Here is a 130,057-nt window from a genome sequence, read left to right as displayed (position 1 = left end):
AAGGACTGCAAATCACGAATATCAGTTTTGGTGGTATTTTCTACTGATCAATTTGGGTATAAATTTCAAGTATTCTTCCACACTTTTACTGTCTTCAACACTGAAACAGTGGGCCATTAAGCTGTAAAAAACTGTAAAAAGTGAGGAATGCTAATGCTTACCTTGTCATCACTGGTTTGTATTTCTAAACTTTCTATCTCTAAAAGAGCCCTCCAATTGCAAGACATTATTAGCTGTAAGAGTCAGGCCAAAGCACAAGTTAATTTCAATAAACATACAAATAATTTATTTAAATTTCAAAACTCAGAGGTACAAACAAAATATTTAAGAAACAAATCCAGAAATGTAAACACTTACAGAAAATATACCAACTATACCAATTTAACTATCCACCATTCTTCACAGAAAATAGTGAGAAGTAGAAAGAGAAATCAACACCTAATCATTTTTCAGATTCTAGTTTAGAGGTAGAACACTACTGTGAAAGACTCGACAAAATCTAGTTCAGTAGAATTATGCTACAAGTGAATTTGTCCCACATACTTGTACATGTAATGAAGCCAGAAAGGTAGTTTCTTATTGCGAGTGTGGCACTTACTAGGAGATAAAGCACCCTTCCTGATAAACGCTATTTTACGCTTTTGCAAGTAAAGGATTCTGTGCTTTTTCCATTACTGACATAAAGAAAGCACTTAAAAATAGACAGAAAGCCCCAACTTTCTGGCAGGCGTATAGAAAGCAAGTGTTTTCTCTTGTCCTAGAAAGCCAAACTGGGAAAAAAACCCCAACCTGTAACTATGAAAAAAAGACTTCATGAATACTTCATTCTTATTTATTTGGTTGACACAGTCCTCAAGAAAAAAAAATAAAAAAAAATTAATAGAACAGGAAAGAGCCTCTCTCCCACTACCTAAAAGCAGGTGAACTGAGCAGGTTTTTTTACATCATATTGTCATTCAAACACGCTCCTGAACTATCCTCTCAGGAAAAAGTGTATCTGTGAGAGATGCGTTGTAACTTCAAGTCCAGTTAAAAAGTAGCCACGTAGTCTCAAAGGAATGTAGCAATATGTTTGATGAACAAAAATTGAAGATACAAATAGAAATTTAAGATTGGAGTTCTTGAGACAATATATACGACTTCATAAAAGCCAGGACCAACTTGCAAGCAGGTACAATGAGATACAAACATTATTCAGGAAAAAACCCCAAACTTGTTTTTTTATATACGTGCAGACTGGCTGCTAAGCATATTATTTAAATTGCTGCATACAATCAGTAGAATCTACGGTTGTTTAAGGAACTTGACTATAAACAGTTAGGCTTCTGCAGTTTATTCTAACAAGGAATTCCTCAAGTATTTGCTGAAAGATATTTGTGTTTTAGAAGCAACAATATGAATTTTTCAGTCTTAATGTCTTCTTGCTTTCTAGCAAGAAATTTCTTCTGGAGATGTAAATATGATAAAACCCCAGTTTAGACAGCCAGTTCACAAAGACTCAAGCAGGACCCTACTTCTTTTAAGGGAATGAAAGCAGAGCTAGGGCAATATTCAGTCCCTTTCAAAAATTCCATCCTTGCCACACACTCCTTGCTTATAAAATAGCACCACACAGGAATAGTCACAAAACGAAACCCAAAACACCCACCACCAAAACAAAATCCAACAAAAAAAAAAACCAAACCAACCCCACCAAAACACAAACACCGCATCACAGTTGCTGCTTTCATTCAGAATTTAAATTTCCCATTCATTTAAATGACATATTTTGGTACTATAACCAGTTGTGACCATTAAGCTCAGCTCATGGAAGAGGCAGAAAGAGAAGTTTACTTGCTGTTGTTAATAAGGCATTGCTCTGTGGTATTCTTTTGTAATGAAGTTACCTAACACAGAGGAGATAATATAAACAAAGTACCTTAAAGTAAACGTGAAATACAAAATGTGAACAGGCCTGCTTTCATGATATTCTTCTACCTTTCCGAATATCATCTAGAAAAGCATCTATCAAATATTTATATTGCATGCAGTAGAAAAAAATGCATTCTTCATTACACGAAAGACTAAAATGTATAAACTATAAAAATAATTGGGAGAAAACTGGAATAGCAATCATAAAGCAGCTGGTATTACCATCACAGACTAAACCTGAAAACACATAAATGCATTTCCACCTTCCTCCAGGTCCTTACCTTTAGGAAATAAAGCAAAAGTAATTTCTGCCATAGACTAGCTGAAAAAGGTTTGCATGTGCCAACCACCTCATCTGGGGCAAAACTATTTGAGCGGCACAGTTTAAATAGTTAATCTGAGCTATATTTAGCCAATTTTTCTGAAGAGAATTAAAGAAGTGCTTGAACTGTACTCACAGCAGAGCTGACAACGCTGCTTGAGAAATAACCGTTAGAAATCTCTTGCATCAACCCTGGACAAAAATACAACAGACAAGCTTTCCTTCTGCAAAGTACAGTCTTCTGATGAATATGAAGCCTTGCAAAAGGAAAATGCTGAAAGACATACGATTATTAAAAGAGGAAAAATTCAGACATGGATTTTCATATGATAGGTCTTCTAATTCCTTTATGAAATTTCCATCATCTCCAAAGGGAGCTGGGCATCCCTATCCAGGTAAAAGAATATTATATACATAGATTAAGAAAACTTGAACGGACAATGAAGAATAAGTGTTAAGCCATATATTAAACTATGACATTTCCATATCATGATTTGAGAGCTCAAAACAGACTGGGGGGGGGGGGGGAGGGGAAGCCATTTTTAAATACCCATCCAGTTTGATTCCTTATTCTTCCACGCTATCCCCCATTATATCTTTCCCTGAATGTATTTTAATGGTCAGGATGAAAATGTTTTGCGTATATACAAACTAATTACATGTAAACCTGTAAAAACTACTACCAAACTTCATAATTCTTTGTGATTTCTGTATATTTTGGCAACTCATCTTCTATATATTCAAGGTTTCAGAACATCAGAAAATCATATTGCACAGCTTCCCCAAAGGTGTATGATAAAGCTGATTATATGTTTGTACACATTTTGCTGTACCTTCATAAAAATCGCTTTTGGATATGCCGGCTACAAGTTAAAAAAAGCCAACAGTTGACTTTGTCATCAGTTAAAATAAGTCACCTTGTGTTTGTGTATGCACACCCTTAACAAAAGAGGAAATATCAAGAAACATCTAGGGCTTCCATAAAAAATTGAGTTTTACCAAGTTTTCCCCCTTAGACATCTCCAAAATTAAAGTTGTGTCTCCTCTGGAGAATTCTCCAGCAGAAGTGACAATAATACAAAATAGCAAAATATACATGGTCCCTCAGTAAGTGAAACATTTTTATCCAGCCAGTGGTCTAGTTTCTGCCAAGTCCTGCATGTGCTAATACAGCACTATGCCACAAAAAAACTTACTGGTTTATTACACCTGACCACTGCCACAAAGAGGCCTGTTTCACAGACAGAAACAATTTCTCTTTCAAAACCCAAAAGAAAGTCTCCTTAAAGTTTACATGAGATTTTTTTTGAGGCAATTCCTAAGAACTGCAGGCATCTCCAAGCATGGCAGATTAAAATACAAGCTGAGAACCTTCAGAGGACAAGGGTATGATCATGTAGACTACATGCTTCTTTGAACAGTTATTTAGATGTTGCAATACATTAATGCACCTGTATAACTTTAAATACACATGCACACTGATGTTCTAAGATCTAATTATGTATATGGTTATGTTACAAACATGCTGTAGCTAGACTGAGTTAGCACATTAAGAACCTAACAGCTCAGCTGTTTGTTTTTCTTAAACACTTACGCAAGGTACAGTTGAATGTTAGCTTGACTGCAGCAACAGCTCTTCAGGGAAGTCAGTGCTCTAGACCTTACTTTTTTGGGGGTGGGGAAAAAGAGACGATGGCTACTCTATATACAAAGGCAAGCTTTATTCTTCCAAGGTGAACTTCACCACTTGTCAGACAGTTGGTACAAGTCCAATACATTATTTATATTCTAAATAAAGGCTATTTTGAGGCCTTAAGCCAAACTCCTGAGTAGTGGTAAATTTCAGCTCAGAACCTAAAATAGACAAGCAACCAAAGCTTTTACAAAAATTAAGTTACTTTACATAGTATCATGGCCATAAAAGTCACTTGAAAACAGCACTATTTATTTTAATTACACCATAGCACCAGAAGTTAACCTGTGGATTCAGAGAATTAGAATATGTACGTGCCTTTATATCAAAGAAGCAAGCATTAGCAAACTACTGAAACACTGGCCTTCCAGTACACATTGCAAAGTGCAGTATTAGCAAACTGAACTGACCCCTAGAAGTCACAACATCACCTCTTATTTTACTAGTGTCTATCACAAATTACATGGCAAAACAGATTTCCCTTGACACTTTTGCAGTACACCGAGATACCTGATCTTTTTCCATTAAAAAAAAACCCTGAAACCAAGATAGCAATGGCTAGGCAAGGTACAAACCCTATTGCTTTGCCCACTGTTTAAATGAAAAGCATAATCTAGGTAATTTAGCACATTTGCCAACAGGGAAGAAACGCAACTTTTTAATCACATCTAATTACAATATCAAATAACAGAAACACAGAGAAAAATAACAAACAGAAAACTCGACATAGATGTCAAGAAATAGATTTAAGCCATGGTATTTGCCATATTTATACTTGCAGGTAGAAGTAGTTGTGATCCATCAAACACAATAGTGTCCTGAAAGCCATGCAGATCCAAATCCCACAATGACATTAACATCCTTGTGGAAGCAAAACATATGTCACCAATTCTGCTACTGTAACCCAGCAGTGCATATGGATGTTCTCATATCCCAGCAGGATATGATGTTCTCAAATCATATGCCCTTTTGAAATAATAAATACTTTTACTAAATAGTAAAAGCTGCTACTAGTTCCACTTTGAGTCTTACCTGAGAAAGCAGGGAAATTCAACCTCAGGGCAAACATCCCCAAGGTCTTACCTCCTGTAGTCCTTGTTTTAGTATGTATGTAGATGACCTAATTCCTAGCTAGCAGTTTCAACTAAGTGACAAAAAGAAGTCACTGACATGGACACTGGTTTCATGGAATGAATCTTTGAAACACTGACCAAACTACTCTTGCTAAAGTCAAAAAAAGTCTGAAAGGCAACTACTTTCATCTTTATCATCAGGTTGTATCCATACACACACACAGTGCCTATATTGACTCCACTGACTCTGTTTCTTCCCATTTTGTTTCCTTCTCTTAGCACAGTAAGCACTCAGTCCTGTACTTCAGAAAAAATTCAACACATTCACTGAGGTGAATTTACAGGAAACACTACCCCCACCTCCAACCTTCAGAATTAATTTAATGGAAGCCAGTTATTAGGATATTAGTTTTATGTTTGAAAATAAAGTGCAAAACTTTATTTTCTCACTGAGAACTTTGCTGATTTCAGGTTAGCATAGTAAGTGTCAGTCCTCAGCAACATTAATAAAATACTAACTAAAACATAAATTAACAACATGAAGCAAAATCTGAAACAGCACACAAAAAGTAAGTTTTGTACAAATGGGAAAAAAAAAGGAAAGTGAAATGGAATCCCTAGTCCTTTGTGAAACTGAGCCCATTATACAGCTATTCCAACATGCAGCATCTGAAATGAAGAATCGCAGTCCGTTTGCTTCCCTTCTACTATTCCTGAATTCAGTTTGCAGCTGTCTGGTGTCTGACTGATTTCAGCTTGGACAGGAGAAGATGTATCTTGAGGGAGATCTGTAAAGACAGTGTCAGATGAAGAATCTTGGCTTTCTGCTGGAACAGTGATTTGTAGCCATCTACCCTCTGTTTCATCATTGCAATTTGTCTCTTCCTCAGCCTCTTCCAGCTGCTGAACAGATTTCAAATACTCTTGTATTAGTCTGTTGTCCTGTTCACCAGTAGAGCTCTCTTTACTTTGCCTACATTCCCCATGGCCATCCTCTGTATCTGAAGAATATGCTGAAACAGAATTGCCACACTGTTTAACTGTGTCCACTGAAAGAGAGCTCTCAGTCCCTTCTGTTAAACTCTTTTCAGAGCTACACAAGTCACCAGTATGAGCCTGATCAGCTGCAGAAGAATGAAAACCAGAATCTGGGAACTGCAAAAAAGACTTTTCTTGAAGAACGTCATCAGCTGGAACTAACCAAGCAGAACTAACATTTGCTGGGGTTTCTTGCTGAAGCGTGGATGATTGAATAGATGGTTCAGAGGGACAGAAAGTACGGGCTGATGGGATCCCAGGTTGCCAAGTGGCACCTAAATTTTGTGTCACTGAAAGCTGCCATTGTTGAAGGGATTTAACCTGTAAAGTAGAGAAAGAATTTCATTATGAAATACAACTAAGTACTTTGATTTTTAAAGTATTTCTTGCAATCAGCAACAAAGTAGTATAAGATTTAAGACCAAGTGAACTATATTTTCACTTCAGTGAAAAATATAGAATCAGTGGTTTGGGTTGGAAAGGACCTTAAGATCACCTAGTTCCAACCCCCCCTGCCAGAGGCAGGGACGCCTCACCCTAGACCGTGTCACCCAAGGCTCTGTCCAACCTGGCCTTGAACACTCCAGGGATGGAGCTTGCACCATGTCTTTGCGCAACCTGTTCCAGTACCTCACCACTGTCACAGTAAAGAGCTTCTTCCTTATATCTAACCTAAATGTCCCCTGTTTAAGTTTAAACCCATTGCCCCATGTCCTATCACTACAGCTCCTAATGAAGAATCCCTCTCCAGCATCCTTGTAGGCCCCTTCAAATACTGGAAGGTTGCTACAAGGTCTTCCCACTGTTAAAAAAAAAATGACTTTTAACCCTAGATGCCCAACATTGACAAAGCACAAAAGCCCCCCATTTCAAGAACCTGAAGAAAAAGTAGATTGCTCTTAAAAACAGAAAGGATGGGGAACCTTAATGATAAAAACCATGCTTAAGAAAATAGTCTTATATTTGAAATAATAGCATATTAGAAGATGCATAAATAACCTTTCTACTTTAGAAATGAGTTGCTCATAAGCAACATAGCTTGACACCATTTCATTTGCCTTAGGCATCTAGCAGTCACAGCATTCTTCACACTTCTGCTACATTTGTTTAGCTTCCCTTGCATTTTGTCCTCCTCCTCGCACAAGGCTATAATTTAGCCTTCTGTAACAAAACCAGTGTTCCAACACTAATACTGCCGAATGTTATTTTCCTCAAGAACACCAATATAGCAAACAACACAGCAAGTACATTCCAATAAGCCACCAAAGTTATCACTGGAAAAAATGAACCACATTGCCTATCTCTTCATCATCTACAGTATAAAATAATGCTTTCCAAATTCTTATGTAAGCAGAAAAATTAGAGGACTAAAACTCTCTACCTGGTTCCAAAGAAATCTGACAGCTTCCTCCTGCACAAGCCTCTGTATCTTGTCTTCCTCTTTCTCTTTTCTCAGTCTGCAAGAATACACATTCAAATTTATGCAGCTTAAATAAGCAACATTTCAGCAACAAGATAAACAAGAATACATAAAAATGCCTACTTACATAGCTGCACTTTTGAAAGATACAACAGAGCCTAACATTTAGGCATTACTGCAGTCTGTCTTGTCATCAATATCCAGCTGCTGACTTCAAGTTTCTTTTTCAGAGTTATGCTGAGATTCTGCTTCCTTTTGCTGCAGCACATTTATCAACATGCCAATACTTCAGGTGTATTTTTATAAACTGAACCAGAGCTCTTCATTTTTTCCTGCACAACTCCCCCACTCCCAGCAAAAAAAAAAAAAAAAAAGTAGTGCTCCTTCAGTTCAAATTATGTTCCCTAAATGATACCACTTGGATATAGGTATGATGTGTAAGCATTGAGAGTTTCTAGAAGTTCACAGGCTCAATCTGATTCACAGAACTTTTGTGGCTTGTGATAGTAAAGAAAATGAGCCTGTCAGACTGTCAGTTTCTGGGCTAATCCAGAAATATATTAACCAAATCTGCAATCTAGGTCTTACAAATCGAGGAACTTTGATAATGACCTCTTCCAAATGTGGTTTCACAGGAAAAAAAAAACAACATAACAAAACAAAAAAATAAAACCCCCACACAAAACAAACAAACAAACCCCAACAAAACAAACCACAAAACCAGAACCAAGCATAGAATCACATTTTAAAATTGTATCATGCAAGGCAAAGAAAATTCTTTTCAGCAGTAACAGAGCAATGACTCTCAATACGGACGCTTCATTTATAGACTGTAATTGCTAGGAGACAAGTTGGGAGAAAAAAAAGTCACACTTAGCAATTTCTATTTTGGTTATGCAGTGAAACATGCAAGGCCTACTAATAGAGGAATAGAAAAAAATGCATTCTAACCCAACCCACTCATAGAAGGCATTTTGAGAATATGAACAGCTATGTGCATAACTGCGCTTTTCTTACAGGAAGCAATCCTCTACTGTAATCACAGTTTTATATTACTAATGCTAGGTTCTACTGTGAGTAGTTATATCAAGACACGTTTATACCTGTTCCGAAATACCCTAGAACACTGGTTATATCCATTCAGATTTGAAAATACACATCATGACCTCAACTTACTTTTCTATTTCATCAGTTAAGCAAATGATGTGCTCCTGCATTCTGTTTAGTCGAATTTCAGAGCGCACTTCCTTGGCTTGGAGATGATAGTTCCTTGTGTAAAATCCTCTCCAGCAGGCCTGAAGCTTGGTAGCTGCTTTAGTCATTCTTTGCAGTTCAGCTGCACTTTGATCAACACCAGCTAATGCATCAGAACTTTTTCCTGTCATCTGGTCAGGACAGAGAGCTGTAACTCTTGGTTCAGCACCTACTGAGGTGCTGGGGTGACTGTGTAGAACCTGGTCTCCAGAGGATGCTGAACAGTTGCTAGTATTAGCAGTCAGGCTACCTGTTACTGGATTAGAAGGCAACAGAATACTCTCTTTGATATTCTCTTGAGTTTCCACTCTTCCCATCGCTCTGTTAGAGTGCTCTCTTGTAACACATGAAGCTTCTTGCTTGTTAGTTGTTTCTCTGCTATTAACATCCTTCACACATGCAATCACTGTATTACCATCATCTTCTAAGCCCAGATTGATTCCATCTAGCTTCAGGTCTGAAGCAGGAGTCACTGGTGACAATCCTGAAGCAACTGGCATGAAAGTAGACTCTGATGATAAAAGGCTGCTGTTTAATTTGTCTTCATCAGTCTGTATATCTTCAAGGTATAGTTCCTTGCAAAAGCTTCTTTCAAGAAGAGAAGTGTTCTTTACTGCATAGGAATGATCATCGTTTGCACTTGGTCCAACCCAAGAATTCTTCTGAATCACAGGTTCTAGATAAGCAGAAAGCCATATTCAAAAGTGTCATAGTATTTCAATAACATACCTTCATTTAATTCACAGGGATTCATAATTTGGTTTAGATAGTTTGAACCTGGGTGTGTAAGATAGAAGCATTATTTCTGTAGAATAAAACCAATAACTGCTTATCACAGTTAACATCCACAAACTTTGCAAATACTGGGTATAGTAAATTGCACAAACTGGCTCCCCTCCCTGAGAATTTATACTTTTATCAGATGTAACAGTCAAAATAATAACTCTTTAGTTCACTGGCTTGTGTTTTTCACTTAAAAATCTTATTAACAGCCTAGTAAGATCATTATGTGAAAGACACTCAAGACATGAATAAACATGTATTTTTAGAACACAAAGCATAACTTCAGTTGAAAGTCTCCAAAACTCAATAGACTAGTAACAGGCCTTTGATGAGAAATTCTCTTCAGTTATCTATGTTACAAAAAAAAACACAAACAACAAACAAACGAAAAAAAAACCAAAACAATTTTTCCACAGGTTAGCTCACAGCTGCAGATTAGCTTCTTACCCCTTTCAAGAACTATCTGTGGTGGCTCAGCTGGACTGCTGTGCTCATGAGTGACTGGTGGTGTTTTGTCGGGAGTAGATGTAGGTAGTTCTTCATTTTGGTTTTGATGCATCAACTGCCTCTGGTGGAACCTAAGCACAGAGTTTCAACAGGTTTTTATATTTCTTTTAAAGTTTTGGGATACAGAAAAATCTAAAAGAAACTTTCAGCTACTTTGAAGGAAATAAGGGATCAAACCATTCTAACCAAGAGGCTAGTTATACAGATCCCTACAAGACACTAACAGGACTAGTCACAAACTAAGGATTGCACAGACTGCTCCTGTTCTTCTTCCTGCCCCTTTTTCTTCATTACATGTACATGTATTACAAAACAAAACCAAAAAAATATCAAACATGCAATTCTGACTATAAACTGAAAACGAGGAAGTATTTCTATACACCAGAAAGATATGCAGATATTTTAACTGTGTGCTGCAGGAAACCTTATACTTGTATGTACACCTGGGTTGGAGCAATCCCAGGCACAGCTACAGGTTGGGCAGAGAAGAGATTCAAAGCAGCCCTGCAGAGAAGGACTTGGGGGTGTTGGTTGATGAGAAAATGAACATGAGCTGACAGTGTGCGCTTGCAGCCCAGAAAGCCAACCATATCCTGGGCTGCATCAAAAGGAGTGTGACCAGCAGGTCTAAGGAGGTGATCCTGCCACTCTACTCTGCTCTTGTGAGACCTCACTGGGAGTATTGTGTGCAGTTCTGGTGTCCTCAACATAAAAAAAGACATGGAACTGTTGGAACAAGTCCAGGGGAGGGCCACGAGGATGATCAGGGGACTGGAGCACCTCCCGTATGAAGACAAGCTGAGAAAGTTGGGGCTGTTCAGCCTGGAGACCTCATAGCAGCCTTCCAGTATCTGAAGGGGGCCTACAGGGATGCTGGAGAGGGACTCTTCATTAGAGACTGTAGTGACAGGACAAGGGGTAACAGGTTAAAACTTAAACAGGGGAAGTTTAGGTTGGATATAAGGAGGAAATTCTTTCCTGTTAGGGTGGTGAGGCACTGGAATAGGTTGCCCAGGGAGTTTGCGAATGCTCCATTCCTGGCAGTGTTCAAGACCAGGTTGGACGAGGCCTTGGGTGATATGATTTAGCGTAAGGTGTCCCTGCCCACGGTAGGGGGGGTGGAACTAGATGATCTTAAGGTCCTTTCCAACCCTAACGATACTATGATTCTATAGAGTTTGAGGAATGGAGGGAGTGTCTTTTACATATGAAAATGACTGAACAAGGAAAGCGTGTCCCTGTTACCAAAGGGACAAAACACTAATACAAATCAGCATTGACACACACATAACATCATCTTTTACAAACTGAAAAAAAACACAGGTTGTTTCAGCCCAGGTAAATTCAAAGATCGTGAGGTAGAGGACAGAAAGTCAAAATGCCTTGTAAATCACATGTGTGCGCAATTATATATATATATATATGTATATGTACTGGGAATTTTAAGGGGTTGATTTTTGGTGAGGGGATTTTTGTTTGTTGGGGTTGTTTTAATTTTTAAAGAATTCTATTTTGCAAGTCAGCTCCCTGCATTTTCCCCAGAAACATCATAGCAACGTCAGAGCACTTGACTGGAAATTTTAATGTCAATATGCTTTTATTGTACCTTCTCCTCTGAAATACCCCGATAGGTCTACAATTTCCTCTTGGAAATCAATCTACACTAAAAAAGCATGCAGTAGCTCCTTCCAGATCCTCCCAAGTTTCCAGCCCATTTGATGAGATACCGCCCTTCTGCTTACCACAACACTTATGTTGCCCAGCTTTCTAACCCCACTGTGCAACTTACATGGCCTACTCCTTTGAGCTGAGACTTCTGCTCTGATCTTTCTGCAAAAGGGCTTTGACAATAGGTCCTGGGGAACTGGGATATGTGTATTGTTATGTTTTCTGGCTTTTAATTCCAATTAGTTCACCCAATTAGTTTTCATAGGAGGAAAGTGCACCACAGTAACTCTCCTTATCTACTTGCAGAGACTTTAGCAGAACAGCTGCTGCTGGCAGAACCGACAGGCTCTACAATGGCCTCTGCTGACAGACCGGAGATGCCAGATACAAATATTGTGATATGCACCACTGGGAACAGTGCCCCTCCAAGAACAACCTTAACTTTAAGAAAAAACACACTAACAACAAAAGAAGTGGCTAATACATGAGTTTACCACAATAATCTTCATTTAAAACTAAAATGAAAGTTAATCTAAGCTCTTTTTGAGGTTTTCCTTACTTTCTCTGTGGGGAAAAAAAACAACTCTCAGTAGATAGGGCTGTGGTAAAAATAACACAAATAACCTTCAATGTCCTACAGAGAACTGAGTGAAAAAATATAGAGAATTTGCCCCTAGATGGCCCAGCATGCAAGAAACACTCCTGCCGCTGCTGTCTTGCCTCTCATTCCCCTCTAGGACACCTCCTGTATTGCCACTACTCCTCTTATCTCCAGCCCTCACTGTTGCTTTGAAATACTTACATGGAAATCTTATTATATCTAAAACATGAGACATATCACTATATTCTCACTTACGTTCTCTAACTAGAGGGAAACAAGAAGTTCTCACCTTTGCTTACTCAGTACTTTTTCCAGCTTGGCATCCTCTTCAGTCTGGAGACCATATGTAGATATAAGAGGACAAACAATAGCCAAATACTGGACTAGCTGAACATGCTGCCCAGGTCGGTATGATCTTCCTTTACCTTGACTATAGAGCCATTCTGCTTTCAAACTGTTAGGAAGTGGGAAAACAGTCACCATTAACATATGGCATAAAATCCCTAACTCTCCTTTGATTACTGTTCTTCTAGTGGGTGCTTACATGCTAATCTACAAAACTAATCAAAACTTAGAATATAAGCCCAGAGGAACTGAGAATTTCATTACAGGATAATGAACAAGTATTCCTTTACATGAGCATTGATGAAACAAACAACTGACCAAAACTGTGCAGTCTCTGCTTTATCTGTGTGTGGTCTTCAAGCACTGAAAATACACTTGTATCAATGAATTAATCAGCAAAGTTCTCACAGAAAAGTTCACACAAACATGCAGAATAGGCACAGAGAGCATATCTTACCAAAAGTATTCAACAATTGAAACCTGCTTTTAAATAAATGCTCTTCAGTCCTAGAACATTTAATAGATCTATGTATAATAGAGTTAATAAGAAAATCTCATTAGTCATGAAAAAAAAAAAAATATCTGGCATTCTTACAGGCACCTTTTTGAGAAAGTCATGTTATGGGGAAACAGAACTCATCTAACTTTGACCAAAAAGGCAGCTTTTTATTTTAGTAACAGGCAAAAAAAGAAGACATTAAATGTCCTGCAATATGTTAACGTATTGGATTTGAATTGACTGTGTTTATAGTGGATGATATTTATGCTTGGACTGTTCTGATGTCAAGAACTTCAAGAAGATATCCCTACTGTCCCACAGATATAGTGATACAATGACCACAATGATTACCGTAACAAGTGATTCAAGCTAAGTAATACTTTACTAATTGATACAAAAAATGTCAAGTCTAGAAATGCACATGCAAATAAGGCCCTTTATAAAAGGGCGTGTTTGAGCTTCCTCCAAGGTAATACTTTCACATCTAACTACTGTCTCATTCTGCAAAGTCAAAGAGGCTGGAAGGCAGTAACAGACCATAGGTAAATTGCTGCCATAGTTTTGCTCTGCAAAAGTACTACTGTGAGTTGAGTAACAAAACAAAAGCTTAACTTCATATATCTACTTAAATAAACATGAGATCTTGCATAATAATTCCAGTGCAACATTTGAAACATTGTAGCTTTTGCTAAACTTTCTTTAGCCTGTATCTCATATGGCCCTTAACAAGACAAACAATTTCAAATCACTAGCACTTTTCCATTTTTTTATTACATAAAAACAGTATTTCATCTTAGCCAAACTTTAGTTAATAATTTTGGAGATTTAATACTATTGTATCACCTTTCCTTCTGAGAAATCACATATCCATCTAGAACTTTAAGGTTCAGACACCAGCTGACAATGTATGGCCTGTAGTCAAAGCCAGGGATAGAAGGTGTGGCCATCACACAAGGATTGTTCATAATTGACAACTGTTCCAACTGACGGAGAGAGGTCAGGAAGGAAACCTTAAGAGAACAAGACATTTTTTAACCGAATAGAATCATTAAATGCTTACAGAATATACCACATTTCTCCTAGTAACAGCTAGACATCTCACACAAAACAACATAATTACAAATACTCTGACAAACACATTCCCTTTTGAACATCTTTTTACAAGGGCACGCAGTGACAGGACAAGGAACAGAGGCTTTAAACTGGAAGAGGGATTTAGATGAGATATACTGAAGAAATTCTTCACTGTGAAGGTGGTGTGACACTGGAACAGGTTATTCAGAGAAGCTGCGGATGCCCCAACCCTGGAAGTGTTCAAGGCCAGGCTGAATGGGGCTTTGAGCAACCTGGTCTAGTGGAAGGTGTCCCTGCCCATGGCAGGGGTTGAAACTGGATGATCTTTAAGGCCCCTTCCAACCCAAACTGCTCTAGGATTCTACAGTCTTCAAAGGACCTTCTATCCATTACTGCCATTTTCCCATTAATTCTCCTTTAAGTACTATAGCCCTTGGAAACCACTACCTTACCTTCTCTTAAAATCTGGGAATGGGTCTTTATGTACAGAAAAGTATATTATTTCTATGATTCCAGTCTACTGCAACAGGCATTGAGATTTTAACAAAAAAAAATGGCAAGGCTAAAAGCTGGAGAAACACTGTCATGTTTTGAAGAGGAGACATATCACCAAAATAAGACTTTTCTTCCAGCACTGAATTCCAACTGACAGTTTTGGCTGCTACTTATATTAAAAAACAAGCAAACAAACAAAAATACAAAAGGGGAGTGGGGGGGAGAGGGGGGAGAGGGGGGAGAGGGGGGAGAGGGGGGAGAGGGGGGAGAGGGGGGAGAGGGGGGAGAGGGGGGAGAGGGGGGAGAGGGGGGAGAGGGGGGAGAGGGGGGAGAGGGGGGAGAGGGGGGAGAAAAGAAGCCACCCCAAAACAATAAAGACAAAAATCACAGGCAGATTTTGTTTCTTTCATACAGTGTTTGAGAAATAGATAAAATAAGACATGGATACAAAATCATTCAGTTGCAATAAGGACATCTCAAACACCTGTTCTAAACACAGCAGCTGCAGAAGCCCTCTGCAGCAGTTAATCAGCTCAGCTTTCAACCTTCATCATGAAAAGCTCTCTCTAAATTTATTCTTTAAAGTATACTTCTGACATCCTTGAGTAATATAAAAACATGAAAGAAAAAATGCAAATCTTCTTTACAGGATAAATTTTAAAACTTATCTTTATAGGATAATTTTTTAAATTCAAAGGCAGCTAATGTTAGTATAGTTATCACATATAAACTATTAAAAGTAACTTCTATCAACATGGATTGTTTCTTTCAAAAGAGAGAGCTCATTTTCAGTTACATCTTCAACAGAATTATCACAATACCTCCTTTCAGTCTACTGAAAGGCAAAGTGATATCTTCTATATCTTACCTCATTTAAGTCTCTGATTTCATTTTCTGCCAAAGAAAAAACAGTCAGATTCTGAGGCAGACAAACAGGGGCAGTACGAAGTGAAGTTATAATATTTCCATGTAGCAACAGAGTCTGTAAAATAAAAATATGGTTGATGAAATGTATGTTTGATCACAGTTTTTGTTCAGACAATATCTGCACAATAAACACAGAAGAACTATAATTACGGCTTTCTGGTATCATCAAAGTTATTTTTGTTTATTCCAGCATGGGAAAACTGACTTTTATGTTTTACATAATGAAAGAAAAAACTTTTTATTTCAAAAAGCAGAAGTACCATCACAGGAAAAAAAAAATTGAAACATTTTTTCTCTACAGTGTTTGTGCTGAAGGAGTTAACACTATGTTTTGTCTTGATTCATGACATGAGACAAGAGAGTCAAGAGCTATGAACAAGATCTCACCCTGTTATCTTTACCAAAATCATTAAGAGTAATTATATAAAAAAAAAAAAAACAAACCAAAACAAAACAAAAAACCCATCAGCTCCTGCAACTTGAAAACAAGGAAAAGAATTTTTATATGCTTCCCTCTGGAAATTATAGTGATTAATTAAAATGTTTTGAGAACTAGTGTTTGAATAATGAATGCTTTAAAAGGCAGCAATCTTCATGGCAAATTTCTTCATGCAAAGAATGTAACAAACCCAGAGATAAAATAGCACCTACCTTCAGCAACTTCAGCTTGGAGAGATCACCTAATTGAGCTATATTGTTGTCTGACAAATCAAGATGCTGAAGAGACAGACAGGAATTGATCTGTTCAATGGCCTACAAAAGGCAAAAAAAAAAAAAAAAGTCAATTACAGTAACTCTATTTTAAGTAACAGTTAAATTAAACAACAGTTATAAATTTTTTGAAAGCTAAAAACCACCAGATAAGTAACCCAAAATGGAAACTGAATTTTTACACAGTCTCGTTTTAAAGACAATATAATTCTTTTTCTATTTGGGGCACTATTTCCCAATTCTCATTAATTTTTACATCAAACCTTTTATTTTGTTCCTAAACAATTCTTGTCCAAAAGCTGCCTCTTCTATTTCATAAACCAGTAGATGCAAAACATCAACATTTGTTCCAGTTCTTCGTAGCATTTTCCAGATTTCTACAACACTAGATTCTGAAAAATGCAAAAGATTAAATATTTTACCTTAAGGTTATTTCCTGCCAAGTTCAGCCATTCTAGGTGCACCAAATCCTTCAGTCCTTCCACATACCCAATACTATTATGAGGCAAGTTTAGCACCCGGAGATTAGTCAGTTTTGCTACACCCATCATTCTCACCAACCGGTTGTTGGCTACAGAGAGCTGCAGATTGACACACAAACAAAAGAAACAGTTTAAACTATTAAACTGCACAGAGAGAAAAGGCTTTTATTTTTAGTGGTAAAAAATTTAATCCACCGGGAACTTCTTCAACCTGGAGGCACTTTGTAATAATTAACATGGACTTTTACAACTTTGCCACAGAGGTTAATACTCTGATTTTCACAAACACCATGCAGAGGCTTAACACTCTTATCACTAATATGCTCATGAAATTAAAAGGACTGATGCTAGCCTTAAAATAAAGAACTAGCAACATCAGGGTCTACATGGATTGATATGTTAGCAAGACTACACAGATCCCTTCCACTTCACTTTTATTTATTTGCTATTTCTATTTTAGCCTAATCTGCATGGCTTTTTTTCCTTCTTGTAAATTAAGGCTATTGATACAATTCCTTTGCTAAATTCTGAAACCCAAATGGAGGAAAGTCTTGTATGAATGTCTGCATGTTTACACAGAGAAAATATAAAGTTATTTTTAAGGTTACAAACTCAGGCATTCAAAAGCTAAGTAGTATAAAAATTTGGGTTATCGGTGACTTTCTAAGTGACATCAACACCACCAATTCAGATTTATTTAGTTCATTTTTTAGTTACCTAGGTGACAGCCTCTCCCACTATCAACTGTAGAGCAACGCTGAAAACAAAGCTTTGTATTTTACTAAGCCACCACTTATTCTCCTATGAAGACAGTAACTGCTAATTTTTAATTGCAAAATATGACCTTGAAGCAGAAGTATTTTAATTAGCATCACAGAACCATTATTTCATAGCAAATTCAAATCAAATAACACTGACCTGCATCAAATTCTTGCATTTCTCCAAGTGTTCTAATTTAATTATCTGGTTTTTGTCCAGAATCAGAGTGTGAGTATCAGCATCACAGGGTAATGTTGGACCCAGTTTTTGCAATCCTTGACCTGACCAGTTGACTACCAAACCTTAGAAGAAAAATAAAGACCCAAAGTCAACCTTTTATATCTGAGAACATGTACAGAAAACGCAATGCAAGATAATCAGTTTTATAATGCATGCAGCTAATTTGCAAATACAAATTAACTTTATTTTCCATGTAAAACCAAACTAAATTATGTCATGCAAAACACAGCAGACTAAGTGATACAGTTACTGAAAGATATGCATTCTAGATTCCCAATAAAGAACTCTGTGAAAGGCAATGACAGATCTTCCAAAGTGGGAAGCAGAGCAACGTTTCAGTAACTAAATTTACAGGTGTGATCCTTGGTCCTTAAAATCTTCAAAGCTTTCAAGTTCTAAGTAGTTTTACAACTACCTAGCTATGTATAGGCACTCTATCTGAATTCCTGCTTTTAGGCAAACCCAAAACATGTCTAGCCCACATCCTGCACGAAGAACAGAAACATCCAGTCACTAAATAAAAAAGGGAAGGGTCTGAGAAGAGGGTAAGCAGCATCCATCCTTTCATCAAGCAGAATGTGGGGAAACCTGATGAGGATGCAAACCTACAAACCCCCTTTCTGTAGAGTTCCATCAAACACCCTGCTAAAGTATTTGAAGATTAGGGGACCTGTAAATGTGAAATACCTACATGATGGTCACACAGCCAGAGGAAAAAACCTTATCACAAACAAGTCCTCAAACAGCTAGATCACTGAATAAAAACCTGCAGATCTTTTTTTTTTTCCCTCTATATTTCAAAGGAAAATAATTATTAGCCCAAATTATTTTTTTTTTAATAAAGTGCACTCTAGGTGCCAACTCAAAGCAGAAGTTTCAGCCTGTGAAACCAAAACTAACACCTCTATGTTGTCTGAAGTTGGATGTTTAAACTTCAGGAAAGAAACAAACTTAAGACTCAACCCTCCCTTTAAAACTTCCTAACAGGTATTTTAAGACATGCTCCTTTTTAGCAGTTTGGCTGCTACAAATACCTAATCTTAAGTATTTAACTACCTTAACTTATTGGGTAGAAAATATATCTATTTCAGAGCCAAAGATTCCACTCCACGACTTCACTGGCTAAATCCTTGAGTGCACGTCACTTTGGGATTTTAATGCTTGCATTCCAAAATTGCATCAATAGGCTAAATGTCGCATATTTCAGCAAAGTACCTAGCAAAAAGCCAGAACAAAGACCCATGCATATGTCATACTACACTGCTGGTGACATTTGGGCAGGAGCAAATTGTAAATAGGCTACTGTTACTATAGACATTGAAAAAAAAAAAAAAAGCCATCCACAGGGAACTTGAATCACTGGGTACCTACAGTGACACCTGCTAGTAATAATTTTTCTATATTAAGCTTCTGCTGAGTTTTACACACACCATTCTAGTGCTTGCTCTTCTCTTACAATTCCGTAAATAATGCTGCCTTTTTCAGCAGCATGTTCCAGAATAGTGTCCTTACCCTAACAGACACTATATATTAATAGTTACAGTTTGCAGCCTTTTAGGGTTTAGTTATGCTATGGATGCAGACAAACATTTTTTGAATACCACTTTGTCAACTGGAGAGTATACTTTTCTAAGAAGAATCTCTGACATTTATTAAGCTTTCATTGCTTCCTAAAACTACAGCCACCAAAGAGCTCTGAAGAGCAGCAATGCAGAGCCCACAGTATCAGAAACAAGTTACACTCCTGTGCCTGCACCTTCGGGGAAGAAGGTATTGCGTGTTTTTCAATGAAGTAGCCACCTCTGCCACCACCTGGTCACTTCAACTAAAGAGGGAAATTTTGCACCTGCCCATTCATCCAAGGGCTTGTTAATGAAAATTCACAACTGGCCCATGACAACTGCAGAGAGAAGATAGGACCCACGGTATAGAATTGCATGAGTAATCCTTTTATTTGTTCAAACTGGATCACCTTGAATATGGCTTTACATATATATGGTTCTTATACCTTTCAAGCATTCAGGTACAAGATTTGACTGAATGCTACTTAACACGTGCACACAACCATCTCCAAAGAAACTATATTTCTACCGCATCATTATCCACCTGCTTCTCTACTGACCTAGACATCCTAGTAGTCGGTCGTCCTATAGTTATTTATCTACAATGCCAGACAACAGGAGGGTTTCACATTTCCCTATTTCAGGGGCATCTGTCCTTACAATGAGCAGGGTGCTTTGCTTTGCTTGCTTAAGCATGACTATTCAGTATACAGTGTCAACTATATACATATGTATATATCTTAATAAAGATAATACAATTTCATACTATAAAGCCTCACTAGTATAATACTTTGGGAATGAGATTTTCTTAACAGGCTCTCAGTACACAAGAAAATATTTCAGAATTGCTTGTTACTCGTTTGTCTGCTAGATACATTAACAGATCTCAGAAGCTCACAATTTTTACTCAGGCCTCTGCTCACTTACTAAACTTCCAAAGCCAGATTTGTGTTACTATAACCCACTGTCCTTTCAGGCAGAGGCAGAAAGCAAGACACTGCACAACCTCCCTGCCCTCCGCTGTAGGAAAACGGGACCTTATTTCAACTCTTGGTCTACCTTCTACTAGGCTGAGGGCAAACCCCTTCTCATCGGCTCGGGCCTCAGCGGTTCGGACAGCCCCTCTCCGCGCCACTCCCGGCCATGCTCAGAGCCAAACGCACTGCCAGGCTACTATACCCGTTTCTCAGGACGGGCTGCCTAAGCGCCGCTCTCCTCGCACGTAGCTGTCCTGGTCGCTTCCAGCTCCCCTTGGAGAGCTCTGGTGCCAGAAACAAGCGGGGAGGAACGCGGAGAGCGACTAAGGGGCTAGCAAGCCACCCACTACCTCCATCCCCACAGCTCACTACTCAGGCTGCAGGGTCTCTGGGGGCTTTGAGCCTGAGCCCCGCGCACGGCTCTGCCCGCACTACATCTCCCAGGGTGCGCTGCGCGCCACCGCCCCTCGACAGCACACAACGGAAACCCAAACCCCCGTCGCCGCAACACCCGAACGGCCACCAGCGTCTGGTATCGCGCGGCGCAGCTCTCACCAGGCTCACTGCCTCCGGGGCTTCCCTTACCCACTCCAACCGGCGAGACGGCCTCAGTCCTCACCACAACCCCTGTCGACGCCATACTTTCCACTTGCCAACACCGCCAGGGAAACGAGCGCCAGGCGCTGATTGGCTGTCTTGTTCCGCAGTGGGAATGATGAGTCTTTTATTCAAAGTAGGGCAGAAAGTCCCGTCTATGGAGCTGCCCAGCAGGATTTTAACCAGCTAGTAGAAATCCGGGCAGCGCGAGAGCCCAGAATAGCCCCCTAGCAGCTTCTCCAGCTGGGGATTGTTGTCTGCCTTACTCCCGTCAGGCCCTGCGCGAGGATGGCCCTTCCGGCATGCAGCGCGCTACGCACGAAATAGTTTCCCATCATTCTCTTTCCTCTTTCCTCCGGCTGTCGCTAGCGTGGGAGCTGCCGCCATCATGAAGTAAGAGTTGTGGCGGCTTCCTGTCGCCCCATCCGGGGCCATCTGCGGCTGTCCGCCGCGGGGAGGCCGCCGGACAGCCGCTCCTTCCACCTGGGCTAACCCGCGATCTCCCCTAACTTTACTTTCCCGCGCAGGGTCGAGCTGTGCAGTTTCAGCGGATACAAGATCTATCCTGGCCATGGGCGCCGCTATGCCCGCACCGATGGCAAGGTGAGGCCGGGAGCAGGTGGGGAGGCCGAAGCGCGCGCGCCGCGAGGAGGAGGCAGTTGTGGTACCGGGCGGGAGAGAGCCGGGCAGGAGCGGGCTATGGGGAGAGGGTGCTAGGCCTTGAGAGAGAGACCGGTGCGTTGCTAAGGGGGGCGGAGTCCTCGCATTTAACGCGCAGCAGGGAACTCTCTTCCCGGGGTGTCCGGTGGCGTTGCTGTAGCATCCGTCAGTGTCTAGGTGTCACGATTGCCGTCAAACTTGGTCCGCGGGAGAACCGTATGGGGTTCTTGAGTCTGGTTTTAGGTTGTGGTTTGGGAAGGGTGTCTTGAAGCATCTGGTCTAAAGTACCGAAGTGCTGTAGGAAATGCTATTTGGACATACTGCGTTTAGCAGTGAGATTAGCTGAAGCAAACAACTGCATTTGCAGATAAATTGGTTACAGACCATTGGGATTAAAGAGGGAGGAGAGCCCTTTCAGGCTCTCATAACTCATACATACGAGGGCTGTCAGAAACACAAATACACTGTTTATACCTACAAAGGGAGGATTGGGATTTTGGATATCCTAGTAGAGTTGTCTTGCTGTGCAGCATCTCCTGGGAAATGACAGCTAAGTAAATAGACTGAATTTTCAGGTGCTTTTCTGGGAATTTGGTATTTTGGCTTGTGTAGTTAATAACAAATCAGCCTGCTATTCTAGGCCAGAAGGAATTGAGTAGAGTATTGATCACCGTGTGTTCTTTAGGCCAAGTTTTGACTCGCATGTACTGGAAATGCATAGTTATTTGAGGACAAACATTTGAAAAGTATGTTGTGAGGCACTGGAACGGATTGCCCAAAGTGGTAAATCCCTGGCAAGTGTTCAGGGCCAGGTTGGAGAGAGAGCCTTGGGTGACAGTCTAGGGTGAGGCATCCCTGCCTCACAACCCCCCTGGAGGGGGGTTGGACCTCAATGATCTTAAGGTCCTGTCCAGCTCTAACCATTCTATGATTCTGTGTGGGATTTGGCTAGCAGCAGACGCCAATTGTAATTTAAGCTTTCCTCAGAAAAATTAAGCTGCTTCAGAATGCCTCGTAAGAGACCAGTTTGCTGAACAGAACAAAATTCCGAGATTTTAATTATTATTTGAAAAACATTTAATTGTATATAGAAACACAAAAGCATTGCTGTTGAAAACACCGAATCAATGAATTACTTCATCTGTTAATGTAAACTGTGATGCTATCTTGCTCAGAAACAAAGCTCATACAGTACTTTGCTTTCCTAGGTTTTTCAGTTCTTGAATGCAAAATGTGAGTCTGCATTCCTTTCCAAGAGAAACCCCCGCCAAATCAACTGGACTGTTCTGTACAGGCGGAAACACAAGAAGGGACAGTCAGTAAGTATACACAGGCTAATGGCGCTCCATTAGAAGTTTTCCACCAAAAGCTTTGGTTACTGGTCTGTTAAAATAGAGGTAACATGGTATGCTGCTCTTTAGCAGAGGCATGACCCTTACAACCAGGATGAATACTGGCCAGAAGTTACGAAAATATGAGTGCATTTACATGACTTTATAATGTGCTTTATGTTTGAAAGGTAACCAGTTTGGCAAGTGTTATATATGTATTGTGTCACTTCAGGGGGCCGCTCGGAACCACAGTAGGCTCCATACATCTTAAAAATTGTATGAATGGTATATGTTTTTAAAAAATAGTTTTAGATAGGCGGGTAATGCTATTCAGTATGTAGACTTTCTGAAAGCTGAGAGTTGTGAGCTTCTTGAATGGTAATAGGGCATAGAGACCTGATCAGGGGGTTAAAGGGTGGGGAAACTTTTCACATATCTTTCTTGAAAACTTCAGGCTGTAACTTAGTGGGAGGTCTGACCTATGTAGTTGTCGTTGCATGACAAGATAAATTAATAAGGCATGTAGCATGAGGTGTGTTCAGTGCTCTTGTTCTCTTGTTTAAACTTGCATCACAAAAGAGCATTTAGAAAGGCTGACATATGCGTTACAATTCAGTGTTTTTTACCAGCTTGTTTGGAGAAGGAAGCTTGATGCTTGATGGCTTTCACTGCTGCCCAGCACTGTGATCCCACTTGAAACAGGTGGGAAGTGTCTTCCTTTCAGAAGATTCCATCAAAGTGAACTTTACCCACCCACTCCTCTCCCTCCTTCCTCCCCACCCTCCATTTTTTTTTTCTGGAAGTGACAGAAGGCTGAACCTCTCACATTTGTCCAAAATACTTTTTAAAATATACTTTGCAAAGGAGAATACATTATTCTTCTTCAGCTCTTCATCGGCGAATCAAGAAATCTGTTATCTCCAAAGTAAGAAGTAAAATTCTCCTATAGTTCTGTAATGGCTTCTGTCTTAATAGTAGCTTGTTTCTGTCTTTAGCCTTTTATTTAATGTCATTATACTAATTGTCTTCATCTTCTGCCATTTTAGGAAGAGATACAAAAGAAACGCACGCGTCGCGCTGTGAAGTTTCAGAGAGCCATCACTGGTGCATCTTTAGCTGAGATTATGGCTAAGCGAAATCAGAAGCCTGAAGTACGAAAGGCACAGAGGGAACAAGCTATTAGGTGAGAAATCACAGATAAGTGGAGCTATCCCAGCCTTTTCAAAGATTATTAATGTTTTTCATACAAGAGCTATACCGTAGGTGAACTCCATGTTTTAGAACTTTTCTTGTGGCTTGTTTGAGGTTTTGTTTGTTTGTTTTTCAATAAATATATGTGGAGGTAATGCTGAGTAGTCTCAGCAGGAAATAGTAGCAGCAGAGAAGGGTCTCTTCTTGCCCTCTCACTTTGCGAAAATACCACTTTATTTAAACCACGACAGTCACATTTTTGCTGTCTCTGCACCCTAGAGGGTAGTGAATGCAGAGGATAAACCTGATTTAATGCATTTCTTGATCCTGGGGAGTTCACACAGTGCTGAGACAATGAAACAGTGACTGCCATACATGGACAGTTGTCATCATTTTCTGTCCATTGACAGGGCTGCAAAAGAAGCCAAGAAGGCCAAGCAAGCAACCAAGAAAACTGCTGTTTCTGCTGCAAAGGTAAGATGCAATAGGTGGACTGAAATCATGAAACCAAACGGGCTGTGTTGTTACACAACAGTCTGGTGCAGCACTTAACTGGAAATGTCCGTTTGTGTTTGGAAGAAGCATTTGTTCATCTGTTTTGACCTGGAAGCGTTTCGACCAAACTTTTGTACTGTAGTTAAACGTAGCTAAAACAGCTTAATAGAGCGAACCTTTTCTACAGAATAAGTAAATATTATAGCAAAAATAAAATTTACCATATGCGAGAGATTTTTGATAGCTACAATCTTGTCTGGAAGTGATGTCTTCACTGTATAGGAGCTTGATAACAATAATATTGATAAAAGCTAGCATCTATTTCAGTCTTACTTATTAATTAATACCTTATGTTGGCATTATACATGCTGTAAGCTTAGTGGTATGTGTGTAACCATCTGTTAACAGGATTATAATCCGGTAAATGGTAATTCTGACCTGATTTGATTTAAATTATTAAATCTGTCAAGAATCTTGAAATACACAGGGACACTTATGGGACTGCCGGTAAATTGCTTCTCTTTCTCTTTTTTTACAACAGGCTCCTACAAAGGCAGCACCTAAGCAGAAGATTGTGAAACCAGTGAAGGTTTCTGCTCCCCGTGTTGGTGGAAAGCGCTAATTTGCTGAACTGTTAGTCATGCTGAATAAATATCTGATTAACATTCGTTAACTTGTGCCATGTCGTCTTCAACTGTGTGAGATACACTGAAGAGAATTCATGTGTGATACACCCATGTCTGGTTTTGCAGACTGGAAAACATGTTACAATAAAACACCTGGGGTTTAGACAATGTGCTGTATCAGCGCATGTTTCTTAAGTCTTCCATGAATAACTCAGATGGCAGGGAAGGTAGAGCTGATGTGTGAGAAGCTGTTCTTGCCTGCAGGACAAAATGGCACATAAGTACAAGTTAATCTTCATCTATGACAAATGGCATAAAAAGTGGTTTCTGAGCGCAGAGATGCCAACTAAATGGGACATGAAGCAGTACCATCTATGACTGGAGAAGGTTAACACATTTGTGAAACACATGTAGCAAGATAGGGAGGGTGTTGGAGAAGGACTAGGCTGAAAAAGGGAAATTGGTGGCTTCACAGACTGCATGGCTGTTACGTGCAAAGGTTCAGATGCAGCTCCTGGGGCAGGAAGTAACAAAATGATTGCTTGCTGGAGGCTGTTGTCAGGAAGGTGACATCTGTGAAGGCTGAATGAGCTTTGAATGCAGTGGATGGTATACAATTCAAGCCCATTTAGGTTCATATTTAACTTTGTGAATGCAGACAGGGCTTGCCTTAGTAATTCCCCACCCTTAGGGGGAGTGGGCATTTCTTCCATTTTTCACATAAAGCATGTATCTCTGCTTTAGTATTTACACTAGTTAGTGTGCCCAGGCTTTGCTGTAGTTCTGATGCACAGTAATTACTGTGGTACAGCAGCATCCTCTGACTTAACTGGAAGCAAAGGGAAAACAAACCTCTATTTTTCGGATCAGCTACTTCTGAATTTATTGATGCATATCTTAGTGCCTCTTGGCTTTAAAGAGCTTTAGGGCTTGCTTTGTTCTCTTCCTACAATAGTCAAGAAAGCAGCTGACTGATTCATATTTTTGCTTCCTGTACCTTTAGGCTTTAGAAACAATGGGTTTGGATTATGGGTTCTATTGAGTTATATCATACTTTGTTTTGGGTTTATTAATAAAATGGATCTGGCTCTGGATGAAGGTTGCAACCCATTTAAAATGGGCTGAGTTTGATTACATTAGTGGCATTTGCACCATTATCTTCCAAACAATTACGCTTTTTGCTGTTTGAAAAAAAAAAAAGCTATTCATGCTATTCATGTTCAGAATTAAATTGAAAGCTTTTAAACTTTAAACTTGAGGTGGAAAGAAGGGAAGGAAAATTGCTCATTGTAGGGAAATTAATGTTTAATCATTTAAATAATTTTTAATAATTTAAAACTGAAGACTAAAAACTGAAAGTTACCTATCCTGGTGACAATTATATAAAATCCTGTTTGCATCAACACCTTGTATAAAACACATGATAAGTGGCATGCATGCTGAAAGGGAAGATGAGTTTTTACTAATGATCTTGAAGTACCATGAATGATATATAAGAATTCCCAGCTATGACAAATTAATAAATCAGTATATGCTAATACTTTGAGATTTGCAAGCTTTGGCTGCCTGGTGTTACTGCACATAAGTATTCTTAAGATTACTCTTCCTTGCTGTTCATGCTGACTCATATGGTGAGACAGAGTAAAGAGTAACAGCCCATAACGTTACTCCTCTCACAAGCTATGCTTCAAGAGAGTGAGACAGGCTGTTGAGAGCAGGGCATTAACCTCGTGTAACTGCACACTGTTCAGCTCAAACACAGATGTAATGCCATGAATTAACACTGAAATTAATACAGTTGTGTTTATCTAATGCAATGCAATTGATCCCCTATTAATCACAAAAAATGGAACACAAATTTTTCATAGGTGCACATAATAATTAAGCTTGCAAAGGATCTCCAGAGGTCATCTGGTCCAATGCTTTTCTCAAAGCATGTCAATTTAGATCAGGTTGCTCAGCTGAGTATCCAGCTGAGCCATGAATAACTCCAAAGACAGAGGTTCCACAACCTCTTAGGGCATCCTGTTCTAGTATTTGACAATCACCAGTTTAAAACTAGAGATAAAAACCCCTTAATTTCACGTGTTCTAACCTGTGCCTGTTGACAACAGCTATGTAACTGTGACAAGAATTTGCTTCCACCATCTCTGTAACCTCTGGTGATGTAGCTGTGGACAGCAGCAAGGTCGTCACAAAACCTTCCCTTTTTAAGGCTGAAAAGGCCTGTCTCTCAGCCTCTCTTCATCCCTCGTGCTCTCATCCCTGATAGCCTTTGTACCTTCTGATGGAGTCGCTCCATCCAGTCAGTATCTGTGTACTTGCGGGGGGATTGCAGTACTCCAGAAACCGTCTTGCAAGTACTAAGCACAGAGTCACTGCTGGCTATGCTTCTGGGTGGGTGCAGGCATCCTGTAATTCATGTCTCTCATTGCGGGTGTAAACAAAATCAGGTTGGAATTTGGACAAGGAAAAACAGCAGGTACTCAAAAAGGAGCATACTCGATGCACCGAGATGTACTGCTGTGGCACTCTGCCCATGCTCATGCAGCTGTCACCCGTTGTGCTGCTCCTGAGAAGAGTGCTCATACTACAACGTAAAATCACTCTGATTTTCCCGTCTCTCGTACTCCCAACGCGATTTTGAATCTGCTTGTTTCGGAGCTAGCGCTATAGAAGTATTCACTTAATTGCCCTAGCTCCTGATACCATAGCCATGCCCGCTCTCACAGGTTTTGCCCAGCTCTAAGATGGCCGCCCCTAAGCCTTCCGCCCGGCCTTCTCCTTTTCCCGGTCCCAAGATGGCGGCTTCGTTCCCCCTACCAGCTGCTCCTTCCCTGAGCTCCCGCCCCTTCCCATACACGCGGGATTCTGACCTCACTTCCTGTTGTGCAGCAGCCATTTTGTCTTTCCGTTGCTGCTGCTGCCCGGGCTTCTCACTCCTACCCGCCGCCGCGGGCTGCGAAACTCCAGTTCCTCCCCCCCCGGGCCCGGCTCCTGCCGGACCGGCCTCCCGGCGCCTGGGCGAGGGTCCCGCGGAGGCGCAGGAGGCCCCGATCCTCCGTTCCCTCGGCAGCGCATGATCTTCCCTGCCTCGGGAGACGACCCCGCAGCCCCGCGGAACCCCCGGCGAGTGCCGGCGCTTCTTCCCCTCCACAGGCCCCCCCGCTTGTGAGTGACAGGGGCGCGCCCTGTCCCGTGTGGAGACGCTGCCCCGCAGCCACCTCCGCCCTGGGGGCGAGTGCCTGACCCACCCGCCCAGAGCGCCTTGCCCGTGCCTGGCGGTCAGCGGGAAAACCGGCGCTGAGGTTGCCCCTTTCACTCCCCTGTCCCTGTCTCCCCCTGCCCAGCCATGTCCAGCGAGGAGAGCTACCTGGCCATACTCCGGTACCTGACCAACGAACGGGAACCCTACGCGCCGGGCACGGAGGGCAACGCCAAGCGCAAGATCCGTAAGGCGGCCGCCTGCTACGTGGTGCGCAGCGGGACCTTGTACTACCAGCGGCGGCAGCGGGACCAGCAGCGCTTCACCGAGCTCGAGGTGGTGCTGCAGGCCGAGCGTCGCGCTCGCCTCATCCGCGCCGCGCACCTGGCGCCCGACGGCTCCCACCGCACCCGCCTGCAGACCTGGCAGGGGCTCTCGCAGAAGTACTGGTGGCGAGGTGAGCGGTGGGGGGAGTCCAGCAGAGGCCGGGAGAGGCGGCTGGTGGAACCAGGGTTACTAGGCGCCGGGCTTGTGGAGAGGGATGTCTGAGTGCGCTCCCTATAGGGGACTGTCGCTGTTTGGTGTCTTGAAACGCCTCGTGGTCTGTTGGCTGCGACTGCGAGTCACTCCTAAACAGGAAGGCCTCGCCTCTCTGTATAAATTACACCTTGGTCAGCACATTGTCCTGTGGCTTCTTACTTAGCAGTTTAACTAGGGTGACCTAGTTAATTGAGCTTTTAACCTCGTAATACCTTCTTCCGCTACCGTGTGGATGCTGTGCACGTTTAAATAGCAGGGCATCCAGTGGTGGTTTGTAGCCCTGGCTCTTGTTATATTTGTCGCTTTAGTCCAATGAGAAGCTGAAAAGACAAGACTAATTCTCAGTTGGTACCTGAGCTGTTAGAAATAGTAGTATATGAACAGCAACAATTCCCAATCGGGGCCGTCTTTTGGCTGAGCCAGTGACTTGGTATCTGTATTCCCTGTGGATGTGATGTTCTGCTTTTAGTCTTGTGTATCCATTAAACAAATATCCTGCGTTTCAGTTGCTCGGGGCCCAGTTTCTGTTTGTACTGCTTCTCTTGTTCTGCTTTTTTTTTTTTTTCATCCATCAGTCAGCAAGTCTGTCATTTCAGCTTTAGTTTTAACTATCTTAATTTGAAAGCTTTTTGGTTTAGCTGCAGCCCATCTTTCCTATGCAGATCTCATTGACTTGAAAATCTTCAATTTGAAAAAAGAATTTGGTGTCTGAAAGATATCCATTCTGAATGGTGGCCTCCTTACCTTTATCTGGGTTCTTACTGTCTGCCTAGTATTGGGCTGTTCTAGCATCTACTGTTATCCTGTGCTGGAAAATTCCTAAATGGACCTTGGTATATCTTTTAATCAGAAGAGGGCATTCCATATTCTATATTCTTCATCTTGTGATCTTATTGGCTACCTTTGTTTGCACAACCTGTAGTCTCTTATTTCTCTTGCACTGAAAATACTAAAATTCATTGCCTGCTTTCCGTTCAAATGTTACATTTCTTATCTGTCTCTCATATTAAACACTGATTTGTCTTGCCGTTATAATACTCTTCTGCTACTACTGGACAGTAGCTTGGACCCAGTTATCATCCTGAGATGAATGCCAGTCTGTTGTGTCTGTCTGCCCTGTAATTGGGAAGCAGTGGGCTGGAGTGTGACTCTGTGGCCAGGAAGGGTGTTGAATATGTAAAGACTAGAGATCTTCTGTCCCGAGAACTAGTCCCGGTTTCAGATAAAATCAAAGAAACATAAAAGTGTTTGAAATGGCCATGAATGTCTCTTGGGTTGGAATATCTTATGTTGCCTGAAGTCTGCATTTTCCTGATCCTTATAGAGACATGTATGTAACGATAGTGCATTTCATGCTCTGAAAAGATGTGAGCAGGGCAGCTTTAACTCTGTATGTCAGCCAGGTTTTAGGGCTATGCCACATTTTGAACTACAGAGGCACAGCTGTTGTTATGTATGCTTTTATATTATCCTAGCGAAAAAAAAAAAAGAAAGAATTTGGATTGAAAGCCATACACTAAAAATGCTTTGGTACCTAGAAGAGGACCCTGATCTTAAGAACTATTGAGTATCTAAAATTATTTAGTTTCTCCAGCTAAAGTACTCGTGGGAAATTAATATATTTAAATCCTAAAATCATAAGCAAGCGATTTAAATTGGTGTTAATAATACGTATAATTGCATACAACACAGTTTATTCTAATTTTACAAAAGCCTTTAGGTGAGCCTTCCAGTTCTTGTCCCCTTCAGTAAGGACAAGCTGAGGTACACTTGTGTTGACTAAATGCAGGACTAGGTTACAGCTTTCATTGCCTTGGGATTCTTAGGGTGAATGTGTAAATACAAGTATTTTTTTGAGCCTTAAAATTCTAAGAGTCTGCTTGATACACTGATGTTTTAAATGTCCTATCTGAAACTAACGATGGATTACAGTAGTGACATGCAATAACATACAATGGTGTGAGAGAAGCAAAACTGGTAAAAAGTCAGAGAAGGAGAAGGGTAGGTGACTGATCTGGTTTTTCTCAGTAAGTGTGTAGTACTGTTTTGCTAATCACATATTTAATTTTATGTTTAAGGTAAACGAATGAAAACCAAAACTTAATTAAGCTCCATTAATTTTTCATAGGTATTCTTAAGCAGGTTAAAGATTACATTAAAGAATGCAGCAAGTGCCAGGAAAGGCTAGATCGGTCTAGATCTCTGTCAGATCCTTCTGAAATGCTGGAGGAACTAGGACTGGATGCAAAATCTCAGGAAGACAGTAACGAAACAGATGATGAATTGAGTAATGTGGCGTCAATTCCAGCTGCATCCCCAAAGCCTGTGAAGAAGAAGCCAATAGCAAAGCATGAACTTGTATTTGTAAGTACCATTGTTTACATCTGAATGTATGTAAGATGGTTGTTAATGCGTTCCTAGTCACATACTTATTTTCAATTGTTGTGATAATTTTGTAATAATAAGATGACATAAATTTTGCCAGAGATACTCAGTATGTAGGAAGGGATTACTGGTATATATGAAATTAATTACAGTATGTCACCTTTGGAAAATAAAATCACCCTGACTTCTATTGCGTATAGGACCCAAGGGAAAATGAATGGCAAAAGTAAAAGTAGTAAAGCATCACATACAAGATTCTCATGGAATCTGTATCTGTTCCTTAATAAATGATGCTATATGTATATGTACAATTCCTGTTGATAACTGGGGGTTCATATACATGTAAAGACCTTTGAATCTAGAAACAATTTCAGATTGCAGCATTGAAAATTATGGTCAAAGAACTGTTTGAGTATCCATGTTTTCCCATTTTTCCAGTTGTTTTTTAACTGTGTTTGGAGGGAGGGTAAACCTTGATGCATTTAAAGAAAGAAAATAATGGTAAAGTTAAGCTGTATATTATACAGGCTTGAAATGATTGTACGATTGCAGAAAATAAACCTTTTATGTGTTTCAGTGTGAATGCTTAAAAAGGCACAGTCGAAATGTAATTAAGTTCTCATAATGTTGTTTATGACAGGTTGACAGTAAGGGCCTTGTGAAGCAGTCATCTTCCAGACATTGTCTGTCAGTCTTAAACCAACTGAATCAGCAGAGGCTTTCCAATCAGTTCTGTGATGTGACTCTGCTGATTGAAGGAGAGGAGTACAAAGCTCACAAATCTGTCTTGGCAGCCAGCAGCGAGTACTTCCGAGAGCTCTTCATTGAAAAGGGAGCTGTCACTAGTCATGAAGCTGTAGTGGATCTGTCAGGTGAATTGTTGTGGGTTTTGAAGCTAGAAATCATAATATCCTAAGTAAGGTGTATGGTATTTGATTCAGTCTTTTTTTGAGTGTTCAAGACAGCCACATATTTTATCTTGCCTTTTTCTCTCTTTTAATCTCAAAAGTATTTTGTGTGTGTTTTAATGCTAAAGCGATTACTCTGGTTTTGCAAAATCTGATCTTCCATGTTGGATGGACATTGGGATTTCATCTTAAAATTTCTGAGAAGCTTTGAATTGATTTTTACCTTGCTTAGGTGTGTTTCCTCCTTGTATAGTCACAAACATTAAATAAGGGAACATAGTCAAATGCATGAATACATCAAGAGGGCATCTTGACTAGCTTCTTGGAGAGCTGTTTAGTTGTACAAATACTAAATTGTTTTCTGTGTCTGTGAAACACTATTATACATGTTTCTGCTTATTTCTCAGACCTTCTGGTACCTTCAAGATAGGAGACCATCCTAAAATAAATGTTCTAAAAAGAGCTTTATAGTGATGAAGAATACTGTACAGAACATATGCCTACTGCATTGCTTTTCCATTAGCTTCTTAACTGTGTCTGCATGAACAATAGACATGCATGAACAATAGATATCTAGCATGATTGTCCAAAAGGTACTCCGAATTAAATACCTGATTTACAGTTTACAGAACTGTGGAAAATTATGCCAAGTGCTTGTTTTTAAGCATGTCTATCTATAAATCCGTATCTTTATTTTTCTCATTAGTCTCTTTCTTGTCTTATTTTTCTGCCGCCCAATTGTTACTTGAGTCTTGAGTACTTTCTGAACGTAGCATGTCCAGAAAGACTTAGGTTAAATTAGGGTTATATTGTGGCTCTCCCAGCATCTTGAAACACTCTTCTAGAGAATTTATAGAACCTCCGTTCTACTTATTGGAAAAGTTGTTTAAGCTTACTTCCACATAGAAAATACACAACGAGGATGCTTTTGTGTAAATTACTATTAATTGAGTCCCAGTGGAGAGGCTTCAGTGTTACTTGCAAGGCTGTTTCGCTCTAAATTTCATCTTAACCATATCGAAGATGAATTGTTGTATCGTTCGTGGGATATTTTGATGTAATTCAGGGTCATCAGTGTTTGTTCTAATCTCTTGTTTTATTCCTTGTAGGGTTCTGCAAGTCCAGTTTCCTGCCTCTTTTGGAATTTGCTTATACTTCAGAACTAACCTTTGACTTCTGTAGTATGGCAGAAGTCGCCATGCTTGCCCGGCACCTATTCATGTCAGAAGTCCTCGAAATTTGTGAAAACGTGCACAAACAGATGGAAGAGAAGCAAATTACAGTGTACCAAAAGGGAGATATTCAAACAGTAGAGTCAATGCAAAATTTAGCAGAGCACACTGAAGTTGAAATGCAGCCCGTGGACAGTGCTGAGCAACCTGAGCTCACAGCCAGTGGGGTGCCAGTAGCTGTGAACAGAGCTTATTCCCCTGCTGGGACAGAGAAGGCAGCAGCACCCCAGCCTGACCTCCTGCCCCCAGACCCTGCAAAGGCCACTCCAGATGATCTTCCAAAGCCTGTGGAGCAGTGTGAAACACCTGAAAATTATGTCAAGATACAGCTGCTGGAGAGCATTGCAAACAGCGCCGTGTCTGTTGTAGAGGTGGAGCCATTGGCTGCGGAAGTCATGGACACACAAAGTCAAATGGAAATCGAGACAGATCAAAATGAAAGTGGTAAAGCAAATGTGGCTTCTGAAGACTCCTCAGAAACACTCAAGCAGACATGTGGCAGTCAAAGCAAAGAGCAGAGCATCTCAGATTTGCAACCAGAAAGCCAAGATGATACTTACAAAAGCAAGCTACGTCAGCGTTCTGTTAGTGAAGGGGGCTATATCAGATTGCATAAAGGAATTGAAAAGAAACTCCAGAATAGAAAGGCAAATCCTAAATCTGCAATACAGCAGGTATTCTGTCTGTTTTCAGGCCTTTGTTTCAAAACCAGTCTGAAAGGACTTTGCTGTTTCCAGGCACTGTCTGGGAAATGTTTTTCTTTATTGAGCAATTATCATTACTAAAAAACTAAAGTAACTTCCAAGATGTGACAGTTTTGCAAAACAAGAAGAACCCTAAACCAGACCAAACATTGGCGCCAAAATTCTTTCCATATTAAAAATCTTTAGAATGCTTAGTGACCTTAGCCCAGCTTCAGTATTTTCCCACAGTTTGGTTGGACAGAAGGTGTATCTTCTCCCTAAAATTCTTCAATGATTTGGAAATTTAATTCTTAATTAGCATGTGCGTATGTCAGTTGTAGACAAATGTATTTACCTATTAGAAAAATGAGGCCTATTAGAAAAATAGACCTGTGAGTTCTATTAAGACTTGAAAACAGAGCATTGGGAATGAAAAATGGGACATCCTAATTAGATCTTAAAACATAGCTATGAGTCACATTAATGTAGTCCTTTGGATTGTGGTCAGTTAAAAAACGTTCAGTGAGCACTGATATTAGAAACTCTAGCACTTGGACATATTAAGTGTTTAGTAATTGAACTAGTTTTTTTCTGGGGGGAAGAAGGGTGGGTTTGTTGTTAATTTGGGGGTTTTTAAATTAAGTGGTGGTCTTAGTCTTTTCCTTTCAGGAGTTTTTCCTTTTCTAGTGCCAATGAGCAGCTGACATCTCACTGAGCGTTAACACATCCACTTTTGTGACAGTGCCTTTTGTCTTACTGCATGTCAGCTGAATTTCTAAATCTGAAGTGTTAATTTCCAGGGGTGTTCTGTGAGACACTTACATACTAGAGCCACTAGTCCCCACCAGGGGGATAGTTCTTTATCATTACAACAGCCTTGTGAATATAAATTGTAGCATTAGTCTACTTTCACAGATGGACAAGTTAAAACCCAGATGTTAAAATGAGCACAAGCAAAATAGTTGAGCGACCTATATCCAATGGTTGGAGAAGGATGAAGTTTTTTCCTGTTTTGGGAGAGGGAATGTCTACCTTAACCTCCTGTTAACTTTGCGGTTTTTAAATCTGACCGCTCGACAGATGAGGTCTGCAGACAGTGGCTGCCTATGAAAAAAAAAAGAAATTGATTTACCTAATTGCTCAAAATTAGGAACTTGGGACTAGGTTTCTGCTTTCCTAACTTATTTTATAGCTCTTAACATTTTTGTCTCATGTAGCCCTCAACTTCCCCTCCATGGCGCTGGATGTCATATAAGTACTGGGAGATGCTCCCAGTTTTGGTGCTGGGAGAATAACAGGAAAGAGGCTGTAGGAAAAATGCTGCTAACTTCTGAATTATAGTAATTGCAGTTGGCATGGAGATATTTGGGATGAAATATGCTTTGTATGAACAGATTATTTTCCAAGCTCTTACTAATCATCTAGTAAAAAAAAACTTATTCTGCGGCTTCACAATTTAGCAAGTTTGTATCAGTTTTCAGAGCAACAGCAAAATTAAAGAAATTAAGATGTTGCCCCTGTGTTAAGTTTCAGTTTGGCTTTGAGATACATGGAAGGGCTGAAGGGCTAGAATGTTTGCAAAAACTGTTAGATATCTCACTTGTTGAGAGAACAGGAAGAGGAAATGAGGATACTTGTACTTTTTTCCCTTGCCTTGTTCTCAGAAACCTGAAGGGAAGATACCTGATGCAGGAAATTTCAGCCTGGTCAATTACAGTTTGACTTTTAAAGAAGTCGACAGCAAATTTCTACAAAGGAAAGCAAGATTAACAGCTCCAGGTAGCACTGACAATACTGCCTAATAAACCCACAAACCAGTAGTAAAGCTGTGATGCTCTAAACTAAAAAGAACTTTGCTTAAATACTGCACTTTTCTTACAGGTTCTTAATAACTCAGTTTTTGCTGGCTGGTAAAAATTAATTAGGCCACGTTTTTTAATCTGATGACTTTTGTAGTAAAGCAAATGTAGATGCTGAAAAGGGAAAGTTTAGGAAAGGGTTGGAAAAGTTTGATAGATAACATTGTGACAGTACTTTGTAGTAAATCTGTAACTTAGCTGTCACTTAGCAGTTACTCAGGGATGAATAGTTAGTTATCTGTGAACAGTAGGTCATTGTCTGCCTATAATTATAATCAGTTTATGGTTTCAAAACAAGACCAACTTTTCACCCACCATGAGATCTGTAGTTCTGCGTGAACTTAAACAGGGTAACTTTCTAGCAACTAAGTAAACTGAGCAAAACCAGATGCAGTTATAGTAACACACAGAAACATCAGCATTCAGTACCAATTTGCAGAGAAAGTATGAAATAGTGTAATAAAGTTCCTTCAGGGGTTATGTTTTTCCAACTTAGGTTGCCATGAAGCTGGTACAAAGAGGGAAAAAAATGAAACAGCCCAAAAGAGACACCATGGAAAATAATGAAGTAGAAGCTCAGCACAGATGCTCAGAGTGTGGAATGGTGTTCCAGCGGCGCTATGCACTTATAATGCACACACTGAAACATGAAAGAGCTAAAGATTATAAATGTCCAGTAAGTTGAAGGTTTCTTGTTTATAAACCTCCCTCTTCATGAAAATTCATTCAGTAACAACATTAGTAATTATTTTTCTTATATTGTTTTGATACCTGTATTTATTTTCCTCACAGATTTCAGGGACAAATGTGGCCGTGATCTGCATGGGGTGGGGTAAAATGTGGTGCAGCCAGATGGCCTCACAGCACCGTATGATGTGGGAGTATACTTGCTGCTCAAGACAGTGCTGGTGTGGGCATTACTTTTAACCTTACCAATAAATATACAATTGTGTTTAGATTAGCCTAGAAGTTAGCCTCCCTGGGAAGCAATCAGTGGTTCTGTCAGTAGCCATTACAACTATTAATTAACCTGAGATAAAATGCCAGTTGGAGTCAGGTCATAGGCCTAGCTAATTGTGTTAATATACTTAAAACCTTTGAATACCTTTTTTAATAATTTTTGAATATTATATGTGAAGTAAAGTTGTAATATTTTCTTCACAGTTGTGCAAGAAAGAATTCCAGTACGGTGCCTCACTGCGAGCACATCTTGTCCGGCACACTCGGAAGACTGAAGTGAACACTTCTGCTTCCAGTGCAGAAGAGACAGGCGCGTCTTCTGTGAAAGGGAGAACTAAACGGGAGTTTATATGTGATATATGTGGGAGAACTCTACCTAAGCTCTATTCTCTCAGAATACATATGCTCAAACATACAGGTGTAAAACCACATGCATGCAAGGTAATGAGAAAGTCCTTTTACTCTCTGATCAGATTAGTAATGTTTTCTTGCTATTTTAGTATTGACACCATGTCCTAAAATTTAGATTAATTTAGATAACTTCAGAATGCATTCCTGATAAAAATTCGTGTAGTCCAAGAGTGAGAAAACTAGAATGAAATTGAATCAAGAAAGTTCATACTTCTGTATCTAGAAGAGTGTCTGCAAAATCTGGTGCAAAATCATAGGTTTGGATGTCCTGATTCCCAAGAAATACAGGATGTTTTGTTGTGTTTAAACACCTATTACAAAATATGTTTGTTTGGTTTGGGGATTTTTTGGGGTGTTGTTTTTTTTTTTTGTCATCCTATTTCACTGGATATGGATTTTTTTTTTTGATTTTTTTTTTTTTTTTTTTAGGTTTGTGGAAAGACCTTTACATATAAGCATGGATTAAAAATGCACTTGGCTCTCCATGAAGTACAGAAACAGTTCAAGTGCGACTTGTGTGAAAAGTCTTTTGTCACAAAAAGAAGTCTTCAGGAGCACATGAGCATTCACACAGGTAAGTGATGGGAAAGAAGACCCTTCTACTTTGGTTGGCTATTGCATGCTGCTGAACATTAACAGTGCTCTTCAGTGACAAAGGAACTGTTTGAAAAAATAAATAGTAGTTTCTCCTTTTTCTTTACTGTTCAGACAGCTGAAATAAAGGTAAGTGGTCATGTTACATTTGTTTTCTGGCTTATTTTACCTTAGCTTAATGTTATTATGCAGATGTTCTACACAAGAACAGGGAATCATGGTTGGTCTGTCCCTATGTTTTTATGTACATATTAAATGCCTCTGTCATTTCAATCAGACAAAGATAGGCAACAGGCTGGAATATTCTCGGGCACTTAGTTTCAGCCTATCCTTTCAGAGGAAAACATGCCAAGTTTAATCTCTCAGAATCTCCATATATATTTTTATGAGATTTCCTGTACTAATACTGACATTTTATCAAACCTGGTACCTTGAAAGATCTTAACATGTGAAAGATGACAGTAATTTAATACAAGCAGAGTTTTGAAATTGTAATATGTAGGAAATGTCTTTGTTTCTTGCTTCTGTGAGTTGGGCAGAATTAACAGTAAGAGACTTTTTGTTAAGATAATTTGTTCCAGAAATGAAGGAATTTATACTAGTACTTAGCATTTGGAAACGGATGAGTTGTAGCAGAAAACTTTTAAGGTGGTGTGCCACAAATTCAGGATGCAGGCCATCCGTAACCAATACTGCGTTGCTGGAGAAGTTGCATATTATATGAACACAGGCAGTTGGTTTTTTTTCCACACAAGAGGGCATTTTTTTAGGCTGTTCACACTCCTTGAGCAATTAGGTAGCTGCAGTGTTGTACCTGTAGTTAAAAATGCGCAATAAAGTAATTGCCTGTAGTATGGGCAGCAAATGAGGAATTAGAGATGTGTGCATGTCTATGGGGGATAAGATATGATAGGTATCACAGAAATATGGTGGGATGGCTCCTATGACTGGAGTGTTGGAAGGGAAGGTTACAGGCTCTTTAGAAAAGCCAGGCCCAGAAGATGGGGAGGGGGAGTTGCTATTTATGTTAGGGATAGGCTGGAGAGTATGGAACTCTGTCTGGGGACAGGTGAGCAGTCAACAGAGAGCTTGTGGGTCAGGGTTAAAAGGAGAACAGCTATGGGAGACATTACTGTGGGGATCTGTTACAGACCACCTGATTAAGAGGACTCTGTGAATGAAGCGCTCTATACACAGATAGGAACAGCCTCACAGTCGCAGGCCTTTGTCCTCATGGGGGACTTCAGCCATCCTGATATCTGTTGGAGTGATGGTACGGCCCAGCACAAGCAATCCAGGAGGTTCCTCGATTGTCCGAAAGACAACTTCCTTCTTCAAGTAATGGAGGAGCCAACAAGGAGAGGTGCCATGCTTGACCAGCTGGAGGCGCTCACCAACAGGGAAGGGCTGGTTGGAAATGTGATGCTCCAGGGCAGCCTTGGATGCAGCGATCACGAGATGGTCAAATTTGAGATCCTCAGGACAGTGAGAAGAGCGTGCAGCAAGCTCACTGCCCTGGACTTCAAGAGAGCAGACTTTGGCCTCTTCAGGAACCTGCTTAGTAAGGTCCCATGGGATATAGCCCTAGAGGGCAGGGGGGCCCAAGGCTGTTGGTTGATATTCAAGGATCACCTGCTACAAGCTCAGGAGTGTTGCATCCCAACTAGAAGGAAGAGCAGCAGGAGGGCCAGGAGACCTCCTTGAATGGATAAAGAGCTGCTGAGGAAACTTTGAGGGGAAAACAGAGGCTTCTAAAAGGTGGAAGAAAGGACAGGCAGCCTGGGAAGAATGCAGGGATGTTGTCCGGGAAACTAGGGACCAGGTTAGGAAAGCTAAGGCCCAGCTAGAATTAAACTTGGCTAGGGACGTTAAGGATAACAGGAAGGGATTCTATAGGTATGTCGCAAATAAAAGACCGACTAGAGACAATGTCGGCCCCCTCCAGAAGCTATAGAGAGAAATGGCTGCCCTGGATTTGGAGAAGGCGGAGGTTCCTAATGACTTCTTTTCCCCAGTCTTCACTGGCAGAGGCTCTGACCACACCACCCAAGTCTTGGAAGGGAGATGCAGGGACTGTGAGAGTGAAGACCTTAAGCCCACTGTAGGTGAGCATCTGGTTCTAGACCATCTTAAGAACCTGAATGTGCACAAGTCCATGGGACTTGATGAAATCCATCTGTGGGTCCTGAATGAGCTGGCAAATGAAGTTACTAAACCACTGTCCATTGAAAAATTATGGCAGTCAGGTGAAATTCCCGATGATGGGGAAAAAGGGAAATATAACCCCCATTTTCAAGAAGGGGAAAATGGATGACCCAGGGAACTACAGACCAGTCAGTCTCACCTCTGTGCCTGGCAAAATCTTGGAGCACATTCTCCTGGAAGTCAAGCTAAGGCACATGAAAAACAACAAGGTGCTTGGTGACAACCAGCATGGCTTCACTAAGGGGAAATCCTGTCTGACCAATTTGGTGGTTCTGTGAAGAGGCTACGGAACTGATGGACAGGGGTAGAGCAGTTGATGTCATCTACCTGGACTTGTGTAAAGCGTTTGACACTGTCCCACATGACATCCTTGTCTCTAAATTGGAGAGACATCAATTTGATGGATGGATCCACTCGGTGGATAAAGAACTGGCTGGATGGCCGCACACGAAGAGTTGTGGTCAATGGCTCAATGTCCAGCTGGAGACCAGTAATGAGTGGTGTCCCTCGGGGATCGGTGTTGGGACCGGTCTTGTTCAACATCTTTGTCAGTGACATGGACAGTGGGATTGAGTGTGCCCTCAGCAAGTTTGCCAATGACACCAAGCTGTGTGGTTCGGTTGATATGCTGGAGGGAAGGAATGCCATCCAGAGGGACCTTGACACGCTTGTGCGGTGGGCTGATGCCAACCTTATGAAGTTTAACCATGCCAAGTGCAAGGTCCTACACCTGGGTCAGAGCAATCCCAGGCACAGCTACAGGTTGGGCAGAGAAGAGATTCAGAGCAGCCCTGTGGAGAAGGACTTGGGGGTGTTGGTTGATGAGAAAATGAACATGAGCTGGCAGTGTGCGCTTGCAGCCCAGAATCATATCCTGGGCTGCATCAAAAGGAGTGTGACCAGCAGGTCTAAGGAGGTGATCCTGCCCCTCTGCTCTCGTGAGACCTCACTTGGAATATTGTGTGCGGTTCTGGTGCTCTGAACATAAAAAATGACATGGAACTGTTGGAACAAGTCCAGAGAAGGGCCACGAGGATGATCAGGGGACTGGAGCAGTACAAGGGGTAACGGGTTAAAACTTAAAACAGGGGAAGTTTAGATTGGCTATAAGGAAGAAGTTCTTTACTGTGTGTTGAGGCACTGGAATGAGTTGCCCAAGGAGGTTGTGAATGCTCCATCCCTGGCTGTGTTCAAGGCCAGGTTGGTATTCAACCCCCTCCATGGCAGGGGGAATGGAACTTAAGGTCCTTTCCAACCCTAATGATTCTGTGATTCTATGATTCTAATTTACAGGTGCTGCTTCCCCCTCTATGTATTACATTGGCACATGCAAAATGCACTTAAAAATTCCATATGTGTGTAAGTAAACCAATATATCTTTGTAACACAGGTACTTAGAGAAATTATATGAGAAGAAGAAAAAACAGTCTCGCAAAGCACTCTGAGGATATGGAGGCCTGGCTTTTTAACGTGTTTTGTTTTGTTTTTGTTAGGCGAATCCAAGTATCTTTGCTCCATCTGTGGAAAATCTTTTCACAGGGCATCAGGACTCAGTAAACATATAAAGAAACACCAGCCAAAGCCTGAAGTTCGTGGATATCAGTGTACTCAGTAAGTTGGTTGGTGGTATTTTTGGTGGGTTATTTTTTTCTTGCCATTAATGATCCCAGTAATGTTAAAGATTAAAGTGGCTCCTTGTTGTAGCATGAAAGTGTTCACTGGGCTGGAATAAGACTTTTGAAGCATAATATAAAAAAAATTCACTTTTGTTAGTACATGAACTGGAAAGGAAAAGCCTTTTTTTTAAAACTGTTACCTAGCTCTAGTTTCATACACTTGTTTTCTACTGAGTGTGTTTGCACTTGTAGCTGTAATCAGTCGTGATGTGATTTTAGAGCTCCTGTGTTGGACAGATAGGTAGGTAAGGTCATAGGCATTGCAAGAAGGGTTCTTGCCACCTTTTAATGTGATAGCTGGTTTCAGTTTAATTTGAAAATTTCCTGTGCAATCTAGATAATATGCAATTTACACTTGTTTAGTGAACAGCATAAATTAAGACTCACTGACAACTGCAGTTAGCTTGATCATAAATGCATCCACCAGTGCTATATGGTACTATGTGATGAACAGGTGCAGATGGTGAGGCAAAGACATCTGAAGAACAGAATCCCTTTCAAAGGGAGAAAGCATGTCTTTAATTTGACTGACCTCTGTAGTTTCCATACGAAGATGAGCTAGTGATTTGTAATTTCACATAGTTGTACTATGTCAAGGTAGAAATGAAGGAAAACTAGTTCACCTGGATTTAGATGTATGCAAGCAGCAAGCTAAAGAATGAGTATCACTAGTTTTGGATGCTTGCTTGTAGGATTCTGAGTTTGATTTTTCATTTCTAAAAAAAACTTTTGAGCATTTCAAACAACAGATCCCAATTATCTTTATCAATAATTAATCCTCACTGGTTAAGGGAAGAAACAGCTGCTACCATAGGATCTTATGAGGACCGTATAATACAAATTTCTGATGTCTTCCAGTTGGTTTGCCTTTCATTATTCCTCATAAAAATAACAAGAAGAATATAGTTACCTGTAACAGACAAAAGCGTTTCGGGAGTCCTCAAGTTATATGCTAGACTTTCAGATAAGCTGCTGTTCCTTTTAATTTTCCATAGTTTGGAAAGAGATCGTGCTGATGATGCAATCATTGTTGTCTTCTCAATGGCTTCAGTTGCCATTAAAGAAGAGGGTTCCGGTGCCTTTGAAATCAGGATCACCAAGATCTATCTTATATAGGATGCTAAAACCTTTACTGTTACAGGTGTGAAAAGAGTTTCTATGAAGCCCGAGATCTTCGGCAGCATATGAACAAACACTTAGGTGTGAAGCCATTTCAGTGCCAGTTCTGTGGAAAATGTTACAGCTGGAAGAAAGACTGGTATTCTCATGTCAAGTCTCATTCTGTCACAGACCCTTATAGGTAAGAGAAAATTCATTTAACAATGTTAAGTTGTTATACAGAACTACAGCCAGTCAACAAGGAACTTCTAGTCCTTTGTTAAAGTACCAATTGATTGATGTTGACTGGGGTCTTGAGTACTTGAGAATGGATGGGTGACTTCAGATAGTGTGGTCCAACTATTAACCTGCTGGTACAGTCCTAGAACTAATACATACGAAATTGTAAGAGAGTAAATATAATTAAGTTAGAAATGCTTTATATGTGATCTCACTTTTCTAGAATGGTAAGTAGAAGCTTTGTGGCTGTAGCTCCATCCAGCAAGATTATTTCTGATTACAGAACATAATTTAGTGGGACAGTGTTCCCATAAAACTTTGTCTACTGTAATTAAAGTGCATTTTAAAAAGCGTAACATAAGCATAGCATAATGGTTTCAATAGATTTCTCAACACTTTTTAGGTGTAATATATGTGGTAAAGAATTTTATGAGAAAGCTTTGTACAGAAGACATGTAAAGAAAGCCACACATGGTAAAAAAGGAAGAGCAAAACAAAATCTGGAACGAGTTTGTGAGCATTGTGGAAGAAAATTCACGCAGCTCCGGGAATATAGGAGACACATGAACAATCATGAAGGTATGTAGAAAACAAATAGCCATGACATCCCCCAATCCCTGAAAACACGGAGAAAGGGGTAATTGTTTCTTGTAGTCTATGTATGTCTTGTGTTGCAAGAAGCTTGGAAGTTTGAACAGATTTAAAGCAGTTCTAACAGTTTTATGCTTATCCTGGTTAGTTAGCTTGCTTCCAGTGATTCCCAGAAGTTGGGATCTTTCTAAAGCTGCAGTTGCACACAGGGACAGTGACAATTTGTCCTTCTTAGAACTTTTAAGAGGGACTGTTTTAGAAGTGATTAAAGGATGTATATCTGGCAAAGAATTGGATGAGTAAAACGTTCCCCAGTTTAAAAGGTGCATATAGCTAATAAAATATTCTTCAAACAGCAGCATGATTGGCCTGAATTTAACAAAAGGACCACTGTTGGAAATTGGCCAACTTCTTGATTTATAAGAAGCAGCAAACTATGTGATGTTTGGGGAAAATATGAAAACACTTGATAATTAAAAAAAAAAAAAAGTGTGCATTTTTACTTTAGATGTGAAGTATGATATTTGAGTATTTGGTTGTTCCAGCTGTGTTGGAAGTCTAGATACACTCCCATCTCAGGGGAAAAAAACCCCACTTTTATGAAGCATGTGTCCTTTTAAGGAGCTGTTATGAGTAAATCTAATAGCTGTCTTGCTATTGAAATAGAGATTTTGTGTTTGTTCATAAACAGAGAGTGTCCTGTAATAGATACCTAGCCTAAGTCCACAGTAACTGTTATAGAGGAAAAGCTATCACTGAAATAGTTTGTCACCACCCACATGCCTCGTTAGATACTGCAGACCACAGAGCTCAGACCTGATAAGGGAGAATAAAATGATACAAGTATCAGGTGCAGTATCTGAACATACGTGCTGTGGAGGAGGAGGGGAAAAAACTGTAGGTGGAAATAACTAAAATAAGTGCTGGTGTTTGATGAGAGGTTATAGAAACATTTCTAGTCACCTTTTGGTTCTGTAAATCTAAGTGCCAAATTCCATGAAGTAAAACATGATTTCAGAAAGCCATCACTGGCAAAAAATAACTAGAATTTCATTAAGTGGTATGCACTTAAAATAGGTGAGAAGCTGCACTAAGAAGAATTTTGAAAAGAGAAAATTTTTAGAAGTAAAAGGTTAGATTGAGCAGAGCACTTGTGGAAAATTTTTCCACTGAATGTAAGATTTTGTGCTTGCATTATATTGTAGCATAGAAATGGCAAACAAGTTCTCCTGCTTACATGGAAAAAGTGAAAGGATTTCTTCTATCCTTTTATACTGCTGTTTTCCTGTTGCTTCTTATCAACACTCATGTTTTTATGAACTCCTGACAGTGGGCTTTTCCTTGCTTTCCCTTTGAGAGCAGGTGTGAAGCCATTTGAATGTCTCACCTGTGGAGTAGCCTGGGCAGATGCGCGTTCACTGAAGCGCCACGTGAGGACACATACCGGGGAGCGACCGTATGTCTGCCCAGTGTGCAATGAAGCTTACATTGATGCCCGGACACTACGGAAGCACATGACCAAGTTTCACAGGGACTATGTACCCTGCAAAATCATGCTGGAAAAAGATACTCTTCAGTTTCATAACCAGGGGACACAGGTGGAGCACGCCATCAGCATTTTGGCAGCAGACATGCAGGAACGAGAAACCGAGATCAGTGTTGGTGGTAGTGAGATTGAGACTGTGGTAGTGACAGGAGAGACACTGGAAGCCATCGAAGCAGTTGCAGCTACTGAGGAATGCACATCAGTCTCTACTCTTTCTGACCAAAGCATCATGCAGGTGGTAAATTATGTATTAGCACAACAGCAAGGACAGAAAATGGCTGAAGTGATGCAGGGCATCGAAACTGTAGAAGTGGAAGTGGCCCATGTTACAAAGACAGACTGAATATAGTGTACAAGAGAGCAAAGAAGGGTGAGGTCTTACGATCTGTGAGAGCCAAGTATTTAACTGGTTATCCAAGGCTTACCATGAGGCCTGTTTTCAAATGGTTAATCCCCAGTGCTGAACATCTTGGTGATGAAATACTGCACCATGGGGAAAATGTTAAGATGCTTCAGTGTGAGCCAAGGCTCGGAAAGCTAGGATTTCTATACTGGCTGTAAGTATGAAAATAAAAATAATGTTTTCTGTGTCATGGACTAAGTATTGTGCTGAAACTTTTAAAAAATGAAAAAAACATTTAAAGAGCCTGCACTAAATATTAGAAATGCACAGTTACTGGTGTCTTTTTTTTCTACTTCTGTTTTTATGTGCATTTCATCAAGTTTGTGAGCATATTGCCTGTACTGGATGCTGTCTGTTTACTCCCCAAGACACAGGGATGGCAGAATGCTTCATGCAGTGTGAGCTTCATGCAATATACAGAAAACCCGAGGCTTTCCTTTGGGTAGATGCACCAGTGGCAGTGTGAATTCCATTTTTTAAGAACTTATTTAAATTCCAGGTTGTGGGTGGCAGGTCCAAGGTTCAGTATGACGTTTTGCAGATAATGGGCAGGGGTCTACTGAAACCTGAGGAAGTGGTTTTCTGGGACAGACTCTGAGTTTCCATTGACCAGAGGACAGCCCGCTGCAGCAACACTGCTTAGAGAAGTGAACTGCTTTTTATTTGTGAGCAAGGTACTTACACTTCAGCCTCTGTGCATAACCATGTTCAGTTTAATGACACCTGGTTGCATAAACAAAATTATCATCTGCATTGTTGTAGGTATCCAGAGGATACAATCTAATGATGGATGTTTCTGATTTTGCATTATATTTAATATAGAGACTCTCAAATTAAAAAGATCTAATGGTTCCTACCTGGACTTCTTTGGTATATTTATATTCACATCTTGTATTGAAAGGAGGACCCCTGCTAATTCCCAAATGGAACATGTAGCAATATCAGGATAGAGAACTATGAAAATGCTAATATGGGATAAAAATCCAATTTGTCTCAAAATTACCAGTGTCCAGAAGACCTTATTGCTGCTGCTGTAAGAAAATACTTCTAGGACAAGCTAATTACCCAGTGCTACATCACATAGAGGGAAAAATTCTCACGGGGTGTTCCTGTGAGTAAGCATGAATCACAGCCTTGCTTGGCCCAAGTTTAAATGCCCCTGATATAATACCACAAACAGTGCATATCTAAATCTGTACAAGGTGTGTATTCCTTCATAGCTGGTTGCTTGGGTGTTTATGCAAGCAGCATATCTGTCAGGGTAACTGAAGGTGCTATGCACATGAACAAACAAGTGTATTTTTTAACTTGTTCTTAGTCTGTAGTATTATCAGATGTTTTGCAGCTTTGACAGCAGCAAGGTACCCAAGGAGCCAGAAGCCTGTGATACTGTAGGATGAACATGCATATAACTGTTCTACCCATGAAATGGATCCACTGAGCAAAAGTGAAGCAAACCCTATGAGGAAGCAACCGCCTCATTTGAATTAATATTTCTACCTTTCATGTAACTATTTCAGTACCTGTCTACTAAGTTACAGAAGGGACTGTACTTTTTATACTTTGCAAGCATGTAGATAAGCAGTTGTTGAAAACTTTTTAAGCAATATGCAGCTGGAGTTCCTGTCTGGAGTCCAAATTAATCTGTAGATGACCATTTCAAAGGTCACGGTCTTCCTGCAGGGAAGTAGTTATTTATGCATCCTGCAGCCCTTGACAATTGTGTTCTTTTCTAATTACCTAATGGAGTAAAATTAAAATGATTAATGATAAAATACAAATACTGCTAGCTCTGACTCTTGAATTTTTGTATGCACAAGAATCTGGAGACAGCCATCCTGCTTAAATTAAACTACTGCCATTATGATGAAAATATTTAAAAGAGCACTAGGTAAACTTCAAAGCTTACTTCAGTGTTTGTATCTTACAAATAATTATGTATTACTGAAGTGAGGAAATGTTCAAGGAAAAAGAGCTGTAAATAGTGCTGGAACATTATTTGTGTATTTACTGTGTTACCTTACAAAAGGAATATTACCGGCACCTTAATGGAATTTTTGGTGCGTTTATTTATTTGCCCAACCTATGGAAGAAGCTGAAGTGAATCTGAATTTCACAATCTTGTTTACCTACTGTAAAAAAGCTTTTTTAACTGATGTGATGGCCTGCCATTTGACAACTATAATAACAATAACTAACCAAACAAATCACAACTAATCTTGTTTCCTAAGCAAGACTCAGCCAGGAATGTCAAAGCTGACTGTTGTGGCACTCCTTTCCTAGCACAGTGTGCCTTACCCTTTCAGAACAGCACGGGGTAAGTAGGGAGTGTCGCTCTTCACTTTGCTGTTCCCATCCGTGTGAAGTTGCCTTATGTTTTCCTTTGAACTTCAGCTCGTAAATTAAGATATTCACTACTCTTCTGCAATCTCTCTGAAGTCAGGCTGCAAATACGCAATTAATATTATTTAATTTTGTTAAAAAACAATAAAGTTCATGTGAAATGTCCATTTATAAAGTATTCCTGGTGAATTCCTGTACATAATGAATTTGATTTGTACATTCTGCTGTTTTTATTTAGTGTTAGATGTATAAAGTTATGGTTATTTCTAAGTCATTAAATAAATTGAGCTTTGCCAGGAATTACTCTTTCAAGCAATTTTTTTTTGATAGGAAAAGAGTGTTACAAAATTATTTACTTCTCAAGTATTTACCTAGATAATGTCTGGTCTGAACAGGTATAGTAACACCTGCTTTTCAATTTTTGCTTAAGGCTCAAACCATTAACTTGTATGAGGAAAGGAAACCTGCTGCCCTCCTAAATTGTATCAGACCATGGCTATACAAGAGCATGATGTTAACCAAACACATCCTGAAATCACTTTGGCTGCCAGACCTTTTAGTGGATTATGTGACCCTGCTACCCAGCTATACCCAGTTTAGTTTGCTTCATATGTTATTTCTCTTGGCTTGGGTTTCTGCACAAGTCTGCCACCATACAGCACTTATCTTGAGATGGATATTTGAGCAGACAGGAGCTGTGGCCTAGAAGCTGTCCTCCAGCATCATTCTCCTGACTGAAAGATGAGCTGTACAGCTGCCTTCAGCCAGGGGAAGGAACAGTGTCCTGTGCTTTTCTGTTTGCTGTTAGAGCAACTTTAAGACAAAGTTATTGTTGCAGAAAGGCTGATAACTGTTTTGTGGCTCATTCTGATTCCTAGGGGAAATGCTGGGAGCGTTTTAGCCACAGAGGTAACCAAGCTAATTGGGAAATGTATAATTAAATAAAAACAGGGGTTTCAAAAGGTAGGGTGCTGAAGAAGTAATGTAGCCTACCACTTAACAACTGTTCAACACAGATGCAACTACAGATGAAAAACAGCAAAAAGGGAAGTGTGGATAATTCCCCCCCCCCCCCCCCCCCCCGACTTTGTTTTCACTAGAGACAGGATCATAAAGGAAGAGCCGTGAATTTCTATAGCACTGGAAGTATGTATACATCTAATATGATAACAAGGGCCAGTCTTACAGCTGCTGCTGACCACATGGTGGGAGCCTAGCACTGCTAGCAAATCTAAGTCTTTACTAGAGACCTGTTCTCCAGCAAAAGCATTCCATTTTTAGAAGGCAAGAGGCTGTAGGGCTGGTGGAAAGCAGGCTTACAGGTCCAGAGTGACTTTGAAAGGACTTTTCAGAAAACAACTGTTTATCTTGCAACTGCATGAGGAAGTTTTATGATGAGGGCAGTATTTCTTGTCTTGGATAAAGCACCCTGCCTTACAGACAGTAATATCAGTGTTAACTTACTCAATGCTTTTATATGTGCTGTAGCCCAAGATCTTCCTGTTGCAGCCCTAAATTTTATATGTGAACATGACCATCTTAAGCATGCATCTGAGTAAGAAAAACAAAGCACAGCCTAAGATCCATGCCAGTTTTGCAATTACTCTTTGTGCTTGCTACTCTGTTCAGTGCCTGCAACTCTGTACAGTGGAGGTTGATGTCCATTTGAACATGGATGGCTACCCCACACTCCTTTCACAAAAGCAAAGGCAGAATTATGATTTTCAAACAAGTTACTGGGCATCAGCCAACACTTCATATGCAACTGCTGTGTTTACAGATTATGGGAAGCTGGGGGGGGGGGGGGGGGGGGGAAGGAGAGATAGTTATGTTTTTGACTTCCATTACCTTAGGTTAATAAACTTGTACTGCAAGGAAAACATAAACACAGGCTCATGTCAAAAAGTTTCAGCTGAGCTCTTACTACAGAACCACAACACTTCATTTGTCCACCTGTCTCACTGGGAAATTAAATCCCAGGAACCAAATTTAAGAACTAAGTCACAAGCATAGCAAAAGCTTTTAAGACCTTGCTATGTGCCATTGAATCAAAAAATCCATACTGTGATTGCTGGCTGTCAGAGTCGCTGCCATGCTTCCCTGCTCCTCCTGGCCTGAAGAGTAGCTGTCATACATGTGTGTACCACAAAAAGCACATGCTGCAGAGTTTAAGGGTTTGCTTTGGTACCTAAACCTTGCTTGGACTCTCACCACTTCAGTCTTTTAAATGGAAGTTTATAACCCAAAATGTAACACACTAAACACAGAATTCAAGTGTAATAGTTTATGCTTCATGCTTTTACTCCTATGGGTAACGATGCATCTACCCTGAGGCAATGGCTTCACATCATTAAACACAGCAGCTCTCCTAATTCAGCACTACTTAGTTACTAAGATGCCAACAGATCAAAATTAGAGAACAGTAAGAGATCCATTTGTTAATAAAACTAGAGGAAACAAGGAAGGTGTTAACAGGATAAAGTAAAAAGTAAATTAATTGTCCAATTCTTACAGCATTCTAGTATCTCTTGGCAGAGGAAGTAAGACAAATTATGGTGAGTTTGGAACGCAGCTTTCCCTTCTGTAGCTTAAGGGCAGAACTACTCAGCATCCCTCAGTTTGTAACCTTATAATGAATTAAAACAACCCAACCTCTTCGTGCAGAAAACCTTTTAAGGCTACTAACTACAAAGATAAAAAGCCTTCTGGAAATTCGATTGCTTTTCCAGATTTCTCATCTCGTGGCAGCCTACAAAGAGTTCTAGTTGCAACAGTGACTGCCTATAGTTTAAAACCTGTTTGGCTCTTCAGAAAGCAGAAGAGATCATTTTCTTGAAAGCTGACGTGTCCTCCGTATCTCCTCACAAAGCCAGCTTTGGTAAAGCCACCCCTGGCACACTCATGTCAGTTCTGACAAAGGGTGCTCCACAAAGCTGGCAGAGGCAGAGATGAAGTACAACCGGCCTGAAGGCAGCTGTGGCTGCTGCTGTGCTGGTCACATTAAGACACTGTAGTTGGTTATGTCAAAGTTGGCTGAATACCAATAGTTTTCAGGTCATCTATGACAGGGGAGTAAGCCCATTAAATTATAATAGCATCCATCAGTTACTTTGCAGATAGGCTGGTTGGGAACTTCTTCCTGCTGATCAAATATTGACCTGGAAAATCTGCACAGTGTACCCCCTAAACTTTAAAATGAATGAAATGAAGTGTGCAAGGGGCTCCACCCAGAAGTGTCTGACACACTGCCGTCAGTGGCTGGCAGCACTGGTTTGGGAATTATTTACTTACATTATTTTAATACAGTTAGCATGGAGTTTGGCTCCATTCGCAGCCCAGCAGGCTCAAAAGCAGCCTAGCTACAGGGTAACACAGAGAAGGTTACTGCCTAACTACTTACATCTTCATCTAATATCTTGCATGTTTTGCAAGCTGCTCAGGTGCTAAGCAAAGCTTTAGTGCTAAGAAAGCATAAGTCTTCTGAGGTAAACCTGCACAAGTTAAATGGGCAGACATTTCAACCACTGCTAGATATACACTTGCTGTGCTAAACAGGTAAAGGTCTCAGCAGATCTCCTGGAAGCACTTAAGATAGCTAAACCAAGCAGCCTACCCTGAGGTTTAGAATTTTTGAGTCACCTTAGAAAAAAAAAAAATAACACACACAAGACCACCTTCATGCAAAACCCACGGTTACTATAACAAAAGCCTGAAACTTCAAGTGAAATTGTAGCTAACATGTGCCTTGATGACACTTTTCCAATCAGTTCTTTCCTGCAAGCATCAGACATTAAACACCATCCTTGTAGCTGTAAGATAAGCTTGTGAGATACTTGGTCCTGAGTGGACTGAGGCCATCCTGATGGATTTTCTTCACAAAGCACTGAGGAACAGAACTCACACACTGAGTGAGACAGGATCCCTACAGAGATGTAAAAGCTGCCAGTCTCTCACAAGGTCTAGGATTATTTATTGACCATGTCAGTAAGCAAGATAAATATAACTTTTACTCTCTTACTTGCATGGAAGGCATTTCCTAGCATGTCTGCTGCTCTGTCTAGCAACATCATAAAGGATTTTGAAGTACAGGAAATTATGTTAACAGGAACGTCTAACTTCAGCCAAAGATGTGGAAGGTGGTGGCAGTAGGCTGACTAAGAAAGAACAGGTCTCAGTCCTCCACTTATTCTTCCTCAAAGTTCTGTTTTGCTTTTTCCTAATACAAGTGACTAAGACAGCATCAAGCAACTACTAAGGAGCAAGATAAAATCGTTATTCACTGTGAATTACCACTATCTTAAAGGGATTTATTTTGACAAACATAATCACAGGTGATGAAAAGAAGTGAAAAGTAAAATGCTTCATTTTGCCTCGCCTAGTTCCAGTAATGCCCAAATCAGTTTTGGAAGTCCTGAAAGTCAGTTCTGAGAGTATGTTTTGTTTTTGTTCTAAATAAACCAAAGATTTCTGCTATGACAAAAAAAAAGTATTCATTTTTATGTTACGTTTATAACAAGTCTTTAAAAGAAAATAGTTACAGGTATTGAACAGCATCAGACTTCGAAAGAAAAAAGGTAACACGTACAATACAAAAATACAAAAAAATATTTTTTAGAACTTACAAACTCAAAAGTCTAAATAGTCAGAGTTTTCCTAAAATAATAATACTAAAACTAAAAAAAAAATACACTTCAAGATGCACTTTCCTTTCTGCACTCGCAGGTTCAACTTCAGCATTATGAAAGTTTTTAAAGGGAGAATGAAAGAAATTAACATACTGAATTCCATGACCAGTTCCAGGCTGGAATTAATTTAGTAGCTGGCACTATCAGGTATTTGAATTAAAAAAGAACTGTATGCTTGTTTGGAGAGAAGGGGTTGTTATTGCTGTTGATAACTTTCCGTTTAACTAGTTCTGCTTGTAAAATGGTTTAAAAATATACAATTAAATTAGACTGAAATTTATACACTTGTTACTAGGTTTGAAATCCTACAGCACCATTCTGCAGTATGACACCTAGGAAATTAAATTGAGCAAACTAATGTCATCGTTGACAAGTGCTACAAAAGGCAGGTGGGTAGGAAAAGGCTGAGCTTCAGTCCTGAAGTTGACTCTTGTTAGAAGCATTAGGACTGCAAATACAGCAATCTTCTCTAACCTGATAGTGTTCACTGTGGTCACCAGCATCAAGGCATATTTTTCAAATGGCAAAACAGGGAAAGTGCATCTTTTTGTTTTTTCATACTTAAGCAGTAAGTTACCGATTTTTGGTGTGGCTTTTATTCCTTCTAGGCATTTTAAAGAAAGAAAAATATTTCAACCAAACGTGAAGCTTAATGTACATTAGCTTGTCTTTTTGGTAGTGGTTTTTGTATACCACATGGAAATGCTAACAAGCACTACTTGAAGCTAATGATTTAAGAGGAGCACACTGAAAATACTGATTTACCTTTGTAGTGAATATTCTTTACAGACTGTATCTAATATACAGACAAGGCCCATATCCTGAGGATGAAACAGGCCACAGAAGGTTACACATCCTGCATGAAGTCTTAAAATTAGAGCTAAGTTATCAGAGCCACTCAGAGCAACATAATTCCTAGTTTGCAGAGACACAACAAAAGGTGACTGCAGGGAGGAAAAAATCCAGGTTGTATTTCCTGCATAAGTTTATATTCAAATTAATAGTCCACTAACACTTCTAGCACAAGACAATGCTGACTCTCTTTAGAAGTATTGCAAAGAGTCAACTGCTTCTCCTGTTATAAAGAGGGAGCCAGAAGTGAGAATGCAAAAGGATTCAATGTTAACCTCATTAAAGAGACAGTAACCTTTTTCATCCACCTTAACTACTCATTGACCAAAACCAGAAAAACAGAATTAAAAAAAATTAAAAAAAATCTTAAAAAGGTACCACTCCAGTTTCTTTATTATCTGTAACCTTTTGAAACTAATCACATGGAACTACAAAATTAGCAAATGCCTTGAAATCTGTATACAAAACATAAATTACCTCTAATTTCAAACTCATTTATTAGTGTACCCCTCAAACTCTTAAAAAAGTGGCTCCAAAGATAATCTTATAACATTCTTAAAAAAGGAAACTGCTCCTTTAATGTTACACCCTCCCCCCAAACACCCAACTCTCAATCCACATCATTTAGTTATTTTCTTGGTCATGGACATTTCCAAGATGAGATTTTATATTTCGTTCCCATAGCTTCTGGTTGTCAGAAAACCCATGCTTTCCTTTGTTGAAGGAATTTGGTCCTGCTGAGGTTGGTGTATCCCTGTAGAAAGTAAAACAAGATCAGTTAAGAAAGTCAGCTCAACTATAGCAGTTTGTGCAACATGACGCTAAAAGCACCAATTTCAGGTCCAACCTGCCACCAGAAACTACCATGCGTTTCCTTCCCTTACATCAGGAGTCCTCTCTATTAGCACCTATAATTTGGCCACAGAACTGATCTTTATGTGGCACATCAAGAAAGAGGAAAGCGATGGGCCAGCAGAGGAAGTGGGAGGGGCAGTAACTGCTGCTCTGAAGAATTTGTTAAAAGCACTACAAAATTGAGGATCCAAATTTGCTCAAGGAGAATAAAAATCCCATTGAACAGCAGTGAACCTCCAGGGGACTGACTTTAAAAGCAGTCTCTCATGACAAACACCTTTAAAATATACATGCTCAAAACTCATCCCTAACTTAGGTGAAGCCTCCTCTGAAAATACCATAAATGTGAGATGGTATAGGAGCAATCCTAAAATAAATGGACAAGCAGAAGAATTACATCGATTTGTGTTAAAAGCAAACAAGTTATTCTTTGTCTCTCTGAAAGAGGTGATTCTGAAGTTGCACAGAAGTTTAAAAATCTGACCAGACTATCCTACTTCAAGGCAATTTATAAAATGGACAACTAGAAGGAGACAAAGTTTAGCAGCAAGCAGGAACTCCCACCCACTACCTTTCCAAGAAGAACACAAACTTCTATTTAATATAGAATCAATCTCCTCCTCAAAAAGAAGGCAAACAGGATTCAAAGTGCAAATGTAAATGTGCTACTTTAACCTACAGCGGAACATTTGAAAATAACTGTATTAACATTTTCTTGCTTCTTGAGAAAACCTTTTTGATCTTAGTCTACCTTCCTATATTTCTAAGCCATCTGCAAGATCTGACCCATGCTGCAGAAGGTATTTTTAATGCACTCACACTTCCCCAAAACCACAGTTAAAAGCTGACCTACCTTCCAATATTCTTCATGCGCATCTTAGCTTCTGGAGGCATTTCTTCAGGTTCACTCTACAGAGAGAAAGGAGGTTAAAGTGTGGCTGGGCACTACCTTTTGAACATTTCAAATGCCTGACAAGATAAAGTACAGAGTACAGCCCTATGGAAAAGCAAAATGACTTAGGACAAAACTGAGGTTTGACATAAAGAAATACAAGTTCCTTTGCTCACCTCTATGTAAGAAGGATCAGTAACATGACAATAAAATACTGAGCAAAACAGAAGCAGCATAACTTTCCTTCACTCCCCCTTTTATTAATTCCAAAGAAAGCAACCATTAATTCAAACTATGTGGGCATCTCATTTTCAGGGAAAAGTTATCAGCACTTTAATGATTTCTTGAGCCAATGCAGAGCTACAAAGTTGCACATTCTTAAAGAGAAACACAGGAGATGTTTCTGGGTTGACAATCCCTGACATGTATGTAAAGAGCCTTAAATGATCCACTCTCTCCAGCTAGCTCTAACCCACACCAACGGTACTTCAAGTTGTGTTGATCACTGGTTTATTACTCACATCTTCATCTTCATTGAAAGCTGCTGCTACGGAAAGGGTTTTTGGAGCAAGGGTTGGAACGGGCTCTTTAGGCTTCTGGAAAAAAACAAGTGCAAAGGTAAAGTAAGTCTACTAACTCAAATAAGCTACCCTTGGTATTTTGGTAAAATGAAGCCAACATCTTCACTGAAACATGCAATGGTGTGGGGAGGGGAAGTGTTTTTGTTATAGAAACAGGCAGATAACATAATATAGAAACAAGCGGATAACATTTTCTCTCTAATGAAAAAGGAAAACAGCTGCTATTTGTGAGAGACACTCCAAACAGCAGACAAAGCCTTCTCATTACAACTTCCCATAAGCAAGCCGTAACTTTCTTGCACGCTGCAGGCATATGCAGCTACTGGAGCATGACATGAGCAATTAAATCAGAACCTGAGTAAGTTGTGATATTCAAAATTTCACTATGTCACTGTTTCCACTATTCTGTTGGAGTATTCTTATCCATCAATTCCAAGAAGATAAATATTGTCTTTTAACAAGATAACAGCTTTCCTGCTTAAAACAATTCAACATCAGTGGCTCAGAGAAGGCAGCTTTGTCCATTTTTCTGAAGTCTCAGCTGGCCCGTTTGCACTTAGACCCCTGAATGTGCCCGTCTGCAGCTCCCTCCCATCTCAAAGTAACAGAACATTCTCTTCATTTTCTGCAGATCTCTAAAATGCTGGCATTGGAGGTGCAAGCCTTTCATAATTATAGTTTGAATTTCATCCAGACAAGTATCTATAACATATCCATCACAGCGCTATGTGGGAAGTGTAAATTAACTGTACTAAACAGAGAAGCAGCATCTGACTTGTCCTTGCCCAAGCTAGCAGAAGACTACTTCGATAGTAAAGACACGCATCAGATTCATACCTGAACAAGTGCAAGGATGTCTTATACTGGACAATAAAGGGGTTCAAAATTCTTAGAAACCTATGTAACAAAGCCTCATCTCTTGCATATAGTATAAATGAATCACACTATCCTTGTAAAGAACAGGCAAAGTCATGAAACACAGACTATACCTCCCCATGCTAAGTAAGATCTTTGGAGTGGAAGATGACTTATTAAACTACCTAGAAAGTACTAGCTTTCCTGTAGCTTTAAGCAGGCTATGCAACGAAGCTCCCAGCACTCATTTCAAAGTAGCCTGTATAGTTTAACAAGCCTGCCCATTTTCCACAGGAAATTATTCCAGACCTATCAAATCTCATTACAAGATTATTCTGCATGGTCAAAAGATGTACAGCTTATTTCAATCAAGTCTTATGCTTCCTGAAACAAATGACCTGGTATTAAATTGTCTTGAAGTACTTACACAGGCATGACCAGCTGGCCCTGCAATGCTTCCTTAAACATTATCCAAGTTAACCTCATGTAATTCAAGGTTTTCCTTCTGCAAGGAAGCATCCCCAAATTTCCCCTTTTGCCTCAGTTTCACTAAAATTAAAAGCCCTCAGACAACTTACATTTGCTCCTAGTTTGATGGATATTGCAGATGCCTTCTTTGTTGTCTGACTGCCGATGGAAAATCCAAACTTGGACATTTTGGCAGGAGCAGGCTTTGTGGTGAAGTCTTCAGCTTCTTCGTTAGCTGCCCGTTTCTCTGCGCTGCGACTCGAACTTTCTCCTCCATTACTGGAAGAAACAGTCTTAGTTTTCACAGGTTTTTCTGCCTCTTCTTCAGGTCCTGGTGAAGTCGAAACAACTTACCAAGATGAGCTATTTTTACTGAGCAGACTGATGGGAGCAGCAACCTCAAAAAGCATTATACTTTGGGTGCAATAGGTAAGGTGTTTTTAGTGACAGCAGTTTCCACCAATGTACATCTAGTGGACAGCAAAACACAAAGAGAAGAAGAAACTGCAAACACTCCACTACTTGTCAAGAATTTCTTGTGTATGAGCCAGGAAAACAATCTTGAAGCACCATCTCTTTATTTAGTATGGAAGTCAAAGGTTATGTAGTAAATTAAATGTAGATGACTAAATCTTTTTAGGGTTTAAGTTGCCATAGATAAGCTTTCATAATTGAAATCCCAATTCCAAATCTAAGCTACAATTAATTCTACTGAATTTCTATAAAAACACGTTCATGCCAGTCTCTAGGCTTGTCTGGCACAACTCTAAAATCGTGGAAGTGACTACAGTGAGGCCAAATTTCTCAATCATGTTTCAAGTCACTGCTTGTCCGCATCTCATCTGTAATATATCTGCCAAGCTCTGTTTGAGGAAGGAATCAGCACGAGAAAAACATATATATAGAGTTCATCTTTTCTGGTTTTGTTTAAAGTCATGGAAAACATAGCAGCGGAAAAATGATACACAGAGGAAAAAAAAAACCCACTCAAATCACATTTTCATTCCTATACACTTGGCTTCAGCTACACCAAGAGACAAAGGTGTCCCTGGTAAACTCATTCTAAACATACAAATGCTTCATCAAGAATATGTTTCTCTGCTGCTGCAATAAGCAAATCATTGCAGTAGCAGAAGGGGGTTAAATGCAGTGGGGACTGGACAGGGAAGTGCTCATGCACTCATCAGTCTAAGAAAAACTGGAGCTAGCACCAGTTCCTCATTGTACCAAGTGGAGAAGAGGACCCTCCATGCACAGCAAATTCAGACCATCAGGGAAGAAAGCTTTTTGTGCTGCTTTCTAACAGCAAAAACCTATTCAGTAAGATAGAGCAGTAGGAGAGTAGCTAGTCTGAACTCAAGGTCAACAAGATTGTAGCTCTGAGAAAAAAAAAGGAAGCAAACAAGAGGAGAAAGAAAAACTTGGGACACCATCTATATATATTTTTCTGCCATTTCCCAAATCATAAGCAACAGAATATAACCTTTCTACCTCACTCTACCAGCTAGCAACGTAAGAAGTGATTTGAACAAAAACTGATTAGTCACCTTTGGAAACATAGCAGATCAAAGAAAAAATTCCAACAAAACACAAAACAAACCACCCAAAACCCAGCCTGCAATCAATTTCACTATTAAAAAATGGTACTAATCTGCACCACTAGAAATTCAACACAGAAAATATCGATATAAAAGTGATAAACAAAGGAGGAAAGAGACAAAAGCAAAATTTACACAAGTGACCTTGGGTACTGGTTTTCTTAGCACAGTTTCCAAAACAGCAGTCTGCAGTCCATCAAATCACATTAAAAGAATATTCAATTGCAAGTCCAGCCTACAGCACTAGAGACTGTAAGGTGATCCAAGGGCAGGTAGACAATTCACTACCCTTAGAGGCATTGGGACCATGGGCCTGAAAATCATCTTTTTCTAAGATAAAAGATTTCCAGCAGCCCATATCTCAGGTCACTCTGTACCACTGCAGGTCCCTACACTAATGCTAGTTTGAAGCTAATTAAACTACAGCTTACTTGTTTGGCTGCAAATTCCAGAATATTGCTAAGCCCAAGATGAAGCCAAATACAATTTACCCACATTTGTTTTCTTACCAAAATAATAAATAGCTTCTCTTTCAACACCAGCTCCTATCTCCACTGCATTCTCAATGTTACTTCTATCAGGCTCCACTTAGGACAAACTGTAGACTGCTGAGAGAAATACTTGCTGAAGGAGCTATAAAAGGCATAGGACAATTGGGGTAGGTGGGGAGAGAGCCATTGCGCCATTCTATTTCCGCAGGGAACAGAAAAGCAGGCCTGTATTACTCATTAAACAGGCATTTCCCATCTCCCATGCCAATGCATATGTATTTTCAAAACATTAAGGCTTCTTTATAATTTCCTAGAGATGTTAAGCAGGTGCTACTTCACCTATGGAAAGCACCAGTACTATTTCAAAACTAGTCTGACTAGTGCTCTTTTCATGGACCATGGCAATAAGAAGCTGTCCTACTTCACAGATGAGTTTCAGTAAAACTACGTAAGGGGACAACTTTCACTGTCTAGGTGATTTAAGTGGCAAAGATTGACAATGCCCCATGGAGTGTGACCACTGGTGGCAGCAGGAACAAACCAGCCACAACTAAGTTAACTTTGGCTTTTGCCAAGATCAGTGGGGTCTACGTTAAACACTCTAAATTGCTTTCCAAAATCGTCAGGGAGTAAGTATCCCTCCTTAGATCTAATGGACCAGAATTCATTAAGACCATGTTCCAGCACACCAAACAAGCAGACAAAGTGGTATGGATAACTGACAAACTGATACTGTTCAGTTGCTGTACTACTAATAAAAATAAATAAATAAAAAAGAACACATATAAAAATCCCCATTAAAGCCAAGACAGAACCAAGAGTCAAGAAACGACAAAAAATTTAGTATTATTGTTCATGGTTTAGGGATTATCAAGAATAACATTAACTGTTGAGCCTATCCTAATAGATTTGCAAGTCTGTTTTAAGTTTTCAACAGATCAAATGCTCTCTCTGCCTACAGATATACTTAAAAACTCCAAACAAACAAAACCCAGAGAAGGGGCATGAGGATGATCAGGGGGCTGAAGCACCTCACATACAAAGGCAGGCTAAGAAAATTGGTTCTGTTCAGCCTGGAGAAGAGACGGCTGCATAGAGACCTCATAACAGCCTTCCAGTGTCTGAAGGGAGCCTGCAGGGATGATGGAGAGGGACTCTTCATGAGGGACTGCAGCAATAGGATAAAGGGTAATGGGTTCAAACAGGGGAAGTTCAGCTTAGATAAAAGAAGTTCTTTAATGTGAGGGTGGTGAGGCACTGGAACAGGTTACCCCGATCTTAAGGTCCTTTCCAGCCCTAAACATTCTAAACCAAAACAATAAAACAGTGATAAAAAAAACCCAAGCCCTTAATATTTGCAATTTAGATTTTAAGTTGGGGAAAGAAAGGAAATAAACATTATTAAAAATTCCAGGATATCTCACAGTAACTCATATGGAAGATGACAGGAATGTGCATAGTATAAATACCATAAAACCAAACAGAAAACATGCACATTCATGCCAAGCAAAAAAATCAAGATGCTTAAAACGACACAAGTAAGAACTATTCACCGTACTCATTTTTGAAAGGTACCACAGCTGCTAAAAGCTGGTCCTTAAGGCGTTGTTTTCATCCTTGCCAACAGCAATAACCAAATTTCTTGCAATACACGGCATAAGTACACCGCGTATCTTTATTTTATTTTATTTTTAGTTTATTTTTCGGAAGGAAAGAAATAAGGCAAGGAGAAACCATCCCCTTTTCTAAAAAGATCCTTTAGGGCTAAGGCTAATCCTCAGGCCTGGGAGAGGGCAGGGCCAATCCTCCGCTTCTCCCCCAGCGCAGCCCCCTGAGGCTGGGCCACCCCCTCTACCCGCTATTGTCCGGCCCAGGCCTGCCCTGCCGGGAGCAGCGTACCAAGATTCCCCCACCCCTAGGAAACCAGCCCGGGCACCCGCCCACCCCGCAGCTGCGCGGCGAGAGGCACTACATGTTCACCTCCTGCGGGCTGCGGCCGATTCGCCTTCGCCCCCTCAGCTCCGCCGTCCGCCATCTTCCCCACCTCCAGCCTCCCGCGCTGCGCATGCGCACTCGCACCGCCGCGGCAGTCCCACTGCCCCCTCCCACCGTCCCCACCCTCCAAGGCGCAGCTGGAATGACACAGCCGGAAGTTGCGCTCTCTGCACCGGCAGGACAAGTGGGAAGGCGGAGGGTGGTGTTGTGGCGCACGTCTTGTGGGGAGGCTCGCTGCGCTCGTGGATGCAGCGCCTCTTGAGACTGAATGAAAGGGGTATTGAAATAGGGAAATATAGGCTGAAATATAATCTAGGTAAATTAGTTCTGCTTAGTGATCATCCTTGTATATGATAAATGACCGTAGTTGACGTGGTTCTAGGACTTTGTAACCTTGCACAAAATTTATGGTAAGCAAAACAAACTAGCTGATGTTCAGGATGAGTTGTATCTGAGTTAACTGATAAGTAGAAGGATGGGGAGAAATCATTCAATTAGGTCAGTGGTGTTACTGAACTAATTAAGCTGGCATAAGCATTTATCTACTGCGCATGCTTCAAAGGCTGCCAGGACGAAAGTTCAAAGAACGGCAAAATGATGATTGTTCGAAGAAGTAAACGACACCTAAACACCACTACCACATTTTCGTGCGCATGCGGGAGAAACTTTCTAGGAGAATGATGTAATGTTTAAGTAACCTCATGAGTATGCATGTACATAATGAATATGTATGCTTAGTGAGTATTATGAGGACCGATTGCTTAGCAATACGGCAGAGACACGCTAGGAGGAGCAATCTTCCGTGTCTCCCAGCGCTGCAATAAAGAATACCTGCTTGTTAACTTAAAACTTTGTTGGCGAGTTCCTGGAGATTTCTCCGAATCAATTTGGCACCCCGGATGGGACCCTCTCTGCTAGGCTGCAGGACCCGCTGAGGACAGAACTCCCTAGGGCCCTCGGGAACTTGACCTCTCGACTTAGATTGCTGCAGGAGCAGACAAGAATCATCTTTACGAAAGGTATTCTTTTATATAGCCTGTAAGATGCAGGAGGCATCTTACATAAAAACTAAATTGGTTTGGTAAGCATACGCAAGGTTTGGAAGCCGCCTGTAAATCGAGGTAGGAAATCTCGTAGGTAAAGGCGTATACCCAGCTGCTAGCGTCCGTTTGTTATACACCTGCAAGACACAGGGCGCGTCTTGTGGTTTAGGCCCTGCAAGATGCAGGGGGTGTCTTGCTGAAGCGGTTATTGATTTTACTGGTATTTGACTTATTTTGTGGCTCGTTGTGGTAACGATTTTGGTATTGGCGACAGGATGTTGTAACTGTTATTAATTGTTGTTTGATTGAATTTAGTCTCTGTCTCAAGTATTAATTGTTATTTGTTTGATTGAATTTAGTCTACGTCTCAAGTATTGTAACTGTTGGAGTGTGTCTTTGAGATCCCGTGTGTGTGTGTGAATGCGAAATTAATAATGGGAAATCAACAGAGTGAAGAAATCTTGAAAAAGAGTCCTTTAGGGTGTATTTTGGCACACTGGAAAGAGCTGGAAGGGTCTCCTGGGAGCTCGGTAAACAAGAAAACTTTGATAAAATACTGTAATCAATGGTGGCCTTTAAGTACTTCAGAAGATAAGGAAAAATGGCCTAAGAAATGGAACTCTGAACTATAAGACATTGTTGCAATTGATGTTGTTCTTAAGGGGACAAAGAAATTGGGATGAAGTGATGTATGCAGATATGTTTTTCACTTTAAGAAACCACCTGGAGTGGCAGACGGAAAGCAAAATTAATATAGCTCTGCCAGATCCCTTAATTTTGGCTTTGGAAAAGGACAGGGAAAAGCAGAAAGCTAAGCTGGAGGATGTTGTTGAGCCTATGATACTGGGGAAAGCTGTTTAAAATTAAAAAAACAGACTAATCGGGAAGATAGACTGGAGAATTATGTATCACAGGTACCTCCGAGAAGAACACCCTCTGCATCTGTCCTATCTGATATTGATAAGGTGGAAGAAGTTGCTGTCACTGGCAACAAGCAGCAGATTCACATTCAGAGTTAAGAAAGGGTTAAAACAGAAGTGCTGTTTCAGAGGCAGGCATCTGCAGCTGTTGCAGAGCAGGGTGAGCAACTGTGAGGAAAAAAAAATAAAAATGGAAGGAGCTCACGCAGCTCCTGTGTTTAAAGGTATAGACATGATACAGGGTTAACCAATGTACAAGGGGTTGTACAAGTGGGTTAGAGGAATTCGCTTGCTTAAGCAAAAGTATTGTCTGTACCTATCATACCTACTAAGCAGAACAAAGGCACTAACTATTGATAAGGGAAAGCAGACACCTGGTTCTGTTGACAAGGAAAAGCAGATGCCTCATTCTACTGATAACCAGCTTTTGATAAGGAAAAGCAGACGCCTGAAGAGGGAGAAGCAGATGGTTTATGGCTGGGACACCGACCAAACCCTAAGGCCATACGTGAAGACTAAAAGGTGAAAAGTTCAATAAGAGGAAGACTCGTTTACTTCATCTTGAAGACCCTTACCCACAGGAGGAAGACTAATTTACTTCACCTTGAGACCCCTGCCCATGACCAGAGGGGGCACTGCACAGGCGCAAAGGACCTTCTAGCTCATTATAATATGAAGCTGGGATAGGACATGAATATGTATAGGCGTACTGTGAAACCTTATGAATATATATAACTTTAGAGAATAAATGTAGAGGGAAACAACACTGAGGTAAGCATGACCTTGAGGAATTATCCCTGTGCGTCTCAGCGCTGAATAAAAAGCATACCTACTTTACAACTTTAACGAGTTGTGGAGTCAATCCACATATCAGACATATTGACAGACTATAGTCCCGAGGAGAGTAAGAATTTATCAGATAAATACAAACAGAAATAAAGGAAGAAGCATGGACAGCGTATAGGAATCGGGAACAGGTAAAGAAAAAGCTGGGTCGTGCTATAGCCACGGCTACAGTGGCTGCTTTGGGAGAAGTGGAAACTGGTGGAGGGACTGATGTGAGGGAATGAGGCAGAGGTAGAGAAGGAATGTCAGGCAGTGGTGAAAGAGTGAATTCTTCTCCTATGAGACCAGATCAGTGTGCATACTGTAAGGAATCTGGATGTTGGAAGTGAGACTGCCCTAAAAGGAATACCTACAAGGTAGCCTCAGTGACTGAGTTAGAACTAGGCTGATGGGGACCTGGGGAATCTATCCTAGCAGATCCACTGGTTAAATTAAAGCTAGGGACTAAAGGAAATGAAGTGGAATTTTTAGTGGATACAGGAGCAAAATATTTGGTGTTGAGTGAGAGGGAAAAGAATTTGTTACAGTTGTGGGAGCTACTGGCCACCAAGGGGGGAAAAAAAACAAAGGGCATTCTTTCTGAAACCTTTAGAGTATAAATTGGGAAAACAAATAGGAATGCATAAATTTTTAGACGTGCCAAATTCTCAAAAAAAATCTTTATTAGGGTGAGAAGCAACATTTAAAGAAGGCAAAATGGAATTAAGAGTTAAAAATGATCAATTAAGTGCAGTTTTGAGTTTATCTTCAACAGAAAAGCAAACAGGAGGACCTCCCTGAAATAGAAGAAATCCTTAATCCAGGTATATCTGGGAGTATGTGCATCTGAAGTTCCAGGTAAGATGAAAAATTGCTTTGCCTGTTGAAGTAGAAATAAAAAGGGGGGCCTGCCCAATTAGAATAAAACAATATCCCTTAAAATTGGAGGATCAAAAGGAAATCAAATCATTGATAATTTTTCAAAATATAGATTATTAACTGAATGTGAATTGGAAGATAATACTCCTATCTTGCCAGGAAAGAAATCCAATGGAAAAAGTTACAAGATCTCAGAGCAATTAACAGAATTGTGGATGATATTCATCCAGTAGTATCCTTATATCCAGTAATCCATATACCTTATTGACTAAATTGAATAATAATCAGAACTGGTTTACCATTCTGGACTTAAAGGATGCATTTTTCTGTCTGCCCCTGGCCAAAGAAAATCAAAATTTATTGGCTTTCGAATGGGAAAACCCAGAAACAGGAAGGAGGACACAGGTCACTTGGACAATGTTACCTCAGGGATTTAAGAACAGTGTGACCTTTTCCGGAAATCAATTGGCAGGAGAACTGGAATCCTGGGAAGCACCCACCCAGACAGGCACTTTACTACAATATGTTGACAACCTGTTAATTGCTACTGAAACTGAGAAAGAATGTGTTCAATGGACTGTAGAATTGTTAAACTTCTAGGACTAAATGGATACTGGGTATCTAAATCGAAGGCTCAAATAATTCGAACTCGAGTATCTTATTTAGAATATGAAATAACAGGAGGACAACAGAATTTGGAGCAGCTCGGAAGGAAGCAATCTGTCAAACACCACGACCATCCACGGTTAAAGATCTCCAGACATTTTTGGGAATAACAGGGTGGTGTCGACTCTGGATCCATGATTATGGTGTTCTGGTAAGACCCCTATATGAGCTGCTAAAAGAAAATCCAACCATTTCTAAAAATGGACAGATCAAGCTGAAGAGGTGTTTAAAAGTTTAAAGACAGAACTCGGGAGAGCTCCAGCTCTTGGGCTCCTGGACTTGGACTATAGCTCTTTTGGCTATATTCCTATGAGAAACAGGGAATAGCTTTGGGGGTTTTGGCTCAAAATTTGGGACCTTATAAAAGAGCAGTGGCCTATTTCTCAAAACACAGTATCACAGTATCACAGTATGTTAGAGATTGGAAGGGACCTCGAAAGATCATCTAGTCCAATCCCCCTGCCGGAGCAGGAACACCTAGATAATGTTACACAGGAATGCGTCCAGGCGGGTTTTGAATGTCTCCAGGGAAGGAGACTCCACAACCTCCCTGGGCAGCCTGTTCCAGTGTTCCGTCACCCTCACTGAGAAGAAGTTTCTTCTCAAGTTTAAGTGGAACCTCTTGTGTTCCAGTTTGTACCCATTACCCCTTGTCCTATCATTGTTTGCCACTGAGTAGAGCCTGGCTCCGTCCTCGTGACACTCCCCCTTTATATATTTATAGACACTGATAAGGTCACCCCTCAGTCTCCTCTTCTCCAAACTATAGAGACCCAGCTCCCTCAGTCTTTCCTCATAAGGGAGATGCTCCACTCCCTTAATCATCTTAGTTGCCCTGCGCTGGACTCTCTCCAGCAGCTCCCTGTCCTTCTTGAACTGAGGGGCCCAGAACTGGACACAATACTCCAGATGCGGTCTCACCAGGGCAGAGTAGAGGGGAAGGAGGACCTCTCTCGACCTACTAACCACCCCCCTTCTAATACACCCCAGGATGCCATTGGCCTTCTTAGCCACAAGGGCACAGTGTTGGCTCATGGTCATCCTGTCGTCCACTAGGACCCCCAGGTCCCTCTCCCCTACACTGCTCTCTAACAGGTCATTCCCCAACCTATACTGGAACCTGGGGTTGTTCCTGCCCAGATGCAGGACTCTACACTTTCCCTTGTTATATTTCATCAAGTTACTCCCTGCCCAACTCTCCAGCCTATCCAGGTCTCGCTGGATGGCAGCACAGCCTTCTGGCGTGTCAGCCACTCCTCCCAGCTTAGTGTCATCAGCAAACTTGCTGATAGTACACTCAATTCCCTCATCTAAATCATTGATGAATATATTAAATAATACCGGTCCCAGTACTGACCCTTGAGGCACTCCACTAGTTACAGGCCTCCAACTAGACTCAGCCCCATAGACTACAACTCTCTGGCTTCTCTCCTTCAGCCAGTTCGCAGTCCACCTCACTACCTGATCATCCAGTCCACACTTCATTTTAGCCGTGAGGATGCTGTGGGAGACTGTGTCAAATGCTTTGCTGAAGTCAAGGTAGACCACATCCACCGCTCTGCCATCATCCATCCACCGTGTTATTTCCTCATAAAAGGCTAAGAGATTGGTCAAACATGATTTCCCCCTGGTGAAGCCATGTTGACTGCCCCTCATAACCTTCTTATCCTTGATATGCCTTAAGATGGTACCAAGGATAAGGTGTTCCATCACTTTCCCAGGGATGGAGGTGAGGCTGACCGGCCTATAGTTACCCGGGTCCTCCTTCTTGCCCTTTTTGAAGACTGGAGTGACATTTGCTTTCCTCCAGTCCTCAGGCACCTCTCCCGTTTCCCAAGACTTGGTAAAGATGATGGAGAGTGGTCTAGCAATGACTTCCGCCAGTTCCCTCAGCACCCACGGGTGCATCCCATCTGGACCCATGGATTTATGGATGTCCAGATTGCTCAACTGGTCTCTAACCCATTCCTCATCGACTAAGGCAAACCGCTCCGTCGACCTGACTTCATCTAAGGTCTCAGGGGTACAGGGCTCTTCAGGACTGCCCGCAGCAGAGTAGACAGAGACAAAGAAGGCATTCAGTAACTCTGCCATCTCTTTATCTTCTGTCACCAGGGCACCCATCCCGTTCATCAGTGGGCCTACATTGCCTCTGGTGTTAGTTTTGTCTGCCATGTATTTAAAAAAGCTCTTTTTGCTGTCCTTGACCCTTCTTGCCAGGTTTAATTCTAAGGATGCCTTAGTCCTCCTAGCTGCCTTCCTACATCCTCTAGCAGCAGCCTTATATTCCTCCCAAGTGGCCAGCCCCTCCTTCCATGACCTGTAAACTCTCCTCTTCCACTTGAGCATACCCAGCAATTCCCTATTTAGCCACGCAGGTCTCTTGGCCCTCTTCCTTGACTTCCTACGTGTCGGGATGCTCCGATCTTGAGCACGGAAAAAGTAGTCCTTGAATGTCAACCAACTATCTTGGGCCCCTTTACCTTCAAGCAGCCCTGCCCATGGGATTTCCCCTAGCAATTGCTTGAAAAGGCCAAAGTTTGCCCTGCTAAAGTCCAGGGTTGCAATTCTACTTGGTATTCTACTAGTCCTGCCACACAAGATCCTGAACTCCACCATCTCGTGGTCACTGCAACCAAGGCAGCCCTCAACCCTTACTGCTTCAACCAGATCCTCCTTGTTAGTGAGGATGAGATCCAGCAGCGCTCCTCTCCTGGTCGGCTCATCCACCATTTGCAGGAGGAAGCTATCATCCACACACTGGAGGAACCTCCTGGACTGCGGCTGGGTTGCCGAGTGGTCCTTCCAGCAAACATCAGGGAAGTTAAAATCCCCCACGACGACCACGGCCTGTGACTGTGAGGCCGCTCTCAGCTGCCTGTAGAAGGCCTCGTCAACTTCCTCACCCTGATCCGGTGGTCTGTAACAGACACCTACAACAGTATCCCCCCTGCCAGCCTGCCCCTTAATTCTCACCCACAGACTCTCAACTTGCTCATCATCTGTCCCTGGACAGAACTCGGTGCACTGTAGTTCCTCCCGCACATAAAGAGCAACCCCACCACCCCGCCTGGCTGGCCTGTCTTTCCTGAAAAGGACATAGCCTTCCATGACTATATTCCAGTCATGTGAGCTGTCCCACCACGTCTCTGTAATTGCCACCAGATCATAATCTCCTGACTTAACACAGGTTTCCAACTCCTCCTGCTTATTTCCCATGCTGCGCGCATTGGTGTACAGGCATTTCAGGGAGCGAGCTGAGCACACCGATTTCACCCTAGGATTGTAGGAGGCCTCCCAGTCTTCATTAATTCTGGAGCGCTGCCCCACTGGGGCAAGCCCAGCTACAACCCCATACCCCTTCGAATCTAGTTTAAAGCTCTCCAAATGAGCCCTGCTAATTCGTGCCCCAGCATCCTTTTCCCTCTGTGAGACAAACCTTTCTCACTTGTCATTGTCCAGACTGGTGCCCTATAAAACCAGCCGTTATCAAAGAATCCAAAGCCCTGCCTGTAGCACCAGTCTCGAAGCCAATTGTTCATGAACTGAATCTTCCCATTCCTTCCCACATCATCAGTGGAAGATGGAAGGAGTGAGGAGAAGATCACTTGAGCCCCAGACTCTTTCACCATCCGCCCCAAGGCCCTGTAGTCTTTCTTCATCCCCCTCAGATTGCGGGAAGCAGCTTCCTCCCCACCTGTCTGGAAGACCAGCAGCGGGTAATAGTCTGTCGGGTGCACCAGGTTGGGGAGCGCCCTGGTGATATCCCTGATCCGGGCTCCAGGCAGACTACACACTTCCCTATGATGAGGGTCAGCTCTGCATATCGGGCCCTCTGTTCCTCTCAGAAGGGAATCCCCTACTACAATGACCCTTCTTTCTTTCTTAACAGAGGCAGTCTTGAGGTGCAAAGTCGACTCCCTTTTCCTATGTGGCCTTGTGGGCTGGCCTTGCCCCACATCCTCACCTACCTCTCCTTCAAGATCCAGGGCCTCGAACCTATTATGGAGGGACACCTGGGGAAGCAGGGCAGGAAGGGGGGAGGGTTTCCCACGACGTCGACCCGGAACTCGCTTCCAACCCTCGTCGTCTTTTTGGTCCCCTACCTCTGCGCAACAGCTACAGGGCAGGGGCTGCCTCAGGCCATCCCCCTCTGTGTGAGAAGGCAGGGGGTCCTTCCCCTTTTGGGGGGTATCTCCCTGGAACCGTTTTGACTGGCCCGCCAGGGAGTTACTCCACCAGTCGATCTCCCTTTCACACTCCCTGATGGTCCTCAGTGTCTCAACCTCCTCCTTAAGTCTTGCCACCAGGCTAAGCAGATCTTCTACCTGCTCACACCTCACGCAGGTGGAATGCTGTCCTCCCTCCCCCGGCAGCAGCAGGCTCTGGCACTCCCTGCACCCAGAGCTGGATGAGCCCAGTTAAGTCTGGCCTGGATGCCTGAGAGCAGTGGCAGCAGTTATCTTAAACACAAGAGGCCTGAAAATTTACACTGGGACAAAAGATTACCGTGTTAGTGACACACACAGTATCAACTGTCCTAGAACAAAAAGGTACTCATTGGCTATCGTCATCGCGTTTCTTGAAATATCAGGCCATCCTGGTAGAACTGGATGATGTGGAAATTGTGGTCACTAATGTTATGAATCCAGCATCTTTCCTTCAGGAAGTTCTCACCGAAACATTGGTTCATGATTGCTTGGCCATTATAGAGACAGTATACTCGAGCCGACCAGACCTGAAGGAGGAACCTCTGGAGGGTGCAGATTCCTGGTTTACTGATGGCAGCAGCTTTGTTAACGACAGTAAACAACAAGCAGGATACATCATAACTACAACTTCAAAGGTAACAGAAGCTAAACTATTACCCTCTAACACCTCAGCACAAAACACAGAAATAATAGCTCTGACTAGAGCCTTGGAGCTGGCAAAGGACAAACGGATAAACATATTGACTGATTCCAAATATGCTTTTGGTGAAGTTCATGCACATGGAGCAATTTGGAAAGAACGAGGACTTTTAAATACCCAGGGAAGACAAATTAAACATGCAATGGAAATTCTACGATTGTTAGAAGCTGTACAATGACCTAATGAAGTGGCTATCATATGTTAGAAAGGACATCAAAAAGGTAACTCTGATCAAGAGATTAGAAATAATTTGGCTGATCGTGAGGCTAAATGGGCAGCAGAAACAGAAAGAGTTGAGGTGATGTCCTTAATTTCTGATGGTAAACAGGTAATTGAGCAAAATAAACCTAGGTACTCTAAAGAAGATATGAAACTAACTGAAGACTTAGAAGGACAGGAAAATGAAAAGGCCTGATGGGCGAGTAGTGATCCCCTATAATCAATTATGGAAGTTCATACAAGAAGAGCATAGCAAAATTCATTGTGGAAGTAATGCCTTGTATAAACATTTAAACAAACAGATCATAGGAAGAAATTTCTGTACCATAGTGCAATTAGTGACAAAACAATGTCAACTATGTCTGAAATATAATCTTAAGACTGAAAATAGAATCAGGTAGGGACAACTGGAAAAGGGAATGATCCAGGACAACAGTGGCAAACAGATTTTTCTGAATTACCTAGAAAAGGAGGTTATTGATACTTGGTGGTATTGACAGATACTTTTTCAGGGTGGCCAGAAGCATTCCCTTGCAGGGCAAAAGTGATTAATGTGCTATTAAATGAAATAATATCTCATTTTGGGAGTACCAGCAACTATTTCCTCTGACCACAGTACACATTTCAGTGCAAAATTACTACAAGAAATCAGCAAGAAATTGGAAATGGATTGGCAATTACATGCCCCATATGGGCCTCAGGCCAGTGGGTAAGTGGAAAAAATGAATCACTTAATTAAATAACAACTTGGAAGGATTTGTCAAGAGACTAAGTTATATTGGTATCAAGCATTACCATCTGCTTATTAAGAATCAGAACAAAACCTTGGTCAAAGGAAGGAATTAGCCCATTTGAGATTCTATATGGAAGTCCATACCAATCTCAGTTTAAAGGGGAGAGCCTTCAAGAACTAGGAGAAGGATACCTTCAACAGTTCTTAGTAGACTTAGGAAAACAGTTCGAAAAAATAAACAGCAAGAGTGTTAGGGACCAGGGCCAGAGGTTTAGATTACCCTATTCATCTTTTTAAGACAGGAAATTGGGTTTATATTAAGAACTTTACAGGTAATCCTCTTAAGGAGAAGCAGAATAGACCATATCAGGTGCTGTTGATCACCTTCACTGCAATCAAGATAAAAGAGCAACCTGCTTGGATACATTACTAAGAATTAAGAAGGAGCCAGAACCAGAAAAACACCAGAACTGAGAAAAAGTATGGCACATTGAGTGTTCAGGACCCACACATGAGACTACATCTATCATAATTTGGACTTGTATAATAATAGGTGTAGAAGCATGGAATCAAAATCTGTATCTGAGATTGATACAAAATGTTACCAGTGTCTTAAACAAGAGTGATTGTTAGATCTGTACTCAGCTACCTAAATCAGGAGAGAGACCGGGTATTCCTTTAATTGGCTTCCCCTTTAAGACAAACTGGAATAGATTGTGGCAAGATCCTGTTTATACCAACAAGAGCCATACAAATTTATAGGTTTTAAGGATTCAAGCCTTGAATATGTCAGAAGTTAAATGTGACCGCAAGGCAACATGTCAGTAGAAATTACCCATATTACAGCTGGGCAGTGCAACTTCATCTTTGAAAACCTTTAACTGGTTATTGGAATGTTCCTGAAGGAAAAGGGTGGTATTGGTTATGTGGAGAAAATGCCTAAAAGGCTTTGCCTCCTAACTGGAAAGGAACATGCACACTAGGAGTAGTGATTCCCGACTTTACAGTAATTGACATTCATCCCTCTGGAACCTGGCTTTGTAGTTTTAATAAATAAATCAAACGAGGATATAATCCCATAGCAGAGCAAAACACTGCTTTTTTTTTTGTTGTTGTTAGATAGATTATTCCATCTGTAGGTTTTAGTGAATTAGAGAAAGTGATTGTAAATAGCAGCAATTGAGGAAATGGGAAATTGAAATGCTTATGCTATTCTAGCATTACAAGAAGAAATAACCAGCCTGTCTGAAGTAGCACTCCAAAACCGAGTGGCATTAAGTACACTGTTAGCATCTCAAGGAGGAGTTTGTTCTGTAATCAATGAAAATATTTTGTAAGGTGACGCAGGATGACACCTCGTGGTGATTTGAGGAAATTTGGGAAAAATTAACATCATGGGTACCCAGTCTCTCCTGGTTGAGACAGTTATTTTTAACTGTATTAGTAATAATAGGAATGGGTTTGATTACAGGTATAATAGTCATGTGTTCCTTTTGGTGTTGCAAATAATCAGTAATGAACCAAGAGAACAGTTAAACATCAGATAGAAACTGGAGAATATTTTAGAAAAACTCTAGAACGGAATGATTTAAGAAACTTTTGCAAAAGAATTTGCAAAGGAATAGAAAAAAGGGGTATTGAAATAGAGAAATATAGGCTGAAATATAACCTATTATAAGTAAGTAAATTAGTTCTGCTTAGTGATCATCCTTGTATAAGACAAATGACCGTAGTTGACATAGTTCTGGGATGTTGTAACCTTGTAAGAAATTTATGGTAAGCAAAACAGAACATGTAGATAATCTGAAACTAGCAGATGTTCAGGATGAGTTGTATCTGAGTTAACTGATAAGTAGAAGGACATGGAGAAATCATTCAATTATGTAGTGGTGTTACTAAACTAATTAAGCTGGCATAAGCATTTATCTACTGTGCGTGCTTCAAAGGCTGCCAGGACAGAAGTTCAAGGAACAGCAAAGTGATGAAGACTGTTGGAAGAAGTAAACAACCCCAAAAGACTGCTACCACATTTTTGTGTGCATGAGGGAGAAACTTTCTAGAAGAACGATGTAATACATAAGTAACCTTATGAATATGCATGTCCATAACGAATACGTATGCTTAGTGACTATGTAAAGACAGATTGCTTATCACTTGCACAGAGACATGCTAGGAGGAGCAATTCCCCGTGTCTTCTGGTGCTGCAATAAAGAATACCTGCTTGTTAACTTAAACTTTGTTGGCAAGTTCCTGGAGATTTCTCCAAGTCAATATTTAACGGTATGTAGAGACTTATAGATGGACAGGGCCACGGGGTTCTCAGTATAAGGCACACATGCAACCAGAGGGCCAGAAGTCTTCTCTCAAATCAATACCAGCCTTCCTCCTCTTGATAAGGCCTGAAAACAGCACGAGCTGTAGTGAGCAATGGCGGCGTTTTCCTCCTCCCCAAAGCACTAATCTGTTCACAGATCAGGAGTGGCTGTAGTTATGGAGGAACAGCAAGTAACAGAAGGCATGCTCTAGCAGCACGCCTCCATATTGTCTCTTCTTCCTGTGAGGAAAATAGGCTGCCCAAGAAAGGTGGCCGGTCCTTGCACCCAGGTTCTGCAGGGAGTGGGGAGGCCGCCCTCAGCAGCACGTGAAGCACTATGTTGGGGTATAGCTTTGCATACTACCCAACCATGTAGAGCTCAAAAGAAGTGGGTCTTTCTCCAAGCCATGGGCTCTCTGTGTCTAGAGGGCCCTGAGCTTAACAGGTGGTGATGAGTAATACTGGGGTAGCACGTCCTCTTTTTTCCACCCCCTCCTCATAACCCTGTGCAGCAAGAGGTGAGACAGGGAGTGGATCACCACCAACCTCTCGTGTATTTCAGGTCTACTCTTCAAAACTGCTCTTAGATTTTCAGGACAATCCCCACCACGTATCATTAACTTCAAGCATCAGGGCAGTCAGACTAATTCAAAAAACATTTAAGCACCCATAAAAAAAAAACCTCCGTATTCTAGACAGCACAAAGAACTGTATTGAACAGTGTGCCCATTGTAGCTCTGCATTCTGAATGCAGATCTTCACAGAGACACCCATCAGAGACACATTTTCTGCTGTAATACTAAAAGGCTCTCTGCTCCTCTATGTATTTCCTAATAATACTGTTTATAGAATCATAGAATCGTTAGGGTTGGCAAGGACCTTAAGATCATCTAGTTCCAACCCCCCTGCCGTGGGCAGGGACACCTTACGCTAAATCGTATCACCCAAGGCCTCGTCCAACCTGGTCTTGAACACTGCCAGGGATGGAGCATTCACAACCTCCTCGGGCAACCCATTCCAGTGCCTCACCACCCTAACAGGAAAGAATTTCCTCCTTATATCCAACCTAAACTTCCCCTGTTTAAGTTTTAACCTGTTACCCCTTGTCCTGTCACTACAGTCCCTAATGAAGAGTCCCTATCCAGCATCCCTATAGCCCCCTTCAGATACTGGAAGGCTGCTATGAGGTCTCCACGCAGCCTTCTCTTCTCCAGGCTGAACAGCCCAAACTTCCTCAGCCTGTCTTCATACAGGAGGTGCTCCAGTCCCCTGATCATCCTCGTGGCCCTTCTCTGGACTTGTTCCAACAGTTCCATGTCCTTTTTATGTGGAGGACACCAGAACTGCACACAATACTCCAGGTGAGGTCTCACAAGAGCAGAATAGAGGGGCAGGATCACCTCCTTCGACCTGCTGGTCATGCTGCTTTTGATGCAGCCCAGGATACGGTTGGCTTTCTGGGCTGCAAGCGCACACTGCTGGCTCATGTTCATTTTCTCATCAACCAACACCCCCAAGTCCTTCTCTGCAGGGCTGCTTTGAATCTCTTCTTTGCCCAACCTGTAGCTGTGCCTGGGATTGCTCTGACCCAGGTGTAGGACCTTGCACTGGCATGGTTAAATCTCATCTCATAAGCTCAGTGCTTTGGGAAATCTGTATTACATGGACTGAAAACAGGCACTTGGGGACAAAAGTCTTACACAAAGGTATGTCTTTTTTTTTTTTTTTATTTTGGTAGGGTCAAGATATTTGACTAACTCCCCTTCACCAGGGACTTCATTCATGCCAGACAGAACCCCCAGAAACAAGCTGTGCAACTCCCAAACTCATGCTAGGTTTCAATTGTTTTAGTTCAGCTGTCAAAAGTGAATTCGTCTGCACACCAAAAGTGGCTTCAGGAAGTAATGGAGAAAAATGTCTTCTCTTTTGTCTTCACCAACCTTTCAGAATAAGGTTAACCTGTGAGTAGCCTCCATCCACTGCAAACCCAGAGCACCGAGACAGTCTCTGAAGAACAAACTTCTGATTCACCTTTGTCCCAGCATGGTCCAACTAAACAGACTGATTTTCTTTGTACAGAGCAGTTTTTTAGAACAGATCAGGTAATTTCTTTTACAGAATTTCAAACGTGAATACATTTAAACAGCTGGAATACCAAAGTAATTAAAAAAAAGCCTAACTACAGTCCTTTCAAACTTAACCAAAGGCATGTTTAGAGATAAAGAGCTGAATAGTTTCAGAAGTCCTGAGATATCAGAGCATTCAAGGGCACAGTTTGCCTGTTTAAAAAAAAAAGAAAAACACCCAACAAAAATAATTCTCTTCCTCATCACTCTACTTCTGTGTCTGCTTCTTAGAGTAGTTCTTTGCAAATTGCTTTCGTACTTCTTCCTGCCTCTTTCCAAGTTTAAGAGTGTTGATCAGGCTTAAGGTTTTTTTCAGTTCATGTACAGGCTTGTTTACAAAGCCGCAGTATTTCCTTTTTGGAACAAATTCAAGAGCCTTCTGCCAGTCTCCGGTGTCTTTCAAGGTTAATAAAATGTGCATCATTTGATCCAGTGTGAGATTTTTGGCACCAGTATTCCAGAGCAAGTACTTCTCTAACGGAAGGGCCGCAGTCTCCAGCCCCAGTCGCTTTGCTCGTGCTAAAGAGACCCCTGTTTTTATGTTCCTGTCAACCATTGACCCCACAATATAGATTTTATTGTGATCAAATGTTTTCATTACTTTGGGAGAATCAGCAGTCAGATAGATAAGCTTTTCCTTTGGAAAGACTTCTGTGTAGCACTGGTCTGTCACAGTGATAAGCAGTTTGCCCCACGCCTCCCTGTAATGCTTGATAAATTCCTTATGATAGAGGCTATTGTCTTTGAAGTTACAGAAGTGGATGTGGAACGGATCGATAGATCTTCGATTGGTACTTTCACTCAGTACTATCTGTCTCACTGTATTTGCCACTTCTCGGACAGACATATCTTTTTCAAAGGACATGTCAAATACTAGTGGCTGGCCAAAGACCATCGACTGTGCAGCCCTCCAATTGCATACTTTGTCCATACAGTTGGCCCACAAACATATGAATGAATTCTTTTTGGTCACACCAGTTTCTGAAGCTTGCTCTTGTGCTTCTAGCCTCCTTTCCCTTTTCTCTTCCATCTTTCTTTTGTCATTTTTCTTGTGAAGTTCTTTGAGATACAAATATTTTAAATATTTCTTTTGAGCTGACTTGGAAGTACATTCCATAAAGGTTTTCAGTTGTTCTTCGGTGATATTTTCTGGAACTGATTTGCCAGCTAGTCTCCACATCTCCAGCATCTCACGTGCAGCAGCCAAAGTGGCAGGCTCCTTATGCTCAGAGACCGTCTCATTGACTTCTTCTTGCAACCCAGATTTCATTACCTTCTTCCACGCATCTAAATCTAGTTTTTCTGAGGGACTGCATGAATTGTCCTGCTTCAGGAAAAGTGATAAACTCAGAGTTCTACTGAGTGGAAACAAATCCTTTTTCATCCCATGTTGTGCAGCAAATGGGAGGACAGAACTTCTTATGATTTTTTTCAGAAGCAAACTGGCAGACTGCATACTTAGACATGTGCTGTGTTCAAATGCTCATCTGCAAAACAGTAAGAGAGGAAAAATTTTGTCAGGAATCAGAAAAAGCACCACCACACACAGATCTTCATCCTTAGTAAGACTGACAGACAGCAACTTCTTGGGAAATACCAGAAATTCCTACTTCCACTATTACTTTTCTAATGTTTTCTACATAAAAACAGCGTCTGTGGCACTGCTGCAAATAGACAGTCAGCTCTGCTGCTTGTAACAGCAACACTTACTGCAATTCAAAATGTGGTCAACCAACCTTTAAGTATTGTCTGAAATCTATTTAAATTATCTGTATCATCTGACAACCCAATCAAACCCCCTCACAATCAAAATGCTTCATGGAGACCAAAAATATATTTATATAGCTCAGAGGCGTGGGCCTAATTTACCTAAACTATGAAAATGGACAAGGTGCTTCATTTTGTAACATTTTCTGGAACAATCCTGTCTCCCAGAAGATCACATTTTAGCTTCTACCATTGTATTTTGGAAAAGCTTTATTTGCAAACTTGCAAGGTTTTTCCTCTGCTTTGCTTTTCCACAGGGCAGGTCACTGAAACTACTAATGCTACTGACACCAAAGGCACTCGTACGTCCTGTGAGACCCTTGTTCGCGGCTCCCTCAGCAATGCCTGCATTCACACCGCACTATGAGCCAAATCAGACCTGATCTTAGGGACAGTTAACCAGGAGGTGGAGAATAAGCAACCGTAACAACCTGTAAAACAGCCCACAGCTGAACCAAACCGCGACAAGCTTGGCGACACCTCCAAGCACCGCGTACGCACCACAGCACTCCCCAGCGCGCCCCGCTCCCCATGCTGCGCCCGCAGGGGACAGCTGTGCTGGGTAGCACGGCACGACAGGTCAGGGAAGCGAAGGGGCGCTCCCATGATCACCCGCGGGGCGCACGACGGGGTACCTCAAGCACCCCAGGCCCCCGGGTCTCTCAGCCTTAGCCCTCGGTGGCGAGAAACACGTGGCGAGAGAGGCCTCCTCCAGCGGCTGCGCCCGCACCTGCCAGAGCTGCTGCCTCGCTCCAGCCGCCAGGCGTCCGTCTCGTCCCGCGTGGGAAGGGAGGGAGGGAAGGAAGGAAAGGAAGAGGCTATCGGACGCGGCTAACGGCGGCCTTACAGCAGCACCGACCACTCCGCCATGTTGTGTTCACCTCACGGGGAGCAGCCTACGCGTGCGCGGGGACGGCCCAGTCCTCCGTTCATTCTCTCTCGGCTGCGGAGCTGCGCTTATTGGCTGCCCCCGGCGTTCCGCTGCTGCACCTTAAGGTTCCGGCTCTCTCTCCTCTTTCCCATGGCGCGAGGCCCTGCGGAGTACGGTGATCCCGTGGGCAGGCCCGAGCTGGCGGGAAAGGACTCTACAGGGGCCCCGCGGGGAGCCTTCGGGCCCTGGTGCGGGGCGGGGTGTAGGGCAGGGGCCAGCCGCCATGCTGGGCTGGGACGTGAGGCGAACGCCTGAGCCCGAGGGGTTGTCAGTCCGATGTGGTGGTCAGGAATTTCTCTTTTTAAAATAGCATAGAAAGGTTTCACTTATTTTTGACGGGGTTTTTTGTTGTTTTGGGTTTGGATTTTTTTTTCCTTTCAGGTAGGGTTTTCGGTTGTAGCCGTGGCCTGGCAGGATGAGTTTTGTGCTGCCCAAATTGACCTGTAAGAGGGAAGTGGATCAGGCAATAAAAATCGTGGCTGAGAAGGTTTTGGTTCTCCGGTTTGGAAGAGATAATGATGCTGTCTGTCTGCAGCTCGATGATATTGTAAGAGTTTTTTTTTTTTTTTTTTTAACTCTACTAGTTCGTTAAAACTGTACTGTTGTGTACAAGTGACTGTGATATGTTACTTTTGGTTAATATGGTGTCTCATGAAAATTGTCATAACTAATATGAAATAATACTATATTCATAAAGCTATTTGAAAATTAAGAAAACATTGATGTTATTGTAGTGGATGTATAAAGTTCTTGAAGTAGGTAAGGCATGATACTCTAGCCCTGATTAAGCTGGTAAAACATAAGAGGAATGGGTTTTGTAAAGCTTGCCACCCTTTTCCTCTTGTGGTTTAGTCTATCTGTCATCGAATTTTCTCACTCTTTTCAGCTTGCAAAGACAGCTCACGACCTAAGTAAAATGGCAGTGATTTACCTGGTGGATGTGAACAAGGTTCCAGTGTACACCCAGTATTTTGACATCAGTTATATTCCATCTACTGTATTTTTCTTCAATGGACAACACATGAAGGTTGATTATGGGTATGTTATCCTGCCAGGCATTATCTATTATAACTTTCAGAATTCTTAGTCTTTCTCTATATTACCGTGTCAGGGGAAGGTAACGTTTGAAAACTGTAATGTTGTTATACTAGCATCTGCACTGAGAATTCCATAGGAAGCCAGAAAGATGTATTTTCAATTTCAAATGCTGGTGCATTAAGTAGATGCCAGCTGTGAAACATGCCTGAATGTAAAATATAGTATGATTAAAGTCTTGGGCATGACACTGCACCTTTTTGGACGTTAGTGGTGACAGTATACTCCTGATTTGGCTATGCCATTACCAGTGCTGTTCATTCTTTCAGAATGACCACGTCAGAGCCCCTGATACCACTGTACATCTTTTCTTGTTGTTAGGTGTTTTTGCTTTGAACACTTTAGCATTACAATTCTACCTTTATCTTATGCTTACATTTAGGTCTCCAGATCATACCAAATTTGTAGGAAGCTTCAAAACAAAGCAAGACTTTATAGATCTGATTGAAGTGATTTACCGTGGTGCAATGCGTGGAAAGCTCATTGTGAGAAGTCCTATTGATCCCAATAACATTCCTAAATATGACCTTCTCTACCAAGGAATTTAATGGGTTAACCTGAGATAAAGAATTCTGGAAATAGTGAATGTTCTAGAACCCATTTTTTCTTCAAGCCTGTTTAGCCACCTCTGGCACTGTGGGACAGTTTGAGTATTTACGTTGATGGATCATATTGATCTCGTTCTGAAAACAGACATTCTGTCACCTCATACTTCTCTTGTGAATAAAGCTACACATTCATGCTTAGAACTCACACAAGTGACTATTCTTTGAGTTGCATGCTGACTAGCACCTACAAAACAGGCAGATTGTATGCATCCTCGATTATGGCATCTGCAGTACAGCTTTAAGTGAACGAAGCCACCACATAGTCTATTAATTATCTAGTTAGTACATTTTCAATCAGATACGGTAACAGTAAACTTACCTTTATTAAAATCTATGCTTGCTCTCAAGAGCATTCAGCTGACTGCCTTTTCAATGGAATTTTACACTTTTACCCATTACTGGACAATGGGATAGAAGCTTTTTCAAACAGGATTAGAGGTGACTGAAATCTGAAATGGATATAAACACAAAAGAGAAGTTTACACACTCTTTTCTCTGATACCCAGTGTTAATGTTCAACATTTTGGTTTTTCTGTCTGAGAACTGAAGGTGTAGGACAAGGTTTTATCATCCATCAGAGTTCTTTTTTTCAGCTACTGAGTACTTTCAGTTCCCACAGGATTAAACTGGAAATTCAGAATAACCATTTTGTTTACATTCACTTTAAAGGTTATTTGACCTTCTGTTTATATAAATTGCAAACCTGGAGTATGGACACTTAAAAACTGTCTCTTATTTCCCACCTCTGTATAAAATTAAACAGCTGAGGGAAAACAGCAATGTCCTTTTGTATCAGCTTGGTAACAGCAGGTTGCTAGTGTTGTGTTCCTATAGCAGCTCATGCCCAGTAATTTCACTGGTTTAGTTGGATTTTTTTTTTTTTTTTTTTTTTTCAGTTGGTGGTAGTATGTAGTTCCCTGAAGTATTGTTCAATTTACCAGTAAATGTTTCAAGGAGGAAGGTGGATGTTCAGGCTCTTGAAAGATTTTAAACACTCTGGTATATAGTGAGAAGGAAATAGATCCTTTACATGCTTTTGGTATTCCAGATTTGTCCTTTTAATGAAAGCTGTGTACTTATGCAAGTGTTTTTCTGATAGTCTAGTCTGATTATGCAGATGTAACTGCAGAATGTTTATTTTTTTAAATGATAAAGATGAGAGTTGCTATACCTTAACATCTTTATTTTGCACAACTTAAATTTCACAGCTAACCGAAGGATTGTGGCTTACAGCTTACAACAATGAACTTATTTCCTGATAGTTAACTTGGATTTGTGTATTTCTCAAAAAAGAAACAAACTAGCTTCAAATTTCGAACTGTAAGTTGCTCCACAGTGAGCTGAGGGTCCTTAGATGACTGAAAGGTGCAGGGGCAGTTATGGAAGGAAGAGACTACTATCAAAACCAAATCAGTATACCTTTATTGCCTCACTTCTTACTTGTTCTGCTTCTAGTTGCAGTAGGTGATTGTCTAGAGGCTGTTGCAGTCTTGGCTTTCAGAGTGCTCTTCAGGTACTTGAAGATGGAATGTAAGCAGCAGGAGGGGGCTAAACAATACTTTTCTGTCCCAGCAAAGACAGTACGACAGTTCAGTTTCATGACAGAACCCATAGCTTTATCTAGAGGCTTACTGTTTGAAACCCATTCACGGCAGTGTTTCTGTATCCATTCTTGTAGTTGTGGATCACTTCTAGTCTGGTGCCACACGTTGTGCGTGAAGTCAATGAATGCCACAGAGTACACTTTATTCATCACCTCCCCTTTTCGCTGCACTAGCAAGTCAACAAACACCGAGCCACCATAGCCATGAGCAATGAAGGCCACATTCTTGACTGCACTCTTTGAAATGAAGTGATCCCATACATATATGGTATGCTCCTCAGGGTTGCAGCTGCCTCTCTTGAGGACCCACCAGGTAGACTCCATTGAAGTCAGTGCCTCTTGACTGGTAGACAGACTTAACCTTTCCTTTTCAGTCTTAAAATCAATGAAGTTGTCATTGGGATTCAGTACAGTGACCCCCCCCATGGCTTTCAAGGGCCATTTTGATGAATGGTGTTTATTATGTTCCATGCCCCAGGCCTTCACTGATAATTATCCTTTGCCCCCACTGTCCTGCACGGAACACTCCATGGTCTTGAAGAAGGACAGTTAGGCTAGAGTTACTTGTTAGTGCATTCTCACTCATGAAAAAGAAACTTCTTGCTTCATCCTCTGTAGCATCAGTAGGAATATGAACTTTCTGCAGCATGCAGACTCTTTCCAGGAGCTCATAAACATATTGGGTAATCAAGTGTCCCAAAACTTGATAGCGTTTATGATTCTGCTCATGTGCATTCTTGTAATAATTGAAAACAAAGAACTCATTTGTATCCAGATGCCTCAGTTCCCCTTTTATGTTGAAGTTGTACTTCAGTTCCTCTTGGTACTCTGAACCCTCTATTAGGTTCCTCAAGCTTAGTTCATGCTTTGTTTGTAACCACTACAGATTAAGAAGACTATGTTACTGTAGTGATAGACCTCCATATGACACCTACATAAAAAAAACCCTATTGTATAAGAATACAGATTTAAAAGTGGTTACAAACAAAATACTTACTGATACTGGCTATTTCTTGGTAGGCTGTGGTAAACCAGCTGCTTGTAAAGACTCTCACAGATTTCAGTTACTAAACTCCAATAGCAGTACATTAGTAATGATCTCTTCAGTTACTTGTTCATCTTTGCAAGCACTTGCCACATGGAAATTGTACAATGGATGACAGAATAAGCTAGCCATGGTGATCCAGGAACAGGAGAAAATAATGTCCGTGCAGCAAACTTCCATGAGATTAGACTGAGATCTCTAGTTCAAGCTAAGATAGTTTTTCAGCATACAAGACTGATGAACTGATAAGAATTATACGCAGAAGTGGTTTCCGTGCAACTCAAAAATTAAGCATATAACCTCCTATTTTCTGTATAACCCTTCATCATACTACTGACTGTCACTGGCTGTAGAATGGTAAACATGGGGTAAACTTTGATGTGGTTAGAATCCCTGTTCTGTAGGACTTTTTCCTAACAGCAGATATTTGCAAGAATCAAATTCCTATAATTATAACAATTTTAAAAATTAATTTATCATCTTAGCACAGGTTTGGGTGTTTTTTGTGTTTTGTTTTTTTTTTTTGCAAATGGTTTATATAAAGTTATATTTGGCAAAGACATTGGTACAAGCTGCTATATACCTTTTAATTTTTCTTACTGAAATAACAAGAGGTTTTTAGAACACAGTAAACAACAGTAAACTCACTATTGCAGTAAAGCTGTGTAAAGTAAGTGATCTGAATATTTTCATGTAAGCAACTTGAGTTGGAAACTAACTCCTGCATGGGATTCAGGTTTTCTTTTGAGCAATCTCCATTGGGGCAGAGATATTGTCATCTCTCCAAGGTCATTCCTGTCTTCTGATTAATAGGGAGTAGGCTAGAAAATAGTACCTTCTCCTTTTTTATCTCATAAAATAAGTACATATAGAAAAGGGAAAAAAAAATCAGATTCTGTGGTAGTTAAACCATTTACTGTCTTGCCAGTTTCTTGGAATGGAAACAGCACAAGGAAGTTACAAGTGCATGTGTTCATCTGTGATTTTTCCTTCTGTGGGAAGGCATGAAAGACACGAAGGAGATGGGAGAGACAGAGTCTGTTTGCTATACCACTGAAATAGGCAGTTCACACAAAAGAGATCATATTCAGTAGAGAGGAAGCTACCCGTATTCATGTTGTTTTCCCTATGCAATAAAGTAGGAGAAAAGTGGACGCAATTTAACAAAAGATGTCTGTGGATAAAGCTGAAGCACAGAGGAAGCATTCCATAACAAGTAGGAAGAGATAAATGCAGTTTCCCCATGGAATGGTATGCTGTCGAGCACTTCTCAGGGCCGTTTTCTCACCCCCAAAAGGTTGGAAACTGTAGTTTCCAGGAAGTTACTATGCTCTTATTTCAACAACATTGCTTTCTCAGTTCCAAACCAAAACAAGGATACATGATTACAAATTAAATTCTGTGTATGTAATATTGAACATCTATGTATGTAATATTGAACATCTACTTGAAGAAATAATTTACACAGCATTGTGAAAGTTTTCTGAGGATTTCAGGAGGCGGGAACAAGCAACAGTGTTACATCAGGCGTAGGTATGACTTCCCTTCCTAAAATTGCCTTCGGGGTGTGAACTTAAAAGTTTTGAAGTAATTTACAGTAGTTTATCAATAAAGAATTCACTTGAATAGCACCTTAGACTCATACTTTTTAGTCTGGAGGACTGATTTTGTTGAAATAATACCATTTACAGAACTGAAAAGCAGCAGTTACAGATTGCTCTAGATGCTGCATAATGAATTTATCTTTTGGGTTTTTTTTTTTTATAAATCTGCATTCTAAGTCAGTGTTGACTGCTGCTTGTCCTTCACTGTCTACACATAAATGCAATATTCAAGGGTGTTTATTCTGGCAGTCTTTACAATTGCTATTTTGATTTTTTAAAAATTACTGGGTGTGGAGTAAAAACCCCTCCTACTTTTCTGGTTGGAGTGTAAAATGCTTCCGCTGTAAATTCAGCTAGTGTTTGTTACAGCAATTGGCATATTCCAAACACTACTGCAGTACAAGTAATATTCTTCATAAGATTTTAAATTCAAAACCACTTTATTCTAGTGAAGCCTAAAATTACTGTATGCTCTCCTGTAAAATCCGTCATCATCATAGATGGAAATCTTTTTCACCCTGGGGTTCTAGACAGTTCTGTGTGAAAGAAAATAAACCATTTTAGTTCAGGTTTTGTTACTTTATGTACTTTATTATGGGCATATTTATAAAATGTATCAGTTGCTGATAGTTAAGGTCATCGTAAAGCCTTTCAGACAGTTACAAGGTAACATCTCATACTTTACACCTGATCATAAGTTACAACTAAACTTCGACTGTGAAACTGAAAAGTTGTCGAAACCCGTCAGGGACAGCCTCCCATTACATAATAATAAAGGCAAAACAAAAGGAAAACTCAAAGTTACAAGTAAAAATTACGATTCTGAAGGTGCCCTGAAAACAGACAAACAAACCCAAAACCACCAACCAAAACCCAACAGATGGGTCTTGGTCTCCACTTGGCTGCGGGAAGACTCCCATAGTGTAACACTATCATTTACTCCACGTGGATTACGTTTTTCTCCCTCAGAGGCTTTATACCGAACTAAACTCAAAAGCCGTTAAAAACCGGAGGGGGTGCGGGGAAGCGAGGGGAACCTTCTCGTGAGGGGAAGAAGGGTGGGAGGGGTCGGGGAGCGAGAGCTCGCGGGATACGGCTGAGGGACGGAGCTCATGAGGGGAGCGCGGGCATCGCCTCAGGGCGGATCCGGGTGAGGGGGGACGGTTATCGCCGTTATTGGGCGGAGCAGCGGGCGGGCGGCTCTATCGAGCCGGGCGGAGGTGGTGCCCAGCCCGGAAGTACCCGGGGAAGCTGCGCAGGCGGTGACGGCGGTGGGGCCTGCATAAATAAGACTGGCGGTGGCGCAGCTGCGCTGGTGAGTGGTATGGGTGTTTGTTCTCTAGGGCTGAGATGGGGATAAAGCAGAACTAAAGCTGGCTGGCAGTGTCCGTGCTGCCTGGCTGGGCTGGGCCGTCTTTGTTGGACAGGGGTTTTTATCGCGGACTAGGAAAGCCGGCAGGCGGGGGAGGGTGAGCTGCGATATACCGGAGAGGGAAGGTGGAGTGGCGCAATTGCTGCTTCTTTGTGAGAAGGCTGGGGAGGCAGTGGAGTTGCTGACCCTCAGCACTTGGCCTCTTGTTAGTGAACAGCCTGTTCCCTACCTAGCAGGAAAAGCCGACGCCTGGGAGGAAGCTGGGGAAGTGGTGGGGAAGCTGAGGAAGCTGGGGTGTCGGGCAGACCCCTTCTGCCCCGCTGCTCGGCTCGGCGGCAGCTACAGGCGCAGCGGCGCGGTCTCCTGCGTTGACAGCCCGGGTGGTGCCACCCTTGGATGCGGCCTCTGCTGCCCCCCAGGGCTGTCAGAGGGCCGTCGCTTGTCAGTTTCTTCACTTTGCAGGTGTCCAAATAGGCAGTACTTTGGCTTTCCTTTAACAGGCTGTAGATGTTGCTGTTCCCCACACCAGGGGGGTGAGGCTGAAAGCTGAAAAACCGCTGAGCTGAATAAAAAAGTATAAATAAAAGTATATGAACTTCCTAGTCGCATGTTTCTCTTGTATTGTGGCTGACTTTTTTCCAAGGCTTGTAGTGGCAGAGCAAGGGACAGTGGTTTTAAACTGAGAGAACATAGATTTATGTTTGATATAAGGAAGAAATTTTTTATGATGAGGGTGAAAAGGTACTGGCACAAATAGCCCAGAGAAGCTGTGGCTGCCCCATCCCTGGTAGTGTTCAAGGCTAGGCTGAATGGGCCTTTGAGCATCCTGGTCTAGTGGAAAGTGTCTCTACCAGTGGCAGGGGGTCAGACTAGATGACTTTTAAGGTCCCTTCCAACACAAGCTATTCTACAAATGAATTTCTTTGTACTGGCTTGCTCAAAAATTAATTTCATGTTCTTGCTTAGTATTGCTACTGTGTTCCTGCTTCCCTCTGAATAAATAAACAGAAAGTTGCTAAGCTTATATTATTTATATTTTTTTCTTTTTCAGTAGAGAAAATTATGGAAGGAAAAACAGCATCCTCAAGCAATGTCAGTGTAAGTGTCCTACAATTTGCAGCAATGTACTTTGGGGCTGTTGGTGTCTTAGGATGTTTTGATGTATTTGCACAACCAAATTTATTCTCCAGTGGTCCAGCTTTTGCTTTGTTGGAGCACTCTTTCAAGAGAAATGCTTTATGCTGGTAGCAGTCAGTAGTAATGTCTACTGTTGAATGTGTGGTTTTGAGAACATTTTAAGGCCTAAACTAACATCTAAAGAATTCAAAGTAGAAGAGCTGCATAACATTGTTATCTGCAGAGATGTATTCAGGCTTCTTATGCTAGTGTTTAGTTTTTGTTTTTTTTTTTTGTTTTTTTTTTTGTTTTTAATTTTTCTAAAATATCCCTGTTAGTAGTGGTTTCTAGCAGTGAAAGCTTGTTGGAAACAAACTGTAGGCACAGCAACTGGTTAGATCAGGTAAGGTTTGGACTGTCTAGTGTTCTAGAAATCAGCTGTTTCCAGCACCTTGTTTATGTGTGTTCTCTGACCTTTGTTCCTACAGGTGGGAACTTTCAGAAAAGTACTACTGGTTTAGATGAGGAGTCTAAGTGCGTATGCACATGTATGTGTTGGAGTGGTCCCTTTCTATAAGGGGAAAGCTGAGGCAACTGTGTAAATTGCACTTACAATACATACAAACCTTTGTTGGTTACCTCTTGACTTTGTGTTTGTTCCATAAATTAATTGCAGGCACTGCAAGCCAACATCTTCTTAATGACTGCAAGCACTAGGAAGATACTGTACAGTGGGAATTTTGCTGATGAATGTATCTTGTGCTTTTTATCCCTATTTGTTCATCTGTATATCTCTTTTGTGTGTCTGACCTTACCTTTCTCAATGTTATCTGTTCTCAGTGTTATCTGTTATGATAGAGGTCATTTGAACCTCTGTAACTTTAAACACATGTTAAAATTTTGGATAAATGTATTCTGAGAAACTTCACAGTGGAAGCCTCTACTTGAGCAGCAGGTGGAGTTCTGAAATAAGAAATTTGTTCCTGGCCATTAAGGTGCAGATCAGAGTAATGCATTCTGACTGATAAAACCTGTTTATAGGCCACTTGTCAAAACAAAATGACAATCAAACGATCTAATGGTAGATGTTCTTGAAAAGAAAATGTCTACTTTAATCTTTAAATGTCAATTGAAAGGGAAGGGAGGTACTCCTATTAGAATTGTTGCCTGTGCATAGCGCTTGCATCCTCTATAGATTGAGGAATCTGTTATTAGGCGTATTCATTATTACAGCATTTGATGAGCAAAAGCAGTTTGAGGTACTATATAGAAAATTCAGGTCTAATTACTAAAACATTACATCTTTGTTTCAAAGAAGTGTAGAGGAGGATTAAGAGCACTCGCAATTCAAACTGAAGAATTGAAGGATTATCTCATGGTACAGTATGCTTCAGTTGTGGTCTGTCCGAAGGACTCCCTGTTGAGATAATGAACACAGTTTCTGTGTTCATGTCACTGTTTGAGTCTTTGCTTGTAATTTCATGTTACAAGCAGGGCATTTAGTAGCTTGCAAAGTCAGTTCATAGTACACTTGACAATGGCCATCACATGGAGTAGCTTCAGCTTTTTCCTGGCCGAGATAGACAGTTATCTGAAAGATATAAATGTTGTGATACATTCTAATCTGGTTGTATTTGCAGGTAAGGTTTTGTTTCCCAGGACTCCTGGAGAAATGGCAATACCTGCACTTTCATTCTTTCAGTTGATACTATTTGAACTGGCTTAATTAACTGATAGGAAATTTTAATCTCTCTCCTTGTCTTTACGAACTGGTAGAAATTTAGTTTGACCACTTTTGGTTTGAATTTCAGTAGATGAACTTTCTACCCTATCCATTTCCTCTGAATTGGCAATTTTCTGCAAAATACTAACTGCTTTATCTGTCAGTAATTACTTTTGAAATGCTGGTTCCATTTTTGCAAAGGTTGGCAATGACAGTAGATGATACCATTGCTGATACAATTTTGAGAACATAGTGTATTTATGATAAATTATAATATCAAAATACTTGTAGTCTTACAAGATATATTTGCTCTTCATCCTGATTTCTCCCTTTTTTTTTTTTTTTTTTTTTGAGAACTTGCCTGGTGTGACATTTAGCATGACATTCAGTTACTTTGTTTTCTCTTTACGATTTTTTAAGATGAGATGATTAAACTAGAGTGAAAACAAATCAGAGGGAACTAAGAAATTGTCAGTGCCAGTAGATTGGTTGTCACCTTTAGGGCACTCATTTGAAGTTGTTGTAAAGTTACTGAAATAAGAACTTATTTAGACAGTTCATGTGTTAAAGCTAGCTCCTCATGTTGTACAGCACATAATTTAGGGATAAAGCATCGATGAGCCATGCGTTTAAATTAAAGTTAGAGGTCAGTGCTTCCCTTGCAACTTGGTCAATTTGCCTGACAGTTAAGAAAACTTTGTACATGGCACTATGTCAGCTCACAATAGCAGTGGATAATTTAGTTTCGTCTTGTGTGCAACATCATCTGTTTTCAGTTTCATACACCAACGAAGAAAACAAAAACCAAATCAGAGGATGCCCAAGTTCAGTCCCCTTTGGCAAGGTTCACAGACTCCCACCATTGGGACTACCCTTTAAAAGAGGTAAAGAGAAGTTCTTTGAAGTATGATGTACATAGGAGAATGTTGTATGGGGTTTTGGTTCTGTTTTGCAGGATGGATTTTTTTCAATACTGAATGCTCCCTTGTGATCAATATCTGACCCAGACTGTCTTGGAAAGAGACAAGTGTGTAGATCTGAAGTCTACCTGCAAACATACAGTTACAGGACTAGGAGTCTTAGTGTTGTATTGCAGAATAAATAATTAAAAAGCAGAGTAGGTCTTCAGCTGACCCAAAATTATCTTGAAAATCACAAATTTAAAAGCAAATATATATAAATATATACATATATATATATATCTAAAGTTAGTTAGATGTCTTCTGATTACTGAACTTTTAGGTTATATTTAGCTCACTTATCAAACTTCCTGTTATGATATGGAAATATGTTTTACATTGAGTTTTTAATTAATCATTATTTTTATCTAAGAGCTTAAACATTAAGAGAAAATAGGAAGTATGACATTTGACAGAATTTTAGGTGACAGAAATAGCTGATTTCAGTATTAAGGCCAAAAGACTGTAGAAGTACTTATATGGTGTTTATCATTTCTTTATCATGCGTGTCTTTATCATCTCAGTTGCTTATGGAAACAAATATTTGATTCTATAAATCTGTTCCAGATACAGTAAACATTTTTAAAATGCTAAGTTTTGGAAACCTATTTTGCTACTCTTGACTCCTTCAGCTCAGCACTGAGAGTTGCTGGTTGTTGTTGGTTTTAGTGATTTCAGAATCATGGAATAGACGAACAGGCTCCCCTACAGAGGAGTATCAAAAACCTAGTGAGGGAAGTTAGGAATTCTTTTGATTTACGATAGTGGTGATAATGTCACCCAGCTCAATTCTTTGAGCATGTTGCAATACAAACTGATTGTGTGGTTCTGTACTTTTAATACTTTAAGTGAGCAGAGCATCCGATTGCAGTCAGGTTTTAAAGCTGGAAATAAGGTCTTCTGTGGTTGCAAGGAACAGCCTTTTAGGTGGAGCCAGGCAGCACTTGCACGGAATTCCTCCTGTCTTACTCTCTGCTTGTATAAAAACAGTGATTAGACCTGGTGAACTGGGAAAAAAAAAAAAGTAATCTTTTTCCTTGTTTTGTGTCTACTGGCTGATTTTTCCATTTCTCATTTTTCCTATCTCTGTCTATATGTTTCAGATTTTCCCACATAATAGGGGGCTGACTAGTCTTAAAAAAAAAAAAATTGCTCATGAAGTATCATAATTAAAATAAATATTGCTGGTTTAGCCATAAAGCCTGTTCTAGTTGTATTTAATGTTGCTGGAGTTTGCTCCATGTTGTCGTAGAGATTTTGTGCAGCTTTTAATGATTTTTGGCGTATAGGTCTCTAACATGTTCAAAGACTAAGTGCTATGAGGTGTACTAGATAATGTTTGAAGGTGGGAGGAGGTGAGAGCACCTTCAAAGAATTTCTTGCTCCTAGCTGTTGTAGTAATGAGGGTATTTTCCATTAGAGTCAGTCCCTATATGACAGGGAAAAGACTGACTTGAGATGCACCTTTCAGTCCTCACTGTAAATTATGCATGGGCATAAATTTTTCTAGTGCTTTTTCACCCCATGCTTTAACAGAAATGAAAATGAGTTTGCTTTCAGCCTGACTGGCATAATTTTCAAACATCTGTTTGGTTTATTATCTTTTATGTAAAAAAAAAAAAGTGAGGAATGATTAGGAGGTAATGGTTGAGGGAGATAAGTTTCTGGAATTGCAGAAATAACTATATGGCTTAGTGGGGCTTCACTTAATTTGAAAAATGTAAATACGTTCTGATAAGGTAAGAGGATTTGGAAAAAAAAACAAAGTCTTGCTGTTGTGTTTTTTGCCACTGAAGTACCAAATATTCAAATTGCTTTTCCTTATCTGAATTTTTTATCTCTGAGTGGAATGTAACTATCTCTGAGTGGTTAACCTCTGCTTTGTTTAATTCCATGCATTTATCTTGCATATTTGTGATTATGTAAAACAGGCCTAATACTTAAGTCCCTGTTTAGGATAGTTCTTGTTTAAATAGGGATATAATTGAATTGTTCTGTATTGTCAATTTTCTTTAGGATAAGAAGGTTCCATTCAAGGTCAGGTGGTATGTGGGTGCTTTAAATCAAGCAAACTAATTATTCCCGAAATTGTTGTATATACTCTTTGTGGCTCTGCTTATTTGCATCAGTTGCATTGTTTCAATGTCTGGCATTGTTCCCTCTTTCTAGTGTAACACCTATTATGACATATTGGAACCTGGCAGTTTTATTTGTTTTATTTCAGTGCACATTAAGTGCCAGCAACAGAAAGTATTACATAAAAGGAAAAAAGCAAAAGGACTGCAACAGACACAGCTCTAATGATGAAGAATTTATTGGGTAAGAAGTCATCTTAAAATTGGTTCTATGTATATTAAGAGTTTCATAATCTTTCTTGAGGATGGGTATCTGCTCTCTAGTTAATTGTCACACAGGGTTTTCTCAACCTTTGGAGAATCATGTTTCAGTGATTTAATGGCAACTGTAACTTTTTCTTTGTTTTAACATAACACAAGACTGCTACATCGGAATGTTAGTGCAACACTTACTAGAGGAATTACTGCTTCTTGACCTGATTGGAATACTGAAAGGTGTTTGTTACTGTTTAAGTGTAAATTATCATTCCAGCCCTAGGTATTTAGGATATTTAAGAAGTTTGCCAGATTATCTTTTGCTTGTCACTTTTTGCTCTGTAGTTCACAGATGTTAACCTGGTTTTGTCATCTCTTAAAATCAAATAAACAACAACCAGAGCAATATGATGATTGTTAGGGGAAGGCCATAAAAAGCTAGAGGTCTTTCACCTTGTTACAGTGAAGACACCTAAGGGAGTAAATAAGACTGCTGATATGCCACTTCTTTATACTTTGTTGCAAAGAGCAGGTTTCTTTGAGAGGATGACAAATTAGTCAAAATCATCTTCTATGAAGCTGTCAACTAAGTAATTGTTTATCTGAGGAAATTTTGAAGCCAAGTGTCAACTACATTGATAAATGGAAATGAACTAGATTCATTAACAGCTACAATATATAATGACTTTGTGAATAAAAGAATTATCTTAACGAAGCAATCTTTATTCCACAAATCAACTCTAAACAAAGAAGAGTATGCATTCTCTGCCCCATTTTCTGACTGGAAGATTACTTGTTCATAAGTGATTTCTTATTAAGAGGCTGTTGAAAACAAAGTGCACACAGGTAATGAAAATACTTAATGACAGTAAATGATTTTGACACTGAATTTGGTGTTTTGCAACCTAAGAATAGTCATTGTTTACCCTGATGTTTATATTCTGAATGCTTCCAGCTGTTGCAGGGAAGAGTTGAAGTTATAAAAGATTCAGAATTTATTTTTCGTACCTCCTTAGAGGCATAGCTATTAGTTAACATGTAGTTACTTCAAAATGCTTCTCTCAGTAATTTTGATTGAGGGAGTGGCTTAACCTAGCCAAGTATAAAAGTTATGTTAATTGCAGCTTCCTGAGTTTTAATTATGCTGTGAAATGGTTGATACCTGATGTGAATCTCTAAAGGCCTTTCAGTAAGCTTTGAACTGACCTTTCAACTTTGAGTTACTTTTGGATCTGTTACGTATGTTAAGAGATGAGAGAATTTCAATTAGCATTTGTAGATGTTCCATCATTTTAACCAAAATTCTTACTAGCACATTAGCGAGAGATAATTTAGACTGTAAAAAGACAGTTAACATTCAGATATCAAACCTGTGCATTTTTCACTTCCTCAGAAAGAGATGTGTGCTTAGAGACTAGCTGAAGGTACGTTGTAAAATGAACTTAATTTACCATATGCAAAAAACCCTTGTTTTAAGTTTTCCACAAGAGTACCCAGTGTTTCTCATTAAGTCAAAATCAACACTGACCTTGTTGCCTAATAAGTAGAAAGAGCACACAGGTTCTGAAGAAGTGGTATTTGTTGAGCAAAAGTCAGAACTGGTAACACTCCTCAGAAGAGGAAAGGTGAAGTAGCATGCTGAGAATATTTCTAATGCAAAAGTTTCTCTGTTCCTTTTTTCGTTTGCAATGAAAAGCAGTAAATAAATCTTAATGACTTACTTACTAGTTGCTATTGGCTTCTGTTGTTTTAAAAACAGTATTCTTTATTGATAGGAGCTAATTTCAAATGTTTAGGGAAGCATGTTTCATCTGAAATAGAGGTCAAACATTTTCCCCAAAGGGGTGCAAACAATTAATAGCTTTTGGTCCCTTGCTTTGGAAGGTAGGACAATACTTGTTTTTTTTTTTCTGTGATAGAATTGGCAGGAGCAGCTAATAGCATTTTTCAGAATTTTTTTTTTTTCAGCTGTTCCATTCTTGCATATATGTTTTCATTACCTTTGCTTAGGTATTTTTTTCAGTTTTGTGGAGGTAGATAAGAAGTGATATGATAGGTGCTTGCTTTAGGAACCTTTGTTTTTTCTTTACCAAGATGCCTCCAGTCTTAATCTGGTGCAGTTTACTTGCTGGGTCTGCGAGTGGGACTTGCTTTTAATGTATACTTGCCTTTTTTTCTTCTTGGCACTAATTTGTGTCTTTTGCATTACTTGCTCACTTTATTCAGTGGACAATTTAACAGGTAATTCAGGGATCTCTGTCTCTGCCATTGTTTACATATGTACAGGTTGGTTCAAGTGTAGATATTTTCCCTGAATCTATTTTATGCTCAGTCTTAATGACAGAATTTTTCAAGAAGTGCTGCCAGATGCCATTCCCCCTTTAGAAAGGGAAACCGTTGAAAGGTCTGATGCCACTGTAAAGCTCTGAAGATCAGGTCATAACCAGTTGTCCTGTCAAGGTCTTCAGTCAAAAACTGATGCCACATAAGAAGTGATGCCTTAGCCTGGCAGTGACATCTTTAAGAATATCCAGTTGTACATGGTTTTCTTTCTTGTTTGTTAAAAGTTTCTCTCCTTGCACAGATTTACAGTGCAAAGCTAGTTGCACGTGTGGTTTTGGTTTGGTTTCTTTTTTGGTTGGTTTTTTGGTGTTTTTTTTTGTGTTTGTTTGTTTTTTTTTTTTAATTCTAAGATCATTTTTACAAAGATACTTGCTTAAAATGTATAGATCCATTTAAATCAAGAGACTGGGAAACATTACAAATTCTGTACCTAATAACAATCAAATAAACCAAATTACGTTCAGCCCTGGAGCTTGCCAAGGTCTGTGCTGATGTGAATGTGGGCAAAGAATGTCAGGTCTGAGTTTCCAAGGTGGCCAACAAACTATATGTAATGAAATCCAGTTTCACTGGAAATTTTGTTTCTGACTCCTTTACCTCGTGCTTTGGGCTTTCTCTGTCATAATGGTGTTGCTTAAGTCCCTACAGTTTGGAATCTTTTTTTATGTTATCTTTACAAGTCCCGATCATGCAATTAAAATAAAGATTCTGTAACCATGTATGTTCCCACTGGACTAATTACCTTCCAGGTTCACTCTAAATTTAGTAAAATTTCATTATGATACCTTGTGTTTGACAAATAGAAAAAACATACCTGGCATTTCTGTGAGGTGGAACAAGGAAAACAGAAACGATTTAGTTTATTTGGAAAATAAACTATTAGGCTCGGCATGATCCTAGGTAGGAGAACGGAAGTATTCCGTAGAGAATAACACATTTTTGTTGTCTCTTAGTGCTCTAAAGGAATAATTTTAAAATGTTTCTGGTTTTGTTTGGTTTCTTTTAAAGGAGAAACTTTGATTCACATCTTTGTATTAGTATGGCCCACTTCTGCAACCATTTTGTATTTGGAGGAAAACTGGAAAAATGCTATTTAAATACTTCAAAGTTTGATCTGTAATTTTGAGTCCTTCTTGAGGAAGAGGAGAAATACGTGGATTAGTTTTTCATTGCTTCATCTTTTCTGGTACCCCAAAAGATGAAATGTCTTTCCACTATAGCTCTTTAGAAACTGGACCTCTGAAGTAGTTTGGGCTTTATCTTTAAGGAGGAAATTAAAGCAGAAGTGTAAATGTCTAGTGTCCTAAGATGAATTTGCATGATTTGATGACTTTCACCTTGTAATAGCCTTTAACTGTTTTACTAGTTGCAAATTTTCTTAATGGTCTAATAGGTTCTTACGTAGCTGAATTTTGGATTTAGTAGCTACAGAGTAACAGGTATAGGTAAAAGAACAAATGTATACCTGCCTTTTCCTGACTCTGCCTAAAACATTCTGAAGCAATTCTGTAGTTTAGATCAGTCATCTAATGAGACTGTCCTTGTACATGTGTCTTCTCATTGCCTTCATAGATTCAGTTCAGAAACCCTGGATTACTTTTTTTTTTCCCAAGAGCTAATTAGGGCCAATCTGTTATATAACGCTTTCACCTCTGTCCAGATTCTTGGCATCAGGTTGTCTTTATTCAGGTTGGGGTATTTTGTGTGGGTGTTTTGGTTTGTTTTTGTGGGTTTTTTTGTTTTGTTTTTGTTTTGGTTTGGTTTCTTTTACTTCTAAAAGAAGTCAAAGAGATTAGAGGAAACTGCCTTCACTTAAACTCAAGTTACCTAGCTTTGAATGGGAACCATTTAGGTTATTGTCCTTTGTCTAGGCAGAGGTCTCTAAGGTGTGGTGTGAGCAAGACAATCCATTAGGATGCAGGAAGGAAATATATTTTGCACAATTAATGAATAGTTTACTTTATTGCATCCTTTTAAAAATTTCTGTTTATTTCCTAATGTATATTATTAGTACATATGTATAAAAATTAAACATACTGAAGATACATGCTCAAAATATATTTAGTGATAGAGATGTATGATTAAAACAAATGAAATTTGAAGACCACTGGTCTAGGATATGCATAGCAGAGCTCAAAGAGGAAGCAGCTAATTGCATGCATGTTAAGGTAGTAAGTGATACAGAGATCTAGTAAGCTTGACCAGCATTCATATCTTACATGTAGGTTGTGCAAGCTGTGCATAGGAACCTTGCTGGCTTTTCAAGTTCAGTGAGGGGTTATGTGTCTTGTTAACATAGAAAGTGAACAGGAAAAGAAATCTCAACATGCAGCAGCTAATGAAGGAGCAAAAATAAATGATGATGTGAAACGTCTTCCCCAAGTTCAGTGTGTTTCACTAGTAATGTGGTTCCAGATTAATTTTTTTTAGGTTTAGATATATCCTGCTGTTCTCCAGCAGTTTTTATGCCATACTTATATTTGTTTACCACAAGGTACCCCATAACTGTGCTGTTGAGCTGAATGCAGCATGTCTGTGGGAAAACTAATTTCTGGCAAGTTGCTTGCAGTGCTTTCAATCCATTGAAGAGTAACAGCAATTTGCTTAATAAATGTCATTGTAGCATGCATATAAGAACTATGTGAGTAGTAAAAGGTTTCTGTAGCTATAAAGGAAGGCTTCTTGCTCTGCAGTATGAACAATTTAGTTTGTAAAGCAAAGCATGCAATCCAAAAAGCAATTTTTGCCTCAATTTTTTTAAATTGTCAAATGAGCCTGAACCTCAGTGTCTGCTTAGGACCAGCCCTGCAAAAACAATTCCAGGTCTCATCTGTTTGAAAATAAAGTCAATCCTTACAAATTATCTATGATATATAATGCTTACCAGTTCATAAGGAAACTTTCCAAATTACTGGTCATGCTGCACAATTAATTCTTTATGCAAAGACTTGAGTACCAATCTAGCAGGATCGGCAAATTATGAATACCTTTTTAAAGAACTTCAATAGTGTAGTGAGTTTTTACTGACTTTGTAATTTATAATTGTATGCTGTTTCTTTGCCAAAATTCAATAAAAATTAGTTGGAGCTTCAGAACTAAGAGATTGTACTAGCTTCTTGATTCTTCCACAAGAAGAACATAAGCTAATTTGTGATATGGGAACCAGTATCATGATTACCAAATATGATGCTACAATATGAGTCCTTGTTTCCATATCCTGCAAATGCTCAAGTGTACACTTTCAGGACTGTTTGTAAGACCATAGTGACACCATTTCTAACATTTTGCAATAAGAAGATGCACCAAGATTTCCATGTGTCTGCACTGAACATTTACCTCTTCAGAATCATATACGGATGTGTTAGTCACTGACGCCAGAAGAAAAAAACCTTGGAAGGCTGTCCTGGTCAAGAGATGCTTGTGTTTCCTCTTCTCCAAAGAGAACTGTTTTATAAATTGTCAGGGAAGTGAATGTAATTCTGGTGAAGATACAAGGTCCGATACAGAGACAGTAAACTTGTAGAAAAATGTTGTTGAATCTGTGTGACTTTAGCAGTTCTCAGCACCCTATTATTAATTTATTATTAAATGGCAGGCAACCCAAAGTTATCTTGACGAATGTCCTGTGGACAAAAATAGGAAGAAAATACACACAGATGCAGCCTAAAACTGGTGCTAATTTTTCTGATGCTGGCAAGCTGCGGTCAGATCAACCACCCTCATCATCTGCTGCTAGCATAAAGATTTGGCAAATTTTAAATCCTACTCTCCAAAGCCTTTTTCTGTCTAAAAGGTATGTTGTCTTCACCTTGTGTCACTAAAAATAATTTTCCTTGCAGTTGTTTTTTCATGAGAAAGTGTTCTTTGTACCACAGATGTCTTGTTCATGAGCCATGTTTTCATTCTCGTTTCATCTGACTTGATTCAATTCCCTTGGACTGGTTCCTTTTGATAATCATTGAGAGAGATGGTGCCAGGCACTCTGTAGTGTGCCCTTTTATAAAAAGGCTTCTAGGTGGTCATGTGCTAACAGGACCAATTAATTCAATCAGCCATTGGACTCTCAAATTATTTTTTTTTTTAATCTTGTGAAAAGAATACACTTGTGTTGTCTTCTTTTCTCAGAGAAGTTATCAAACTGTATTTTTACTGTTACTGTTTCAGACTCCATGAAAATAGGAAAACTGACATAAACGGTCAGAAAAAAGCATATTGAATTCAGTATCTCTCCTTCTCCCCTCCACAGAGTGGCCAAATTGCCAAAGTATGGCTACTGTTGAATGAGTTTTCTCTCTGAGCTCCTAATGGTAACAGTTTAGGGACTTCATTTATTGGACGTTACATCCAGACTACACTAGTGTTCTCATATTAGACCTTTCTTCTCAATTGTTATCCTCATTGGTTATCACCTGTGTGCCTCTGCAACATCTTGTCTGTAAGATAGTCTCCTGATTTAAAGCAAATTTACATCTTGGTGCAAGAGGAGATCTGAAGGCTCTCCAGACATCACACAGTCTGTGCTGGAGTGTGTTTTGTGTGTGAATATACAAGACAGAAGAATTACACAGCCAATACCCAGACAACAGTTTTGTTTACAACAGATTCAAAAAGAGGCCATGATGTTACATCCTCATGCGGAATAAATTGCAATGAAAGTGGTAGAATTTAAATCACAGTATGAGAAACTAAATGTGTAAATCAAGAGCTGTACAACAAGCTGGCTGCAGTGGCATTATATAAAATAAGTTGTGCTGCTATTACACATGTGTGCTCAAGTGAGCAGTTGCATCTTCATATTTCTGGTTAACTTATTGTTGATGCTTGTCTTCTCTAACCCTTGCTTGTTTTTCTGAGCCTTGCTATTGCTATACTGTAGAATGCCATCTGAAAGTTGAAGAGGGGAACAAAATCTAATGCTACCTTTTTGTGTAAGTGCTTGAGAAAATTCAGTGTATTTTATTGGAGGCTTCTTGTTCAGAGGAAAATCAAGACTGTTTTCTCCATAGTTCTAATAAATGTGTATAGATAAGTATGCATGAAAGCTAGAGATAAACATTTGTCAGTTTTTAAACAATATTTAAATTATGCGTTAGAGACTATGTGCAGTATCAGTTATACCTGGCTAAGGTGAAATTATATGGCTAGTTTTAATTACCCTGGTCTCTTGTTGCTTTTTTTTTTTTCGTGTGTGTGTTTATCTGCTTACCTTGGATTTAAGTTCCTTGGTAGAATTTTGTTTTGTCTCTAAGGGACTGCAAATAATTGTGTTTGATAATTACCAAGTTTCTTTCTCTAGATTGCAATGCAGTATTTATGATTTACTGTTATATATGTGGCAGGCAACCGAAAGTTATCTTGACGAATGTCCTGAGGACGAAAGTTGGAAGAAAATACATTGACAGCCATGTAATAATTGATGCAAATTTATCTGCTGCTGATAAATTACAATTGGGTCAACTACCCTCATCATCTGTTGTCAGCCTACAGACATGTCAGATATTAAATTCTCCTCATGAAAGTTCTTTTCTATCTGAAAGGTATGTTACTGCTGATTTTGCCAGTTTTCCTGAAATGACATAACTTCAAAATGAAAAGAATTTCCGTGAAACAAGTTTTGTTATATTGTTGTCTTGAATCATGAGATCAGTTTCCCGAATGCAAGCTAACAACTAACATGCTGCTCCAGTGAGCAGTTTTAACATTGCATTTGTTCTGATTTGCTGTACTTGATGTGAGTAGTCTACTTCTCTTGTAATAAATTTCTGTTTACCATAGATCAGTGTTTTGATCCATGGAGATGGCCAAGTAATTCAAATGCATTTAAGTTGGGTTTGTGTCCAGAACCAAAATCTTGCTTTCCTGTTGCTGTTAACATGTTCCATCATGATTTCAGATAGCTTCTTTTGCAAAATTTCTGCATATTCCTCTCTGTGATAGTTCATTTATTTTCACACTGATCCACCAGAGGTCTTAGTCCTAGAGTGCCATTGTTTAAGGGCTGTGTGTCCTTTTATTGTGTAACATCTACTTTCCCTCTTTTCTTCCTACGTTTAGGTTGATTGAGCATCAGAGTAAGGCTTGACGTATAAATGTAGCAGAAATCAGGTATTAGAATTGTATAACGCTTATTTCAGTGTAAGATGGCAGTTGAATTCAGAGTAAGCTGTTTCTTCTTGTCTTTTATAGCTGCCTCTTCGCTCAACAGCAAGGTATCCACAGGAACAAATAGCAAGAAATTTGAGGGAAGAAAATAGGAAGAGGAAGGAAAGGAAGAATTATTTGTGAGGGCAGCAATAATCAGCAGATGCCGGGTTAAAGAAATCTTAAAAATTTTTGAGAAAAGCAGATCATATTCTTCATTCTGATACATGAACATTTTAGAGGACATAAATTAGTGAGAATTCCTTTCTTTTTCTCCTTTTTTTTTTTTCCTGTTGGGATCCCCATTGCTGCTTAAATTAATGTGATGAAGCTGCAATTTAAATGAGGGATTTAGAACAGTTCAGTAGACTCTCATTTTAGAAGTTTTATATTTGTTGCTAATAAATATTTCTCTATGACTTTGGGCTGACTAAAGTGGGAGGAATTTGTTTTGAATTGTTATGGGTTTTGATGTTTTTGTTTGGTTATTTGTTTGTTTGTTTGTTTGGTTTGATTTGTTTTTTCTTTTTTTTTCTTTGTTTTACTACAAAGTCTTAAAGATATATAATGTTAATAACTGATTTTTCCACTTGGTGTTGTTCTGGATGATGGGAGGTAGTGCATTGTTCAAGAGGAATACATGAACTCATGTATGTAGCCCTCTAAATCTGAGGAAATGTTGCATATGTTTTCAAGCTCATGTCTGAAGGTTGGCTATTGAGTTTTATGTTAAGCACAAGAATGGTTTGAACTAGTCAATTAGTCAATTTTTTTTAGTAGTTAGTGTACTTTAAACTTGCTTTAGATCTGGAGTAGTTTATTGTTTGAAGGATTAATATGTTGTTCCTGTGCTTTTCTAGTATATTAAAAAGTTTGTCATTAGCAGGATTTTTCACCCATCCCCAGTGACCAGCACATTACTGCAAGTTGTAATAGATACCATATAGGAAATAGAGAATTTAGGAATTGTTTCAACAAAGACATGACTTAATCTTGGTCACCTGTCTGTAACTAAGGTCTTGGCGCTGATTCTTTTGGTATCTCTTCTTTCAGAGGAGAGTAAAAGCTTCCCCTTATAAGCATTATACATATGTATGCACATGGTCATATAGAGATTCTTCTGTATTGTCAGAGTAGCTAGAATGCATGCTCTGTTTTACTGAAAATTGTGCCAGTTTTGTATTATGGAATTTAAGATTAAAGAATTGTGTGTGATCAGAACAGGGTGGTAATAATTTAATCTTTCTCTGTCTGCTAGAACTTGCTGCAAGTTCCCTGTTTCCTTTTTTGCTTTTGGTATTACAGAATTGGTGGATTTTGCATTGCTCGTTCATTGCAACTGAGTGTGAAATGCATTTAAGTCACCACTGACTTATCATTATAACTAAAGAATCTGAGGTAGGTTTTAAATGTAAAGAAATTTAAGGGTTTAAGGTGTTGTTTCTCATGGCTGTTAAGAACACTTTAGTAAATAATGACATAGATTCTAAGGTTACGCATATATCTGTTAAGTGCATTTTAAACTGAGTTATCAGCAAAGATTAGAAGTGAAAATAAAATGTGCAGAATTTGTGTATAAAGTAAATATATTCATGGAATTCTATTAGCTGAAATATTCTTACTGAAATATTTGCTATTGATGAAATGCCTGAATTGTGATGTTGCTGTAAAACAAATGCTAAAAAACACATAATGGTTTTGTATGTCCTTTTAAGGTAGTCAAATCTAGATAGCTGTTATGCATACAAATATGTAAGTTGAGAGAGAAATGTGGATTCCAAAATGCAGTTTTCTGTAGTGAAGTTATTTCAGAACTAGAGGTGCCTGATCTATGAAAGACTATGACTTGCTCAATGTACAGAATGAATAATAACACTTACCAAACACTTGTTCTTCATATTGGCCAATTAATGATTCTTCAGTTAATGATTCTTTGGTAATTTCTTCATAATTCTTATATACTGTTCACTCCTGTGGTGTCAGAACACTGTATTTGATTGGACTTGGAATTTATTTGTCTTTCCAGTATTCCCAAAGAGAACCGATATTCTACAGGTGTGGCACTGAAGAGCAGGCACTTATTCAGAAAGTGTCCAACAGTTTTGGCTGTCTAGATTGAGATGTCAAGACTGTTCTTTCCCATAGTCAGTGGTGTTCTTCATTAGTCCAAGCTCAGCTGTCAGTGATTTCAGTCATCATGATGATTGGCTTATCTTTTTGCAAATTAGAGACTGCAACAATTTGAGTTAGGCACATTATAAAACAAAACAATGAACACAAAATCTCTTTGGATTAAGTGAGGTGACAAAAGGAGGAATGAAACAGATTTTCCAGAGCAACATTAAATTGCTTTATCTGTGATATCTTCTTTATTTTCTTTTTCATTTTCCAAGTCTCACAGAAAATGAGGTGGAGGTCACAGGGGTTAGTTTCTTTTATCTTGAAACCCTGATAAATTTTCAGAAATCTTGCATACCTAATGTAATGAAGTTCATGTGAGAAAGTATCACATAAGCATACAGCTAAATGTTACCCTAATGCATACACTAGAAACCAAAATCCAGTTACATAGATTTTTGTCAGCTCTAACTAGCCTCCAGAAAAATTAAGAGTATGTTTACAAGATCAGACCTCAAATGTGAGGATGTCATACTGTTGAGTTGATCATTAAGTCCTGAATATCATAGAATGGTTTGGGTTGGAAGGGACCTTAAAGCTCATCTAGTTCCAACCCCTCTGCCACAGCCAGGGACACATTCTGCTGGACCAGGTTGTTCAAAGCCCCATCCAGTTAATATTCTTTACAAGTATATTCTCTTATTCAAAAAAAAAACCAAAAACAACACAAAAAAACAACACAAAAAAAACAAACAAAACCCCAACAAAACAGAAACAACCTCCCAGAAGTTCCAAACTAATAAAATTAATTCCAACCCCCCTCAACTGATTATTTTGTCGTGTAACCTTCTTAGAATAAAACTACAAACACAGCTGAACACCTGTAGTTTTCCTAGTTTCTGGTACTGTAACCATTTTCTGTTTCTTCCTCTTTCATAGAAACATAGAATCATAGAATAGTTAGGGTTGGAAAGGACCTTCAGATCATCAAGTTCCAACCCCCCTGCCGTGGGCAGGGACACCTCACACTAAACGTATCACCCAAGGCCTCGTCCAACCTGGTCTTGAACACTGCCAGGGATGGAGCATTCACAACCTCCCTGGGCAACCCATTCCAGTGCCTTACCACCCTAACAGGAAAGAATTTCCTCCTTATATCCAATCTAAACTTTCCCTGTTTAAGTTTTAACCTGTTACCCCTTTTCCTATCACTACAGTCCCTAATGAAGAGTCCCTCCCCAGCATCCCTATAGGCCCTGTTCAGACCTTCTTCAAAGTTGCTGTGTCAGGCCCTTATGATCAGGAATTTCTATTTAAACTCTTTTCTCATTGCAGGAACCTACTCAGTGGATTCTATAAACCATTCTAAATCTAAGTTAAAAATGTACTACATTGCCACATTCCCATTGTGTTAATGACAAAGCCAAAGATGCACTCAACTGACATTGTTCTCTTTTTCCTTGTTATATTTTCTTGTTGCAGTCATGCTTTACAAAATAATATTTCACTGTCTGATGTCAGGCATGTCAAATTTTCATACTTTACATCTTTTTAGAAGCATCCTTTTCATTCATAATGTTAGAGTATCTGTATTTCTGCAACTGGAACTGAATTGGTTTGTGCTTCATTTGCCACACTCCGCATGGTTACAAGAAAGGCAGAAGTCTGTGGTCTAACCAACAATTGTTTCTGTTGGGATTTTTATTCAGTATTCTTTCAAAATTAAAGATAAGTCATAGTTAATACTCTTTACAGATCTGAACATTGCCTGAGGAAGACAGATGATGATCTCTGTAAATTGACCAAGGCTTCTAAGGAACCAGAAAAAAATAGTGTCCTCACTTCTAGAAGACAGGAACTGCAAAAGAAAGGTTTGTAGTGAGTAATAATCTGGGATTTAAATATCAATTCTGGAGAGTGTTAGAAATTTTTTTGTCTAGTATTATGAGGAGAGCACAGAAACAAAATAGCTGTTGCATGCAGTGTATGTGTTTTCTCAAATTGCATGGAGTTTGTTCACTGATATGGTAAAATATGTTGAATAGCTGATTTTAAATAGGAATAAAGCTATGGTGAATCAGATCTGTGGAAGAAAAAGGAAATTTAGGGCAGGCTCAGTGCACCTTTATAATCCTTATTTTATAGGTCTTTTATATTCAAGAATGTAATACATTAAGAATGCTCAAATGGTTTGTAAACCTTTTTAAAATGTTTATGCTATATGGCAATGTATTTACTGCTGAAAAATGGTAAACTCTAGGCTGAGTCTCCAGGGAGAATTTTCTATCTTTTTTTAATACTGGCTAGTAATATTTGCAGATTTAGAACAGGAAATTGAGAATATTGCATCCAGCAGAAATAAAGACTGTTGAGTATGGGGTGGTAATTCTTACTCAAAAGGGAGCTAGGAGTTTGGTTATACCCTTACCTTAACTAATGGTGCAATAATAATCTTTCCTGAATTATTTTAAGGAATATATTTTGGCAGCCATGCACAATTAAAAAAAGGAAGGAATTGTTGTGGACGGTATCTGCTTCCATGCATTTTATTTAAGACATATTGTTTATGAAGAAATGGAAAGAATTTTAAGGGTAACCCATTAAATCACTTTTTCTTTTTTTTTTTCTGACACAGAAAACAAGAGCTGTGATGAACTGAAAAAGAGGAGCAGTCAGAAGCAATCGGGTCCTTTTGATTCTGAGAAAAGGAAAAGAAGATCTAGTGGCCATATTTCTGGTGATTGTAATGCACACATTCCAGAAAAATCACTTCTGCTATCTGTAAGTTGCATATGTGTGTTTGTGTACACACAAGCATACACACTTCAGTAGAAATAGTAGCAACATCTGAAATAAAATAATTGTACTAATAACTAGGGTATCCAGGGATGCTGTCATAGCTGTTGAGGGGAAGTAGCTCAGTGGTGCATCAAGAAGAGTGATTATATGTGACTCTTTTTGTCCACAACATCAGAATAAGCTCATTATAAGAGAGAGGTTGCAAGAGATGAATGAGTGTTTTCTTTAGACAGGAGCATGGAGTAAAACAATCTTGGAAATGAGGCATCTAGGTACTTAAGTGAATCTTCTTTCACAGATGGTGTAGAACTTATTAGGGACTTCAACAGAAAAATTACAAAGTATACCTCGGGTTATGGAAATCTTGCAGATGTCATCTTTCTCCCTCCTCCTCATTCTATTGTATTCTTCCCTAAAGTTTTATTCTTACCTGTCATTAAGATTTAAAAGGAAGGAGGGAAAAAAAAAAAAAAAGACAGAAATGACTGAGGGAGTCAATCAGACCAGTACAAACTGTGATTTATATTCAAGCATTTGAATATAATAAAGGCATCTCTGTAACCTTCTGATTGAAACCCCATAAAAATAGACAGTTGCTGAGTCCTGTTTGCCCAGCTGACCAAGCCGCACATTTGCAAGGTAATGAACATCACTGGTGCTTAGTCTTTCAGTGTCAAGACAGTGAGAGCTGCTAAAAATTCACAAATAGTTTCTTGGTTAGTTTGAAAGAGGGTCAGAGTAGACTTCTAAAAGGTTGGTCCTCATGCCTTATGTAACAGCCTTTGGAATATGGGGAGAAATTACTGATGAGCTCTAAATGCAGTTACATTAGGCTATAATTATTTTATCTAGCACATAACTAAATCTCAATGGTCACTAATCTGAACCATCATAGAAATGTCAAGAAATAAGCGTATATCCTGTCTCTGATACCTGTTTTCTAGAAAGAGCAACGATTGAGTTCAACTCAGCCTCCTGGTGTCAGCACACTCTGTGAGAATGGACAAGATTGCAGATCTAATGCAATTCTGGTGCCAGATGATATTCCCCAGCCATTAGAGAGATACTATAAAGATGCTTCCACCCACAACCACTTAAGACCTGCTCACAGCTGCCTGGAGGAACCTGGCTCAGAGTCTTCATTCAGAAACTTGTCAGAGAAACAGCTTTCTGCCATCAGTGGGGATGTGGCTTCACCACAAGTTAGTACCATCAGGAAATTAAAGATGGACACGTCACAGTACCTGAGCAAGCTGCGGAACAGACTCTACAGGGGTAATCGGCAACTTGTTTCAGTTGATCCAAGTATGTACTGTATCTGTGCTGCTGACAATTACTACTGGTACACTTAGGTACCAGGAGAACTCATGTATGACTGGTTGAAACATGAGAAACAAAAGATTGAAGACAGAGTTCGTGTTGTTTATAATGCATTATGCAGGTTAGAGAGCAGTGCTTAGTGCCAGTGTCCTCTACTGAAGCGTAGAGGGTCGTGTACTTGTGAAACGGGATAGACAGCAGGATTTTCAAACTCCAATCCTTATTTTGCAGCTGATTTTGTGGCTATGGAAAATTAAGCTTGTAATTTTTAATGTTGCTTAAACTGGGGAAAAAATACTTTTTCTTCTTTGAAATAGCTGTGTTGTGGCCTCTTTCTTTTAATAGTTTTGAGGATCTTGGGTAAAGAGTGTTAATAAAGATACAAAGCAGTACTTGTTGCATTTGCTTTCATGCATGCCGACTTGTTTGAGCAATGTATTTTGATATTACATACAAGAGAGAATTTTTTGTTCATCTGAAATCTGTAGTGAATGAAATATTCCGAAGTCTGCATTGTGAAGTATGTGCATACTTCTTTTTGTCTCTTTAGTTGTCCTTTCCAGTGATGATGAAGATAGACCTTCTGAACCAAAATGCACTGAGCTGCTTCAGGATAATATCACTGATAGTAAAGAAACAGACCAACAGTCTGACTTCAATTTCTCAGCAAAGCAGGTGGAAGACAAGATGGAAAGTCACACAGAGCAGGTACTCCAGTTTTTGGCCTATGTATTGTTATGCCAACCCTTTATTTCTTCAGTGTTTATTTTTTTCTTTCGTGTCAGGACAAAAGTGAAATGCTTAGAGCAGATATGATTAGTCCCAGCAACAAACAGTAGCTGCAGTAATTCACAGATAGAATTCTGGACAGTCTTCAGAGAAGATCTCTGGATCTGAAGCTTAAGTGCTTTTGCAACATACAGTGTATTTCATAGTTTGAAAATAAACATTTGGGAATGTTTAATACTACAAACAGGAAGGATCAAATACTAACCTGAGCTAGAGGTAGACATGATGAAGATACGTCTGTGAAAAGGAGTGGGGGTTTTTATTTTTTTTTTTTTCACACAATGTTTTATATTGATCAAGTTCAAGTCCCCAGTTTCTTCTTGTCTTTCAGTCCTCTGCTGTAATTCAGTGCATGGAGTTCAAGGATCTTTGTTGACAGCAGACAGAGATAGGGTAAAGTTCCCATTCCTGTGTGGCTAGCACTGAATCTGAAACTAGCTGTAAATGTTGTTGCCCCATTTTGGCTTTGACTTGGATTTGGGTTACCTCTGTAATCCTGAAACAAGCCAGAAGACCCATTGCTGCCTCTTCATACAGATGCATCATTTTGATCATAAACACTGAATTGGATCCTGTACCTTTGATATCAAAAGAGGGTATTTGTTATTGCTGTGTTATTTGAGGTTTTACTTGGCTCTAGATTAGTAAAGAGCACAGACTATATCTTTCAATGGGAAATTTAGTGGTGAAGCAAGATACTGTTAAGCCCTTAAGGGTATTGTAATGATTGTAATAATATTTACAGCTTTTTAATATGGGATTTTTATATGGAACTTGGCTTTGGGAGTAAATTCTTACAAACATGCAAAGAAAATTCCTGAGGTTCAAGAGGGAAGTATCTCATTTGGAGCCCTTTACTAAATACATATTTTTTTTTATTTATTTTTTTTTTCACCCTCCAGTTTATAACAGAGTCAATTGAAGATAAATGTCCTATCAGTTTACCTTCTGGAAGCACACCTAGAAAACAGACAAACCCAGCATTGGCAGTGAAATTTGATAGTCTTTACATTGGGAAATTTAACTGGCTATCAACAGGTCCTGCTAGGGTGAGTTGTTTTGTTATAGTGAAATTTTGAGAATATTTAAAAATTAAAATTCTAGTTAAGCAATGCTAGTGGTACTTAGTGTGGAAGCACTGAGTTTTGCTTTGGCTAAGCAATGGAGTATGTACTCCATTACCTTGTATGTTTGGATTGCTGTCAGTTGAAAAGCTAACTGGGATTATCTGTGGGTCCAGTTTTCAGAGATAAAGGTTCTGTGAAAACGCTGTACTGGAACAGAAATTATACTAATGAAGCTTTTAGTGAATCTTAATGGAAAATAATGGCCATGTTAGAATTAATGTCACTTGAAATAAACACCAATTACTTTTCTCAGAAATAGTACAGATATTTGAATAAAGTAGTCCATAGTGATCAGAGTTCAAATATATACTACGTGCTGACCTTGCTCTGGTTGTAATAACCAGAAAACGCTTATTTTGTCTCTTTAAAGACCTAAAAAACTAATACTAAAAGCATTAGTACATACGCAATGTGCTACTCACAAGGTGTAGAAATATACTTCAAATAAAGTACCAGCTGCAGGACTTTCAACAGGTCTTTGATGAGACTCATTCTGTATATTGCAATAGAAAAAGACATGTTTGAACATGTCTGCCTTTTTTTATTTTTTTTTTTTTTGCTCTACAGTAACACATTTTGAAATCTTGGATTGTAATAATAGTTTTAGCTTTGCACTAAAGAGCAGTTTTGTGCAGTAGTTCTCATCCAGCAGTGAGAACATTTCATGGAAATTCCCAGAATTGATATGCCAGAATAATTAGAGTGACTAGTTGAAATATTTTGAGAGTCAAGCTTTTAGGTAGACATTGAAAATTTTCCATGGGGAAAAAAAAATCTTTATTCTTTGTGCGTACTGTGGTAACGTAAAAAAACCCTCTCAATGTGTATGACAACCTTCTGTCAAAGTGAAAAGCATTCTTTATTTAGCCAAGTCTTTTTAACATAGCAGTGGTGTAAACAGACTGTTCAAAGGCCTTTAATTCAAAGTTTATTCTAAATAGCAAAATATACCCCAGTGTTGGATTGTCTATATAGCGTCCTTGATTCAAATAGTGTAGGTAGTGGTCTTGATCATGGGGTGCTTAACCTCCTTTTGTCCTAAGTGTTCATGATTTTTTTCTTCTTAAGAAGCCTGTAGGCTTCTCCACAACTTTCTGCTTATTTCTCAGTGCTTAGCACCTCTGGAAGTTACTTGGCTGTCATTTAGATTCTGCAATATGTGTTGCAGTAGGAATGTTCTTTTAGGTCAAGTAAGCAGTATTCATTCTCATACTAGACATATTGGGCTTGTTAGATTAATGGTTGGACTTTATGATCTTAAGGGTCTTTTCCAACCTAAATGATTCTGTGATACTATTTTCAGTTTATTTGGCTATCAGCAAGAAAAGATAGCAGATAATTAACAATTCTACTTTGTTTTTATCAATTTGTAGAAAGCAAACTAATTTTTTTTTTTTTTAATCTTATTTCAGTTTACAATCAAGTATATTGTGATCCCATTTCAGGGTAAGAGAATTTTCTTCTTTAGCCTTCCCTTAACTCTATATCATTAAAGTATTGCATTAAAATACTTAGTATTTACTTATGAGTAATTTATAATCTTACTTGCCTCACAAAGACAATTTTTAAAATTTCATTTTTTAATAAATAAAAATATTATTGTCTATAGTGTAAGCATTAATAACTTAGCAGCTTCTTACACTTTTAAGGTGAATTTGTAGTTTTAATGGCCTTTCCGCCCACATCCCTGCATATATTAAGTGTTGAACTATAGTAAATATGACTGTATTTACTGTGTTTTTGAGGTGAAACCTCAGTCTTTTCAGATTAGGATTTTAGATCCTTAGGTTTATTAAACAATAATGTAAGTTGAGTAAAGCTAAGAGGGATATAACTGTAGATTTTTATTCAGTCCATTTTCCAAAGATGATATGTGGTTTCTCTATCCCATAGGAGAAGGTTCTGAGAAGGTGAGAAGTTCTGAATTGGATTGACTAATAGGAATTAATGATTTATAGTGTTTTTTCTATATTTGTAGTTATTAACTCTGATTATCCTGAGCAAAAAAAAAGGCCATATTTTTTATTCCATGAAGAATAGCATTTAGATGTTTAGCTTTGGGTGTTACAATTTGGTAACTTCATTTTCCGTAGTTTGATATAGCCTATTTAAGTATTAGATTCTCACAATTTACGTAATACCAGGAATAAAATCTACAAGTACTGTTTTAATACGCTTTGATCATACTTATGTCTTAGTGTGTAATTACTATAACATGTATGACTTTATCTATGGCAATGAAAGATATGGATATTTAAAACTTTATTTTCTACAGTGGCTCTTAATAAGAGTATTAACCTGACAGTAGATACTCTGGATCTGAGAAGGTTTGGTATGTGGAGAAGTGACGGTGGCTGTTCTGCAACAACGATAATTTTCCTTTGGTTGTCTGTGGATTATGTAGAAAAGATTGAAACCCAATTAGGAAAGTTAGTCATGAGCAAGCCATGTAAGTAGTATTTTTCCTTAAATGCAATAAAAAGGTCAAATATATGGCATATCAATAAAGCAGTTATTTTACAGCTGTGTTTCTGGAATGCTGAGGATAGCCTGTAGGTTTTTTTTTAAACATAAGTTGGCCAATTTTGCTTTTCTAAAATGCCTTGTTGTACTTGGGGAAATAAAAACCCCACAATGTGATTCACAATCTCTTCTACTTAAACAAAAAGACCTTGTAACACAGTTCAGTTGTAATCTGTGTGAGGAGGCCCTCTGAAACTGGGCTTGTGTATAAAGTATTTCCCCCTTTAAAATAAATTCTCGAGAAAAGTACCTGCTGGTTGAAAGGATTGGCAGGTAAAGGTTGATTTGATCTTTGACAAGACTGCAAACAGGTTGGGCAGAGATGTGATTCAGAGCAACCCTGCAGAGAAGAACTTAAGGGTGTTGGTCAATGAGAAACTTAACATGAGCTGGCAGTGAGTGCTCGCAGCCCAAAAGGCCAACCATCTGTCGAGCTTCATCAAAAGGAGTGGACCAGCAGGTTGAAGGAGGTGATCCTGCCCCTCTACTCTGCTCTCATGAGACCCCACTTGGAGCACTGTGTGCAGTTCTGGTGTCCCCAGTATAAGGACATGGAGCTCTTGTGCAAGTCCAGAGGAGGGCCGCAAGGACCATCAGGGGCCTGGAGCACTTCCTGTGTGAAGACAGGCTGAGAAAGTTGTGTCTGTTCAGCCTGGAGAAGAGAAGGCTGCATGGAGATTTCATAGCAGCCTTCCAGTATCTGAAGGGGGTCTACAAGGATGCCAGAGAGGGACTCTTCATCAGAGACTGCAGCAATAGGACAAGGGCTAATGGGTTTAAATTTAAACAGGAGAGATTTAGGCTAGATACAAGGAGGAAATTCTTTACTTTGAGGCTGGTGAGGCACTGCAACAGGCTGCCCAAAGAAGTGGTGGATGCTCCATCACTAGCTGTGTTCAAGGCCAGGTTGAACAGGGCCTTGGGCGTCATGGTCTAGGCATCCCTGCCCTTGGCAAAGGGGATGGATAGGGTTGGAACCTTTCCAACCCTAACTATTCTGTGATTCTATGATTGCATTATTACAATTTGCTATTAAAAGACACTTTGCTCAGTTGCTGGCCCTGGATCCCCGTCTTCCCATTGCTGGCATCTGTTCATACAAGCCAGTGCCAGTTGCTTGTAAAAGCTGTCATGCACACACAGGCACATAGCTGGCCAGGACTCCCCTGGTCCCAGTAGCTGACCCCCCCCGGTGCTCTCATCCTTAGAGATACATGGTGAATCCCACAGTGAGAGCTGTCCCTTAGGAACTTGCTCACCCTCCTGCCTCCCAAGAGGCTTCAACTATTCATTTAGTTTGGCTTGATCCGCTAGCAGTTGTGCTCGCTTGCACTTCAGTTGCTGTGTTCAGAGACACCCACACATCCTTTCCCCCCATCAAATAGAGAGTTCACCCAGGAGAGAGCTAGAAAGGAATTTAATGAGAAGATGGGATAGACTGCTAATTAATGCACAGGGCGTGTCAGACAAGTGTATTGACTAGCAAAGTATTTAGATGTGACTGGTCCTTTTTATGCCTTTAGCCCTCTATTTTCCCATACTTGTTCCTCTCCAAATTATCTGAATGCCTGCCTTTGCTTCCTCCCTTAAACATCCCATAAGAAGTCCTGGGCAATCTCCAAATGCTCTTCCCTGGTCTCTCATCATGTGTGCCATACACCTCAGCACAATCTCTCCTCAGTCTGAAAGGTGATCTGGCGTTGACTCATCTTGATGGGTTTCAGGTCTGAACCCTGGGCCTGAAGGTCTCCAGGGACAGCCCTAGGAAGGGCCCAGACTGGGTGTCCCTTTCTCCCAGTCCTTAATTTGGGTTCTTACAGCCGTTGTGCTCCTGCGCTCCTCTGGGCTTACGGAGGTGGGCCTTTGGTTGGCTGATGGCCTCTGAGAGGAACCTGGCAGTATATTACTTTGGCTTCCACTCCTGCCATTGTCTCTCAGTGCTCCTTTTTGGTTCTGCAAATGAGCTTCTATCATGTAACCTAATAGTTAATACTCATTCTCTCCTTTCTCCAGCTAAATCTAGTGAATTTGTATTTCTTAAACTGTCCCAACCACTCACAGAATGGGAAGAAGACAGACTGACTGAAGTGATTACAGGTGTGAGCAAGAAGAACAGAGCACCAGATCTCCTTGAGTTTTTGTCTTTGAAGGAAGCACTATCCTTGTTTAAGGACCTTTCTCCTGAAGAGAGCTCTTTTATAAATTACAGTAAGGATCTACTAAAGCAACGTATACCAAAACAGAATATCGCAGATGCTTATAAGCCTGCAGTTCAGGTTAGTTGTTTGATTCATCACCACCTGTTGGCAGTCACACATTTTAGTAAATTTTAGATACATCTTCTGTCCATAGCTAAATAAAAAGAAAATCAATCATGTTTGTTATTTCTCTCATGTTATTTCTCTTATTATTGCACAATGGGGCAAGATTTGCAGTAAACTAGATTGTGTCCACAGAGGGATAGTGTATAGACCTCGTCAGTAAGTGGCAAATAGTGAAGCTTTGTCAGCTCATGGTTGATTATGCCTAGAACCATGGGAATTTTCTACCCTTGTGGTGTCTTCAGGGCAGCAGTTTTGGAGTTAATCAAGTAGGGAGTGATGGAGCCATTTTTTCAGTTGAGCTGGAAGTGAAGGGATGCAGCAAAGGAGGAGCTGTGTATCTTGCTCATTCCAGACACCTCTAGATGATGTACTGCTGGGCCAGTCACAGCTTGAAATGCTAAATAATTCCTAATGGTGCTGGAAAGATGGAGTTGTGCAAGGTACCTCCCTCTGAGGAGCACTGTCTTAACACAACCCTACATCCTTGTCACTTCAGAAATTACATATGTTTGATCCCATCAGAAAAAAAGCACAGAGACAATAGATCAATCTGTCTGTGAAACTGGGAACTTAAAAATTAAGCTAGCATGTCCTAAATCTGTATCATCTTTAGGCAAATTGGTTAAGAACTAGATTTTTAAACCTTCCAAACATTCACAGCTCCTGTTAAGACAGTCTGATACTTTTCTTCATCCGTTCAGGTCCAACAGGTCCAGTTTTCTTCCCCAAAACCAATTCTGTATCAGTTGGCTGAATATGCTTAAACAGTTTTAGAGAGAGGTTATGAACAGAGGAAGAACTGTCATCTTTTTAAAAGGGATATAACTTTTTTAGTTATATGACTAGTGGCATGTTTGCCTAAATCATGATGTTTACACTTCTGCTCTCCAGCAGGATTCCTCTTCAGAGATGCAGGGTATTCCTGTGGGCTTCAGGCTTGTTTATTGTGTGTTCTGTTTTACATATTAAGCTGTATAATGATTTTTACTATTATTATTGTTTGGATTTTTTTCTGGTAGGAATCAAAATCAAAAGTGGCTAGGCCCAGTTATGCCCTTGCAAATAAGCAGAATAGTGGTTGCTATTCTATCTCTCTGTCCTCTGCACTGAATGAAGAATGGAAAGAAGTAAGAGAAACTGGAGCAGTTAAGAAGTATGTATATTTCATATAAATGAGAGGATGAAAATATAACAGATTGAATAAACAAATTGCTGGAATAAAATCCTTGGCTTCAACTACTATTCTGTAGTTTATTTGAAAGTGTTATCTTAAAGATGCTCTAGAAATCTAAAGTACCACTGAGTATGAATATAGTTATTCCTGTTTCCGTCCTAATAGTTAACAGACAAAATGGATGTGTTACAGGATGACAGAAAATCTCACAGAAGTCAGAATACCTTAACTGTGACTACATCATATCATGGATGCATCAATGGGAGGGTAGGGACCTCATGGCTTCTGTGAGTTTCCATCTAAGTCTGTATCACGGCAAAACTTTAAACTTCAGCTGAGTCTTTTTTTTCTTTTTTAATATAAGCAATGTTTTCTTTTACTCTTCTGGCTCTCTATTTATAACTAGTTTGTCATACAATTTACTAGTTAGTACAGGAGCTTGGTTAGCTAAAGACACAAAATTTTGAGAACACAGAGGTGTGTAATGCAATGAGGTACTAGGAGAGTACTGACGTACCTCAGTTCTGTCTGCACTAGTCTGTTCGCCCTTGTGCTTCTAGTACAGCAAACATTACTGGAATAAATTGCTCCTAAGAATTCTTGCCTTCTGCAGTCACTGACAGTATAGCAGTTGTTTTTGTTTCTGCAACAGCAAAACTGCTCATTTTGTCATTCCATTTAAGTAATATGTTTGTTAATACACAGCTTTTAAAATATATTTTAAATACTAGTAGTAGAGGTAACTTGGGCAGTTTCAATCTACTTACAGTACATATGGTGCGTAAACCCAAGTTTCCTGCTTGGAAACATGGGAGTCCTATTGGACTCTTAATGAACAAAAAGTCACTGTTCATTAATACCATTTGAGAATATCTCCCCTAGAATTTATTTCCATTTTATATAGCCATTTGTCAATTACTTTCTATTAAAAAAAAAAAGAAAACCAAGATGAAGGTAAAAAAATAATCTCCTTTTCGAAAACTTTTCTCAAAATTTCAGTGTGCAGTGGGGTGCACGTTTAATTTGTAACTCTCAACTGTTGGAATAAGAAATGGTAAAGGATGTTTGAGTTAGTCAACAGTTTTGAAAATCACCATTTTTAACAGGTTTTCTAGAAAATCTTCTACATGTGAAAAATAATGTTTGTCACTCTTACAACTTGATTTTGATTTGTATTTTCTAGCTTAATTATTTATCCACCCCCACCTGCAAAAGGAGGACTGGGAGTCACAAGAGAAGACCTAGAGTGCTTAGAATATGGAGAGTTTCTCAATGATGTCATTATTGATTTCTATCTTAAGTAAGTAATCAGAGCTTTAATTGTACCCTTCTTTATGTGACCTAATCTGGACTTGAACTACTGTAATGCTGGTCTCTAAATATGATACAATAATTTCTGAAGTAACAGCATGATGAATTTGTAAGTTGGACTCCTTGTAAAGATTTGTGTATTCTCAGCAGATTCAGCAGGTTCAATTGTTTCAGTTTCATTCCTCTTGTCCCTCTAAAGGGCTGTGATATCATCCAGACAGAATAGTGTGGGGAAAAAAGCCTCTTGGTGACCTCACAGAACAGAAAGTGCTGAGCAGGTTTAAGCAGGCACCTGAACAAAGTAGAGAGTCTGTACTAGTAGTTTATTTACTAAGCTCACATGAAATGAAGCATCCTTTCCTATTCCAGACAAGAGTTCAGGAATTCTGAAGTACAACTCCTGCAGAAAGCACTACAGCTAATTGTGGAAGCTTCTTGAGTTAGCTGTGCTTGGCCTACCTGCTTTGTGCCATCATCCTAAAGTTGTTTGTGAAAGCAAGTTTTCCAGAACCAGCATGGTGGAACGCAATTCTCTGAAGCCGAGATTTATTTTCCTTGTGCTGACTTAAACCTAAGCAGAATTCTGGCTCTTTTGAAGGCCATCTGCAAGAGTTCCATTTTGCTTGGCATGCAGTATGGCTGCTGTAACTGTGAGCAATCAGAAGCCAGTTAAAACTTGTTATCTAAAGGATAACAAAGACTAGAAACCTAACCCTAAAAATAAATTCAGAAGCATTATTAACCTGAGTGTGATAAGTCATTAAAATATTTGTGTTGTTTTGTTTTGTTTTTTTTTTTTTTGGGGGGGGGTGGGTGGGTGGGTATTGTTAGTTTTTTGGGGGGGTTTTGGTGGTTTGTTGTTGTTGTGGTTTTTTTTTCAAATCAGAAAGTAATGGTACTTTCTAGAAAAGGAATTTAATAATTTCCTTCTTTTTTGTTTGGTAGATACCTGTTGTTGGAAAAGGTGCCAAAACATCTTGCTGACCGCACACACATTTTTAGCAGTTTCTTCTATAAGTGCCTGACCAGGGCAGAAAAAAATTCTGAGGGGGATCTCAAAGTTCCGTAAGTTCATTTTAGACACTGTTATGTGCAGAAATAAGCTGACAGTCGATGCCACTTGGAAGATCTGCAGATCTTCTAGTTAGCACATTAAATAGCAATCATTGTTCTTCAAGGGGTTAGTGATTAAATGTTGTAACTCTCATTTTAAGCATATTGATGTTTTTCATTTAAATGTGCATGTGATTCATAATGAATGGGAATGAAAATGTTATCACGTTTCTCCAACTTTATCTGAACTTTCAGACAATTAATTTATGTATTTTGATCTTTTTATTCTATGCAGTTTTGCAAGGTATGCATAATTTCAAGATATTGCACTTCTAAAACTATTTTTAGATTTATCACATATTTCATTATACGTATTGATAATAAATTCTTGTCTGAAGTTTTAATAAGACTTTTTACACACCATGTTTGCACATTTGGTTTTTAACACTTGTGAACAATAGAATTGGAGAGTTTCACAGAAAAAGTATCATTAACAGCTCAAGAACCCTGTATCGCTTTGTGTTTCTAGCTAAGATTCTATAAAAACAATCTCTAGAACACTCTCCATTTCTTCTCAGTACTGATGTTTGAGAGTGGAACTTGCCCTGCCACTTCACTTACAGTGATGATCTGCCAGCAACTTTCATTCTGTTTTCATCATTCGTTTTATCGGAGTTGTGGGTTGTTTTGTTTTATTTCCCTCATCCTGTTTCTCCCTGAAGTGATTTTTCTTCTTTTATCCATTTTTATCTTCTTTTATTCCCCAGGTTTTTATTCTACTGACAAACTCGATGGCCACCTGCCCAAAGAGGTGTGCCATGTTGTGTGTGTTGCAGTCACTGCTAGGTGAAAGCTATTAAGGTCAAAAAGAATGCAACTTCTGTAATATTCTCAAAGATGTCTCAAAAATTCAGGGAGCTGTGCTTTAGAGAATGTCTTCCATCGTTTTCCTGTCTTCTGACCCTGAATGTTCTGAAGTGGAAACAAAACTATCCATGTTAAGGCTGCTGTTGTGGCTTGATCTGATTCCTCTAGCAAGGCTGGGCTGTGCATAACCTTCTTAAGGAACTGGAGTGGCACTCGTAATTCCCCATACTTCAAGGACTATAGCTGCTCCAGATCAAGAGATAGCTTTGGAAGTTCTGATTTTATGTTTGGGCTTAGATACTTATCTGGTGATTACAGGTGGTTTGGGTTTTTGTTTCTGTGGAGTTTTTTGATAAATGGATAGGGGAAATTGGGCTCTGTACTGTTGTAAATGAAATTAATTTCAGCTTAACATAAAGACCTTTTGCTTCCCTTTGTTTATGCTGCTTAGGCAGTAGATGAGAACCCTTTCTATAGGTGCTTTCCCCTTTCAATTCCCAGTACTTATAGAGTCATGTAGCAGAGGAAGCTTTTATGGCAAGTCTTCACTTAATGCTGGCCCATGCAGAGTCCCACTGCTTTTCCATTACTCATTTTCTCCTGTTCACCCTGCGCTGAGGTTACCTTTCTTAATTGCTGATCAAGATGGAATCAGAATGGGAATAGGGATGTCTCCTGAGTACAGTGATTTTTGCTTTCAGATGATACCGGAGCAAAGTTTCATAAACTGTTTGTTTCTATTTCAACTTGTGCAACCTAAGAAAGTTGAAAATATACATTTGGGTTTCTTCTTAATTTTTTATTATTCTCCTAGTTACCTGTCCTCATGCATTATGTCTGTAGGACTGGAAATGAAATGTGCTCCAGCACTTAAAGCTCAGGACTGGAGGGGGTCCAGTCCTGGCTTTGCTGCAGTTGTGTTGCATGACTGTATTTAGTGTTTTCCTTCAAAAGATAAGGTTGTTTAGATAGGCCTTCAAAGTGGTACTGTGAATTTTAATTAATGGATGTTGGTAAGTTGCTATAGATCTGTTTTATACTGGCTGGTGTTTAGATGAGATTTTTGCATTTTGTGGAGAAAATAATACTTACTGGTTAAGTAACTGCAAGAAATTCTTTCAATTCTATGGATGGATGGTTTTTTTTCCAGAAGAGTTTAAGGCAGTTCGCAAATGGCTTGTTAGTCACGTGGGCTTAACGGTGTGCAGATTTGTTTTTTTCTCTGTCAGAAAAATTTCAAGAGTAAGTGTAAAACCTATTGAGGGATTGGGGAAGATGTAGGAGTACTAATCCCCATGCTTTGCTTTAACTAAAAAAGAACAAATCTGAACAACAGTTGTCATTTGGTTTCTGCAGAGCAGCACAGAGAAGACACAGAAGAGTAAGAACGTGGACTCGTCATATAAACATCTTCAGTAAAGATTATATCTTTGTGCCTGTGAATGAGGAGTAAGTCTGTGCATTTTTCACACCTGATATTTAGAGATTTAAATATTTGAATGTTGTGATAGATTTATGCCCATAAGTTTGGATCACTGGAGATTAACACGAGTTCATTAGACTTTTGAAGTCACCTTCAGTAAACTTTGCATCTTTGTTTTTTGTTTTACTGAAAACTGCATTTATCATAGAATCATAGAATAGTTCTGTGATTCAGTTTTCAGTAAATAGGTGACTAAACAGAAAATCTAACTTTTGAAGAGACTTAAAAATTACTCATTCTACACCTGTTCTTCGAGATCTTCAAAATCTAATGATCTCGTGTGTTTTTTTTTTTTTAAATATCATTTGTGTGTCATTATAATGATTCCTGTGCACTAAAGTAATGTTTCTGTAAAGAAATTACAGCAACTCTCAGTGTTAATGGATTAGGAGTACTACTTCCAAGGTCTGTACCTTGGCCTGGTTGAATAACTGACCTGCAGATGGCAACTCCAGTAAAACTGAATAGTCATTGAGAGTTACATGTGCAAAACAGCTGCAGAAAGAGATGAGGCTAGAAGCATGCCCTGCCTTCAGTTATATTCAAAACTGGGATCAGTTATATTCAAAACTGGGATCAGTTATATTCAAAACTGGTTTCAGTTATATTCAAAACTGGAACCCACCCCTCCAGTGATGGTTTTGTTGTTTTGGGGTTTCTTCTAAGGAATTGATACTTAATTTTGCTGTTATGCCACAATACAAAGTAAAATGAATTAGAGGATAAGTATGAGATGCCATGAAGAAACATGGCAACAGTGGTTATGTGTCACAGAACAGTTGTCCATGAGCTCTCAATATTATAAAAACTTCTCATATCCTTTGCAGAACCAGATGTTACACTGTTTTGACGATTTTTTTCCCCCTCACTCCACTGCTGGGCAGGTCTCATTGGTACATTGCAGTTATCTGTTTTCCTCGGTTAGAAGAAGCTGTGTATGAGGAGTGTCCCCATCAGAGTTTATTATGTCACCAGCCACAACAGTCTCCACTTTGGTCAGAGAGTGACAACACTAGAACTGGTTCAATGTTGGCCATTCCTGGTAACTGCAAAGATGAAGAAGAAATGGTTGTTAACAAAAATTTATCCTCTGAAGGTAGGTAATCTTACATGGCTTGACATAACTTTCTTATGGTTCTAATCTTGTCTTAATCCATGAAGGAGTTATAAGATGTCTAAAAAAGCATCTTTCATGTCAAGATTGATGTAATTTGTTTTTGTATTACCATGCATAGCAAAGACTGTGCTTCATTCTTGTTGTCTGCAACTCTGGAAAATACTGGAAGGGACATGTAAAATCAGTGGCTCAAATCCCATCAAAAGTGGAAAGTTCTTGGATTTCAAGAGTTCTATCAGGAAGGCAAGCCCTCAGTAACTCTGCTATTTGAACATTCAGAAGTGAAGCAAAAATAGTTTATACTTCACTGTTGTATTTCAAATACTAATAATCTCAAATTTGAAAATGAAAATATTTCAGGTAGAAAATATTTTCTTAAGACTTTTTAATTTTGTTCTCTTGAGCTAGGTGGCAAGGAAATTGCTGCTTCTGCTTCAGTCCTGCATTCGGCTATTTCTAAAGTAAGTATCTTTTCTACTGACAGACAAAACAGGTATTGCTCTATTTCTAAAGGCTCTCAGAATTGACTAAGTGATTTTGCATCATCTTTCTTGCACCAGCTGCCATGCATGTGCAAGCACTTTGAATTAGCTCAAAGTCCTCCTTTGTCTAACTGTGTTGCATACGCTATGCTTTCATGTGTTTTTAAAAATTATTTTTTTAGTTTCTCTCTTTCTGAAATGGGAACCTCTCTGGCTTTACCTTTAAATCTATGGACATCTTGGAGTTTATAATTGCTGATGGTTTTTTAATATTATTTTTATTTTCTCCCAGATCTCCCTAAACAATTCCAAAAGACAGATTTGTAAAAGGTATGTATCTGTATTCACACTAAAATTGTATTATTATATTAAATTCTTGAGTAAGATATGTGTCATAAAGCCACAGCTGTAGGAACTTACCAATTTTTTTTCCACATTTGTTCAGATATTGATGCTCTTGTTAAGTTGTATTCAAACAAAATATTTGCTTCAGTTCTGTTGGTAATGAAAGACTACAATTTGTTGGTTTGTTGTTTTTGTTGTGTCCAGGCCTTGTATACTCATCTTAGACTCTTTGAAAGCTGCTTCTGTGCAGAAAACAGTTCAGGTTTTGAGAGAGTAAGTAACTACATTTTCTGTTTATTAGCAAGAGATGCTGCTGGTCATACTTCTATGCTCAAAATACTTTTTTCTATAAAGGTTTATATTTCTGATGCTAAAGGAAAATCCATAGTCACAACAAAGAAAATTGTAATAGTAATACAGAAGCTTGTGTGAAAAGCCTGTCTTTGTTCTGCTGCACAGATATAATGCCAAAAATTGTAAAGTGGACAGTCTTTCTGAAACTGCAAAAAAAAAAAAAAAAAAGAAGTAGAGGGAGTTTGGGGCACTTTTTTTTTTTTTAAATCCCCTTTGGTTCAGTAATAGAGGGTGTTTATAAGGGTAGAAAACCAGATTGTTTAAAATAAATTCTTTGAAAATTAATTTTCCAAAGGGCTGATCGTCATCTCTTTTTTTAATGGAGTTTACAGAATTAGTGTTAAATCCACTCCTATCTATGTACAAAAAAGTAGAAACTAGGCTGAAGCTGTCTAGAAGCTTGATGTGTCAGCATAGTTATATTGGAATAGTAGTATTTGTTTTGAAATGTGAGAGTAAAATACATATTCAGTCTTTTATGTGATAAGTATGTAAGTATTGGAAGAATGTCTTCAAAGTTTCACTGCTTTTACATACTCCTAATGACTAACATTTTTTTAAGTTGCTAATATTAAATTTTTGAAGCTAAACAGGTTTTTTCTTTTTGTTTTTTGTTGTGTTCACTTTTCTGAAAGGAACAAAAATCTGTAAACCAAATAGTACCTCCTCCTTGTAAAAGTAAATTATTCAAAATGCTAAGTGATGGTTAGGTGAGAATCAGAAATATTTGTGAAGCCACTTTTCCCTAGAGAGGCCTCCCCACTGTATGTGTCTTGGGAGGGAAAAAAAAATGCAGTTTTAAAAATTAATTTATTTTTTGTTTCTTTTCTAAATCTCTGTGGGATGTATTAACTTAGTGTTCCATGCTTTAAGCTGCTCCTGGCATTGAAATTCCAGAGAGGGTAGTTTACTGGAGTTCAGAGAGATCTTATGAAAAGTCAGAAAACAGGGGTGATTTGTGGAGTTGTGAGATCAGGGAATTTTGGGAAGCAGACCTCTTATTCCTTCAGTTTGCAGTTTTACTCTGGAAACAGTTTAAGGACACTGATGCAGGGGTTTCGTGACCTCTTGTTTCCTTGAGCTGATTTTTGTTATAAGGACTTCGGGCTTTTTAATAATCAAACACAAGTTCTGACTTAATGTGTGTATTTTTTATTCCCTAAAGTCAGATGTTATGTTTGATTTTTTTTATAAGCTCTGAGCCTTTGCAACTCTGACTAAAGTCAGCGGAAAAGTTTGTTGCCCTTGAAAATTAGACCCTTTCAATCCCATCTTCAAAATCTTCTGTAGGTACCTTGAAGTGGAATGGGAAGCTAAACGAAAAATGCATCGAGAATTCAGTAAATCAACAATGATTGACCTGTATCCCAGAGTGCCTAAACAAGATAACAGCAGTGATTGTGGGGTCTATTTGCTGCAATATGTGGAAAGCTTCTTTGAGGTACAAATAGAAACTATCTTCCCTTTTGCTCAAAATGAACTTAAACCCAAAAAAACTATTTCTGAGGGAAATAGCCAGATACAAAAGCCTGTGATGGTCAGCCTCAAAAGTGTTAAAGCCATTTGAGGAAGAGGAAATAAACCCCGTTCTTCAATAAAACCCATAGTGGCAGGGGTCTTCTAAGTGGAAAACAGTTTTTTATCTGAGTTTGTTGGCAGACATTTCTGACCTTGTAGTTTAATGTTGCTTTTATATTGACACACTCAATATCCCTAACTATTTGGATGTATTTGGGGTCTATTTAGTTTACCAATTTCTGGTCTATAGGTGTTAAAAAGGCATCTTTTCTGTGCATCTGGTCTTGCAGCCTCTAAAACTGTGGTCAGCTTGTGCATTGAGTGGCTCTGCGGCAGCAAATTCTGCAGAGAGAGGCGGGGTGGAATCCTTCAAAGGGAATCCACAGAGCACTCTTTCCTGTTCTGCATATACCTTTAAAAGACTGCAGATGCTGGACTTCAGGCATTTGTTTTTAGGGTGTCCCCAACTCCTCCTCCCTACGATCAGTGCATTGTCCTCTTTCTCTGTCCTTTGAATAGCTCTGCCGGTTTGATGCTTATACATGTGGTCCGTGGTCTGTCTGAGAGTCCTTAGTATGGAAAGCTGTGTAGGGCCTTGGGCAGTGGACAGATTTTTCTTCCATAGTAGAACAAATTGCCATTCCAAAGTGCTTGTACACTACTGCACACAGCATGGGAAATAAATGTGACGAATTGGAGGGCTGTCATCTTGTTGAGATCACAGGACATGGTGGGATAGCTGACATGACTGTAGTGCTGTGATGGGTGGATACAGGCTTTTTAGGGAAGACAGGCTGGGAGGATGAGGAGGTAGAGTTGCCCTTAGTACGAGAGAGCAGCTGGAATGCGTGAAGCTCTGCCTAGGGTTGAATGAGGGACCAATTGAGAGCTCCTTAAAGAACAAATTAATATGGGTGACAAAGTAGTGGGGGTCTACTGCAGGCCACCTGATCAGGAAGAACAAGTGTATGGCGCCTTTTACAGGCAGCTTAGAAGCAGCCTCACGTTCAAGGACCCTGGTCCCAGTAGGGGACTTTTAACAACCAAATTCTCCCCTTCTTTATGTCCTGCTAAAACTGCTAGCAGTGTTCTTACTTCTTTGTTGTCTCTAATCAGACAGACCAGGTCATGACAGAAAACCACATGCCTAAGGCAACAAAACCTCAGCATATTTATCTGCTGTATGCTTGGTCCTTCCCTTAAAGGTGGAAGCAAGGACAGGCAGCCTGGGTAGAGTACAGGGATGTTGTCTGGGAAGCTAGGGACCAGGTTAGGAAAGCTAAGGCCCAGTTAGAATTAAACTTGGCTAGGGATGTTAAGGATAACAGGAAGGGATTCTATAGGTACGTAGCAAATAAAAAAAAGACTGGGGACAGTGTAGGCCTCCTCCAGAAGCTATAGAGAGAACTGGCTACCCTGGATTTGGAGAAGGCTGAGGTTCCTAATGACTTCTTTGCCTCAGTCTTCACTGGCGAATGCTCTGACCACACCACCCAAGTCTTGGAAGGTAGACGCAGGGACTGTGAGAATGAAGACCTTGGGCCCACTGTAGGTGAGCATCTGGTTTGAGACCGTCTTAAAAACTTGAATGTGCACAAGTCCATGGGACCTGATGAAATCCATCTGCGGGTCCGGAAGGAGCTGGCGAATGAAGTTGCTAAGCTGCTGGCCATCATATTTGAAAAATCATGGCAGTCAGGTGAAGTTCCCGATGACTGGAAAAAGGGAAATATAACCCCCATTTTCAAGAAGGGGAAAATGCATGACCCAGGGAACTACAGACCATTCAGTCTCACCTCTGTGCCTGGCAAAATCTTGGAGCAGATTCTCCTGGAAGTCATGCTAAGGTACATGAAAAACAACCAGTTGCTTGGTGACAGCCAGCATGGCTTCACGAAGGGGAAATCCTGCCTGACCAATTTGGTGGCCTTCTATGATGGGGCTACGGAACTGATGGACAGAGGCAGAGCAGTTGATGTCATCTACCTGGACTTGTGCAAGTCCCACAAGACTCTGTCCCACATGACATCCTTGTCTCTAAATTGGAGAGACATCAATTGGATGGATGGACCACTCGGTAGATAAAGAACTGGCTGGATGGCCACATGCAAAGAGTTGTGGTCAATGGCTCAATGTCCAGCTGGAGACCAGTAACAAGTGGTGTCCCTCAGGGATCGGTGTTGGGACCGGTCTTGTTCAGCATCTTTGTCAGTGACATGGACAGTGGGATTGAGTGCGCCCTCAGCAAGTTTGCCAATGACACCAAGCTGTGTGGTTCGGTTGATATACTGGAGGGAAGGGAAGCCATCCTGAGGGACCTCAACAGAGAAGAGATTCAGAGCAGCCCTGCGGAGAAGAACTTGGGGGTGCTGGTTGATGAGGAAATGAATATGAGCCGGCAGTCTGCATTCGCAGCCCAGAAAGCCAACTGTGTCCTGGTCTGCATCAAAAGGAGTGTGACCAGCAGGTCGAAGGAGGTGATCCTGCCACTCTACTCTGCTCTTGTGAGACCTCACTTGGAGTATAGTTTGCAGTTCTGGTGTCCTCAACATAAAAAGGACATGGAAATGTTGGAACAAGTCCAGGGGAGGGCCACGAGGATGATCAGGGGACTGGAGCACCTCCTGTATGAAGACAGGCTGAGAAATTTGTGTCTGTTCAGCCTGGAGAAGAGAAGGCTGCATGGAGACCTCATAGCAGCCTTCCAGTATCTGAAGGGGGGCTATAGGGATGCTGGGAAGGCACTCTTCATTAGGGACTGTAGTGATAGGACAAGGGGTAATGGGTTAAAACTTACACAGGGGAAGTTTAGGTTGGATATAAGAAGGAAATTCTTTCCTGTTAGGGTGGTGAGGCGCTGGAATGGGTTGCCCAGAGTGGTTGTTAATGCTCCATCCCTGGCAGCATTCAGGGCCAGGTTGAACGAAGCCTTGGGTGAGATGGTATAGTGTGAAGTGTCCCTGCCCATGGCAGGGGGGTTGGAAGTAGATGATCTTAAGGTCCTTTCCAACCCTAACCTATGATTCTATAGTGCAATTGTATATGTGTGTGTTGTGACCAAAGTGCGTCTGTCCCTTGTTAGATACCTAATCATGTCTAACTTTATCAGAATTCATGCAACCTGCCTTGAATATGAGCTTATAAAGATACTGATGTATCTTTAAGAGAAGTGGTGATAACTTATTTGGTGTTTACCATGAGTAGCTTGTGGTAAGGGTGTGTATATATGTCATTACCATGGAGGAACTGGAATTTGACTTTGAAGTCTGTCACTGTCTCATGAAAATTTGTTTATGCCTCCATGGTCTCAGCAGTAATGGAAGGGTTTGAAATTTTCTTCAAAAGGTTGCTTTAGGAAATTCATGTTTTAAATATTCCTTTTTTGTTACCAGAATCCCATAGTTAACTTTGAAGAGCCACTGCATCTGGAGAAGTGGTTTCCTCGTCAGCTCATCAGAAGCAAAAGAGAAGAAATTCGGGACTTGATCTTGCAACTGCACTTTCAACAGCATAGTGGCAGCAGCAGCTAATAAATCAAATAAGCCATGCCTGTTGCCATGTTCCAGTTGCTGTATAAAGCAGCTGGAACTCTACTTAGCAGCATTTGGTCTCTTTCTGCCTTGCAAGTTAAAAAACAAAACAAAAGAACCAGAAGAAGTGTTTTGTTTGTTCAGTGTGTACTTATTTAATTTTTTTTTTTTTTCATTTGGGTAGTGTGGCCATAGAATGAATTGCGGGGGGGGGGGAAGGTTGTAGATAAAAGCGTAAATACGTAAGTTAAGCTAGTACATATGGATTGCTAATTGAATCTTTACTTGGAATATGAAAGCTGCATACACGTATGCACCACAAGGAGGTAAAAATGTTCATCTTTTGAAGCTTGCTTTTTACAATTCTGTATGAACATGGATGATTATATTATAGTCAGGCTTAAAGACAGGATTTTGACCCTATATTCTATCTCTTTTGATTTTGGATCCCATGCAGATATAGTGAATATGATGTATTGGTTTTATTTAAGGATCTAATATTGACTCTCTTCAGAGATGTATTTTTTGTTTTTGTTTCTGTTCTCAGAAGTAGTCTGTATGTGTCAGGATTTGAGGTTGATGAGTTTTAATTTTTTTTTTTTTATTTTTATTTTTTCTTCTCCCTAGCCTTTTCACCATGAAAAGTCATTTTCATGAGTGGAAAACATTTGCTTGAGAATGACTGTTAGAATCTTTCAAAGTCTAGAGTGGATTTATGAAAAAGATCTTATTTTTTTTCTTAGCAGTTTTTAGAAGAGATCTTGCTGTCAAATGCAATACATGTATGCAGTACATTTTTAATCCTATTCACCTTGATTTGGGGAGTTATTTTTATGAATCTTATTGCATCACTTGCATTAGACAGATAAGAAGGTTGTAACTCAACAACCTTAAAAGTTTGAGGTGTTTTACTGGAAAGTAAGGCAAATTAATTCAAAAAGGTCATTCTATTCTACATAATATGTCTTTAAGATACATAATTTGCACATAAGACATCAGGATTTATACTTTCCTCAGGAGAGTTGAGTAAAGATGTCTGAATATTTGAGTGTTTGAACTCAGACTTGATTTGATAAAGTAGCACAAGTTTATCATTGTCTAATATGTATTTATGAAGTTTTTTCCTCAAACAGCCATCATGTTAAACTTTAATAACATTTTGATGTGCACGCTTTTTTTCTGTAGTTACTACATGATAGAAGGTTACTGTTTTAACACGATGCTTTCTCACTGGGGAACACCCCATTGTAAGTAAACTTAAGTATTATCACATCCGTCATGAGGAGCATGTATCAGATAATTCCAAAGCCACCTGTGTCATAAACATATCTACAAAACCAAAACCCTTAAAGCTGAAATTAGGCTAGAGGGTTAAAATAAAAATTGAGGGCAATCCAAAGATGTGAACATTTTTACAGCATTGCGGAATTCTCAGGGCACTTTCCCTCAATATAAATCTGAAACCTAGCATTTGGAAAATCCAGTTATTACTTCAGGTTCTGTACAGTCATCCAGAAAACCCACCACCATTGTTTCTCAAACCAGGAAGCATTCTTTCTGGAGAAGAGAGACGATTTTAAAACAAAATAATTTGCTGAGCAGTTACCTTCTGTATAGCTGTGAGCAGCCTAGTGCAACTACTGTATATTTTTTGGTTTTGTTTCTACTTTAATTCTGTACTTTGTCACTATTCCCACACCATCTGTCCCTCTCAACCCAGAATTTTTGTGGGTTTCAGCACCTAAATCACTACATCAGCATTACTTACAGGGATAATTGGTGTATTTATTGTAAGACAGATGAAGAATAAAATGTGGAAATGTTTGCCCTTTCTCTATACCTTTTTAGTTATAAATATTTACGGTGTTTCCTTTTGAAAAATAGTTTGGTCTTTTTCTCATGGTAAAGTTAGTTTTTATCATAATTTGTTCTTTTTTAGATTGACTTGGTTTTAGGTATGTAAAAGCAAAATCCGTGTATAAACTTTTCTAAATTGGTTTTATACATTAAAGGATTGCCTTTGTAGATTTGTTAGATATGTGCTATGAAAATGCCAATACATTTGATATTAAAATTATATCCAGAAGTTGAATGTGATTCTTATCATTCTTCTCCCAGCTGCCATAAATAGCCAGTGAGCTAAGCAGAAGACAGGCCATTTTACTGCTTTTAAGGTATGTGTACGGTATGTGTACAGTATGTGTCTCAACCCAAATTTCTATCAAAGTGAGTGCCTTTTATCAGAGGCACTCATCTGTTGGCCAGACCCAGGCTCAAGAGAGGTGTGTTGCCCACCAGAGGCTAAGATCAGGGATGTTGCTGAGAGGCTTCCTGGTCTAGTAAGTCCCACTGACTATTACCCACTTCTAGTCATTCATGTGGGTGTTACTGACGTAGACAGCAGTAGCCCAGAAAACATTAAGGACTATAGAACCCTGGGAGAGGTGGTTAGGGGCTCTGGAGCTCAGATAGTTTTTTCATCAACCTCTGGGAGAAAGGGGAGGACCTTAAAAAGGCTAGGAGGACTTGGCAGGTTAATAAATGGTTAGAACAATGGTGCCATAGTCAGGGGTTTGGGCATTCAGAACATAGAACTCAATTTGGGAGGCCAGGTCTACTGGAGGCTGGTGGAGCTGGACGCGTTCTGGTAGGAGGCTTGCCAGACTGGTCAAAGATGCTTTAAACTAGATGTGTTGGGGGAGGGGGACATCATTCCACCCAACACTCCCAGTCAATTGCCAGCACCTGTAATAAATGCTCGGAATGATGTAGAGAGATTTCATCCACTCCAGCCAATGAGCTGGCTTCAGTTGGAGCTCAGCTCAGATGCCTCCATACAAAAGCCCATAGTATGGTGAACAAACAAGAGGAATTAGAGATGTGTGCACATCTATGGGGGATAAGATACGATAGGTATCACAGAAACATGGTGGGATGGCTCCTGTGACTGGAGTGTTGGAATAGAAGGTTACAGGCTCTTTAGAAAAGCCAGGCCTGGTAGGCAGGCAGGGGGAGTTGCCCTTTATGTTAGGGATAGGCTGGAGAGTATGGAACTCTGTCTGGGAACAGGTGATTAGTTAAGAGAGAGTTTGTGGCTCAGGGTTAAAGGGAATATAGCTATGGGAGACATTACTGTGGGGATCTGTTACAGACCGCCG

At 39.9% G+C, this 130,057-nt stretch overlaps 8 protein-coding genes and 2 long non-coding RNA genes across 16 annotated transcripts; 5 read left to right on the top strand and 5 right to left on the bottom strand.

Moving 5' to 3' along the window:
- Positions 1 to 263: 263 nt before the first annotated feature.
- LOC133269788 (uncharacterized) lies at positions 264 to 4,835 on the bottom strand. Its single transcript, XR_009743542.1, has 2 exons — positions 2,886 to 4,835; positions 264 to 2,471 (listed from the first exon to the last, which is right to left on the bottom strand). It is a non-coding gene; the product is annotated as an uncharacterized LOC133269788 (long non-coding RNA).
- Positions 4,836 to 4,921: 86 nt separating this feature from the next.
- CEP97 (centrosomal protein 97) lies at positions 4,922 to 21,158 on the bottom strand. Of its 3 annotated transcripts, none has more exons than XM_061453910.1 (11): positions 20,927 to 21,158; positions 17,722 to 17,864; positions 16,744 to 16,902; positions 16,262 to 16,363; positions 15,552 to 15,665; positions 13,958 to 14,124; positions 12,560 to 12,724; positions 9,942 to 10,072; positions 8,634 to 9,387; positions 7,419 to 7,494; positions 4,922 to 6,358 (listed from the first exon to the last, which is right to left on the bottom strand). In XM_061453910.1, the coding sequence occupies exons 1-11, from the start codon at positions 20,979 to 20,981 to the stop codon at positions 5,642 to 5,644; spliced, it is 2,583 nt and encodes an 860-aa protein (XP_061309894.1). In that variant the 5' UTR covers positions 20,982 to 21,158; the 3' UTR covers positions 4,922 to 5,641. The 3 variants fall into 3 exon arrangements, with proteins under 3 accessions (XP_061309894.1, XP_061309896.1, XP_061309895.1); XM_061453912.1 differs by lacking the exon at positions 20,927 to 21,158 and adding an exon at positions 20,424 to 20,728; XM_061453911.1 differs by lacking the exon at positions 16,744 to 16,902.
- Positions 21,159 to 21,287: 129 nt separating this feature from the next.
- On the top strand, positions 21,288 to 25,283 carry RPL24 (ribosomal protein L24). The gene is made up of 6 exons (XM_061453909.1): positions 21,288 to 21,331; positions 21,466 to 21,541; positions 22,807 to 22,917; positions 23,976 to 24,112; positions 24,531 to 24,594; positions 25,157 to 25,283. Exons 1-6 carry the CDS (start codon positions 21,327 to 21,329, stop codon positions 25,235 to 25,237), a joined length of 474 nt encoding a protein of 157 aa, XP_061309893.1. The 5' UTR covers positions 21,288 to 21,326; the 3' UTR covers positions 25,238 to 25,283.
- Positions 25,284 to 28,473: 3,190 nt separating this feature from the next.
- On the top strand, positions 28,474 to 48,420 carry ZBTB11 (zinc finger and BTB domain containing 11). The gene is made up of 11 exons (XM_061454437.1): positions 28,474 to 28,903; positions 31,115 to 31,350; positions 32,012 to 32,243; positions 33,389 to 34,185; positions 36,550 to 36,729; positions 37,218 to 37,454; positions 37,854 to 37,998; positions 41,717 to 41,834; positions 43,041 to 43,199; positions 43,641 to 43,816; positions 45,191 to 48,420. Exons 1-11 carry the CDS (start codon positions 28,594 to 28,596, stop codon positions 45,715 to 45,717), a joined length of 3,117 nt encoding a protein of 1,038 aa, XP_061310421.1. The 5' UTR covers positions 28,474 to 28,593; the 3' UTR covers positions 45,718 to 48,420.
- Positions 48,421 to 52,611: 4,191 nt separating this feature from the next.
- Positions 52,612 to 61,432, bottom strand: PCNP (PEST proteolytic signal containing nuclear protein). Its single transcript, XM_061454427.1, has 5 exons — positions 61,378 to 61,432; positions 57,419 to 57,657; positions 55,926 to 56,000; positions 55,366 to 55,421; positions 52,612 to 54,411 (listed from the first exon to the last, which is right to left on the bottom strand). Exons 1-5 carry the CDS (start codon positions 61,430 to 61,432, stop codon positions 54,282 to 54,284), a joined length of 555 nt encoding a protein of 184 aa, XP_061310411.1. The 3' UTR covers positions 52,612 to 54,281.
- Positions 61,433 to 65,532: 4,100 nt separating this feature from the next.
- Positions 65,533 to 73,931, top strand: LOC133269790 (uncharacterized). Of its 2 annotated transcripts, none has more exons than XR_009743544.1 (3): positions 65,533 to 65,876; positions 70,438 to 70,571; positions 73,535 to 73,931. It is a non-coding gene; the product is annotated as an uncharacterized LOC133269790 (long non-coding RNA). The 2 variants fall into 2 exon arrangements; XR_009743543.1 differs by lacking the exon at positions 73,535 to 73,931 and adding an exon at positions 71,921 to 72,699.
- A 1,662-nt stretch (positions 73,932 to 75,593) lies between these two features.
- TRMT10C (tRNA methyltransferase 10C, mitochondrial RNase P subunit) lies at positions 75,594 to 78,812 on the bottom strand. Of its 4 annotated transcripts, none has more exons than XM_061454475.1 (2): positions 78,677 to 78,812; positions 75,594 to 77,515 (listed from the first exon to the last, which is right to left on the bottom strand). In XM_061454475.1, the coding sequence occupies exon 2, from the start codon at positions 77,482 to 77,484 to the stop codon at positions 76,237 to 76,239; it is 1,248 nt and encodes a 415-aa protein (XP_061310459.1). In that variant the 5' UTR covers positions 77,485 to 77,515; positions 78,677 to 78,812; the 3' UTR covers positions 75,594 to 76,236. The 4 variants fall into 4 exon arrangements, with proteins under 4 accessions (XP_061310459.1, XP_061310458.1, XP_061310461.1 ...); XM_061454474.1 differs by lacking the exon at positions 78,677 to 78,812 and adding an exon at positions 78,526 to 78,545; XM_061454477.1 differs by lacking the exon at positions 78,677 to 78,812 and adding an exon at positions 78,297 to 78,316.
- Positions 78,813 to 78,837: 25 nt separating this feature from the next.
- TXNL4B (thioredoxin like 4B) lies at positions 78,838 to 80,570 on the top strand. Its single transcript, XM_061454493.1, has 3 exons — positions 78,838 to 79,273; positions 79,613 to 79,764; positions 80,204 to 80,570. Exons 1-3 carry the CDS (start codon positions 79,142 to 79,144, stop codon positions 80,367 to 80,369), a joined length of 450 nt encoding a protein of 149 aa, XP_061310477.1. The 5' UTR covers positions 78,838 to 79,141; the 3' UTR covers positions 80,370 to 80,570.
- A 1,025-nt stretch (positions 80,571 to 81,595) lies between these two features.
- Positions 81,596 to 85,737, bottom strand: LOC133269781 (putative protein FAM172B). The gene is given in 4 exon segments (XM_061454487.1): positions 81,596 to 82,464; positions 82,466 to 82,912; positions 85,147 to 85,217; positions 85,719 to 85,737. Coding segments are annotated over 3 exon segments (1,086 nt in total). The 5' UTR covers positions 85,180 to 85,217; positions 85,719 to 85,737; the 3' UTR covers positions 81,596 to 81,858.
- Positions 85,738 to 89,508: 3,771 nt separating this feature from the next.
- SENP7 (SUMO specific peptidase 7) lies at positions 89,509 to 128,935 on the top strand. The gene is made up of 23 exons (XM_061454426.1): positions 89,509 to 89,538; positions 89,669 to 89,776; positions 92,076 to 92,170; positions 98,120 to 98,317; positions 99,864 to 100,061; positions 104,539 to 104,654; positions 105,419 to 105,564; positions 106,527 to 106,887; positions 107,453 to 107,610; positions 108,594 to 108,740; positions 110,231 to 110,264; positions 111,094 to 111,267; positions 113,355 to 113,617; positions 114,685 to 114,818; positions 116,023 to 116,139; positions 117,096 to 117,215; positions 119,427 to 119,519; positions 120,438 to 120,649; positions 121,079 to 121,131; positions 121,445 to 121,482; positions 121,702 to 121,770; positions 123,142 to 123,292; positions 126,762 to 128,935. Exons 1-23 carry the CDS (start codon positions 89,509 to 89,511, stop codon positions 126,897 to 126,899), a joined length of 3,153 nt encoding a protein of 1,050 aa, XP_061310410.1. The 3' UTR covers positions 126,900 to 128,935.
- The last annotated feature ends 1,122 nt before the right edge of the window (positions 128,936 to 130,057 follow it).

This window comes from Pezoporus flaviventris, unplaced genomic scaffold (assembly GCF_033815535.1).
Source record: "Pezoporus flaviventris isolate CSIRO_AGI_PZ_B2104156 unplaced genomic scaffold, CSIRO_AGI_Pfla_v1 ptg000015l, whole genome shotgun sequence".
NCBI classification, from domain to species: Eukaryota; Metazoa; Chordata; class Aves; order Psittaciformes; family Psittacidae; genus Pezoporus; species Pezoporus flaviventris.
The sequence above is the reverse complement of the archived record's forward strand: the minus strand, read 5'-3'. Positions and strand labels throughout refer to the sequence as shown.

Excerpts from the sequence above, each read along its gene's own strand:
- CEP97 (XM_061453910.1), bottom strand. The coding sequence starts at position 20,981 with ATGGCGTCGACAGGGGTTGTGGTGAGGACTGAGGCCGTCTCGCCGGTT. Across the intron at positions 14,125-15,551 it reads AAATCAGAGACTTAAATGAG|GTTTCCTTCCTGACCTCTCT; the intron begins GTAAGATATAGA and ends TGTTCTCTTAAG. Across the intron at positions 7,495-8,633 it reads TTAACTGATGAAATAGAAAA|ACTGAGAAAAGAGAAAGAGG; the intron begins GTAAGTTGAGGT and ends GTATTCTTGCAG.
- RPL24 (XM_061453909.1), top strand. Across the intron at positions 22,918-23,975 it reads AACACAAGAAGGGACAGTCA|GAAGAGATACAAAAGAAACG; the intron begins GTAAGTATACAC and ends CTGCCATTTTAG. Across the intron at positions 24,595-25,156 it reads CTGCTGTTTCTGCTGCAAAG|GCTCCTACAAAGGCAGCACC; the intron begins GTAAGATGCAAT and ends TTTTTACAACAG.
- ZBTB11 (XM_061454437.1), top strand. The coding sequence starts at position 28,594 with ATGTCCAGCGAGGAGAGCTACCTGGCCATACTCCGGTACCTGACCAAC. Across the intron at positions 36,730-37,217 it reads CTAAAGATTATAAATGTCCA|TTGTGCAAGAAAGAATTCCA; the intron begins GTAAGTTGAAGG and ends TTTTCTTCACAG. Across the intron at positions 41,835-43,040 it reads CGTGGATATCAGTGTACTCA|GTGTGAAAAGAGTTTCTATG; the intron begins GTAAGTTGGTTG and ends TTACTGTTACAG.
- PCNP (XM_061454427.1), bottom strand. The coding sequence starts at position 61,432 with ATGGCGGACGGCGGAGCTGAGGGGGCGAAGGCGAATCGGCCGCAGCCC. Across the intron at positions 57,658-61,377 it reads TCGGCCGCAGCCCGCAGGAG|TTGTTTCGACTTCACCAGGA; the intron begins GTGAACATGTAG and ends CATCTTGGTAAG. Across the intron at positions 55,422-55,925 it reads CTTTCAATGAAGATGAAGAT|AGTGAACCTGAAGAAATGCC; the intron begins GTGAGTAATAAA and ends TTCTCTCTGTAG.
- TRMT10C (XM_061454475.1), bottom strand. The coding sequence starts at position 77,484 with ATGCAGTCTGCCAGTTTGCTTCTGAAAAAAATCATAAGAAGTTCTGTC.
- TXNL4B (XM_061454493.1), top strand. The coding sequence starts at position 79,142 with ATGAGTTTTGTGCTGCCCAAATTGACCTGTAAGAGGGAAGTGGATCAG. Across the intron at positions 79,274-79,612 it reads GTCTGCAGCTCGATGATATT|CTTGCAAAGACAGCTCACGA; the intron begins GTAAGAGTTTTT and ends CACTCTTTTCAG. Across the intron at positions 79,765-80,203 it reads CACATGAAGGTTGATTATGG|GTCTCCAGATCATACCAAAT; the intron begins GTATGTTATCCT and ends GCTTACATTTAG.
- SENP7 (XM_061454426.1), top strand. The coding sequence starts at position 89,509 with ATGAGCCATGCGTTTAAATTAAAGTTAGAG. Across the intron at positions 108,741-110,230 it reads TATCAACAGGTCCTGCTAGG|TTTACAATCAAGTATATTGT; the intron begins GTGAGTTGTTTT and ends ATCTTATTTCAG. Across the intron at positions 121,771-123,141 it reads ACAGTTCAGGTTTTGAGAGA|GTACCTTGAAGTGGAATGGG; the intron begins GTAAGTAACTAC and ends AATCTTCTGTAG.